The 141749-nt window shown below is 45.1% G+C and overlaps 5 protein-coding genes across 8 annotated transcripts; 2 read left to right on the top strand and 3 right to left on the bottom strand.

The window, feature by feature from the left end:
• Positions 1 to 24802: 24802 nt before the first annotated feature.
• On the bottom strand, positions 24803 to 26615 carry LOC135579690 (inositol 1,4,5-trisphosphate receptor-interacting protein-like 1). Its single transcript, XM_065066519.1, has one exon. The coding sequence runs from the start codon at positions 26286 to 26288 to the stop codon at positions 25032 to 25034; it is 1257 nt and encodes a 418-aa protein (XP_064922591.1). The 5' UTR covers positions 26289 to 26615; the 3' UTR covers positions 24803 to 25031.
• Positions 26616 to 30653: 4038 nt separating this feature from the next.
• On the bottom strand, positions 30654 to 32857 carry LOC135579689 (inositol 1,4,5-trisphosphate receptor-interacting protein-like 1). The gene has a single exon (XM_065066518.1). It carries the CDS (start codon positions 32528 to 32530, stop codon positions 31274 to 31276), a length of 1257 nt encoding a protein of 418 aa, XP_064922590.1. The 5' UTR covers positions 32531 to 32857; the 3' UTR covers positions 30654 to 31273.
• A 4593-nt stretch (positions 32858 to 37450) lies between these two features.
• SIVA1 (SIVA1 apoptosis inducing factor) lies at positions 37451 to 52532 on the top strand. 2 transcript variants are annotated; one of them, XM_065063324.1, is made up of 4 exons: positions 37451 to 37611; positions 37772 to 37978; positions 38882 to 39038; positions 50546 to 52532. In XM_065063324.1, the coding sequence occupies exons 1-4, from the start codon at positions 37494 to 37496 to the stop codon at positions 50775 to 50777; spliced, it is 714 nt and encodes a 237-aa protein (XP_064919396.1). In that variant the 5' UTR covers positions 37451 to 37493; the 3' UTR covers positions 50778 to 52532. The 2 variants fall into 2 exon arrangements, with proteins under 2 accessions (XP_064919396.1, XP_064919397.1); XM_065063325.1 differs by lacking the exon at positions 50546 to 52532 and adding an exon at positions 39533 to 39771.
• Positions 52533 to 56214: 3682 nt separating this feature from the next.
• Positions 56215 to 130538, bottom strand: AKT1 (AKT serine/threonine kinase 1). 3 transcript variants are annotated; one of them, XM_065063323.1, is made up of 14 exons: positions 130210 to 130538; positions 122670 to 122847; positions 91049 to 91177; positions 84466 to 84577; positions 80949 to 81096; positions 79025 to 79156; positions 78793 to 78858; positions 77075 to 77143; positions 76254 to 76379; positions 74814 to 74942; positions 70235 to 70449; positions 63118 to 63205; positions 58520 to 58622; positions 56215 to 57824 (listed from the first exon to the last, which is right to left on the bottom strand). In XM_065063323.1, exons 2-14 carry the CDS (start codon positions 122713 to 122715, stop codon positions 57745 to 57747), a joined length of 1443 nt encoding a protein of 480 aa, XP_064919395.1. In that variant the 5' UTR covers positions 122716 to 122847; positions 130210 to 130538; the 3' UTR covers positions 56215 to 57744. The 3 variants fall into 3 exon arrangements, with proteins under 3 accessions (XP_064919395.1, XP_064919394.1, XP_064919393.1); XM_065063322.1 differs by lacking the exon at positions 130210 to 130538 and adding an exon at positions 129821 to 129941; XM_065063321.1 differs by lacking the exon at positions 130210 to 130538 and adding an exon at positions 129343 to 129817.
• LOC110361384 (basic proline-rich protein-like) lies at positions 125917 to 134165 on the top strand. Its single transcript, XM_065065805.1, has 3 exons — positions 125917 to 125946; positions 129375 to 130195; positions 130795 to 134165. Exons 1-3 carry the CDS (start codon positions 125917 to 125919, stop codon positions 130937 to 130939), a joined length of 996 nt encoding a protein of 331 aa, XP_064921877.1. The 3' UTR covers positions 130940 to 134165.
• The last annotated feature ends 7584 nt before the right edge of the window (positions 134166 to 141749 follow it).

The following is a 141749-nucleotide window of genomic DNA, read 5'->3' as shown; positions in this document are numbered from 1 at the left end:
GGGTCAAGCTCTAAACCACTCCCTATTTATTCCTCATGGAAGTGGCCCAGCTTCTTTTACAGTAACGTTCCATATCCACCAGCTGGTTTAATCAGCTGGCAGCACCCTTTCAACAAGCACCAAGCAAGAAAGAAAATCCAGCTCCAACCATCTGGTCTTCAGAAGAGGATCCTGTTTGTGGTATAGGTCCTGTATCAGGGGAGTAGCCTCTGAATTTGTTGCCTGCCAGTTTAACTGAGTTTGTTAGTGCTGGTTTTGTCTCTCTATTAAATCGGTGTTGCCACTGAAAAAGAGGGTGCCTGAGGTGCAGAGTCTGCTCGAGCATCACAGGGCTACATGGGATCCACGGTGTGTGAGAAGCAGTGGTGTGCAGGCTACTTCATGCAGGTTCTTTCCTTCCCAAATCATAGGTCCATCACAAAGGAGCTTTCGTAAGGGACCCCTTTTCATCATCTTTGCCAAGTCTTGGGAAACGGGGGAGGTGCCCGAGGACTGGAGGAAAGCAAATGTCACTCCAGTCTTCAAAAAGGGCAAGAAGGAGGACCCGGGTAATTATAGACCGGTCAGCCTCACCTCTGTCCCTGGGAAAGTAATGGAACAGCTTATCCTTGGTGCCATCTCAAGTCATATCAAGGATAAGAGGGTTATTAGGGGCAGTCAGCATGGCTTCACCAAGGGCAGGTCATGCTTGACCAACCTCATAGCCTTTTATGAGAATGTAACAAGATGGATGGATGATGGCAGAGCAGTGGATGTGGTCTACCTTGACTTCAGTAAAGCCTTTGACACAGTCTCCCACAGCATCCTCACAGCTAAGTTGAGGAGGTGTGGTCTAGACAATAGAGTAGTGAGGTGGGTTGCAAACTGGCTTAAGGAGAGAAGCCAGAGAGTGGTAGTCAATGGTGCGGAGTCTAGTTGGAGGCCAGTATCTAGTGGAGTGCCTCAGAGGTCAGTACTGGGGCCAATATTATTCAATATATTCATTAACGATTTAGACGAGGGAATAGAGTGTACTATCAGCAAGTTTGCTGGTGACACTAAGCTGGGAGGGGTGGCTGACACGCCAGAAGGCTGTGCTGCCATCCAGCAGGACCTGGACAGGCTGGAGAGTTGGGCGGGGAATAACCTAATGGAATTTAACAAGGGCAAGTGTAGAGTTCTGCATCTGGGCAGGAACAACCCCAGGTTCCAGTATAGGTTGGGAAATTACATATTAGAGAGCAGTGTAGGGGAAAGGGACCTGGGGGTCCTGGTGGACAACAGGATGACCATGAGCCAGCACTGTGCCCTTGTGGCCAGGAAGACAAATGGCATCCTGGGGTGTATTAGAAGGGTGGTCGTTAGTAGACCAAGAGAGGTCCTCCTTCCCCTCTACTCCGCCCTGGTGAGACCACATCTGGAATATTGTGTCCAGTTCTGGGCCCCTCAGTTCCAGAAGGACAGGGAACTGCTGGAGAGGGTCCAGCGTAGGGCAACGAAGATGATTAAGGGAGTGGAGCACCTCCCTTATGAAGAAAGGCTGAGGGAGCTGGGTCTCTTTAGTTTGGAGAAGAGGAGACTAAGGGGGTACCTTATCAATGTTTATAAATATATAAAGGGTGAGTGCCATGAGGATGGAGCCAGGCTCTTCTCGGTGGCAAACAATGATAGGACAAGGGGTAATGGGATCAAGCTGGAACACAAGAGGTTCCGCTTAAATTTGAGAAGAAACTTCTTCTCAGTGAGGGTGACAGAGCACTGGAACAGGCTGCCCAGGGAGGTTGTGGAGTCTCCTTCTCTGGAGACATTCAAAACCCACCTGGACACCTTCCTGTGCGACCTCACCTAGGCGTTCCTGCTCAAGCAGGGGGATTGGACTAGATGATCTTTTGAGGTCCCTTCCAATCCCAAACATACTGTGATACTGTGATACCCTCAGATGGGGCTGGCTGAGCCATTACATATTGTTCAAATTTAAAGTAAAAAAATTATCCAGGTAGATGTCAGTCATAGTCTGAGGCTCTAGAGAAGTCAAGTCTAGTTAAGGATTTCGAGATTTTGCCTTTTAATTTTTTATATACTTACAGGAAATTAGTTGTTCTAACATACTTTCATGTATTATTAATATCTGTACATTTCTGGAGTAGAGACTGTGTATTAAATATTTGCCCATCAGTGCTATGAGACTAAGGAAAAAAAGAAAAAAGGAAATAAGATCTTCTGTAAGCACATACACTTTATAGTTACCTTTAATGTAGAAAATTTGGGCCAGCAGCTGCATTTTCAGTGGCTGGAAACAGTACAAATTTTAACACTTACAAAAATGTCTTTGGCAAGGAAATATCTTTGGCAGGAGAAAAGTGACACTCGTATTTGAGCATTTTCACAGTCTTGAGATAATGTACCCTTCCTTTGACAGGCGTTACCTTTTAGAAGTTGAGTTTGTGCACCAGAGTTTGCATTACAGGCCTGTAAATAGTGCCTCAGACACCAGTGTTGGGTTTCAGGAGATGCCTTTGCAGTGCTTGATAAGTGGCGGAACACTTCAGATAGTTTGGGTTATTGCTGAAATCCTTAAAATACCCTGGGCAGAAGCACTGCAGACGTGTTTCTTACGGACCACAGAACATGGTCAACCATAGGTGCCCATACAGCAGAGGTGGCAACGTCCATCTTCATCTTCCCCTCTGTCAGAGGAAACTTTTAATGCTAATGGAGCCTAATTCTTCAGATGTGTGGAAACAGCCTTTCACAGAATCACAGAATGGTTGGGGTTGGAAGGGATCTCTGGAGATAATCTAGTCCAATCCACCTGCTAAACAGGTTCACCAGAGCAGATCACCCAGGAATGTGTCTATGTGGGTTATGAATGTCTCCAGAGAAGGAGACTCCACAGCCTCTCTGTTCCAGGGCTCTGCCACCCTCAAAGAAGTTTCTCCTCATAGTCAGATGGAACCTCCTGTGCTTCAGTCTGTGCCCATTGCCCCTCATCCTATCATTGCGCACCACTGAAAGGAGTCTGGTCCATCCTCTTGACATCCACCTTTGAGATATTTATAAGCGTTGATGAGATCCCCTCTCAGCTGCTCTTCTCCAGAGGCTGAACAGACCCAGCTGTCTCAGTCTCTCCTCATAAGAAAGATGCCTCTGAGGTTTCTGAAAGCCCAGCTGTCCTGTAAATGGAGACAGTCCCATGCAAGAGGTGCTGGAGTCAACCTTTGGTGAGCCTGACAAAATGACAAACTTGGTAAATACAGTATATTACCAGTCACTATCATAAAAAGGTGTCTGATGGTGTTCCTCGCTTCTGAAGAGGAAACTCCCAGTTACAAACCTGTTGTATTTAGAGTTATGTTTCCATCGGGATTCTTAAAATAGCGCAATGCTCTGCCATGGGTGGAAACCTGTTCTTTGATGAGTTCTAGATTCAGGAGTGGCTGACAACAAATGGCAAAGACCTTTAAGAGGGCTGGTCAATGAAAAGCTCAGGAAGCTCAGGAAGAAGTGCAGGGTTCCCCATGTGTCAGTGCATACTGGGAAGCACCTGGCTGAGAACAGCTCTAGTAAAAGGGGACCTAGGGTTTACAGCAGGTGCCAGGGTGAATATGAGCCAACAATTCACTTGCATCTGGAATAAAGCATCTGGCCTGTTGGACTATACCAGATAATGGCCAGGAGGTGGAGGCAAGGTGTTTCTCATTGCTCATGCTGATGTACAGTACTACAAATGTCCACGGGTGTCTGCTGTAATGGCATGGTTTTTGTTCTTCGTAAATCAGTGAAGGAGAAAAGCAGAATTGGTGAGATGATGGGAGGTTCTTGTTTCAAGAATCTGCTTTGCTGTGGATAGGACTAGCTGTGGTTCCAGTGCACAGGTACAAGTATTAATACGTAAGTACTATGGTTGCAACTTTACTGCTTAGTTATCACCTTGTAGCATCAAAAATAAGCAATGCAGTTCAAATTTTGAACTTTGCATTTCACGCTCCAATTTTCTGCTTCCGTTGTTCCAGCCATCGAGGCTACACCCTTGTGGTGGCTTCATCCTCCTCTGCAGTGGCTGTTACCACTGTCCCACACTTTGGTTTGCACTATGGCGTAGTGTCATTGTAGAAACTGCATTCCTTTCAAATGAAACTCAATAAGACATGCTTTCCAGCAGTGCTCCAGATGCTAATCAGAGTTCGGTCCATGAGACCAGACAAGAACTGGTCAGAAGAAACCCTCCACCTACACAGTGGATATTTGGTCCTGAGCACCAGCTGCTTCGCATATTTGCTCCCGTGGGGCTGCACTTGTTGCTACCAGAGACACAGCATTTGAACATCAGCCATTCCATTTCCCCTTATCCAGTTCTTTGCTCACTTTATACTAATCCCTAACTAAAAACTAATTATCACAGAATCACAGAATGTCAGGGATTGGAAGGGACCTCAAAAGATCATCCAGTCCAATCCCCCTGCCGGAGCAGGAACCCCTGCATGAGGCGACACAGAAATGTGTCCAGGCGTGTTTTGAATGTCTCCAGAGAAGGAGACTCCACAACCCCCCTAGGCAGCCTGTTCCAGTGTTCTGTCACCCTCATTGTGAAGAAGTTTCTTCTCCTATTTAAGTGGAACCTCTTGTGTTCCAGTTTGAACCTATTGCTCCTTGTCCTATCATTGGTTGTCACCAAGAAGAGCCTGGCTCCATCCTCATGACACTCACCCTTTATATGTATTTGTAAATGTTAATAAGGTCACCCCTCAGCCTCCTCCAAACTAAAGAGACCCAGCTCCCTCAGCCTTTCCTCACAGGGGAGATGCTCCACTGCCTTCATCATCTTTGTTGCCCTGTGCTGAACTCTCTCCAGCAGTTCCCTGTCCTTCTGGAACTGAGGGGCCCAGAACTGGACACAATATTCCAGGTGTGGTCTCACCAGGGCAGAGTAGAGGGGAAGGAGAACCTCTCTCGACCTGCTAACCACCCCCCTTCTAATACACCCCAGGATGCCATGGGCCTTCCTGGCCACAAGGGCACAGTGCTGGCTCATGGTCATCCTGTTGTCCAACAGGAGCCCCAGGTCCCTTTCCCCTATGCTCTCTCTAATAGGTCATTCCCCAACTTATACTGGAACCTGGGGTTGTTCCTACTCAGATGTAAGACTCTACACTTTCCCTTGTTATATTTCATTAAATTTTTGCCTGCCCATCTCTCCAGCCTGTCCAGGTCCTGCTGGATGGCAGCACAGCCTTCTGGCATGTCAGCTACTCCTCCCAGCTTGGTGTCATCAGCAAACTTGCTGTTAGTACACTCTATTCCCTCATCCAAATCATTGATGAATATATTGAATAATACAGGCCCCAGTACTGACCCTTGAGGCACTCCACTAGATACAGGCCTCCAACTGGACTCCGCCCCATTGACCATGACTCTCTGGCTTCTTCCCTTCAGCCAGTTCACTATGAGGTTGGTCAAGCACAACTTCCCCTTGGTGAAGCCATGTTGACTGCCCCTAATGACCCTCTTATCCTTCATATGACTTGAGATGGCACCAAGGATAAGTCATTCCATCAGTTTCCCAGGGATGGAGGTGAGGCTGACTGGTCTATAGTTACCCGGGTCCTCCTTCTTGCCCTTTTTGAAGACTGGAGTGACATTTGCTTTCCTCCAGTCTTCAGGCACCTCTCCCATTTCCCATGACTTAGCAAAGATGATGGAGAGTGGTCCAGCAATGACCTCAGCCAGCTCCCTCAGCACCCGCGGATGCATCCCATCCGGACCCATGTATTTATGGATGTCCAGATTGCCTAACTGCTCCCTAACCCAGTCTTCGTCAACTGAGGCAAACTCCTCCATTGTCCTGACTTCCTCTGTGGCCTCAGCAGTACAGGGCTCCTCAGGACAGCCTCTGGTAGAGTAGACAGGGACAAAGAAGGCATTCAGTAACCTCATTCATCAGTAGGCCTACATTGACTCTGGTGTTAGTTTCATCTGCCACGTATTTGCAAAAGCTCTTTCTGTTGTCTTTGACCCCTCTTGCCAGGTTTAATTCTAAGGAGGCCTTAGCTTTCCTAGTTGCCTTCCTACACCCTCTGACAAGAGCCTTATATTGTTCCCAAGTGGCCAGCCCCTCCTTCCATGATCTATAAACTCTTCCACTTGAGCATACCCAGCAGCTCCCTGTTTAACCACACAGGTCTCCTGGCTCCCTTCCTTGACTTCCTATGTGTCGGGATGCTCTGATCTTGTGCCTGGCAGAAACAGTCCCTGAACACTAACTGACTGTCTTGGGCCCCTTTACCTTCAAGCAGCCTTTCCCACAGGATTTCCCCTAGCAATTGTTTGAAAAGGCCAAAGTTTGCCCTGCTGAAATCCAGGGTTGCAATTCTGCTTGCTGTTCTGTTCCTGCCACATGAGATCCTGAACTCCACCATTTAATGGTCGCTGCAGCCAAGGCAGCCCTCAACCTTTACCGCTTCCACTAGACCCTTCTTGTTAGTGAGGATGAGGTCCAGCAGTGCACCTCTCCTATTCGGCTCCTCCACCATTTGCATCAGAAGGTTATCATATGTGGCTGGCTGGCTGAGTAGCCCTTCCAGCAAACATCAGGGAAGTTAAAATCCCCCACCACAACCAGGGCCTGTGACTGGGAGGCTGCTCTCAGCTGTCTGCAGAAGGCCTCGTCAACTTCCTCACCCTGATCTGGTGGCCTGTAATAGACGCCCACAACAGTGTCACCCCTGCCAGCCCACCCCTTAATCCTCAGCCACAGGCTCTCAACTCATTCCTCATCTGTGCCTGGACAATACTCAATACATTGTAGTTGCTCTCTCACATAAAGAGCAACTTCACACCATGATTGGCTGGCCTGCCTTTCCTGAAAAGGACATAGCCATCCATGACCACATTCCAGTCATGTGAGCTGTCCCGCCATGTCTCTGTAATTGCCACCAGGTCATAATCTCCTGCTCAAACACAGGTTTCTATCTCTTCCTGCTTCTTCCTTGTGCTGCACGCATTGGTGTACAGGCATTTCAGAGAGTGAGCTGAGCACACTGATTTCACCACAGGGGAATCGGAGGCCTCCCAGTCTTCATCAATTATAGAGTGCTGCCCCACTGATGCAAGCCCAGCTACAACCCCATCCCCCTTTGAGTCTAGTTTAAAGCTCGCCAAATGAGCCCTGCTAATTCCTGCCCCAGCATCCTTTTGCCTCTGTGAGATAAACCTTTCCCACGTATCACTGTTCGGACTGGTGTCTTGTAAAACCATCCGTTATCAAAGAATCCAAAGCCCTGCCTGTATGTTTCTATATCAAATGCTTAATGAGGTCTAAATAGATTATAGCCACTGCATTTCGTTTGTAAAGATCAGCTCTTATTCAAGAAGGATAAGTCACTCAGGGTCATCTATATTTTTAAGTCCATTTTCCGTTTTACCCCATTTTGAATGTACTTCCATGTTTTTAGTGAACCTTACCTTTAAAACATGGCTGAAGTCTTGCAGACTACTGGGTCTAGACTATTAACTCTCTGGTTGTAAGCATAATTTTTGCACTACTTCCTTTAAAAGTATTACATTTTCAGTTCTCAGATAATACAGTACCACTCTCAACTTGAAATATTATTAGAAGCATTTCTTCCTGCCTTGCAACTGCATAGACCATTCTTTCAGAATTTGGGGATGCAGTTTCTATCTGTACCAATGGGGCTGTACTCGTGTCTATGTGAGATAAAATGTAGTTTGAAGAAATTTACTGAATAAGTTCAAAAAAGGTTTGTCTTGCCATTCTGAAACAGCATTAAGTTTCTCTCTATAGCTTCTGAAGAAGATTACTGGAAAAGGTAACTAAAACATCAAACCCATTTCCTGAGGATTCAGTCCATTGGGTTTAAGTTTATACATTCTGAAAAAAAAAACCCAAGAATATACATTCAGTGATCTTTACTTGCCTATATTGGGTACTGAAATAAATAGGGGTCTGGACAATCAAGCATCTCCAAGTTTGCCAGAAGAATTGAAGTTGGAATAAATCAGGAACAAGCTCATGTGCTGGATGCTGAACGTGGCCAAAAGAACAACCAGTGTCTGGGATGAACACTGGATGACTGAGAATTGTGAAGAGCTGGGGGGAATGTCAGGCCACTCTCCTCCATTCTTCAGTCAGTCAGGAGTGTACCAAGCATAAATATATACAGTATAAGTGATAATGCATTTTAGTATACACAAAAAAGAGGTCAAGTGGAAAAAATAAACCATGTTGGCTAGTTAAGGCATTATAAATGGGATAAGACATTTTGTCTATTAGTGATTGATTTGCACCAGACTACATAATTAAAATGCCAAAGCTGGTGCTGATGGAAGCCTGAGCCCTACACAAAATGTATTGATTTCCATACAGGAGAAACACACCAGCAGCACAAAAAGAGTCTCATTCTGTTAACCGGCACCCTGGATAGCAGGGCTAGGGCTGAAAATTACTTTTATAGCTTATATCAACACCACTCATGGGAACTGCTCAGCAGAGTGCAAAGTGCCTTCAGCACTCCCAGTGTAAACAGATTTCAACAAAAAAAAAGGCTGTACTAAGAAAATGTCCACGTTAGCCCTAGTTCTGGTCCCTGTAGCTGTGGCATGTTATCCTGGCAATGTTCAGGGACTTGCTTTGACTCTACACAGCTTCTGTTTTCTGGACAGAGGTCTTCTCTATCTGGGGTTGACAATACAGCCACACATGTATAAAATAAACAGGCTTTGTGGGCTGCTGCTGGGGAATCACTGGTTAGACACAGTGAAGGCCAAGAGCCAGGTTCTGAGCCAGCATGTGTTGACACAGTCCCTTCGAGCTGAAGGGATGGACCGTGGGTTATTCCAGATAAACAGCTGCTTTAGGGAGCTGATAAAGGCAAGCATGTGAGGCACAGCATATGAAGCAAGGATTTATTTCCCCAGCAAAACAACAAAACCAGGGCTGATGCGGCTGCAGTGAGGAGGGAGGAAGGTTTTGCCCAGCCCTTCCCATGCTATGTGAGGAAGAGGATGTTTTGTACTGGGGCACAGGTACCTGCAGGCTTGCCCAAGTGAATCCACACTGAATGATGGAATAACCACCTTTTGGGCAGAGATCTAGAGAATTCTTAGGACAACCACTTAGTATTAAATGAAAAGCATCGTTACCTGCAGAGGAAGTAATTAAAACATCGTGGCACCTTGCTAGGCCAGGAGCAGCAGTTATCACTGCCAGAGCTTAATTTCCTTTTTTTCTTGATATATTAAAATAATATGGAAAGAAGCAAAATGAAAGGAAACCGTGTGCAGCAGAAATGAAGGCACACAACTGGACGGGTAGGGAACAACCACCACAAAAAAAATATCTGGAGAAAGCACCCCCTTGGTGAACACTTGCGCATTCCTCTTAGCAGAACAGTAACAACTTTGCCACAGCAATTAGAATTTTAATCTTGAGAGTGCCCTCTAGTGTAAGTGGGACCTTGGAGTGTTGATGTACTGAGCAGAACTGGTGTATCTCATAGCTGGCAGAACAGTAACCTGCTATGGCATTCAACCACGCCACGCTAATTAAAGAGCAAGCACCGGCTGCTGTTCCAAGGTGGCTGAACCTCAGCATAACAGCAGCGTACTTCAGGAGCCAGCCCTTAATCCTGCACATCACCGGCTCATCAACAGTTTTTGATGTGCGAACCAACTCATCCAGATGAGGGCATGAACTCTGTTGCTAATTGGTGATAGTGAAATGACATGCACTTGGGGACAGATAACGTCTGAACTGTGTGTAGCCCTTCTATGCGAGTTGTAAACCTGTTACCTGTTAAGGCTGAAGTGTTATGATACGATATGGAAAGAAAACGGTATAGAAGAAATGAAATACCTCTGGGCCATTCCAGTAAAAGCAGGTTTATTGAAGTAGCATTTTTTTATCTTCAAAACCACATTGCAGGGCACAGAAAGAAGAGTATGGTGGGACTTTTTACTGCAGTCCTAACAGAGGGGGTATGTGTCCTGATGTTCCAGCTGACTTAACACAGGCTGCACACTGGTACACAGCAAGCTACATCAGCTGCTGTAATATATACTCCACTAAAAAGCATTTGCAGAATATTCCTTTCAAGGTTTCATCACAAAACATTAGAAAAGAACCAGTGAGCTGGCCAAAATCCATTCTTTTTATGTAACTACAAATCAAGATAAATCATTAAGGAAACTCTTGATTAGAATGTGCTTGATTTGAAGAGTCCCACCTCTAGGTATTGTGCTTGGGTTTCTTTCTAAATGGCCAAATAATGAAAGAATGAAATAAGTGGGGAATTTTTACTACAACCATGTATAGGGGAGGGCTTTGGTATAAATGAAGCTGGAGAGAAGGGTAAAATATTCTTAAGGTCCTCCAATGCTTAGGGGAACCTATGATTAGGCACTTGGAACCGTTTAAAAGCTCGTACAATCTTCTATATTGCTACTTATCTGCCACCTGTTCCTAAAAGTGAACTCTAGTTACAGTAAAAGGGTAAAGTTGCAGGAAAACAAGATGTAAACAAGAAGAAGTAAGACTGATGAATATTCAGATTCATAAAGCCAAATCAACCATCATGAATATTTTACCCAACCCTGCCTAAAACAGAAGGCAGAATTTTTCTCAGTTTGCTCTTTACCAACTCGGTAAGTTCTTTCTCTTTTAAGAAAGCATTCAGTTTCCATTTGCAATGTCTATGATTTACACGGTCAGTGATTTTTATTTCTGTCTACCTGTTTTTTTTTAATTATATTTTGGAGTAGTTGAAAGCATTGGCTGGCAGGCAAACATTTATCATGATTGTCTTGCACATGGATTGGATGGATCAGAAACAAAAAAAAATCTTTAAATCTGTCATTGCGTACTGAAGTATTTAGAATCTATATCTACACATTTTGTAGGCAAAGTCTATTGCAGTTCAGGTCTGAATGTGATATATTTAATTATATTGTTCTCAGTGCAAAAGGAACTTGGTGCCAATTCTTAAAAAGGGATTAGTGTCATCCTGAAGACTGTCTATCAGTGAGGAAGCTTCTGGCAATTCAGTGTATTTATAAGTACTCTGGGGAAGGGAGATGAACAGTGAGGTATCAGTGTTTCCTGCATTCTTGTTAAAACTCAAATCTAAAAGCCAACCGGAAAGAGCTACAGATGGATATTTTGGAGGCTCTCTCTATAACAAACAGGCAATAAATGGATGATGTCAGTAAGTTCACAGTAACATGCACGGGGGAAAGATAACCTTGGTTCTACTGATAGGGCAATGGATTCTGAATGAAGTGATCAGCACTCAGGGGAGTGATGCTGGGAGCAATTTATTAATAGTTCACTTAAAGCATCAGTTTGGGACTTCAGTAATAATCACAATGATGAATCAGATAATAGGAATTATTGGGGAAGGGAGCAAGAAGAAAACCTCTTCAGATTTATGCTGACAAGATCGGCAGCATGGGCACAGCTACAACAGAGGCCACCAGCTTCAAGACGGACGCTACAGACTATCAGAGATATGGAAAAGGGCATGTAACAGAATATTTCAGCTTGAATAAAAGACGAAAGAGGATCACAGAATCACAGAATGCTAGGGACTGGAAGGGACCTCCTTCCAATGGTTGAGAACCCTCTCAATGGAGGAAGTTTTTCTAATATCCAATCTAATCCTGCCCTGATGCAAATTAAGGTCATTTCCTCTTGTCCTTTCATTTGTTACCTGATAAAAGAGACCAACACGCATCTCTTCACAACATCCTTTCAGGTACATGTAGATAATGATACAGTCTCACCTCAGCCTCTCATTCAGCAGGAGCAATAACCACAGTTCACAGAATCACAGAATCAAAGAATGCCAGGGATTGGAAGGGACCTTGGTCATCCTGCTGTCCACCAGGAGCCCCAGTTCTCTCGAAAGCCTTGTGCTCCACGCTCTACCCCAGCTTCTCTGCTCTTCTTGGACGCCCTCTGGCACCTCAAGGTCTTTCTTGTAGTGAGGGGCCCAAAACTGAGCACAATGTTCAAGGTGCAGCCTCACCGGTGCCAACCCAAGCTCCACAGAGGCAGAACACTTCCCAAAAAGACAGATCTGAGCAGCACACCAGGGGAGCAGAGAATTAATTCTTTCGGTTGCTTTGCTTGGGCGTGTGGCTCTGGCTTTACCTACTAAACTGTCTTAGACCAACCCTCAATTTTTCCCACTTTAGCTTTCTGATTCTCTCCGCCCTGCCACTGGGGAAAGTGACTGAGCAGCTGTATGGCAGCTGAGCTGCCAGCAACCCATGCCCACCTTCCCAAAAATCCTGATGCAGGCAGACACAGTGTTTGTCCAAACACAGTGTTTATTGGCAGCTTTGAACAGAGGAAAGGTCCCAGAAGGAAGGGAATGGACTGTGTCAAAGAGTGCGGGTGGTCACTGTCCAGCTGGTAACAGAGTCTCTGTCACGAGCCTGCTTGCAACGGTCTCTTCAGCGTCTTCAAGCCTGGCCCTGTTCCTGAAGAACTGCACCTCTGCCGTAGCACTGTTCTCTGGCCGCTCCTGCTGCTGCCAACACTGGCCTGTGCCTACTCGATGCTCAGGACGGTGTCCGAGCCATCTTGCTGCACCCCAAACATCACCTCAATCAGGAGGGTGTTGGAGGAACGGTCGGTCAGCCGGAGCTTGCAGGAGCGCCTGGAGGGCAGCACTGTTAGACGCCGGTGTGCGGACTGAGGCAAAACCACCCAGGCTGCTTTCACCAGTATCTGGAACCAGCGGGTGGTTTTCTCCATGTCCAGGCGGTGGCCAGTGCACAGGGTGTCTAGGAGGCTGGCACTCTGATTTTGCCTCAGCTCCTCCTTGCAGCAGTGCAGGAAGCACAGCATGTCCTCCCTCCTGCAGGTGCACTCCAGCTCCACGCGGAGCCTGGACTTCCTCGCCGGCATCGCCTCCACGGTGTCCATCTCCAGGTGGAAGGAGTGCCCACGGGGGGGCTTCAGGGGCACGAGCAGGTGGTAGGCAGCTTGATCCTCACGCTGACTCATACCATCAATGTCGTTGCCCACTGAGATGGCGGGCCTTGGTCGTGGCACGAAAGCATTCCTGGAAAGCTTTCGGCATGTACGGAGAAGTTCATCCACCAGCTCTGCCACCATTGTGAATGATTCCGGCACGTCCAGGAGGCGCTGGGCCGAAATTCTGCCCACATTCAGCGCAATACTGAGATCTTCTTCTTCCTCCTTCTTGTCCACGTCCAGTCTGGAATTGTCCTCGCTGCTGCTGGCCGTCTGTTTGCTGGCTGTCTGATGGCTCCTTTTCCTGAGCCACCAGCAGAGCCCAAAGAGCAGCACCAGGCCTCCAGCAACAGCCCAGAACTGCCAGTGCTGCAAGGCAGCGAGGAACAGGGATGCCCAGGCAGAGACGCTTTTCTCCTGCTTCCTCAGCTCCTGGTCCCTCAGCTCCTGGTCCCTCTGCTCTATCTCCTGCCACAGCCGAGCCATCTCCCGGTTCAGCATCTCCTCGCGCTGCTTCATGCGCTCGCGCGTCTCCTCATCCAGTTCATAGCCAACCAACTGCACATTCTGGATTAGAATTCGCAAAAGGTTGACGATAACGTCCTTGAAAGCCATGGCCTGCAGGAGAAGAGAGAGAAGGGGCTCAGCGGGGCTGGATGGGAGGCAGGGAGCTGGCAGCAGGGGGAACGGAGCCGGGGGCCGCAGGGAGCTGGGGGCAGGCGGGAGTGGGGCCGAGGCGGCTGGGAGGCAGCAAGGGCTGCGCCAGCCCCGGCGGTGGCAGCTCCATGCCCTGCCCGAGGTGCTCCCGCGAGCGGCCGGGCCCTCCATGCAGGGCGAGAACCCACCCCCGGGGGCCGCATTTCTGCCCCGGCCCCGTCCAGCCCGGCCTCCCCCCGCCTGCGCACTCACCGCTGGCCCAGGCCGGACTGGGGCAGCGCTGCTGCTGGCGCCCCTGATAACCGCCCCGTGGGGACTCGTCCCCTGTGATGTCACAGGCGCCAGAGCGCGTCACAGGCATGTCAGCCCAACACCCGGCCCTTCAGCCCACGGCACAGCTGCCCTGGTGTCCTGGCGAAGGCTGGGCCAGGGTTAAAAGTGGCTCACTGCACCTTGTGAGGTGCTTTATGTTGGGTTCTTCTCCTTTGCCTGCCAATGGCAATCTCATAATAATAGGATATCTCCGGTTTGAAGGGGCCCACGAGGACTATCTAGGCCAAGCCCTGACGCTGCACCAGGCCGGCTTCAAGGGAAATCACAGATTCACAGAATCATTTCAGTTGGAAAACACCCTTAGGATTATGGTCTCCAACCACAGATCTCACACTGCCAACTCCACCAATAAACTGTGCCTCTAACAGCAACATGTACACATTTTTTTACTTAGCTCCAGTCATGGTGCCTCAAGCACTTCCCCGGGGAGCTTCTTCCAGTGGTTGAGAACCCTTTTAGTGGAGAAAGTTTTCCTAATATCCAGTCTAATCCTGCCCTGACACAACATAAGGCTATTTTCTCTTGTCCTGTCTTTTGTTACCTGAGAAAAGAGACCAACAACCATCTCTCCGCAATCTCTTTTCAGGTAGGTGTAGATAACCATACGCTCTCACCTCAGCCTCCCGTTCTCCAGATTTATACTACCCCAATTCCCTCGGAAGACTTCTGCTCCAGACCCTTCACCAGCTTCTCTGCTCTTCTTTGGACACCCTCTGGCACCTCAGTGTCTTTCCTGTACTGAGGGGCCCAAAGCCGAACACGACGTTCGAGTTGCAGCCTCACTGGTTCCATCCCAAGGCCCCGAGAGGCAGAACGCTTACCAAAAAGATGTGTCTGATCAGCAGACCGCAGGAGTGGTGAATGAACTGTTTAGTTTGTTTTCCTTGGATGTGTAGCTCTTGCTTTACCTACTAAAGTGTCTTAGATCTACCCACAATTTTTCCCATTTTGGCTTTCAGATTCTCCCCACCCTGCCACAGGGGGGCAAAGTGACTGAGCAGCTCTGTGATGTCTAGCTGCCCACAGGGATTAAGCCGTGAAAGCTGAGAATCATCGAAGCCCAGAGAATCACTGAAACCAGAGCCCTCTGCCTAAGCTCCTCTGCAGAAAGCTCAACGACTTGGGGGCAGCTGAGCTGTCAGGACCTTATAACTGTGTTCTCCGTCAAACTGATACACAGACACTCACAGATGCAGCGTTTGTGTGTTAAACGAGTGCTTGGTTGAAATCTTTGCACAGGGTAAAGCTCCCAGAGGGCTTGGAGTCTCTCGAAGAGAGTTGGCTTTTGCTGACCAGGTGGTAAAGCGGTCTCCTCCGCACCCCTCCTTGCAACGGCCTCTTCAGCTGCATCATATTCCATTCTCTGACATCTTATGTTGCTGTGGAGATCACGTGCAGGCTGATACTGCGCCAGGGGACACAGCTCTGCACTCTGGAAAGCTGTGGACCCCTGTGGTCCGAGGCAGTTGGACTCCAGCTGCCACTACACGGCAAGGGATTGTGTACCCAGCTCCAGGCACAAAGAAGGGAGTGCTGTTCAGGGGAAGCTGCTTTCCCACCTGAGCCTGTCACACCACAGAGCAACAAGCAATGTGCAGAGTTGTGGAGGGGATGAGTTATTCTCCTTGCCCCAACGGAGGAGTGCGGACAGGTGAGGGAGCCTTGGTTACGGAGTCAATGAAAGCCGAGTCCACCACATCAGGCCTTCCGCACAATGCTCCCCAACTCTGGGGCTGCTGAGCTGCCAGCACCCTGTGCCCACGTTCCTCTACAAACCGTTGCGCGCACACTCACTGGCAATGAAACATTTATTGGAACTCTCACACAGGGTCATGTCCAGGAGGGAAGGGCATCTCCTGAAGAGGGCTGGCGGTCACTGTCCAGGTGGCAATGCCATCTCTGTCACAAGCCTCCTTGCAATGGCCTCGTCAGCTGCATCGGATCCCACTCCCCGGCGTGTGCTTTTGCTCTGGAGAACATGTGAAGGAGCAATTCCCACTGGCAACAGAGCCGCGTCTTGTCCACATTCAGCGTGCTCTGTTCTTCATCACCAGCTCCCCGGGGAGTGTCTGGGGCGGTCACATCCCATACCACAGCCACAGTGAACACACGGAGGCACGTCACTGGTGCTTCTCATTTGGGAACGTCTAGGCCCTGGTGAAATCACCACCTGAAACGCAATAGAGTGACAGAAAAGCCTGGTAGAAGTCCTCTTTGCAACCACTGCAGTCACCACCGGCTGCTTTGCTGAGGAGGCTGTCTGGGGAATGATGCTGCTGCTCTTGCTTTCCCTTCCCTTTCCTTTCTGTCTCCCGCAGCAGCCCCTTCAGCCACCTCACGGGTGCCGACACTGACCTCTGCCTACTCCATGGTCACAAATCCGTCTGAGTTGCCCTGCTGCACCGCCAAGACCAGCTCAATGGAGGGGGATGTCTCAAAGGCAGTGGTCATCCTGAGCTTGCAGAAGCGTGGCGATGGCAGCACCGTGAGCTTGCACGTGGCTGACTGAAGCACGGCCACGCAGGCTGCTGTCATCAGCTCCTGGAGCCAGAAGGCGGTTTTCTGCATGTCGAGGTATGGGCCGGTGCAGAGGGTCTGCAGGAGGCTGGCTTCCTGATGGCCCATCAGCTCGTCCTCAGGGTGGTGGATGAAGCAGAGCATGTCTCCCAGCTTCCGCTCCCTTATGCACATGCACTCCAGTTCCACACGCAGGGAGGAGTTCCTCAGCGGCATCTCCCCTTCGGTGACCAGCTCAAGATGGAAGGAGTGTCCAGGGGGCAGCTCCAGGGGCACAAGCAGGCGATAGACAAAAAGTCTTCTCCAAGAGCACTCTGGCTTTCTAGGAAGCCACCCAGCCCGACAGCGGGCTGCAGGCGCGGCATGAACTCATTGCCAGAGTGGACTCGGCAGACACAGAGAAGGTCATTCATCAGGTCTTCCACCACGCTGCGTGTTTCTTCCCTTTTTGGCCCTGGCCACAAGGGGTACTCCCACTGAAACCTCTCCATACAGAAGGGGTCTTCCTTCTCTTCCACTTCCTCTTCCAGGCTCCCACCGCTGCCACGCTTGCTGCTGCTGGATGTCTCATGACTTCTTTACCTGAGTCACCAGCAGAGCCCAAAGAGCAGCACCAGGCTCCAGCAACAGCCCAGAACTGCCAGTGCTGTAAGGCAGCGAGGAACCGGGATGCCCAGGCAGAGACGCTCTGCTCCTGGTTCCTCAGCTCCTGGTCCCTCAGCTCCTGGTCCCTCTGCTCTATCTCCTGCCACAGCCGAGCCATCTCCCGGTTCAGCATCTCCTCACACTGCTGCACGCGCTCGCGCGTCTCCTCATCCAGCTCCTCATTCACCACTTGTATTTTCTCTTATCCTGTCTTTTGTTACCTGAGAAAAGCGACCAACACCCATCTCTCCACAACGTCCTTTCAGGTAGATGTAGATAACGATACCGTCTCACCTCAGCCTCCCATTCGGCAGGGTCAACAACCACAGTTCACAGAACCACAGAATCAAAGAATGCCAGGGATTGGAAGGGACCTTGAAAGATCATCTAGTCCAATCCCCCTACCGGAGCAGGAACACCTAGATCAGGTTACACAGGAAGGTGTCCAGGCAGGTTTTGAATGTCTCCAGAGAAGAAGACTCCGCAACCTCCCCGGGCAGCCTGTTCCAGTGTTCTGTCACCCTCATTGTGAAGAAGTTTCTTCTCCTATTTAAGCGGAACCTCTCATGTTCCAGTGTGCACCCATTGCCCCTTGTCTTATCATTGGTTGTCACCGAGAAGAGCCTGGCTCCATCCTCCTGACACTCACCCTTTACATATTTATAAACATGAATGAGGCCACCCCTCAGTCTCCTCCAAGCTAAAGAGACCCAGCTCCCTCAGCCTTTCCTCACAGGGGAGATGCTCCACTCCCTTCATCATCTTTGTGGCTCTGCGCTGGACTCTCTCCAGCAGTTCCCTGTCCTTCTGGAACTGAGGGGCCCAGAACTGGACACAACATTCCAGATGTGGTCTCACCAGGGCAGAGTAGAGGGGAAGGAGAACCTCTCTCGACCTACTAACCACCCCCCTTCTAATACACCCCAGGATGCCATGGGCCTTCCTGGCCACAAGGGCACAGTGCTGGCTCATGGTCATCCTGCTGTCCAACAGGAGCCCCAGTTCTCTCGGAAGCCTTGTGCTCCACGCTCTACCCCAGCTTCTCTGCTCTTCTTGGACGCCCTCTGGCACCTCAAGGTCTTTCTTGTAGTGAGGGGCCCAAAACTGAGCACAATGTTCAAGGTGCAGCCTCACCGGTGCCAACCCAAGCTCCACAGAGGCAGAACACTTCCCAAAAAGACAGATCTGAGCAGCACACCAGGGGAGCAGAGAATTAATTCTTTCGGTTGCTTTGCTTGGGCGTGTGGCTCTGGCTTTACCTACTAAACTGTCTTAGACCAACCCTCAATTTTTCCCACTTTAGCTTTCTGATTCTCTCCGCCCTGCCACTGGGGAAAGTGACTGAGCAGCTGTATGGCAGCTGAGCTGCCAGCAACCCATGCCCACCTTCCCAAAAATCCTGATGCAGGCAGACACAGTGTTTGTCCAAACACAGTGTTTATTGGCAGCTTTGAACAGAGGAAAGGTCCCAGAAGGAAGGGAATGGACTGTGTCAAAGAGTGCGGGTGGTCACTGTCCAGCTGGTAACAGAGTCTCTGTCACGAGCCTGCTTGCAACGGTCTCTTCAGCGTCTTCAAGCCTGGCCCTGTTCCTGAAGAACTGCACCTCTGCCGTAGCACTGTTCTCTGGCCGCTCCTGCTGCTGCCAACACTGGCCTGTGCCTACTCGATGCTCAGGACGGTGTCCGAGCCATCTTGCTGCACCCCAAACATCACCTCAATCAGGAGGGTGTTGGAGGAACGGTCGGTCAGCCGGAGCTTGCAGGAGCGCCTGGAGGGCAGCACTGTTAGACGCCGGTGTGCGGACTGAGGCAAAACCACCCAGGCTGCTTTCACCAGTATCTGGAACCAGCGGGTGGTTTTCTCCATGTCCAGGCGGTGGCCAGTGCACAGGGTGTCTAGGAGGCTGGCACTCTGATTTTGCCTCAGCTCCTCCTTGCAGCAGTGCAGGAAGCACAGCATGTCCTCCCTCCTGCAGGTGCACTCCAGCTCCACGCGGAGCCTGGACTTCCTCGCCGGCATCGCCTCCACGGTGTCCATCTCCAGGTGGAAGGAGTGCCCACGGGGGGGCTTCAGGGGCACGAGCAGGTGGTAGGCAGCTTGATCCTCACGCTGACTCATACCATCAATGTCGTTGCCCACTGAGATGGCGGGCCTTGGTCGTGGCACGAAAGCATTCCTGGAAAGCTTTCGGCATGTACGGAGAAGTTCATCCACCAGCTCTGCCACCATTGTGAATGATTCCGGCACGTCCAGGAGGCGCTGGGCCGAAATTCTGCCCACATTCAGCGCAATACTGAGATCTTCTTCTTCCTCCTTCTTGTCCACGTCCAGTCTGGAATTGTCCTCGCTGCTGCTGGCCGTCTGTTTGCTGGCTGTCTGATGGCTCCTTTTCCTGAGCCACCAGCAGAGCCCAAAGAGCAGCACCAGGCCTCCAGCAACAGCCCAGAACTGCCAGTGCTGCAAGGCAGCGAGGAACAGGGATGCCCAGGCAGAGACGCTTTTCTCCTGCTTCCTCAGCTCCTGGTCCCTCAGCTCCTGGTCCCTCTGCTCTATCTCCTGCCACAGCCGAGCCATCTCCCGGTTCAGCATCTCCTCGCGCTGCTTCATGCGCTCGCGCGTCTCCTCATCCAGTTCATAGCCAACCAACTGCACATTCTGGATTAGAATTCGCAAAAGGTTGACGATAACGTCCTTGAAAGCCATGGCCTGCAGGAGAAGAGAGAGAAGGGGCTCAGCGGGGCTGGATGGGAGGCAGGGAGCTGGCAGCAGGGGGAACGGAGCCGGGGGCCGCAGGGAGCTGGGGGCAGGCGGGAGTGGGGCCGAGGCGGCTGGGAGGCAGCAAGGGCTGCGCCAGCCCCGGCGGTGGCAGCTCCATGCCCTGCCCGAGGTGCTCCCGCGAGCGGCCGGGCCCTCCATGCAGGGCGAGAACCCACCCCCGGGGGCCGCATTTCTGCCCCGGCCCCGTCCAGCCCGGCCTCCCCCCGCCTGCGCACTCACCGCTGGCCCAGGCCGGACTGGGGCAGCGCTGCTGCTGGCGCCCCTGATAACCGCCCCGTGGGGACTCGTCCCCTGTGATGTCACAGGCGCCAGAGCACGTCACAGGCATGTCAGCCCAACACCCGGCCCTTCAGCCCACGGCACAGCTGCCCTGGTGTCCTGGCGAAGGCTGGGCCAGGGTTAAAAGTGGCTCACTGCACCTTGTGAGGTGCTTTATGTTGGGTTCTTCTCCTTTGCCTGCCAATGGCAATCTCATAATAATAGGATATCTCCGGTTTGAAGGGGCCCACGAGGACTATCTAGGCCAAGCCCTGACGCTGCACCAGGCCGGCTTCAAGGGAAATCACAGATTCACAGAATCATTTCAGTTGGAAAACACCCTTAGGATTATGGTCTCCAACCACAGATCTCACACTGCCAACTCCACCAATAAACTGTGCCTCTAACAGCAACATGTACACATTTTTTTACTTAGCTCCAGTCATGGTGCCTCAAGCACTTCCCCGGGGAGCTTCTTCCAGTGGTTGAGAACCCTTTTAGTGGAGAAAGTTTTCCTAATATCCAGTCTAATCCTGCCCTGACACAACATAAGGCTATTTTCTCTTGTCCTGTCTTTTGTTACCTGAGAAAAGAGACCAACAACCATCTCTCCGCAATCTCTTTTCAGGTAGGTGTAGATAACCATACGCTCTCACCTCAGCCTCCCGTTCTCCAGATTTATACTACCCCAATTCCCTCGGAAGACTTCTGCTCCAGACCCTTCACCAGCTTCTCTGCTCTTCTTTGGACACCCTCTGGCACCTCAGTGTCTTTCCTGTACTGAGGGGCCCAAAGCCGAACACGACGTTCGAGTTGCAGCCTCACTGGTTCCATCCCAAGGCCCCGAGAGGCAGAACGCTTACCAAAAAGATGTGTCTGATCAGCAGACCGCAGGAGTGGTGAATGAACTGTTTAGTTTGTTTTCCTTGGATGTGTAGCTCTTGCTTTACCTACTAAAGTGTCTTAGATCTACCCACAATTTTTCCCATTTTGGCTTTCAGATTCTCCCCACCCTGCCACAGGGGGGCAAAGTGACTGAGCAGCTCTGTGATGTCTAGCTGCCCACAGGGATTAAGCCGTGAAAGCTGAGAATCATCGAAGCCCAGAGAATCACTGAAACCAGAGCCCTCTGCCTAAGCTCCTCTGCAGAAAGCTCAACGACTTGGGGGCAGCTGAGCTGTCAGGACCTTATAACTGTGTTCTCCGTCAAACTGATACACGGACACTCACAGATGCAGCGTTTGTGTGTTAAACGAGTGCTTGGTTGAAATCTTTGCACAGGGTAAAGCTCCCAGAGGGCTTGGAGTCTCTCGAAGAGAGTTGGCTTTTGCTGACCAGGTGGTAAAGCGGTCTCCTCCGCACCCCTCCTTGCAACGGCCTCTTCAGCTGCATCATATTCCATTCTCTGACATCTTATGTTGCTGTGGAGATCACGTGCAGGCTGATACTGCGCCAGGGGACACAGCTCTGCACTCTGGAAAGCTGTGGACCCCTGTGGTCCGAGGCAGTTGGACTCCAGCTGCCACTACACGGCAAGGGATTGTGTACCCAGCTCCAGGCACAAAGAAGGGAGTGCTGTTCAGGGGAAGCTGCTTTCCCACCTGAGCCTGTCACACCACAGAGCAACAAGCAATGTGCAGAGTTGTGGAGGGGATGAGTTATTCTCCTTGCCCCAACGGAGGAGTGCGGACAGGTGAGGGAGCCTTGGTTACGGAGTCAATGAAAGCCGAGTCCACCACATCAGGCCTTCCGCACAATGCTCCCCAACTCTGGGGCTGCTGAGCTGCCAGCACCCTGTGCCCACGTTCCTCTACAAACCGTTGCGCGCACACTCACTGGCAATGAAACATTTATTGGAACTCTCACACAGGGTCATGTCCAGGAGGGAAGGGCATCTCCTGAAGAGGGCTGGCGGTCACTGTCCAGGTGGCAATGCCATCTCTGTCACAAGCCTCCTTGCAATGGCCTCGTCAGCTGCATCGGATCCCACTCCCCGGCGTGTGCTTTTGCTCTGGAGAACATGTGAAGGAGCAATTCCCACTGGCAACAGAGCCGCGTCTTGTCCACATTCAGCGTGCTCTGTTCTTCATCACCAGCTCCCCAGGGAGTGTCTGGGGCGGTCACATCCCATACCACAGCCACAGTGAACACACGGAGGCACGTCACTGGTGCTTCTTATTTGGGAATGTCTAGGCCCTGGTGAAATCACCACCTGAAACGCAATAGAGTGACAGAAAAGCCTGGTAGAAGTCATCTTTGCAACCACTGCAGTCACCACCGGCTGCTTTGCTGAGGAGGCTGTCTGGGGAATGATGCTGCTGCTCTTGCTTTCCCTTCCCTTTCCTTTCTGTCTCCCGCAGCAGCCCCTTCAGCCACCTCACGGGTGCCGACACTGACCTCTGCCTACTCCATGGTCACAAATCCGTCTGAGTTGCCCTGCTGCACCGCCAAGACCAGCTCAATGGAGGGGGATGTCTCAAAGGCAGTGGTCATCCTGAGCTTGCAGAAGCGTGGCGATGGCAGCACCGTGAGCTTGCACGTGGCTGACTGAAGCACGGCCACGCAGGCTGCTGTCATCAGCTCCTGGAGCCAGAAGGCGGTTTTCTGCATGTCGAGGTATGGGCCGGTGCAGAGGGTCTGCAGGAGGCTGGCTTCCTGATGGCCCATCAGCTCGTCCTCAGGGTGGTGGATGAAGCAGAGCATGTCTCCCAGCTTCCGCTCCCTTATGCACATGCACTCCAGTTCCACACGCAGGGAGGAGTTCCTCAGCGGCATCTCCCCTTCGGTGACCAGCTCAAGATGGAAGGAGTGTCCAGGGGGCAGCTCCAGGGGCACAAGCAGGCGATAGACAAAAAGTCTTCTCCAAGAGCACTCTGGCTTTCTAGGAAGCCACCCAGCCCGACAGCGGGCTGCAGGCGCGGCATGAACTCATTGCCAGAGTGGACTCGGCAGACACAGAGAAGGTCATTCATCAGGTTTCCACCACGCTGCGTGTTTCTTCCCTTTTTGGCCCTGGCCACAAGGGGTACTCCCACTGAAACCTCTCCATACAGAACGGGTCTTCCTTCTCTTCCACTTCCTCTTCCAGGCTCCCACAGCTGCCACGGTTGCTGCTGCTGGCTGTCTCATGACTTCTTTTCCTGAGTCACCAGCAGAGCCCAAACGAGCAGCACCAGGCTCCAGCAACAGCCCAGAACTGCCAGTGCTGCAAGGCAGCGAGGAACCGGGATGCCCAGGCAGAGAAGCTCTGCTCCTGGTTCCTCAGCTCCTGGTCCCTCAGCTCCTGGTCCCTCTGCTCTATCTCCTGCCACAGCCGAGCCATCTCCCGGTTCAGCATCTCCTCACACTGCTGCACGCGCTCGCGCGTCTCCTCATCCAGCTCCTCATTCACCACTTGTATTTTCTTTTATCCTGTCTTTTGTTACCTGAGAAAAGCGACCAACACCCATCTCTCCACAACGTCCTTTCAGGTAGATGTAGATAACGATACCGTCTCACCTCAGCCTCCCATTCGGCAGGGTCAACAACCACAGTTCACAGAACCACAGAATCAAAGAATGCCAGGGATTGGAAGGGACCTTGAAAGATCGTCTAGTCCAATCCCCCTACCGGAGCAGGAACACCTAGATCAGGTTACACAGGAAGGTGTCCAGGCAGGTTTTGAATGTCTCCAGAGAAGAAGACTCCGCAACCTCCCCGGGCAGCCTGTTCCAGTGTTCTGTCACCCTCATTGTGAAGAAGTTTCTTCTCCTATTTAAGCGGAACCTCTCATGTTCCAGTGTGCACCCATTGCCCCTTGTCTTATCATTGGTTGTCACCAAGAAGAGCCTGGCTCCATCCTCCTGACACTCACCCTTTACATATTTATAAACATGAATGAGGCCACCCCTCAGTCTCCTCCAAGCTAAAGAGACCCAGCTCCCTCAGCCTTTCCTCACAGGGGAGATGCTCCACTCCCTTCATCATCTTTGTGGCTCTGCGCTGGACTCTCTCCAGCAGTTCCCTGTCCTTCTGGAACTGAGGGGCCCAGAACTGGACACAACATTCCAGATGTGGTCTCACCAGGGCAGAGTAGAGGGGAAGGAGAACCTCTCTCGACCTACTAACCACCCCCCTTCTAATACACCCCAGGATGCCATGGGCCTTCCTGGCCACAAGGGCACAGTGCTGGCTCATGGTCATCCTGCTGTCCAACAGGAGCCCCAGTTCTCTCGGAAGCCTTGTGCTCCACGCTCTACCCCAGCTTCTCTGCTCTTCTTGGACGCCCTCTGGCACCTCAAGGTCTTTCTTGTAGTGAGGGGCCCAAAACTGAGCACAATGTTCAAGGTGCAGCCTCACCGGTGCCAACCCAAGCTCCACAGAGGCAGAACACTTCCCAAAAAGACAGATCTGAGCAGCACACCAGGTGAGCAGAGAATTAATTCTTTCGGTTGCTTTGCTTGGGCGTGTGGCTCTGGCTTTACCTACTAAACTGTCTTAGACCAACCCTCAATTTTTCCCACTTTAGCTTTCTGATTCTCTCCGCCCTGCCACTGGGGAAAGTGACTGAGCAGCTGTATGGCAGCTGAGCTGCCAGCAACCCATGCCCACCTTCCCAAAAATCCTGATGCAGGCAGACACAGTGTTTGTCCAAACACAGTGTTTATTGGCAGCTTTGAACAGAGGAAAGGTCCCAGAAGGAAGGGAATGGACTGTGTCAAAGAGTGCGGGTGGTCACTGTCCAGCTGGTAACAGAGTCTCTGTCACGAGCCTGCTTGCAACGGTCTCTTCAGCGTCTTCAAGCCTGGCCCTGTTCCTGAAGAACTGCACCTCTGCCGTAGCACTGTTCTCTGGCCGCTCCTGCTGCTGCCAACACTGGCCTGTGCCTACTCGATGCTCAGGACGGTGTCCGAGCCATCTTGCTGCACCCCAAACATCACCTCAATCAGGAGGGTGTTGGAGGAACGGTCGGTCAGCCGGAGCTTGCAGGAGCGCCTGGAGGGCAGCACTGTTAGACGCCGGTGTGCGGACTGAGGCAAAACCACCCAGGCTGCTTTCACCAGTATCTGGAACCAGCGGGTGGTTTTCTCCATGTCCAGGCGGTGGCCAGTGCACAGGGTGTCTAGGAGGCTGGCACTCTGATTTTGCCTCAGCTCCTCCTTGCAGCAGTGCAGGAAGCACAGCATGTCCTCCCTCCTGCAGGTGCACTCCAGCTCCACGCGGAGCCTGGACTTCCTCGCCGGCATCGCCTCCACGGTGTCCATCTCCAGGTGGAAGGAGTGCCCACGGGGGGGCTTCAGGGGCACGAGCAGGTGGTAGGCAGCTTGATCCTCACGCTGACTCATACCATCAATGTCGTTGCCCACTGAGATGGCGGGCCTTGGTCGTGGCACGAAAGCATTCCTGGAAAGCTTTCGGCATGTACGGAGAAGTTCATCCACCAGCTCTGCCACCATTGTGAATGATTCCGGCACGTCCAGGAGGCGCTGGGCCGAAATTCTGCCCACATTCAGCGCAATACTGAGATCTTCTTCTTCCTCCTTCTTGTCCACGTCCAGTCTGGAATTGTCCTCGCTGCTGCTGGCCGTCTGTTTGCTGGCTGTCTGATGGCTCCTTTTCCTGAGCCACCAGCAGAGCCCAAAGAGCAGCACCAGGCCTCCAGCAACAGCCCAGAACTGCCAGTGCTGCAAGGCAGCGAGGAACAGGGATGCCCAGGCAGAGACGCTTTTCTCCTGCTTCCTCAGCTCCTGGTCCCTCAGCTCCTGGTCCCTCTGCTCTATCTCCTGCCACAGCCGAGCCATCTCCCGGTTCAGCATCTCCTCGCGCTGCTTCATGCGCTCGCGCGTCTCCTCATCCAGTTCATAGCCAACCAACTGCACATTCTGGATTAGAATTCGCAAAAGGTTGACGATAACGTCCTTGAAAGCCATGGCCTGCAGGAGAAGAGAGAGAAGGGGCTCAGCGGGGCTGGATGGGAGGCAGGGAGCTGGCAGCAGGGGGAACGGAGCCGGGGGCCGCAGGGAGCTGGGGGCAGGCGGGAGTGGGGCCGAGGCGGCTGGGAGGCAGCAAGGGCTGCGCCAGCCCCGGCGGTGGCAGCTCCGTGCCCTGCCCGAGGTGCTCCCGCGAGCGGCCGGGCCCTCCATGCAGGGCGAGAACCCACCCCCGGGGGCCGCATTTCTGCCCCGGCCCCGTCCAGCCCGGCCTCCCCCCGCCTGCGCACTCACCGCTGGCCCAGGCCGGACTGGGGCAGCGCTGCTGCTGGCGCCCCTGATAACCGCCCCGTGGGGACTCGTCCCCTGTGATGTCACAGGCGCCAGAGCGCGTCACAGGCATGTCAGCCCAACACCCGGCCCTTCAGCCCACGGCACAGCTGCCCTGGTGTCCTGGCGAAGGCTGGGCCAGGGTTAAAAGTGGCTCACTGCACCTTGTGAGGTGCTTTATGTTGGGTTCTTCTCCTTTGCCTGCCAATGGCAATCTCATAATAATAGGATATCTCCGGTTTGAAGGGGCCCACGAGGACTATCTAGGCCAAGCCCTGACGCTGCACCAGGCCGGCTTCAAGGGAAATCACAGATTCACAGAATCATTTCAGTTGGAAAACACCCTTAGGATTATGGTCTCCAACCACAGATCTCACACTGCCAACTCCACCAATAAACTGTGCCTCTAACAGCAACATGTACACATTTTTTTACTTAGCTCCAGTCATGGTGCCTCAAGCACTTCCCCGGGGAGCTTCTTCCAGTGGTTGAGAACCCTTTTAGTGGAGAAAGTTTTCCTAATATCCAGTCTAATCCTGCCCTGACACAACATAAGGCTATTTTCTCTTGTCCTGTCTTTTGTTACCTGAGAAAAGAGACCAACAACCATCTCTCCGCAATCTCTTTTCAGGTAGGTGTAGATAACCATACGCTCTCACCTCAGCCTCCCGTTCTCCAGATTTATACTACCCCAATTCCCTCGGAAGACTTCTGCTCCAGACCCTTCACCAGCTTCTCTGCTCTTCTTTGGACACCCTCTGGCACCTCAGTGTCTTTCCTGTACTGAGGGGCCCAAAGCCGAACACGACGTTCGAGTTGCAGCCTCACTGGCTCCATCCCAAGGCCCCGAGAGGCAGAACGCTTACCAAAAAGATGTGTCTGATCAGCAGACCGCAGGAGTGGTGAATGAACTGTTTAGTTTGTTTTCCTTGGATGTGTAGCTCTTGCTTTACCTACTAAAGTGTCTTAGATCTACCCACAATTTTTCCCATTTTGGCTTTCAGATTCTCCCCACCCTGCCACAGGGGGGCAAAGTGACTGAGCAGCTCTGTGATGTCTAGCTGCCCACAGGGATTAAGCCGTGAAAGCTGAGAATCATCGAAGCCCAGAGAATCACTGAAACCAGAGCCCTCTGCCTAAGCTCCTCTGCAGAAAGCTCAACGACTTGGGGGCAGCTGAGCTGTCAGGACCTTATAACTGTGTTCTCCGTCAAACTGATACACAGACACTCACAGATGCAGCGTTTGTGTGTTAAACGAGTGCTTGGTTGAAATCTTTGCACAGGGTAAAGCTCCCAGAGGGCTTGGAGTCTCTCGAAGAGAGTTGGCTTTTGCTGACCAGGTGGTAAAGCGGTCTCCTCCGCACCCCTCCTTGCAACGGCCTCTTCAGCTGCATCATATTCCATTCTCTGACATCTTATGTTGCTGTGGAGATCACGTGCAGGCTGATACTGCGCCAGGGGACACAGCTCTGCACTCTGGAAAGCTGTGGACCCCTGTGGTCCGAGGCAGTTGGACTCCAGCTGCCACTACACGGCAAGGGATTGTGTACCCAGCTCCAGGCACAAAGAAGGGAGTGCTGTTCAGGGGAAGCTGCTTTCCCACCTGAGCCTGTCACACCACAGAGCAACAAGCAATGTGCAGAGTTGTGGAGGGGATGAGTTATTCTCCTTGCCCCAACGGAGGAGTGCGGACAGGTGAGGGAGCCTTGGTTACGGAGTCAATGAAAGCCGAGTCCACCACATCAGGCCTTCCGCACAATGCTCCCCAACTCTGGGGCTGCTGAGCTGCCAGCACCCTGTGCCCACGTTCCTCTACAAACCGTTGCGCGCACACTCACTGGCAATGAAACATTTATTGGAACTCTCACACAGGGTCATGTCCAGGAGGGAAGGGCATCTCCTGAAGAGGGCTGGCGGTCACTGTCCAGGTGGCAATGCCATCTCTGTCACAAGCCTCCTTGCAATGGCCTCGTCAGCTGCATCGGATCCCACTCCCCGGCGTGTGCTTTTGCTCTGGAGAACATGTGAAGGAGCAATTCCCACTGGCAACAGAGCCGCGTCTTGTCCACATTCAGCGTGCTCTGTTCTTCATCACCAGCTCCCCGGGGAGTGTCTGGGGCGGTCACATCCCATACCACAGCCACAGTGAACACACGGAGGCACGTCACTGGTGCTTCTCATTTGGGAACGTCTAGGCCCTGGTGAAATCACCACCTGAAACGCAATAGAGTGACAGAAAAGCCTGGTAGAAGTCCTCTTTGCAACCACTGCAGTCACCACCGGCTGCTTTGCTGAGGAGGCTGTCTGGGGAATGATGCTGCTGCTCTTGCTTTCCCTTCCCTTTCCTTTCTGTCTCCCGCAGCAGCCCCTTCAGCCACCTCACGGGTGCCGACACTGACCTCTGCCTACTCCATGGTCACAAATCCGTCTGAGTTGCCCTGCTGCACCGCCAAGACCAGCTCAATGGAGGGGGATGTCTCAAAGGCAGTGGTCATCCTGAGCTTGCAGAAGCGTGGCGATGGCAGCACCGTGAGCTTGCACGTGGCTGACTGAAGCACGGCCACGCAGGCTGCTGTCATCAGCTCCTGGAGCCAGAAGGCGGTTTTCTGCATGTCGAGGTATGGGCCGGTGCAGAGGGTCTGCAGGAGGCTGGCTTCCTGATGGCCCATCAGCTCGTCCTCAGGGTGGTGGATGAAGCAGAGCATGTCTCCCAGCTTCCGCTCCCTTATGCACATGCACTCCAGTTCCACACGCAGGGAGGAGTTCCTCAGCGGCATCTCCCCTTCGGTGACCAGCTCAAGATGGAAGGAGTGTCCAGGGGGCAGCTCCAGGGGCACAAGCAGGCGATAGACAAAAAGTCTTCTCCAAGAGCACTCTGGCTTTCTAGGAAGCCACCCAGCCCGACAGCGGGCTGCAGGCGCGGCATGAACTCATTGCCAGAGTGGACTCGGCAGACACAGAGAAGGTCATTCATCAGGTCTTCCACCACGCTGCGTGTTTCTTCCCTTTTTGGCCCTGGCCACAAGGGGTACTCCCACTGAAACCTCTCCATACAGAACGGGTCTTCCTTCTCTTCCACTTCCTCTTCCAGGCTCCCACAGCTGCCACGCTTGCTGCTGCTGGATGTCTCATGACTTCTTTACCTGAGTCACCAGCAGAGCCCAAAGAGCAGCACCAGGCTCCAGCAACAGCCCAGAACTGCCAGTGCTGTAAGGCAGCGAGGAACCGGGATGCCCAGGCAGAGACGCTCTGCTCCTGGTTCCTCAGCTCCTGGTCCCTCAGCTCCTGGTCCCTCTGCTCTATCTCCTGCCACAGCCGAGCCATCTCCCGGTTCAGCATCTCCTCACACTGCTGCACGCGCTCGCGCGTCTCCTCATCCAGCTCCTCATTCACCACTTGTATTTTCTCTTATCCTGTCTTTTGTTACCTGAGAAAAGCGACCAACACCCATCTCTCCACAACGTCCTTTCAGGTAGATGTAGATAACGATACCGTCTCACCTCAGCCTCCCATTCGGCAGGGTCAACAACCACAGTTCACAGAACCACAGAATCAAAGAATGCCAGGGATTGGAAGGGACCTTGAAAGATCATCTAGTCCAATCCCCCTACCGGAGCAGGAACACCTAGATCAGGTTACACAGGAAGGTGTCCAGGCAGGTTTTGAATGTCTCCAGAGAAGAAGACTCCGCAACCTCCCCGGGCAGCCTGTTCCAGTGTTCTGTCACCCTCATTGTGAAGAAGTTTCTTCTCCTATTTAAGCGGAACCTCTCATGTTCCAGTGTGCACCCATTGCCCCTTGTCTTATCATTGGTTGTCACCGAGAAGAGCCTGGCTCCATCCTCCTGACACTCACCCTTTACATATTTATAAACATGAATGAGGCCACCCCTCAGTCTCCTCCAAGCTAAAGAGACCCAGCTCCCTCAGCCTTTCCTCACAGGGGAGATGCTCCACTCCCTTCATCATCCTTGTGGCTCTGCGCTGGACTCTCTCCAGCAGTTCCCTGTCCTTCTGGAACTGAGGGGCCCAGAACTGGACACAACATTCCAGATGTGGTCTCACCAGGGCAGAGTAGAGGGGAAGGAGAACCTCTCTCGACCTACTAACCACCCCCCTTCTAATACACCCCAGGATGCCATGGGCCTTCCTGGCCACAAGGGCACAGTGCTGGCTCATGGTCATCCTGCTGTCCAACAGGAGCCCCAGTTCTCTCGGAAGCCTTGTGCTCCACGCTCTACCCCAGCTTCTCTGCTCTTCTTGGACGCCCTCTGGCACCTCAAGGTCTTTCTTGTAGTGAGGGGCCCAAAACTGAGCACAATGTTCAAGGTGCAGCCTCACCGGTGCCAACCCAAGCTCCACAGAGGCAGAACACTTCCCAAAAAGACAGATCTGAGCAGCACACCAGGGGAGCAGAGAATTAATTCTTTCGGTTGCTTTGCTTGGGCGTGTGGCTCTGGCTTTACCTACTAAACTGTCTTAGACCAACCCTCAATTTTTCCCACTTTAGCTTTCTGATTCTCTCCGCCCTGCCACTGGGGAAAGTGACTGAGCAGCTGTATGGCAGCTGAGCTGCCAGCAACCCATGCCCACCTTCCCAAAAATCCTGATGCAGGCAGACACAGTGTTTGTCCAAACACAACGTTTATTGGCAGCTTTGAACAGAGGAAAGGTCCCAGAAGGAAGGGAATGGACTGTGTCAAAGAGTGCGGGTGGTCACTGTCCAGCTGGTAACAGAGTCTCTGTCACGAGCCTGCTTGCAACGGTCTCTTCAGCGTCTTCAAGCCTGGCCCTGTTCCTGAAGAACTGCACCTCTGCCGTAGCACTGTCCTCTGGCCGCTCCTGCTGCTGCCAACACTGGCCTGCGCCTACTCGATGCTCAGGACGGTGTCCGAGCCATCTTGCTGCACCCCAAACATCACCTCAATCAGGAGGGTGTTAGAGGAACGGTCGGTCAGCCGGAGCTTGCAGGAGCGCCTGGAGGGCAGCACTGTTAGACGCCGGTGTGCGGACTGAGGCAAAACCACCCAGGCTGCTTTCACCAGTATCTGGAACCAGCGGGTGGTTTTCTCCATGTCCAGGCGGTGGCCAGTGCACAGGGTGTCTAGGAGGCTGGCACTCTGATTTTGCCTCAGCTCCTCCTTGCAGCAGTGCAGGAAGCACAGCATGTCCTCCCTCCTGCAGGTGCACTCCAGCTCCACGCGGAGCCTGGACTTCCTCGCCGGCATCGCCTCCACGGTGTCCATCTCCAGGTGGAAGGAGTGCCCACGGGGGGGCTTCAGGGGCACGAGCAGGTGGTAGGCAGCTTGATCCTCACGCTGACTCATACCATCAATGTCGTTGCCCACTGAGATGGCGGGCCTTGGTCGTGGCACGAAAGCATTCCTGGAAAGCTTTCGGCATGTACGGAGAAGTTCATCCACCAGCTCTGCCACCATTGTGAATGATTCCGGCACATCCAGGAGGCGCTGGGCCGAAATTCTGCCCACATTCAGTGCAATACTGAGATCTTCTTCTTCCTCCTTCTTGTCCACGTCCAGTTTGGAATTGTCCTCGCTGCTGCTGGCCGTCTGTTTGCTGGCTGTCTGATGGCTCCTTTTCCTGAGCCACCAGCAGAGCCCAAAGAGCAGCACCAGGCCTCCAGCAACAGCCCAGAACTGCCAGTGCTGCAAGGCAGCGAGGAACAGGGATGCCCAGGCAGAGACGCTCTTCTCCTGCTTCCTCAGCTCCTGGTCCCTCAGCTCCTGGTCCCTCTGCTCTATCTCCTGCCACAGCCGAGCCATTTCCCGGTTCAGCATCTCCTCGCGCTGCTTCATGCGCTCGCGCGTCTCCTCATCCAGTTCATAGCCAACCAACTGCACATTCTGGATTAGAATTCGCAAAAGGTTGACGATAACGTCCTTGAAAGCCATGGCCTGCAGGAGAAGAGAGAGAAGGGGGTCAGCGGGGCTGGATGGGAGGCAGGGAGCTGGCAGCAGGGGGAACGGAGCCGGGGGCCGCAGGGAGCTGGGGGCAGGCGGGAGTGGGGCCGAGGCGGCTGGGAGGCAGCAAGGGCTGCGCCAGCCCCGGCGGTGGCAGCTCCGTGCCCTGCCTGAGGTGCTCCCGCGAGCGGCCGGGCCCTCCATGCAGGGCGAGAACCCACCCCCGGGGGCCGCATTTCTGCCCCGGCCCCGTCCAGCCCGGCCTCCCCCCGCCTGCGCACTCACCGCTGGCCCAGGCCGGACTGGGGCAGCGCTGCTGCTGGCGCCCCTGATAACCGCCCCGTGGGGACTCGTCCCCTGTGATGTCACAGGCGCCAGAGCGCGTCACAGGCATGTCAGCCCAACACCCGGCCCTTCAGCCCACGGCACAGCTGCCCTGGTGTCCTGGCGAAGGCTGGGCCAGGGTTAAAAGTGGCTCACTGCACCTTGTGAGGTGCTTTATGTTGGGTTCTTCTCCTTTGCCTGCCAATGGCAATCTCATAATAATAGGATATCTCCGGTTTGAAGGGGCCCACGAGGACTATCTAGGCCAAGCCCTGACGCTGCACCAGGCCGGCTTCAAGGGAAATCACAGATTCACAGAATCATTTCAGTTGGAAAACACCCTTAGGATTATGGTCTCCAACCACAGATCTCACACTGCCAACTCCACCAATAAACTGTGCCTCTAACAGCAACATGTACACATTTTTTTACTTAGCTCCAGTCATGGTGCCTCAAGCACTTCCCCGGGGAGCTTCTTCCAATGGTTGAGAACCCTTTTAGTGGAGAAAGTTTTCCTAATATCCAGTCTAATCCTGCCCTGACACAACATAAGGCTATTTTCTCTTGTCCTGTCTTTTGTTACCTGAGAAAAGAGACCAACAACCATCTCTCCGCAATCTCTTTTCAGGTAGGTGTAGATAACCATACGCTCTCACCCTCAGCCTCCCGTTCTCCAGATTTATACAACCCCAATTCCCTCGGAAGACTTTTGCTCCAGACCCTTCAACCAGGTTCTCTGCTCTTCTTTGGACACCCTCTGGCACCTCAGTGTCTTTCCTGTACTGAGGGGCCCAAAACCGAACACGATGTTCGAGTTGCAGCCTCACTGGTTCCATCCCAAGGCCCCGAGAGGCAGAACGCTTACCAAAAAGATGTGTCTGATCAGCAGACCGCAGCAGTGGTGAATGAACTATTTAGTTTGTTTTCCTTGGATGTGTAGCTCTTGCTTTACCTACTAAAGTGTCTTAGATCTACCCACAATTTTTCCCATTTTGGCTTTCAGATTCTCCCCACCCTGCCACAGGGGGGCAAAGTGACTGAGCAGCTCTGTGATGTCTAGCTGCCCACAGGGATTAAGCCGTGAAAGCTGAGAATCATCGAAGCCCAGAGAATCACTGAAACCAGAGCCCTCTGCCTTTTGCTGAAGACCCTTCGCCAGCTTCTCTGCTCCTCTGCTGTCCACCAGGACCCCCAGGTCCCTTTCCCCTACACTGCTCTCCAACATGTCATTCTCCAATTTATACTGGAAGCTGGGGTTGTTCTTGCCTATACACAAGAGTCTACACTTACCCTTATTATATTTCATTATATTTTTCCCCACCCAACTCTCCAGCCTATCCAGGTCTCACTGGATGTCAGCACAGCCCTCTGGAGTGTCAGCCACTCCTTCCAGTTCTGTGTCATCAACAGGATGATAGGTCAGACATGTTTGTAGTCATGGATGTTTTGCAGAAAGTCTATATGGAATGGCTATTTGTTATATTTTAGAAAACCAGACGTAGGAGATACCCATGAAAATTAACAGCTGGCAAACTGAAAATAAGCCAGCATAAGAACTTTTAAAAATAATACATTGCTAAGTCATAGACCTTCCTAGACAAAATAAGAAATTAAACATTACCAGTTTTGAGAAGGGGACCCGGCAAATTTTTGATGAGTGTGGAAACTGACAATGATTCAATATTAAGATCCAGAAGCAAAATTTGGCACAGAAAATTTCTGAACTTCAGACTGCTCTAAATAATGAAGGTGAAGTATGGCCAGAGTCCTTCTTTGTCTGCCCTGAGAGTCCTGAAGCACCAGTAGAAGTAGAATATTAGGAGAGATGGATTTTGCAAGCACTGTCCTGTCTATTTTGCTCTTTGAAATTGCTTACTGGAAATGAAAACTATTGGAAAAAATGATACACAATTTTTCTTTGTTTTGTAGGTGACAAAGCTATCAGCCAGGTGATTTGCCTGTAATATTCACACGGGCACAGGCAAAGGAGTAGCAAGAAAATCTCTGTGATTTTTATTCTCTGCTTTTTTCACAAACACATTTTCAAGGATAATCCCAAAAACATTGTCTTTCATAATTACCATGAGTGGTCAGGGATTTGTTTGGGTTGTTGTTTTTTGTTTTTTGTTTTTTTTTTTTTTCATATTCAGAAGCTGTGTAATGTAACAAATAGTCTCATTACCAGCATGGGAAGCTGTCAGCATTCGTTTTCATGAATGCTCAACACCAGCAAGATTTGCCAGTCAGATCTCAGCCTTTCTTCTACTTCCAAATCAACAGCATATCTTCCTCAATACTTACCGCTACGAAACGAAGAAAACACTCAGAATCATCCTACTGGGCAACCAATATGTCAGCAGAGTGACTGGCAGATGAACCAATTTCCTCCCTGTAGGATGCTGAAGTACATCAGCACAGACCAAGAACTATTATTTTGCCTTTATTGCTTAAAAAAATTATTGATCAGTAATGGATGTTGTTAAGGTTGAGGCTTGCAAAGCAATTAAGAGATGTCAGCACCTGAGGCTGACTCAGCTGCACCAGAAGATTTCACCATCTGCCGTGTAGTGGGGGGTGGTGGCACCTCTCAAATATGTTTAGCCCTCAGGGAAAGTGCCCTTAAATTTGCCCTTTGGTGACAGCACCAGCAGCACACGCTGCTCACTCTCAAATCTGCTTCATATTCTAAGGTCAGCATTTCAGAGCACTCCTCCTCTGCAAGCAGATCAGCGCTTTTAGCTTTTTTCTTTGTATTTCATCCAGTCCTTAGGCAGTCGAGTTGCATCCACTTATCCTATGCCATTTTAATGAAACGTGTAATCCTGCTGCGCTCTATCCTGACAGGGCTCCATCTGACTGCGACTACATTCTGATCCACCCATATTCCCCAGAGAGCTTCAGGGACACTATAGGGCATATCTAATGAATATTTATGAGGGAATTTCCTCAGAGAGAAAGAAAAGACCACGACTTTTCAAAGTGCAGTGGAAAAATTGCCTGCTGAACATCTTTAAGCATGCATTTGCAAGTACATGCAGAAAAAGCCAAAGAAGAAATCTTCACAGCTAAAGAAAGTGTGGCAGGAGTCAGACTTTCCAGCTCCGAAGGGATTTTTGTGAATTACTGCGCATTACAACCATAGCTTCCACTCCACAGAGCACGATACCAGACTGACCAGCTCTACCAAAAACAAATAATCACATTAACTTGTACTAAATCAGTGTGGCTGTGCCTGCAACCTGATAGTTCAGCAGGCAGTGGTAGCATGCTCTTGGTGTTCATGGATGGAAAAATCACTCCTATACCTGGCTGTGACTTTGTCCAGAATGGTAGTATGTGTACAGGTGAAGGTTTGAATTCAGAAACCCCTCTGGATGATACACAACTGTCGTGATGGATCAGGTTCTTCAAATGACACAAAACATTGTGTTGGGAACACCAACGTGAGTTTTAAAGGTCGTTTGCCCTGAGGAAAACAATGTATTTTGAAAATATATGTAGTAACCAGACTGACTGGTACTTGGGATTGAACATGATGCTTTTAAACCATGGACTGGTGCCTAGACTGCTGTAGAGAGCTCACCTATAAGTAGAAAATTAATTGTAGCAATTCCCTATCACACAATGACAGCAGAAAGCTTCAGAGATCTGTGATTTAACTGAAACCTGGGATCTGTCCCTGAAAACCCCCTGAGCGCCACGAAGGGTGAACCTGCTCTTGCAGAGGAGCAGCCCCGGCCAGCTAGAGAATCTCCAGCCTCCTCTCTGGTTTAAGAAGAAAGGGAATTCCTGCGCTTGTGCACATTCTCATTTGTTCTAGAGCATTTAGACGCCTAAATCTTTGGCAGGCGGTGTAAGTCACAGCAGGTGAGCCTCAACACAAATGTAACCCATGGGATTTGCAGAAAGGAAGACGAGTCTGAAAATGCTCACGGGGAAATGGTTTTTTGGCAAAACTGAGTTTCAGAGCCTTGTTTTGCTTTATCCAGCAGGGTTCTTTACACCAAGGACAAGGTGCACGGAGGAGGTGACTCCCAGCTCTGGACACGCATGAGGAGCGGCAGGGCTGGCCGGGCACTGCCGACAAGCACGGCAGGCGGCGCTGGGCCCTCAGGAGGCAGAGAACAGCGAGATTTTCCCACAGGCGAAGCGATCGGTTCCCCGGAATCAGCCCGGAGTGTTCACAGAATCACAGAATGTCAGGGGTTGGAAGGGACCTCAGAAGATCATCCAGTCCAATCCCCCTGCTGGAGCAGGAACACTTAGATAAGGCTACACAGGAATGTGTCCAGACGGGTTTTGAATGTCTCCAGAGAAGGAGACTCCACAACCTCCGGGGGCAGCCTGTTCCAGTGTTCTGTCACCCTCACTGAGAAGAAGTTTCTTATCTAAGTGGAATCTCTGTGTTCCAGTTTGCACCCATTGCCCCTTGTCCTATCACTGGTTGTCACCGAGAAGAGCCTGGCTCCATCCTCCTGACGCTCACCCTTTATATATTTATAAACATGAATGAGGTCACCCCTCAGTCTCCTCTTCTCCAAGCTAAAGAGCCCCAGCTCCCTCAGCCTTTCCTCACACGGGAGATGCTCCACTCCCTTCATCATCTTTGTGGCTCTGCGCTGGACTCCCTCCAGCAGTTCCCTGTCCTTCTGGAACTGAGGGGCCCAGAACTGGACACAATATTCCACACGCGGTCCAGATGGTGCCCGGCTCCGAAATCCCGTAGAACGAGAGGGCGGAGCCTGAGGTGACACCGCCCACCCCGCGCGCTGCCCTTCCGCCCCGCCATTGGCCAGGCGCTGAGGTGACGCCGGAAAGGGGGCGTGCCCTGGCAGGGCCCGCCATGCCGAAGCGCTCCTGCCCCTTCGCAGAGGCGGCTCCCCTCCAGCGGAAAACACGCGTGGGGTTGCGGGAGCTGAGCCGTGGCGTGCGGGGCGAGGAGTACCGCCGGGAGGTCTTCGGTGAGGCGGGGGACGAAGGGAAGGGGAGGGGAGGGGGAAGCGGAGGGGCCGGAGCCACTGGCCTGTACCCGCTGGCCTCCCCAGCCGCCTCCACCGTGCATGGCGGCGGGGCTGAGGGGGAAAAGCCGCCGCTAACTCCGGTCTCCTCTCCCGCCGGCAGAGAGGACCCGGCGGCTGCTCTTCAAGGGCGCCCAGGCGTACATGGAGGGCGCCTGGCCCGCCAGCCCCGCCGCCACCTGCCCGCTCAGCCGCTCGCCGGAGCCGGGCGGAGAGGCCCAGGGCGGCGGCGCGGGGCGCGGCTGGAGCGGGCAGCTGCTCATCGGCCCGGACGGGAAGCTGCTGAGGCGGCCCGGCCACACCGACACGGGTGAGTGACACCGACACGGGTGAGTGGTCCCGCCGCGGGCAGGCGGCCGGAGCTGCTCTGCCACCTGCCCGGCACACGGCACGGGGGGTGTGTGTGTGGCCCTCCGTTGTTCTTTATTTTTTTAAAGGAAATGTTTGATTTGAGCTTTCTCGAGGGGTTTTAGAAGCTGTTTAGAAACTGATACATTATTGAGAATCTCTTAGTGGTCTTGCCATGCAGCAGAAAAAGAATGAACAAAACTATACACAATGGGCTATGTGCTGTACTGTGTTCAGTTTTGGGCCCCTCACTATAGGAAAGACATTGAGGTGCTGGAGAGAGTGCAGGGGAGGGTGATGAGTGTGGTGAGGGGTCTGCAGAAAAAGACTGATGAGGAGCGGCTGAGGGAACTGGGGCTGTTTATCCTGGAGAAAAGGAGGCTGAGGAGAGACCTTATCGCTGTCTGCAGCTACCTGAAAGGAGGTTGTAACATGGAGGGGGTTGGTCTCTTCTCCCAAGTAGCAAGTGATAGGGCAAGAGGAAATGGCCTCAAGTTGTGCCAGGGGAGGTTTAGATTGGATATTAGGAAAAAAATTATTCCTGGAAAGGGCTGTCAGGCATTGAACCAGGCTGCCCAGGGAAGTGGTGGAGTCACCATCCCTGGAGGTGTTTACAAGATGTGTAGATGAGGTTCTTAGAGACATGGTTTAGTGCCAGAGTTAGGTTATGGTTGGGCTTGATGATCTTGAGGGTCTCTTCCAACACAAATGATTCTGTGATCCTAAGTGTGTTCTGCCAAGTGCTGCCACCTGTAGCTGTAATGCTGAGTGGAGATACCACACTCTGCAGTTTTTGGAACTTCCAGGTGCTTTCTATGTTTTGCTGTAAAGTACACCTCTGCTTAATTGCATCTTTTCCAATCAGTTCCACCCGTGGGAGTTTCCAAAGCCTGTTCATCGTGTGTAAGAACTGCTGATGTCAAGGAAGCATGTACACAGTGCGACCAGTTCATCTGCCAGAACTGCAGCAGGCTCTGCAGCTGCTGTAACACAGTTACCTGTTCTTTGTGCTCCACTATTGAGTAAGTGCCTTTTGGATTTTTAAGCTTATTTCAATTATATATGCCCTGAAAATTTGTTGTAGCATATGAAGACCTAGCAAGATATCTAGCTCAGCTGTGTAAAGAACTTGAATTCTCATGTTGGTTTAGCAGCAGTAAAACTGTCTGAACCATGGAAAATAGAATGCCTGTGTGGAGTAGTCTAATCAGTCTTAGTGCAAGTCTAGTTTAACTTCTTATTTAAATGTTCTAAGAGGCAAAAATTCCTTATGTTTTCCCACCAGCAATATAGCATGTTGGCCAATGATGAATGAATGCACTCTCAAGGGTTAAAATTAAGCTTTTGCTGTTGTTTTTAGCAGTTCTATGATATAAAAAATACTGAGAGTGTTGTGTGGGAGTCCAGAGGGTGCAGTTCATGATGGTCTAGGGTGGCATTCTTTGTTGTGTTCCAGAAACAGCAGACACACTGACTTTGTTTCTTTTGGTTTTCTTGTTTTCTTTCTTCCCTTTAGTTATGGTGATGTTGGAGAGCAAGTTCTCTGCAATGGTTGCTCAATATTTCAAGTCTGAAACTCGATGAAATAGTTTTTATGGCTAAGACCTCTGTAAATTTCATGAAGTATCCTCCTTATGGCTGGTTGATTAATCCTTTTAGCATGTGAATTAATTATGGAATTTCTATGTTTTATATCTTTATATTGTGCTTTTTAATATTGTAGCGAAATAAACTTTTATATTTTGAGGATTTCTATATCATTTTGAGTCAATTTTCTGCTTTGTCTCTAATTGCGATGCCTATCTGTGGTGGCCACCTTGTGCTCTTACATGGTGTTCCTTAAGTGATATAAAATTCAGAATATCCATTCAGCATCTCTCCACTTGTTCATGTCAGGGCATCCTTTGTGGGATCAGAATAGATCCTTGCATGCTTTCAGGTGAGCATAAATCTGTTCTAGACACACCCTTTCATTTGCGAACTAACTAGGATAATCAGCCAAGCCCGAACAGTTTTTCTAATAGAGAATTTGCCAATTTCTGATTAATTCTTTAAAGCTGTTGCGAACATCTTATGATTATGGAATGACTTTCTTATTTCCATCATAGCTGTGACAGAACACTGGTGCACCAGGCTTTGAGCAAAAAAGCTCTTCTCAGTAGTTTAGTGTCAAAGACTAGTTTTCCTGTACCCTCCTTGGAAGGTCTTTCTCTTGGAAAGCAGCTTATTTGAATAAGTTGATTATCTACACTGTAAACTTCATATTATCCTCAATATCAACTCAAAAATAGCTTAGGAAGTGGTCTGAAAAATGGTCAGCACCCAAGTGTACATCTCCACGAACCACCTCATTCCTCTTTTCCTTTCATATCACTGCAGAGACCGGTCTGCTTGGTACTGTTTGTGCTGTAGGAGTGAGACTGTCACTAAGTACCACTGGAGCACCCCTCAAAGTAATTTTCTTTCACTATTTTTGCGATGTTTTTAAAAATTAAAAAGACGACCAGACTTTTCATCTTGTAAACCAACTGTATGTAAAACAAAACTACAGTCACATGATTACTGGAGTGGTAGATTTCAGGCTGTAGAGAAAATGAACAGATTTAAGAGAGAAAACAGTTCTCATGGCACTCAGAGCTAATGCTCTGTTTCCCAAATTACTTGCTCTGAATTCCCAAAGCAAAATCTACGGCTCATGCTTCCCAGTCTTCTCAACTCTGATTACTATGTTTTGTGTGGAGTGACTTTATTTACCTCTTCTTCTCCCCTCTAGCCATTTCTATTTGAAGAAATTAAAAGGCCCTTGCACTGCTACCTCAGTTGAGACTTCTCTCTTATGGGGGCACCTTTATTTGTCATGCTGTTGAGAGCATACTGGGTATTTTTTACCTTTCAGAATGCTACAACTAACCAAACCGTAAATGCTTTAGAAAAGGTGGGGTGACAGCCATTGCTGTGTGGCTTTGGATACATGAACACAGTGAGGTTCAGGATGATGTTCTCTCTAACCCTGGTATAATAACACCTTGTGTAACTATGCAGAGACTCTTCAAAAAGTATTTGTGCCCTTTAGGGTATCCTAGTGGGGTCACTTTATGGTGAGGCCAAGGATCTGTGTGCTGGCATAAATGAGAGTCATGAGGCAGACTGTTTCCCTGTTCTGTGTGCTTTGTAGCTGTTTAAAATGAAAATGGGAGAGTTTACACCCCAAACCAGAGTCTGTCAGTCAGGTGAGCTAGCAGTACAAGTATTCCTCAGAGTGTGCAGTAATTGCACAGCGCTGTCCGTCTTTTCAAAACTGTGAAAGATTAAGTGGGGATGGTGGCTCATCTCTGGTGCCAGCTGCCAGCTATCGTAGGGCAGCAGACAGCAACCCAGCTGTGAGGTGTCACAGGGCAGATAAAATGTAGCTCCTGTAGTAATGGTCATAAAACACAAAGCAGAGTTTTATGAATGAGAGGAATCTGTGAGTTACTGCATCTAAATGTTAGTTTTAGGAAACAGTTTTAAAACTTGGCTTTGTTTCATTTGACGCTCTAAGCAGTGAACAAGAATGTTTTTCAGTCAAGCATATTTTTCAAACAAACCTTGAAATGCGTATCTGCTTGTTCTCTCCCAAGGGTGAGAGACTGAAAATATACTGTTTTGCTTCTAGGCTCCCAGACATGAGACATGTTTACAAATGATTTGTGTTTCAAAGTAGTTGATAGATATGGGTTTTTTTGGCTCATTTAGTCACTGCTGTTTTTCATAGGAAGCTGTCCTCAGTAAATAATGACATGGATTTCATGGCTTAAAGTTCTTATTTGGTATCCTTTAGCCTGCAAGATGGTCATTGGGACAGATACCTGATGACAGAGTGAAGAGTTGGGAGAAGGAAAAAGCAGGAGGGCTGGAAGAGAATGGTTAGAGGCTGAGACGAGCACAGAACAGTCTGGTCAGCACTTGGATCACGGTGGTGCAGCATACATTTAAGAAACGGGGTTTTTTAGTAGTTACCAGCTCATTGGCTTACCTGGCTTCAGCAGGTATGAAAAACTGCTTCTGGTGTGTCCCAAAAGACTCAACTCTCATTATTGAGGAAAGTTCCTGCTTTAGTCCTGAAGTTTTAAATGAGCAGTGAGAGGTAGGACTTGGGATTGGTTTTAAGTCTTTATATTACCTACAGAGAAAACCTATGGAAAGGGAAGAATCTTTGGGCGAGAGGTCCAAAGATTTTTCTGTCTAATTAACTCCTGCTCACAAGGCCTTGTCTATTGCCACTTGTCATAGAGAGGTACCTTGGGTACTCCTGGGACTGCATAGGAGAGCCAGGTAAGTTGTCTGGCTTATTAATTGAGCAGGAAATTGCTTTTTGTAGTGTACTTTGTTGTTATCACATGTTCTTCCCCTCCTATTCAAATGTCAACAATCAGTTTGCCTAGCATTCAGAGGGAAGGAGATCTGCTGTGGAGCCAGCATATTGATGGGTGAAAATATCCTACAGCAATTATTTTAGAGATGGATGAGAAACTTCTTCTGAGGCCTGTGTAGTGGTACTGGTGAAATACATCTCAAAGGACACAGTTTTATGTCCAAAAGGAGGTCAACCAAACTGATCAGGATAAAACAATTTGCTTTAAGCCTAATATGTGAGTAAATACTAGAAACGTATGCTTTTAGAGATACCAAATATTCCTTTAGGGGCACTCTAAGGTGGTAAATTACTTCAGTAGTCTCCAGTATCTACAATCTGCATTAGAACAAAACCACCCGATATTATGAACTTCAGTAAAAAGATCAAACACCCTTGAGTTACGTTGTTCAATAGCATTTATCCATTATGTGCATCCCTCATATTACTGTTCTGTTCTTGGTGGGTAGATCAGACTTTGGTGTTTGCACAAACAACCGTAGTCCTGTGCATGCAGTCTGTAATTCCTGTATGTTTTGCATACCAGGTCAGAAGTGAGATGCAGCTGTATTTTATCTCGGGACAGAGCACAAACCCCAAGTTATTTAGGTGCAAGTGAAAGATGTCCTTTTTTTCTTTATAAATATCAGTAAGACATTTGCGCTTTGACTGTGCGATATATTAGCTACTATCAGGCGTGAGATACTAAGAAGTGACAGCAATCTACAAATGGTTTAAATCTTCTGGATCCTTTCTGAAGAGTTGCAACCAAGATGTAGAAATGGAAACAGTATCTTTGTCCCTTGGTTTGTTAGGTCTGATTGTTTTTAAAATGCACAACTAGCCCCGGATGAATTTGTTAGACAACAGCGAAGGCCAGCACTGTGCGAGCCACACGTGTTAATACTTCTCCCTTTCACCATGCTGGACCGTACGAGTATTACATTTGCATGATGGTTTTGTGTTTTATCAAGATCAGATTGGATTAAAAAATTGAATCCTAGCAAAACTCAGCTGATATTAAACTCCCACTTATGCTGTATGTATACAAACTTAGACATACTGCTCCTTTGTAGTTTTTGGTTAGTTGTAATACTATTTCATCATATCAGATGGTGCAACTATTTGCTATTTGTGCTGCCGATAACTTCCATCTAGGTTCCAGTAGAATGGCTGCCTAGGTGTGAAATCCTCAGTGGCTGGGGAAACTCCAGCTTGTATGGAGTGTGGCAGTATATCTACACGGTTTATTGTATATGTGTCGAGCTTGTCCTCCATTCGATGCAGTGATTTACCATCGGTTGTCAGACTAAGCTTAGATCCCAAACTATTGCGGAAATGTGTGGGGTTGTCCAAGCAGAGGAAAGAAAACCTCAAACCAACCAACAGAAGCACTTTTCCACAGGCAGAACAAAATTGCTACAGCAGAACAAAGATTGTGTCACTTAACGTTGGGTATTACAGCTTTACATGTGTGGAATGAGCAGTGTTGAGTTTCCTTGTGCTGTTTCTTGCAGTCTCTTTAGGGTTTTTCATTACTAGATCTCACAGGGAAAGGAGGCAAAGCTTTGAACGTTGTGTTTTGTTTGTATTGAAGCAAATTGGGTAAGTTATTAAAAGCAGCCAAAACGCTTCAAAAGCTGTTAATGCCTCTTTAAAAAATAAACAGCAGCTATTCAGTTCAAAGAGCAGCAGTGCTTGTGCATAGAAAATTGGAAGAAAATTGTTCTAAATCTTACTTCCTATTTTACATTAATAAAAATGCAATAGAGTGAAAGTGATCATATACTGTATATTTTATAATATGTAATGACAAGCACAGTTATGTGCATAACTTTTCTACAGTAGTTTTCTGCATAACTTCTTACAGTTGTTTGCCTTTTGAACTGCTACCATTGTAATACAAGTTTTAATGATGTTTGGTGTTGTGTATTCTGGGCTTTCGTTATTTTGTTTATTCCTTTAGGAAAAGACTCAGCTGGAATCAAACGATTATAGCCTACACTTTTATTACAAGTTTTTAGTTCTCATGGTTGTGATTTCCATTAAAACCCAGTGATAGCTGTTATATTAGTTCTGTCCTGCAGAGGTTATTGCTTAAACGTTTTGTGGTTGTACGATTTATTTTAGGATTTATTTAATTGTATTTTCTTGCATTGTTTTCCTCAAATGTAACAGCTGAAATCAAAATCACCTTCTTGTTTGTTCTGTTGTCACTTACTCTGTAAGATGTGGATGTTTTTCCTGTTTGTTGACAAATATTGTTGTAGGTAGCGATGCTGATGTCCACCTGATAACCTGCACAGTGGTGGCAAAATCCACATAGATTCACCAGGTACTGTCTTGATCTGTTCTACACACACGTGCTCTTAAACTCACGCTGAAGTTCTGGAAGTGGCTCCTTGTGCAGATCACTTTAATCTGATGAGAGACTTAAAGCACAACCATTCATCCTGCCTCGTCAGCAGCAGCTTCACGTTAGAGCCACAGGGTGGCATCACTATGTTAGTTTTGTGTCGATTGCTACCCAAGTCCTTGGGTTTTCCTCAAGTCCTCAAGAGCCTGATTTGATACTGTTAGAATTGAACTGCTAGTGTGTGTGTGGGGTGGTTTAAAATATCCCCATCATAAATCTGGAGGTCCAAATCAAATGTTTCCAAAACAGAAATTTTTTTGAATCCAAAATACTTTGCACCATTCATAAAATATAGCCTGAAATTCAAAACAGACTATTTTGCTGTCTGCAAAGACAAAAGCAAAATATAAATAGTATGTGTAAGCATAAATTGATCACATTATTTTTTTCCTTTGAATTTTAAGGTATCACTATCAAACAGTTATTTATATGCCAGGAAATATGCAAGTTATATAATCCTTTTTTTTAAAAAAACCACCCACAACTGAACGCTTTATGTCACATTCCACATTTTGTTGTATTAAATTAATGTATCACTCAGTAGTTGCTTCTCGTAGAGATGTGGGAGAGTACAGTGATTTTTGTGCCAATAGCAGGACTGTAGAGATGGATTTTGGCCTGTACCCGAGGCTATGGTGTGAGCAGGCTGCCATCACCAGGAGGCTGCTGCCCATCGCCTGTGAGTGGTGGTGGCAACTGCGGGATGGTCCTGGTGACTGAGAAGAGGTGAGGGTTGTGCCATTCTTTGAGGAGAACAGTTGGAGGAATTACGGGCTGATCAGTCCGACCTCAGTCCACAGGAAGATTCTAGTGCGAATCCTCACAAAAGCTGTGCCCAGTCCTACGTCCCGGCACCTGAAGGGCAAAAACATAACTGGGAACAGTCAACATGGATTTATCAAGGGAAAATTATATCTGAGCAAGCCAACTGCCTTTTCTGATGAGATGAGCAGAACCAGATGAGAGGAAAGAAACAAATGTTCACCTTGATATTAGCAAGGCTTTCAGCACAGTCCCCCAAAGTGCTGCTGTGGGAGCATTGCAGAGGTCTGGTTTGGGCAGGTGAGCCAATAGGTGGGCAGAAGCTTCGCTGGACTGTCAGATACAAAGGGCTGTGACAAGCAGGGCAAAACCCAACCAGCAGCTGTTTACCAGTAGCATTCCTCGGGGCTCTTACTGGAACTGATGCTGTTGGATGTCTTTGCTAATGTCCTGGATGATGGGACAGAGTGGACCCTTAGCCAGTCCCTGAATGATGCTGGGTATGGGCAGTGGTCAGTACCTGATAAGGCCTCCTGTGTTTGGTGAGGCTGAGTGTATAGTCCTGCCATGGGGACAGTCACACTGTCTGTGGCCCAAACTGGTGCTGACTAGAAAAAACTAAAGGAGGGGAGATTCAGGCTGGACATGAGGAAGAAATTTTTGACACTGAGGGTGCTGAAACAGTGTCCCAGGTTGCCCAGAGAGGAGGTGGATGCCCCATCCCTGGAGACATCCCAGGCCAGGTTGGATGCAGCTCTGAGCAACCTGATGTGGGTGAAGATGTCCCTGCTCATGGCAGGGGTTGGACTCAACCTTTGAAGGTCTCTTCCAACCCAAACCATTCTGTGATTCTAAAACAGCTTTGCAGGGAAGAACCTGGGTGCTGTGGAGGGTGAGTTGCACTCACGTCACGGTGTGTGCTTGCTGTGGTAAAGCTGAACTGCTGGGCTGTGTGAGCAAGGGCAGAGGCAGCACAGGTCCCTTTGGGTGTGAGTGAGGTCCAGCAGTGTCCCTGTCATGCGCAGAGGCTCTAGTTGTCCTGAAGACCCCACAGTGCAGAGAGACACCACGGGCAGACAGGAGTTCTGGCTCCTTCAGTTCACAGGCTGGGCACATCTGTGCCCTTCTGAGTCTATCAAAAGCACAAGTATTTTTTAATTGGGATTGCAAAGCTGTATATTCATTTATGGTGGCTTGAATACATGTAGGAATTCATAATACTGTTGAAACTCTTCAGCACTCTCAGACCTGCCACATTCTTCCTCTTTTCTAAGCACTGACCACTGCCAGCTGTCAGAAATCATGACCTGGTACAAGGATATGTGGCCTGAGTATGTCCACTCTTATACCCTGTTTACTCTGCTAGAACTACTGATATGATGAAACTTACTCATACCCTTAAGTGTTTTTAGGGGCTGTGCTGTAGAGTGCAGCACTGCAGAATATAGATTCCTGAGCCTAAATAAGTAATTCAGCTTTCAACTAAGTAACTTGCATACAGAAATTAATGTGCTTTTATGTATTTCGATCCCAGCGAGTTTTGTTTTAGGAGCTTACTTCTCCCACGCTTTCTCGCACTGAGTAATACCTTGCTAAATGAGCAATCTTCTTGTTCTGATTTCTCTTTCCATGATAGCAAGATTGTTTACTGTCCCAAACTGAATTTAAAATATTTTTAAACCCAGTAAAAACAGGTTTAGAAACCTGGGACTGTAGTAATGTTGGATGAACAGTATAAGGAGTTAAGGTATAGTAAAATGTGAGGCTGAAAATGTAGTCAATGAGCAAATTTTCATGTTCACTTCCCAAAAGTATTAAGAAATACTTCCTTTGTACCTTGTTTCATATTCTGCTGAGTGGTTTAACTCCAGGTTGTGCTGAAAGTCCCTCAATTCTCTGAAAATTTGGGAACTTGGTCTCAGTTACGTGCAGTCCCATGTGTTGCTACTTCCAGAGCTGGTTTAAGATCCCTGTGTATTTAGGTCAGATTTTCACATGAACGCAAGAGCCTTCTTGTTCAGCCATAGCATGGAGTAAAGAGGTTCTATAGAAACTTCTTTGTTCATGTGAGTTCATATCAGCACCGTTCAACACAAGCATTTATAAGTCCTGAAAATATGTTGTTCCTCACCTATCCAATATTGGAGTGAGCTGCCTTAGTGAGACCAACAACTAGAAGTTACTGTAGAACAAGTTGGAGGGACTTTCCCTCTTCACTGCTACAAGTCTCCTACTCTTTGTTTGCTCCGTGCACTTTCGTATGCCTGCGTATTTGTGTTTAGGATCATTGCTATAACCTTTTTTCTTACACCTTGTTCTGATTCTGTCCCTTCTGCACTAATGTTACTGATACCACAAGAGCTTGTGTGCTGCACCTTAACTTTTCTGTCTGTAGAACCGTGGTGCTGTCCTTGCTCTGCAGAGGAGGTTGTTGAAGCTCACAATGTTGTGCCTTCATTGCTGCTGGTGCTTGCGATCTACTGCAAAATGACATGATTTTGGGTTCTTTCATCATCCTTTGTGCCAGGTATTGTCTTTAGTTTTGTTTTACAGTGCAAGTATAGCTTAGTACGCAACAGTTGTGGCTTTGAGCTGCGTCTGAAATGTCTGTACCTTTAATTTCACAGGTAGTGTCTTCTGCCCAAGTGAAATGAAAACTTTCATAATAATGAGTGCTTCAGAAACACCGTCAGAAGGGAGACTGCCCTTTACTGCTCAGCGTACATCACTTGGACATGAACACTAGTTCAAACCTCAACACTCGTTCTCTGTATTTTCTCGAGAATTTTGGTTCTTGGGAGGCTTTTAACTTTATTCCCCCACTCAGAATGTTTTCTTAGTTTGCTTAACTCGTGCTACCATCTGTTGTTCAGTAACTGCTCAGAGCCAGGACGGCTGATGGAGATCTGAGTTCTCTGAGATCAGCACTTGGCACCGTGAGCTTTTTCACAACCCAACAAGCGGTTCCAACAGCTGCATGCATGAATCACTGAAGATACAGTACCCTGCAGCACCCTGTAAGAATGGGTCGTGACAGTCTGGTCATATGCCACACAAGCAAAAGTGCTATGAACTGAGATCCTTGGGAGGTGTGACATAAATTTAAGATCATTATTTTGATATTTATTTTAATGCGATGTGCTCTAAAGCTTCATTGCTGTTCAGAAAGCTTTGGGAACACCTAGATTGCACTTAAGAATTAACCATTCATTACCAAAAAAGTTCAGTAGGCTGGGGAGGGTGTGCGCACATGTGTTTATTTGTTGTAGCAAATGATTCTGACGCATTCCCGATGGCATTTTGTATTCCTGAGAGACAGTTTGCCCCAGCAGTAGAACTGCTCTTCACATGCTTTTGAGTCAGTCTATATTTAAACCTGTCTCCAGCAGTGTTTTATTTCAGTTGTTTTAGCCTGGTTTGCCCATGCTGGCTGTTTATGGAAAGATTTGCTATCATGTCCTGTTCTTCTGCAAACACTGCAAAACCTCGTTTCATTCAGAGCTTGGCAAGCTGCAGGAGCACTTCTTGAAGGTTTGCAAGAAGATCGTGTGGATTCCTTGCTGGTTTGGTAGCTGTTTGCTGGTTGCACTCCCACCAAGGACTGGTGTAAATCAGCCCAGTACACAGCTGAGGCTCTCATCCCGCATGTAATTCGTGTTACGCTCTAGTGTTGTCATTATTTGTTTAATGATAACCATCGCTTTGGCTGGGTATTTAACACAAGGCCATTCCCAAAACAATTTATGGAGTCCATATGTTTGTATTTCATTTAGCTGCCTAAATAAGGGGGGAGGAGGGAGCAATATGGAGGTTATATTGTCTTGATTTTATTCTGAAGCTGCATCTGCAGACTAGCTGGAGCCAAGCAGGGTAACTATAGGATGGGACAGTATCATCCAGGGATAGGGTGTTGAAACTTCTTAGGCAACGTCCACAGAGCTGCCTGGCTGGACTTGCCCCCCGTTCCTCTTAGAAAATTGAATCAGTGGGTTCCTGGGGGATGATGAGGGGTGGGTGCCAGGGACAGAAAGCCTCGGTGGTTCTGCAGAACTAGGATGGGGAAAGACATGATTAAGTCTTGTGTCTAAGACTTTAACCAATTTTCTTAAGTCGGACCACAAGCCTTTCACACCACTAGAAAAATGGATCTAAACAGGTCTCAGGATGTACAGGCTATAGACTGAGGCAGTTAACTTGAGGATGCTGAAAAAGGTTGGTGTTAGTTTCCCTGATTTTTAAGAGTTTTAAAGACTTAAAGAAAATATGTAAATCTCTTCTATCAGCAATTTTCAGTCAATGTTTTATCAGCGATTTAACTATTTTTATAGAGACCTCTGGATAGGATAAACTTCATACTACAATGAAAAGATAAGCTGGTGAAAGGGCAGAGAAATGATCTGGTTTGCTTTCTCCAGGTTTCTTACATTTTAAACGTTGACAACCAGCTGGAAGATGGTAGGGATACCCTGAACAGGAATGGGTATCAGACAGTGAGGGATGACCAGACAGACCTTTTTTTAATTTTATTTTATATTTTTAAAGCAGCTGACTCCTAACTCTAGTAAAGAAACAGGAGGGCATGACACAAGGCACTGGGCAGTTATCTTCTCTTTTTACCCCACTGATTTCTAGTTGTGCTTCCACAGCAGAATTAACAGCAGAACTGATATTGAAAATATCACTAGGAATAGGAAGTAGCTTTAAAACTCAATGGTTTCTTTGATTAGGCCAGTATTTAATGTCAAAATACATCAGTAAAGATTCTTCAGGAAACCTAAGGATGTAGGTATACATAGACGAAGGTCTTACAGGTTTGGATCAGATGACAAAATGCAATTTGGCTTTGCTACATTAAGGAACTGTAGTATCCAAAATGAGATTAAATTGATAGAGCACAACTTATATGTCTATCCCTAAATTCAAATTCTTGGTTGTCTTCAGTATTTTCTCTCTCCTAGGAAAGTCACTGCACCCAGCCCAGCAGCAGGCGCAGCCCTGACCCAGGCAGGAGGCCACGGCCGGGACTTTGTCCCAATCTCTGTGCCACAGCAGATGGAGGTGATGGGAGGAGGAAGGACTATGCTACGGACTACCTACCGCACCTCCTTTGGCTCATTAAATCTGCACTTGTCCACGAGACCAAGGAAAGAGGGTCTTGCAGCTGCCTTTTACCATTTACAGGGGGGCTGAGCTGTATGTTGGGTCTCTGGTCCCCACAGTGACCCCGGGAGCATCCACATCAGGACACTGCCCATGAGAAAATAATTATTTAAAATAAAAGATGTTAGTTCATAGCACACCCTCTAGAAGGGACTGCAGAAAAAGATCTGAAATAGGTTATGGCATAAAAAAGAATGAAAGAATGCTAGGGAGGAGGAAGAAATCTATTATTCCTTGTCTGCTGGGAAGAGAGGGGAAGGAGGAAGGTGTCCTAAGGAAAAAGTCAACAGGTAAAACAGAACTGGAACTGAGACAAAACTGACTAAAACAAGCAAGAGGGGACAGCGGAGAGCAGCCTGGTCTCTACAGGTGCCACGCAGCAATCTGCATCCAGCCTCTGTGCAGCCGGGAAGCGAAAGCCCAGCTCCGTGTGCCAGCTTTTCCTGCTCCCGGGAGAGGAGAGCGCTCGGCAGCAGCAGGACAGATGGCATTGCAGTCACCGCTGCTCCTTGGGGGGGCTGCAGATGGGAGCTGGAAGCCTCTTTGTGCTGCTCCAGCCTCCCTCTCCAGCAGCCCTGGGGCTGCCACCAGCCTGCCCAGCCCATCACCTGCCACTTACACAGGTGCACACGTGCACCCCGGCACTGTGAAAATTCCAGCTGGACCTGTTAAAAAAATAGGTGCGTTTATATCTAGGGTTTCCTCCATGTTTGAAAAGTACTTTTCCTTCCTTGTAATATATGCTGGTGTTTTTTCATTATGAAGAGGTTGCTAAAAAAACTGGGCCACCAGCAGTGACCTGAGATGAAAGCTGACACGGCTGTTTTGCACAGCAGAACCCGGTCACCGCTGCCTCACTCACACCCCCACTGCGTCCATCTCGGCGCTTTCCTGCAGTGTCCTGCGGTCCTCTCCCACCTCTGGCAAAGCGCAGATGGGACAACTTTCTCAAAGTTACCTGGAAAACTACTGGGCAGCCCAGGAAGCATCACCCTCAGCAAAACTGAGCTGCTCACTAGAATAAATCCATTGTAAGTAACACGCAGTCACCTTTGGTCTCCACTTCCTTAACAGCTGAGCAAAGGAGCACAGGAAGTAAAACTTTGGATAGGTAAAGTAATTTCAAGCTTTACAATCAAGTAAAGTGAGATACTAAGTTTAATCCCTTTATCTTAGTTACACATGAGTTACAACCTCACCTGTGTAAATAAGTACATTTTGTTCTGCTTGCTTATACCTCCCTTCCTGTGCAACTTTCCAGTCCGCAGTTGCACCAGGTGACCTTGCTCTTTCCACTTCGTTTTTATGCAGTTTCATGTTGTACTCATTACTGGACTATCTGCAGGTATTCCTGTTTCCCTGTCTAGTTTAATTTCCCCCAATAATATCAGAAAAAGGAAGAATTGCAGCAGCTCCACCTATCATATGGAAAGCTTACTATATGCTACAACCATCTTCAGAATAGTATCATGCTATTTTTCATTATTAAAGTTCACTGAAGAGCTTATGGAGGAGCCAAAGGATCCTGCTGGAGTGGGAATTCTAATGCAAAGCAGACATCATCCTCCACTTCAAAGAGTTAATATGACTTGGGGCTTTCTCTCCTGGTCATGCCAGGAGGAACCCGAGAGCATCCAGCGTCCCTGCGCCCATCTCAAGCAACACAAGTGCTGGTGTTCCGGCTTTACAGGACATTGACAATATACTAACATAAACGTGCTCTTCACATCCCTGAGAAAATCACTGACAAAACTGTAATGCAATAAAATGTACACATTCAACAAAGATAGTTTGCTTAAAGCAGTAATTGTACTTGGGATGACCGGGGGCCAATGCTATAAAACAAGAAAAAGGTGGGAGTTGTACTACTGGAAGCATCTCAAAGCTGAGCCACATAGATTATAAGAAAGTCGTATACAGGTCTTGTCAGTCTTTAAGCATAAATACATCCCAAAGACAGAAAAAGCACATGAAGAACCTCCTTCCCTGAAGCCCATGTTCTCACCTTCAGGACCTTAAACCATTCCATGGAATCACAGACCAGCTGAGGTTGGAGGGAGCTTCTGGAGATTGCGTAGCCCAGCGCTCCAAGCATGGGCAGCAAGACTCCCCCGAAGAACGCCGGTTTGTTCCAGCCTCTGTCCTTCCATCAGCTGAAGGAATATCAGTTTTGCCTCTTTTTTTTTTTTCCCAAAACAGTATAATGTTTAAGCACATATTTTCTAATCATTTTTATCCAGTTTCAGTGAATTCCCAGGCACTGTGCTGCACATCACAGTCACTATGTTTTTCTGTTTGTTCCAATACAGGTTTTCTCTGTCCTATACAACAGTTTTCTGGGCAACACCATCAGTACTGTAAGAACATAACAGTGCAAGGAAATAGATGATCTGGTAGAGTTTGCAAATATCTAAAGATAACAACATTTGGGGTAGGCATTGCATCTGTTTCTGTCAATAATTTTCACTCGTACTCAAAATAATTCTAGTATCTCAGTGAGGTGAAAGCTATGTAATATTTTAAATATACGCAGCATTTTAGAAACTCTCAGCATTCAGAAAATACAGCAACTGCTGTGTTGTCATTATCTTCTTGAAACAAACTCAAAAGACCTGATGAAGGTGCAAAACACAAGAAGTTACGGCAGTACGGCAGAAGACATGGAGAACCTGTGTGGAAAAACATCATAAAAATGGAATCTTAGCATAGACCAAGGTTACATGTGACACAGAAAGTTCACGAAAGTCCATCTGTGGGGGAGCAGGTAGTGAGTAGGAACAGGCGGACAACCACATGAAACTTTGGCGAAGGAGAAACTGAGAACTGAGCTACAAACGCATTGAAAACTAGAGAGGAAAGTAGTGTTGTCACATACCAAGTCCTTGGCCTGGTTCTTGAGACGACCCAGCATGTTCACAGAACCAGATAGTGACCAGCAGTTAAAAATAAAATGCAAAAAAAGAAAGTGATAAGCAGGGATGACCATAAACCCAACTTTTTTGTTTAAAATTATTTCAGACACAGAGCAACCAGTCATCACCCGATTAGAATGCAACATATGTTCCATTAGACAGAGCTACCAAACGTCTGTACACTCAGCTGCACTGGGGATAATAAGCTCCCATTTGCTATAGGCACTGCGTGTTCTTTTCGTTTTACTTCTAGTGGCAATTAACCTCCCTGTTATTAAGAAAATTGAGCTAAAAGTGGAAGACAAACACACTCATTTGCAACGCTGAAGAAACAAGATGCTTTTACATATGCCCATTTCTTCAAATGTGTTTTTACCGCTGGATCTCTTTCACATACAGTGAAACAAATCAAACCTTCCTCCCAGCTTCCAATTTCCCAAACTTTTCAGGCAGAAACCCCACACAACCCACAGGCACTTGAAGTGATGATGAGGCTGCTCCTGTCTCCTCGGAGTAGAAACTGTCATCCAAAATTAGAGTCTCACCTCTAATTTGGAATCCCCATACTAAATCCTGCTATTGGAAATAAAATCTGACTTGACATGCTCTCTAAAAAGCAAAGAGTAATTTCTCCGCAAAAGCTAAAAAAACCCCAAGCACTTAAGAAGATGAAGAATACAATATTCTCGTACTCATCGGTTAAATGCATGTAAGCAACCCAAAAGTAACAGACAAGGAAATTCACCCCCATTTAAGGCAAAGATCACTTAATTCAAACAATCAAGGCATTTTTTACCTCAAGCCTCTGAAAATTATCGTAATTTGTTTCTCAGGTGGAAAACAGGCAAATTCAAAGAGCAGAAGAGATATCTGAGACTTGCAGCTGGAAAGCAGGTGCAGGTTCCCTTCTGGAGGGGTGACGGTGTAGAAAGGAAAGTGAAGAGCAGTTTATTTTATTGTGGGCACAGAGAACTGCACGTTACTGACTTGCAAAGAGGGTTTTTTTGTTCCCATTTTTCTCCCAACCTGATTTTACAACTGAGTTCCTGGGCTGTAATATATATATATATATATATATATGTATATACTAGCAGTGTTCTGCAGGTAGGGGTTTTAGCATTTGTTCTGTTGTAGCACTTGGGATGCATCGTCTTTGCTGCAACGTGACACCAGAGCAAGGCGACACTTGAAAATGACACCATGAAGAATGAAGAGGCTGTAAAAATAGAGGAGTTTGGGGTTTTCAAATAAAAGAACTAAAGGAATGCACAAGATTTCAGCAGTCTTTGCATATATAATACAAAAGCAATCTGAGGTGAATAACGCTCAGGTCACAGACTTTTGTGATAGGTAGGGAAAGACAACAGGATGCTAACAGTGATGGATATGCTAAATCAAAATGTAAAGAACATGGTAAAGAACACGTGCAGGTTGACAGCTGTAACGCTGGTAATCATTCCATTACAAACAACAGGCAAGGCATTTTGAATAATCACAGGCAAAATGAGGGAAAATATGCAGAAGACCCTGCGTTCAGGTGTGGTCCTCACATCTCCCTGTTGCTAACAACACTAAGATCTCCGGACTTTTTTGGCTGGTTTTTGAGTTCCATTTTATAGATGGGAATTCAAACAAACAACCTTTAGCAACAACTGGCAGAAAAAATACTGTTCTGACATATAATCAGCCTCAAGAGAACAACCATGTCCCTGCATTTGAAAGACCAGATTTTGCTGGGGCAGATTCTGGTAACCTCTGCTTGTTCACGTTGCCTTTATTTGGATGCACAAAGCGAGAACTTGTCGGGGCTTGCAGACGAGTTCTTTGGACTTGGTCCCCAGGCTGGCTGCAAACGCAGCTGAAGCTTTGGATGCAAAGCAACGAGAGCAGGAGGTCAGACCTGCAGAACGGGACAGTCCGTGCAGCATCGGTGCAAGGTACCCGCTGCAGACACAGAGCCCTTCTCTCACCTTCCCTCCTTGCACGCTACGTCAAGTAAATTCCACTGGGAATTACAGCTGATTCCTTGAACTAAAATAAGTTTTGTACACTGAATGACTTACTGTAGTTGCAACTTGTGTGCTCGGTTGAAGCGTACTGCAGTGTTCTTGGACGTTCCTGTATTTTTCTCTGTATTCTTTCTTGAAAAAGGACATTCCAGCCATGCGTAACTACCTCCTAGAAGTGAATAATGTTAGTCCCAAGAAAGGAAAATGCAGAATTATATATTGGACACTGGCCCAAGTGACTGGAATAGAAACACCTTTGAAGATTAGGGCCTCAGTAACACAATCTCACCGGCACAAGGACGACGGCAAACGAGACCCGTCCTCATTCACCTCAAGACAAACTATTTCTGGCACAGGATGTATTTCTTTTAACAGACATTTTCCAAAATTATCTTTGCATAATGACGGGCACAGAGATGAAACAACTGAGTGGAGGGAGAAAAGCCTAAATCCTTCAGCGATGTTCACATCAGACTCGAGAAACTGGAGCACTTCTGCATCTCTACAAATTCAGAAGGCTCCTACCGCAAGAAAGAAGAACCTAACTTGTTAAAGCAATTTTTATTTAAGTATTTGGAGGGAAACTTTCATATCATGAGTAAAAATACTAGAGTTGAATGTTGTTAAAAAAGTCAAGATAACGGGCTGTCTGTGAAACAGCAGCTTCTGACGGAAAGGGGAAGCGAGGCTTTTCATTACATACTCCCTTTCAAATAAAAAAATTAAATGCTAGTTAACTGCAGTACATGTCATCGCTTTTTATACAGTCAAGAGAACGAAAAACAAAAAAAAAGCAATTTAAGAGAACGCAACCTACAATGGAATAAATTCATCCGCAGCAGAGACAGAATAAGACTGCTTTTATGAAAATTACAAAGAAACATGATACAACAAAAATAGGGTGTGGGGAATTTTCCACTAAGATTAAAAATGAAAAACAAACAAAAAAAAGAATTCACTTTTTGAACACCATTATTATTCAAAAACATATGAAGTTTCAACCTAGTTCTTTTCTTATACATGGGAAACACTGTTAAGGTGAATTTTCAAGAGTGAGAAGGCACCATGAACTCTTGGCTGATACCTTTAATGCACACTCAAGAAGAAATGATCTGGCATGACGCAAAAAATCATTAAGTGTTTCTATATATTCATATACCTTTTCATAAAAAAAAGCGGCAACAAGTCATTACTTCAGTGCCAAACTGTACTTTGTCTGGTTGACTCGCTCATTAAGATGATTTCTCACTTAGATGTGCACGATATTTTTATATGGTGGTGAAAGTGGGTGATTTTGCATCGTTGCATTTCATATTAGATCGGTAAATCAAGCGTTTTCTAGGTTCTGAGAAGCCAATCCTATCAAGTATTCCTAAACTCTATGCAAATGGAATCATTAAACGCACTGTCTAGAATGGAATACTCGTCTGTCCGATGTGGCAATTCCACTGGGTTCTGTTGGATATGTAATGTCTTGTAGCAGATGTTATAACAAAAATAACTTTTGTTTTTTGATTTACCTCACTGAGGCCATTAATGCTGTTCCTATAGTTGGTTTTCTGGAGTTGGATGACACTTCGCTGCTGTCCAAAATGCGTTTGAACCGTAACCCTCCAGAGTTTGTTCACTTTGTTGCTTATATTATTGCACTAGCTACTAAAGTCTTACATCTTCCTATAGAAATCTAATTGTTCAGAGTGCAGATTCTATATTTAGATAATGAACTGTATGAAATAAATAAAATAAGGGGATTTTCTGGTCAGAGTTGCTGATATGTTGAATACCTTAATTATTTCTAAAGTAAACAGTTTTGGTGTATATTCTTAAAAACCTATGGTCATTCAGCATAAAAGCCTTGACGTAACACTTTAAGAATGGATTTGTTTTCCTTCTCAAAAATGCATCAAAGAATTGTTTTAAATACAGAATCTGTGAGGCTTCCTACAAATTCATCTAAATCGTAATACAAACACAGTTTGTAATTCAGATAATATAGAAAGTTCTCTAGTGTCCATTGAAGTAAGGTCCCCAAAATGCAGTCTGTTTTGTTTCTGAATGGGAAAACATTGCAAAACATTAAGCGGTTCCACTGGCTGAATAGGAGAACTGAGGAAAATGAGGTCTTCTCTCGTTATCTACACAATCCATGCTGTCATCTGAAAAACGAAGAAATGAGTAGACAACATTTGGTACCTTTTTACGTGAACAAACAATAAGAGAACGCACGGTAAAGTTATTTCAGAAAATTTCACTGTTGCCTTTTACTTCCACAACTTGAACAGACGAAGAAACACGAACTCTTAAATCTCACCCCATTAAATGGGCATCACAGAAGATCCTGATTATTGCATGTAAATAGTTGTTTGGACGTCCATTTAAAATTGCCAGGAGCTGCGTTGCTTAAATCCATCTTCACTTTTTGGAATTTCTGGAAATTGCTATTTCAGAGCATCAAACATGCTCCGTTTCCACAAAAATAAAACACTTTTTCATTGAATATGGATGTTAGTCCATACCCAACTGACTGTTTGCACACACGGTTTGTGTGCAGATGTACACACGCAAAACTCAGGAAAAGATTTATTTTCCAGTGGCAATAAACAAACTTGGAAAAGACAACAGTGCAAATCATTTCACCATCTCCTACAACAGGGTTTTCATTTCCCAAACTGGAAAGACATGTGGAAAGTTTCACATCTGTTTACCAACTTCTTGGTCAAACACATATATGGAAAACCAGCAAGTTTAAACTGATGCTTTTTCACATGATCTAAAGAGACCAGGTAACGTTACAGTGAATTACTTCTGGTCATCAGGAGAACACAGTGGGCAACACGTGAGAAAACTTTACCTTGGTCAGGAGGAGTGATTGTTATCATTTGTGCCGTAAATTCTTCATCAAAATATCTTGTATCTGTTTCAGATGTAACTTGTGGCTTAAACGGTGGTACAAGCTATGAAAAGAAAAAGAAAAATAATTACTGTCCGTGTACAGGTTCTTGCAGTTTCTTGTTTAAAACAGGAAGCATTTGAAATGGAGATATAAGCTACAGTGCCTTTTCCTAAATTCCTAAAATAAGTTTAAGTAATGCCAGTTCATAAAGAAGGAACCATATACAGTAAAAAGTATTTGTTTATGTATGCACGTGCTATTTATGGGCATTTAAGTAATTTTGTTCCTAGGATTTAACTGCACAAAGAAAAACCTAACATCCTAACTTTTCTTCAACCATAGATACCAATTCCCTGCCTCATTATATACAAATTGTCAACTTCATATGGTCAGATTTATGCTTGAGGAGGATGAAAATGAATAAGAAAGACACTCAGTGATACCAAACTGATCAGCTAGACTTGTGTAACACCACAAGGCTGTAACGGTCACAAAAACGTTTTGGCTATGGAGTTACTGTGCTCGTGCAGCTTTGACCGCAACTGCGCTGCAGGTCGGACCAACCCGGGAGAATTTAGGACAAGGCAGCAGCAACGTGAGGCGTTTCTACTCCTGGTCCCCAACAGCGGTTTGATATCAACTCTGAATTAAGAAAATCTGGAGTGCTTACCAAAAAATTGAGTGTGCTTAGTGGTGAATTAATATCCTTCTGGGGACGCGGGGCCGGGCGCCTACACATGCACCAAGTTGGAACCCGGACAATTTTGGAGGGCAACGGAGCTGGGATTCAGACCTTGCTCACCTCCCCGCTGCACAGACAGAATGTAAACACCGTTCCCAGCCCTCCACAGAGGACATGTAATAGGGCTGAGCGCTGGGCTGCACTTTGCCCACCCCTGGGGTTAAGCGTGGCCGTCTTTTAATAGCGCTGAGCCACACCGGGCAACAATTTCGGAGCGTGATTGAGGAAGTAAACGGCTTCCAAGCTGAAACTGCAGGGAAGGGTTTATCAAGGCAAATGGTAAATTAAGCAGTGACCCCGAGACTCGCACTTCTGCTCTTCCAGAAATAAGAACTGCACCGACAGGAATCACTACCTGGAAAAAAATCAACACGTCTCGAGTGTGCAAAACACCTCTTCCCCACCCCCAGCTCTTCCTGCAGCTTAGATCTGAAGAATCGTTTGCTTGGTAAGTCAGTTAATAAGAAAAGCACTAAGCTTCAAGCTCCCGATCGCCAGGATCATGTTTCTGATCTGTTTTGAGATCACCTAACAGAGTGTTGTCCCATCTGACAAACTACAGTCCCATAAAGCTCTTCCATTTTCAATGTAGAGACTTTAAGAAGTGTAATCTACACATATGGTCATATTTCCAAATACAAAGAAAGATTCTACAGTTTAAAACTGTGTTTTGAAAATTAAGGAACACAAAAATTCTGTTTCTTATAAGAGAGCATAGTTATAGTATGCACTCATAATTTCTTCTAATTACTAATCATCTTCTGTGCCCCAGGATAGCATAAAGGAGCCTGGCAAATGTTCCTGTCAAAAACCCAAAAAAAATTGGGTGCTTAGAAGTGTTTTTTATGTCCTGAGTTTAAAAAGGAAAAGGAAACAGGATATGCCCAAGTCGCGAGTCACTCTGAGCCTTACAGTCCTGCTGAAGCTACTGAAGAGGGAATGCTTCACATTATAATGTTAATAACACTGTATATAATATGTTGGTGTGACTTGATTGAGAATAAAAATCCTGTTGAGGACGAACATTCTTCCTTTCACATTTTAACTCTATTCTCTTTCTCCTTACAGCCATTTTCTGCCTGCTCCTTATAGGGAAGCTCGGCGTGTTTCTGACCAGCCGTGCGTACGGGTGAAGTTCTGTGTGTCCTCTGAAGCCGGGGGGCTCGTGGCACCCGCGGTGACCCCCAGCCGATCGGGGACCTGAGCCACCCACGTCAGAACATCCAGCTCAGAACACATGTGTAACGGGCTAGCGCTGCCTCTAGCATCTTCCCTTTTATCTTAGTATCTGCTAAAAGCAATTTGAGACAGATTATGGCGCACCCACAAGAGCATTTTTCCCCCCCCAAGCTGTCAAATTCAGCACATTGAGCTGGAAACAGAGGGGAAGCTGCAGAAAGCTCGAACGCCGGCTTTACCAAGCAAATATGTTGCTTTCCTGGGAAGCTGTCACTGCAATAGCTCTGCAGTTCAGCTGGCAGGGAGGTGCCACCTGTAGCCTCCCACTGCTGCAGACCAGCATGATACCCACAGGCTTATCTTGGTTTAAAGAGACCAAAAAAAGCCAAAGAAAACTCCATGTGATTAAAATCTCATTGCGTATGCTTTGCTTGTGGGTAGGCAAAATACTGCAAATTAAATCACACCTTTCTTTGCACTGGAGACAAAAAACAACAATCTTCCAGGAGAGTCTAATGAATATTTTAAATTCTTGGGACAACCCCAGTTATTCTAAACTCCTTATAATTCAAAGCAAAGCTATGTTTCCAAAAAGCTTAATTACAAAGTAAGTGTTCTCGATTATCCCAAGCCTATATTCATAAACATATTCACCACTATATCGAGATAGTGGGTAACCAAGCTTAGCACATAAACACCTCTAGGCAGCCGACAAAATTCAGCTTTTATCCATGAGACTGCATTTCAGGTAAATGCTGCAAGATCCTCTTTGGGCCACCCAGAACGTAGGCAGCAATTACTGACGGGCTCTTTGGAATCTCTTCATTTGCACAGCATGGACATTTCTACAGTAGGTAATGGTTTACATCTAATTTCAGATGCACATGCTAATGGGACAGGATCAAAACCACAATCCAGCCCCCTTGGATACACCAAGGTCAGAAATAGTCTCAATTAGTGCACTCTTCTCCAAAATACGTAACATTTGGAATTTCCTGGTAGCTTCCACAACAGTCTGAGTCAGTACTTCTAAAGGACAATCTATGAAGGCTCTCTCAGGCCTACAAATAAATAAATTGCCTCCAGCTTGTGCGATTCCTCCTCCATTCAGGGAAGGAAGACTACCATCAAATAACAACTTCACTGAAGACATTTGAGCCCGGTTACCAACTTTCTACTTAAACTGCAAAAAACCCAGCAAAACCCCAAGTATTGAGCTTGCCAGCTGGGTGAAAATGAGAATAACCTCCTGTTGAGAACAATAATTCAGATATACTTTTTTACATTATACTGATAAACTCCATGCAAGTCCCTCCTGCCCTCATGGCTACATGCAGCTCTCTATCGAGGGATGCTTTGAAAGGCCAGAGGTCTAAACTCTATCTAAACTTTCAAGGCACAAAAATTTACTTAACCACTTTTCAGTTCCCTTTAGCCAGGCAAACGTGAGGAAGTGAAAGAAGAGAAGCAAACAGAGCACTCTTCCTAATTGTATACAGGCACTGGACAATTCTCCCACCATGGTATGGAAACCAGCAGTGCTATGCTCGATTTCTTTAAGAATAGAAACGTTGCTAATACATCAGTGTGTTAGTTCTACTGAAAGAATCCAAAGAATTAAAGCTCAGTTTCTGCTAAGTTTCTTACCTACTCCCACAAACTCGAGGGAGAACTAAACTGTATTTAGAGATCAAACGAGAGCTGATATCATGAAGGGCTGCAGGGGGAAGGGAGGAAATTGGGGAAAGGCCGGGACTGAGTGAGACCATGGGGCACCAGTAGAGCCTGGAATCACCAGACCCAGGTTTAATCAGCTGCATTTCATGGGAGCATTAGGGAAAATGTGGCTGGTGAGAATCATAGGGGAGAGGATGACAGCAGATGTGAAAGCATGAAGCAGGGCATCTTGGAGGAGTGTAACAAATCATCTGCGAACGAAGGGACGGTGAGGAACAGACAACTGATGAAACACGCTCATACGGAAAAGGGCTGGGGTCCAACTTGAGTGGGTCCCACTGGGAAGCCTAGGAACTCAGTGGGTCTTGAGGAAAACCAGTGAGGAGTTCCATGAAGTGCAGACGCTTCACATCAGCCCTCTTTCACCAAAAAAAATAAATTAGGTTTGGATTGATGTAAAAGCCACTTGCCTAATTCAGTCTGATTTCATCACTCAAGAGAGAAAGATGCAAAGGGAACAATCAGCCCATCTTCCACTACTACTTCTGGGAAGTTTTGCTTCCAGATGTTCAGGAGCCAACAATAACTCCTGGGCTTGCAAGCAACATGTCACTTGACAGCAAGGAATGGCAACAAGAACTCATGGGAAAAGCCATTTTAAAGGCTTGTACACTTTTCTAAATTTGGAAGCAATTTTGGTTACATCCTATTTATTCAGTCACAGAAACAACTATCTTATTGAGAGATACACCTCTCATTGCAAAAAAAATAAAAGCTTTGGTTCAAAAGTAATTCGATTACAGTATTTTAAGAAACAAGAAGCAATTTAGCCTTCTTAAAAACAATTGCAAACCTCTTTCGTGGAGGGCTTCTATGTACCTCACAGAGGACAACAAAATTTGAAACATTCAGTGTACCCACAGTTACAATTCACCTTGGAGAACAGTTGTATAAGTACCTTTTTCTCGTATACATCTTGCCAAACAATGCCAGCAAAGAATTTGTGCTGCATAATCTCCTTGGCATCATCAGGACCACCACCTAACCTGTTGGGGACAAAATAAGTAATTAGATGTTAGAGTACAGTTATTTTTCCTCATACAATTTTTATTAAGTGGTAGTGAAGAAATTCTGAGTTTATATAATACATTTGGGAGCAGTTCTAGCATTTGCTTCACATTTGTTTTTTGTGCAAGGGCTGCAAGACAGTCTATTTTAGGTTGCAACACAGTTCCACCGAAAGGTTTGAAAACAAGCTAGCAAACAGAATTAGAATAACGGTCTCTATTAAACAAACAAATGAAGACAAAAAATAATAATCACCATTCAAAAGACCATAAAGAAAGATGCTGTGTTAGGGACCGCAGCAGATCCTGCATGTACAAGGTCTGAGCCACCCACCCTTCTCTCTTTCTAAATTAACAAGTGACTACCCCTCACAATTTTCCAGAGCAGAATGATGCCAGCAGTAAAACGGAATTTGATTTTGAAGCATAAGAGAGGAAAAGATTTTTAAGACAAACCATTTTATGATACCTGATTTAAATCTCCATTAAAGAAAACAGTTGACAACTGCAGTGATACTATCGTGTTGTATGCAAATCCTTCCTCCTCTTCGGCTTCACGAAAGCACAGAGGGTGTTCTATTGACTTAAGGTATATCAAGATAAAGCACTCTCATTCCAAAATAAAACTGTCCACACAGTTAAGAGATGCAATCGGTTTAGTTGCAGTCTTGAGCTAGCAGATGCTTAGGTTTTGCTGCGGAGGCTAAAATGCTCTCTAAAAGACTGAACCACATCTGCAAGCAAAGGCATGTAATGAGAAAACAAAACACTTACTGAGCAATCAGCAGGAGACTTACTTTCAGGTAACAAGGTTAAGGAGATGCTCAGGATTTTAAGTACAAGAGGTGCCACCACGTTCATCCAGGCTGACCTCTAGTATCTGCCTGTTCTCAGATGCTTGGTGCCACTGACAAACTGAAATTTTATCCCTATTTTAAGAGCCCGGAGCAATGGCTCTACGTGACCAAGGCTACACCGGTACAGAAAAAGGGCTAAGGATTGTTCTTTGAACCTGAACTCAAACTGCCCGGTCAGGCCTCATCCGTGCTGCACAGCAGCTGGCCACGAATCTCCACTGGGCCACATATGGTAACCCTGCGGGACTAATGCATGATTATTTGGGGATACAAGGGAGGGTTTTGGTTCAAAATATCAGAGGTAATGTGAAGGCTGTGCTACAAGCCATCCAAGTGGTATTTTTTTACAGCTTGAGACTGCACTGCATGCTCTGGGACGTAGCTTGAAGGCACAACGCTACAGGCACAGCATGTGGTGTGGAAGAGTCAAATAGGCTGACACTTTATCCATACTGCTGGCTGGGAACGGATCCTGGTGCGTGCAGCCCTCTCTGCCGTGCCCAACACCATCCTCAGAGAGCACAGGCTGGCAGAGGCCACCGCGGTACCAGAGACACCAGAGTCCAGGTTTGTTTCCCGGCCCTCTTCCATTTAGCAGCACAGCAACTGAAAGGGTTTGTTCCTTCACGTTCCTTCAGGAAATGAGCAGGGGAACGGGGAACAGGTCCCCGGCCTTCGAGCAGCAAAGTGTTGAGTGACTCTCTCCTTCCCCAGGTAAGCTCTAAGACCAGGATTAAGCTCACCCTGGAGCCCAAGAGGCCAAACCACGCTGGGTGGTGGCTCTCCCATCCGCATGCCAGCACACTATGGAGCTGCAGAGCAGCCTGGAACAGAGACAAACTCTGTGAGTAACCAGACCTTGGCTGGTGCCCCACAGGTCTGGAGGCTTTGCCAAGTCTCTACCAGGCTCCTCACTGCTTCCCCAGCGCAGATGATGACGGTTGCAAAGAACAGAGTGGAGTCAATCCTTTTTACCTACAAACATCCACAGACTGCGGTTCTGCGCAGACGTTCCGGAGCGGCTACAGACTAAGAAGAACCTGAATCGCATTTTGCAGAAGCCTGCAGGAAGGCTGGTTGGCTGCAGCCACGTACGAGGGCTTTGGATAACACCATATCTAATACAACTCTTTGCTCCATGAAATACATTCTCAGGGAAATGTCAACAAAAAGCCCCAGATGTTTTACTTACCTTTTAAAAATCTATACTGTTAAGCAAATCCATTCAAAGCAAACGGGGCAAATATAGAAACCTCATATACTGGATATGGACCTGCTCCAAAATACTCTTAATACCCAATACATCTTAATACCCATTCAAAATACTCTTGTTTTTCACAATTATTATGAAAGGACCCTCTCAAGGAGAACAAAATTAAATCAGTACCTAACGCAAAAATAGCAGTTAAAATAACTGAAAAAGCAGCAGGCTTGTCTTTTGTAAGGACATACAACAACTGAAGAAAAATATAGGAGGAATAAAAGTCTTGAAAAGATTCTTGTACAATAAAAAATTCCATGCATTTAAGTCTTCAGACAGAAGCAAAACCAGTTTAAATAGGACTTAAAAAGAAAAAGCTACTGAGATTTACAGTATACAAGGAAATACAACAGAAAGCATACAGGCAAAAAAGCAATTAAAACAAACAAACAACCCAGACTTCTGTCTAAATTGGTCACCTTAAAAAATACCTGTCAAACAATTCTGGTTATTCATTTAAATTCCATCTATATTTGAGAGCCTTTGTTTCTATGTTTCAGCTACATCCCAAGGAGAAAATTATTAATAAGTGCAACATAAGTATTACACTGAAACCATCTCCACATTTTTAATTTCTATAAAATTGTGTAATGCTTGGAAGTTCCTTTAATCATTTAATGACAAATGTCTGTGCTCCACAGTCAAGGGTTATCAGTTATCATTCCAGAGAGAAAACATGTGCAAATATTTTTTAAAATGTGGGCACTGTAATTTTTTAGTATACATATAAAAACATAGTGCATACGCACACCGTCAACAGTGAAAGTGTTATCATCACAGGCCAGAAGTTTGCACTTAGTGGATCACAGGAAAAATACTTTTTCTATACTTGCCCCTGTACAAGTAAACGGTGCTCAGCAGCCAGGTCCATGCCCAGCCCTTTCAGAAACCCACAACCTCCTAGTTTTGTAGTTAAAATGATTCCATCGTAAGAGCAGCCAGACTCCAATGCAGGAAAGCGGGAAACGGCTGTCTTCACTCTGCCCTGCCAAATAATCCCATTCATAAGCTTGTGCTTTGATGACTCCCGATTTGGACAGAAAAGGCTGTATTCTTCCCAAAGTCCTGTATAAACAGTCTTTGGGGGCTTTCCTGCTCAGAGATTAAGACTTTTGGAAAGCGTAACGCAACTCCCAGCTCTGTGCTGAGCTTTACTTCCCTACTTCTCCACTAACCACGTGTGTGCAACACAAACATGGTGGATCCAGTGACAGTGGAAGAGCTCCCACCTCCCAACATTAGTAACCACAAAGGGGACATGTTTGAGGATTCTGAGGCTTGGGGGGGAAAAAAAAAATCATCTCTTTAAATTTGCCTTTTACGTTTTCCTCAGCTTCAGCTTAGACTTCTTATGGGTGAACTGTTTTGAGTCTGCCCAAACTTGTTCTGAACAGCTTTGGACTGAACCAATTTAGACTAAAATTATCATACAAAACAGCTCAGCCTCAGTCTACTTCAGAGCACCTGGGGAAACACTTATGAAGACTTGATGAGCACTCTGCAGTTCAAGTGATATCCAGGACACAGGAGTTGTCTGGACTTGATGATCTTAAGGGTCTCTTCCAACCAAAACGATTCTATGATCTCTCTGTGGCTGCAAAGACTGATCACCAGTTCCCAGCAACCACCTTCAGTGCTCCAAAGCCAAAACTACAACTCTGTGAAGACACCGAATCTTTTAAAAGGCATTCGTGAAATGCTGCATCTTCTTCCTGCCTGCCAAGATCCAACAGCACCACAGAAGCAGATGAAGCAGCTTGTGACAAATCCCATCAGAAAGAGGGTGAACAGCCCTGAGCGGTAACAGAGAGCACTAAGGCATGTAGTGAAAACACATGATCGCAATTCAGAGGAAACCATCCTGAAGTTCTCTCAAGCTTAACACCTGCCAAGATTCAGAGCTTGCTGATTACAGCAAGCTGTACACTCTGCTCATTACAAACCCACCCACCCAACCGTCTAAACTCAGCCCGTTTATACAAAGCGCTCTGGTCCATGCCCACTTTCACAGGCTGCAGCCTCCCCAGCCAGAGAAACAATCATAAAAGTTAAAAACTCCGCTGTTTTATGTGTGAAAAAAATGCTCTGATTACTTCCTTCCATTTGATACATGTCACAAAGCAGAGAAGGAGAATTTCAGGTCACATTAAAAGGAAGTATTTACAGAGCAGATTTTTTCCTTCTTGGGAAAATTAGGGCTCACATTACAAGATTAATAAACTTATATCAATCCCAAAAGAAACTTCAAAATTCCTTTTCTCTTACAAAACGGATACGATATGACCAAATTTAGAAAACAGCCATGATTAAAAGCAGAATGCAATTTATTGCACTTCACATTTTCACCATATGCCATTGAGTTTGAGACTGAACTGGTATTACTGAATGCAGAGTGCTAAGACTGCTTATATATAAATAAATAAATAAATATATATATATATATGTACCAGCTCAGGCACAACAGGTAAATTTTAAGATTTAATTCACTGATGCAGGTCACAATTCCCTAGCTCCTTGACATTTATCTTAAAATATCCTCATCACTGAGCTTCATTATATCAACTATTTTTGTTGTTTAGGGTTTTTTAAGGATTTTACGGGAAGGGACATCTCCCAGTTTCACTTCTCTCATGGTTTTGGCTGTCTGCTCCATCCCACTCCAAAGTTCATCAGCAGTTCCTAAATGCTGCCAATTCTGATGTTTTTGCCACAGACAGCATTATGAGCCCAGCTTCTGTCCACCACTGGGCTTTGTGGAAGAGGAGATTTCTGTTGAATTACACAGTGGTTCCCGAAAGCATCACCAACCGGCCAATGTCAACCAGACTATCGCACATTATTTAACTTCGCACTGAATGTATTTTCATAGCTATCTGGCTGTTTTTCTTCAATATGGCTCCCTGAATTCACTATGAGTCAACTACCAAGTATCCCAGGCACCCACTCCAGCACACCGACCACACGGTACAAAGAACATAAAACTACAAGTCCAGAAGTCAGGACTCGTACCCCTAGGGCTTGCAGCTCAGCTCTCCGTACTGCCTGAAGCGCAGTGGATTTGCAGAATCACAACTTCAGTTAAAAAGCTGGGTGAACGGTGATTGGTGAGAAACCAGTATTTAAGAATGGTCCATGATCCAAAAAGCCTGGGAAGCACCAGTGTAATTACCAAGCTGTGGGCATGTGTGCAGGCTTGTCTAGTCTATAGTTATTTCTATCAGCAGCATGAAAATCATCTGTCCAACAAGACCAGAGCATCGTTGGTTCCAAGCCTGCAGAAGATACATATGAAGAAGTGGCTATTTGTATAAAATGAGCATACTGTTGAGTAATTATTGGCACTGGGAAAACCTTGTAATTAGAAACAAGTGGGCGTTCTTTGTTTGTAAACAAATTGCATTTTGGTTCATCAGAGATGCTCCTTTAAGAACAAATTACAGCAGATGCTGCTTGTGTTTCCAGTGATTGAAAGGCCCCACCTGAATAACCTACGAAAGGGTCACAGTTGTATTTAACCCAGCGTCTTGCTGGACAGGAATCCTGTTGGCAGGGGCTGCAGCCATGCTGGCAGAGGAGGCTGCTCCTGGGGGTCCCCTCGCAGGCACCGGGCTCTTACCACCTACAACAAAGCTGGACACGTTCCCAACTACAAGTGTTCCTGGTTCCCCATGTCACCACTAAGTTGAATCCTCCAGTAGTACAAACTGGATTTGCATTACAAGACCCCTCAACGGGATTTTCCATCAAAAACAGTTATGGAAATAGCTGACAGTGACGACAAAAGTCCTTGCTGCAAGTATCTCTGTACCGGCAAACCCCATTTTCCTGCAATGTGCACGCACACACACACAGACTAAACCTCAGAAAGCAAACTGGAATACTCTGCTTGCACCTCACATGAAAGATTTCCTATTTGGGGCCCATTTACGGTGGAAAGTTCAGGACAGAAGATCAGTGGCAGAGTCACAATATTATTTGTTTTAAAAACGTCAGGGTTGGCAAGATGGCAGCTTTTTAAACTGACATTTATCTCCATGTGAGGGTCAACATCCTTACTGGATCTTGTTTATTTTCTGTTTGTTAGCCATTAAGGGCTTGGGGCTTGTTTTGTTTTTCTGTTTTTAAATCTAGGGTTACTTTTTACATAATACAGCATAGAGAACAAACAAAAAAAAAGAAAAAATAGGACAAGTAGATTAAGCGTGGTATGAACTCCACTACCAGCATGGTACAAACACCACCACCTACCGTCCAAAGCAGGATGCAAAAACACTGGCACAGATTTAAAGAAAAATTCAAGTGAATGAATGGACAGGAGCCTGAACTGGGACAGGTGAGGGCATTCTGAGTAGAGCACCTTGTAAGTGACCGAGGGCAGGGTTAATGTGTTTCGTCCCAGGCTACAGTTTTGTGTTGATGGCAGCCATCGTATTCTGAAGTTCAGCCTTCTGATTGCAAACAGTGGCATGAAGCAGCTTTGGTAGTGTCAGCTCATGCCAACAGCTCCACCAAAAATGAGTAGGTCCACTTGCTGCATCTCAGTGGATGACCAGAACAGATGACCAGAATCAGGATGATCAGAAACAAAACTACAGTTTTGTCTGAAATACCTTACTCAACTTTAAATAAAGAAAAACAACTGGCACACATGCATTCAATAGCCCTTTATGCCATTTTCAGTTGTTTTACAATGATGGCAATATGGGCCTTTCACACAGCAGCATAGAAACTCACTTTTCAGTCAGTTGCCTTGAAGCTAGTTAGTTCCGTTTCATAGATGTGTCTCTGTATAGCACAACCATCAACTTCTTTGTGAAGCCTTTAACATTTTTTTTGCATTTCTGAGGGCCACAAGTGCTTAAGAGTGCAACTATTAAGTAACAGTCTCACCTTTGCTTAGGGTCTTTCTTCAGCAAACCTGACAAGAGAGATTTTGCTTCAGGTGACAAAGTGCGCGGAAATCTAATCTCCTCCATGAGGATGAGTTCAAAGAGCTTTTCGTGGTCCTGATTGTAGAAAGGGAGCCGGCCACACATCATTTCATACATCACAACTCCTAAACCCCACCAGTCCACTGCACGACCATAGTCATTATCTTCCAGCACCTGCAGAAACATAAGGAAAAAGGCTTTAGAAGACATTCCCAAACCAGGCATGGACACAGAACTTGTGGCAAAATTTACCCCAGCAAGTTAATGTTTTCATGTGTCACAGCCAAATCTACCAGAAGAGCATTTGCAGAAGATCCATTTGAAAAGAACTGGTATCCACGTTCACCATGTTAGGTGAGCAGGAGGGGGAAGAAGAGGCAGTTGGTACATGACAGCAGCTTCCTTCTCTTCTTCCTCCCACCCTCCCTTACATTATGGTCACTATAAGCACAACCTTTGAAAGCCCAAAGGCTGAGAAAAGTTCTCAGGTTACAAAGCCAGCTGTTAAGTTCTTGCTTATTCATCACAAACTGTTAGCAAATGGGATCAAATTTAAAAACCAAAACCAAAAACCAGACCCCCAAGGAGACATTATGGAAAGAAAAGACCATCAACCTGTTACTTCACAAGCAACAAGCTGAACACCCCCATCATCTTCGTATCAACCTGCACCCTGCAAAGGGTGGCTCTGCACATCCAAAAAGACCACCCACAAATACTGAATGACTAATATACATTAAACACTAAGAGACAGAACACAACTCCTAACTTTTGACCGGCTACAGAACAGCAGGCAAATCGCCTGGAAATGTTTCATCTCCTCCCCTCTGCATCCCTCCAAAAGCAATCGCTCACTAGCTCTAGCACTCCTGCCTCTGCTTAGAGGGCTGCAGACCCAGGAGCTGTCAGTGGGGTGGACTTCTGCCAGGTCTCACAGTGGAAGAAGTCCAGCACAGTTCATTTTTCCCTTCCCATGGGCACTTCTACCTGACAAAGCCCTGTCTGGTGCAGGGATTCGAGACCCCAGTGCTCTCCACCTCTCCCGCTTGCTCCACAGAAGCCCCATTATAGAGCATTTCTGATCGTCTGTGCTGAAGGTTGCTGAAGGGAGTGGGGAGTGTTTTGTGGCTTATGGAGTGGACGTTCCAAGGACTTCTCTAGACTTTGTGTCTCCAACGCAGTTGTCTGTAGCTGACACCAACAGTCTCATGTTCCAGCCCCTGTCCTCAGGTTTTAGTTGTCGTCTTTACACTTCCATGGATCTGCGCTGAGCTGTTACTCTTGCCAAGAGCACAAACCATGACCATGCCACCAGCATGTTTTATTGTCGCATGGTGTCTGTGTGAGCTTTATGTTCCAACAGAACAGTTTACACTCAAAATTTAAAGGGTGAAAGAGACAAATGAAGTTGATGCCAAGTTTAATGAATGGAGGATCTGAACCTCTCATAAACCTTTATAAAGGTTTTGCACACAAAATGAAGCATCAAGACACTCCATGTAACAACAGTTTGTGCTCTGCCTCTCTTTATTCACTAATTATTCCCCTTAATTATCTGAACGAGGGAAAGGGCCTGCAGTAAAAATCAAAAGGCTGCCAGGTATTAGATTACCCCACGTTGGTCTATTTACAGCATCCCCTGCCGTATGATTCACACCAAACGACAGCTGGCTCTGCAGCTGCCCTGTATATGTATACGGCCGACACAGCTGCCGGTCGGACAGGATTCCAGGAGCCGGCCCCGTCCTTCCCGAGGCATCGTGGCCCTTCAGCTTGCAGGAGATATTGTGTGACAACGCAATTACTGCTCTCCGAGTCACCCCCTTCAATAAACGCTTCCTGTTCGCACTCCCCTGTGCTTGGGTTACCTAAAATAAAACAGTCGCAGGGCCTCTTATTTTTATTTTTTAATCTGCTGTAAGAGATGCAATAGGAGAGGACTGAAAGAAAAGCAAAACCACAGAGGCCTTTGTCGTGTATGTAATAAACGCTACAGGTGCTTTTGAAATGCTCTTTAGCCTGAAGAAAAGGAGGCTGAGGGGAGACCTTATCGCTGTCTTCAACTACCTGAAAGGAGGTTGTAGCATGGAGGGTGTTGGTCTCTTCTCCCAAGTAGCAAGTGACAAGATGAAAGGAATTGGCCTCAAGTTGTGCCAGGGAAGGTTCAGATCGGTTATTAGGAAAAAATTATTCCCAGAAAGGGTTGTCAGGCATTGGAACAGGCTGCCCAGGGAAGTGGTGCAGTCACCATCCCTGGAGTTGTGTTAAAGGTGTTCAGATGAGGTTCTTAGGGACATGGGCTAGTGCTAGAGTTAGGTTATGGTTGGACTTGATGATCCTGAGGGTCTCTTCCAACCAAAATCATTCTATGATTCTATTACATACTTCAAAGTTACTCTAGGAAGCGTATTAATAATTCTGCATTATAATCTATATTACTAACTACAACTCTTCCCTTCACCTGCAATAATTCTAAATGGAATTCTAAATAAGCATTCTAAAATGCTTATTTCTTCAAAGTTCCTTATCACAACGAGCATACGCTCATATTATTGATTGCACAAAACAGAGCAATGATGTTAGTATCTAAAATATACCCTAACAAAAAAGGTATTGCACTCATCCAGGATTTATTGCAACATACAGGATAGCTGGGGAGCAATAAAGTAACAAGGTCATTTCACTTTAAAGGATCATCTTTTCCTAATGAGCAGCTCTAGACTGCGTTGAGATGGAATTTGAAAGAGAAGGCACAACAGCTGTAAACATCACAGCGTCAATGCATCTGACACATCAAAGGTGACACGGTTCAGTCACTGTCAGCCATGCACGAGATTCCAGCGTGAACCTAAAAACAACGATCCAGCAACTGTACAAACACGCCGCTATGGCGGATTCAAGTTACAAACGCAGACGAGAAGACTGAGACCCCTGCTTTTAAGGATGTATGACCTTAAATGCACAGAATATCACTTGTGTACAACTTCCAGATTTTTTGCATGCTATCGACCAGATGACAAAAGACTCCAGAATTTAACACTCCAACTCACAGATGGGATTTGGAAGTTAGGGAGAGAACTGGGTTAAACGGAAGGATTTATCCTTCAGGGTTTTGGATGAGCTAACTCATCATAAATATTAAAAAGAAAAATAATAGCAAATAATATAACAGAAAGAAAAACATAACGCCCGCACAGGGAATCCCCACATTCCAAGCGAGGAAAAAACAAAACCAAAACAATAAATATTTTTAGTCTCCTCATAAAATCCTTGATGAGAAACTGAAGTTCAGCAATTGACTTTAAGAGGGAAGCTAAATAAAAGCCATGTTTATGAATAATAAACACTCTGTTGTGCTGCTAATTACTCCCGGCACCAGTAAATCTCAAATTGCGGTGTATGGACCCCAATTTAGCTTCACTGAAGACTTCTGGTGGTCCATGGAGAGCCAGCAGCTATCATGAGACTGGCTTTTGCTGTAAGCTACTTCGAAGGTGCCCACATTCTTCACTATTAGGGAGACACCGGAGGCCCTTGAAAGCAGCTGGGAGTCTAAAGAAGCAAAAACAAAAACCAAACAGAGCACACTGCCACAGCTACACAAGCAGAGCAAGCAAAGGCGCCGGTCAGCAAAGACATCAGCTCGCAGCAGAAATATTCCTCCTCTGCTTTGGCTTTCCACACTTTGTACTTCTGCATACTTCAGCTCCAGAGGGCTTTGCAGTGCCCACATCTCCCACCATGGGGAAATACCACGGCCTGGCTGCACCAACAATATTAAACCTGCCGGCAGCCCAAGATTCGCTTCTGCCCGTGCTTTGAGCGGGATGGATGTGTTGCACAGCTCTCAGGAGTCTTTCCAGGATGAAAGTTCCAAGCACACATTTACGCTTAACACTTAAAAAAAATTAGGAGCAAAAAAAAATAATCTCCAAAACATGCAGTTTGAGGACTGAGATCCTCTGCTTGGACTTATTTCCTCTGAAACTGAAAAGTTCACATAAACTGAGAAACATCTACACTCACAGAGTAGTTGGCACTTTTAATGCATATCCTGCCAAATACTGCAGAAAAAGCTTGGTCTGTCCTGCTCCTGAAACATGTCACCTTATACTGTCTTCAAAAAGAACTGGGCAATACTTCTACTTCTTAAGCAAAATCCTGTTGATAGCTTTCAAATAGGCCAACGCACAGCAAACAAATTGCTAAATAGTCACCAATCCATCAAGGAGATTTTGAAGTGATTTAAAAGGTGTTTTTTAAATCAGATTTCTGACACAAGAAAGCACTGCTACAGTAAAATGTAAATATTCTCTAAAGTGGAAGGTAGATACCAACCCTGCCCGAAAGTTATCACCTACCATTATGCTAAAGCAATGCCGCAGAACACGATGAATAAAAGATACTCAGCGTGTGATGTTATATAACAGTAGTTACTGTATGAACACATTATGGCACGGGAATTATTCTGTATCACTACTGCTCTCACAGATGGCATTTCAGAAGATCATTCAATACAGTAGCAAACATAACCATACCTCTGGTGCCAGATACTCTGGAGTGCCACAGAAAGTCTTCATTGTTGCTCCATCCTTGATGCCTTCTTTACATAGTCCAAAGTCTGTTATTTTTATGTGTCCATCTTTATCCAGCATAAGATTTTCCAACTGAGATGAAAATCCAAATGAAAGACATTGTTACGTATAACATACGCTGCTCTGAGCAAGCCAACAAAATACATGAATTTCTGCAGATCAGTTTTCAACCTTGTTCTCAGGGAGGTCAGAACCACAGTCGTTGCCAAAGCATGCATGATGTAAATAGACATTTATATCACCTTCCTTAGTTCTTCAGGGAATGTTAGGTGATTAGTTTGCAGTCTTTGTGTAACTGATCATATATACAGAAAGAATGCAAATGTAGACATTGTATTTATGCTTCTAAAATATTATCACCAACAGAACGCCAGTTCTTTTAAAAGTACATTAAGTATTCTTCCTCACACAACTTCATCCTTGGTTTTGCTCTACATGATTTTATGAGATATTCTGTACCAGCAGAGGATAGGAAATGAAACAAAAATCAAATGCGAGGCTAAGGAACCACTTCCAAAGAGACCCTGTACATGAGAATCACTTTCTACATTTACTCGGCTCGTGGTATTTGTCCTAGCCAGCACCACTAATTTTTGAGAAAGCCATCCAGATTTCAGGACAGAGTTTCCACTGTGTACGAAATAAAGTGCACTTTCAAAGGGAAGTGATATGGGAAACAAAATCCCAGCAGGAATCCCAAAATTACATTGGCATAGCCTGAAAACACTGCACAGCATGCTTCATTTCAGATTGCTCCCAAATGAACACCAGTATGTCATCATCCTCTCATGAAAACACTTCTCAGGAAAAAGAAAGAGTTATTGTTGCATTTTCCTCAAGAATTTCCTTTTTTTTTTTTTCCCTTGAGATTTCTTGTTTGGTTGTTTGGTTTTCTTTTTGCCCCTTCTCTGCTCACTGAAGAAATAAGCGACTTGAAGCTTACCCGATTTGCTAACTGCAACCAGGTACTATGAAACAGTGCTGTGCAACACATTGCAAGGAAGAAGAACATCCACACAGTATGAATTTGTATCTATCTGATAAGACCTGGGATGAAGAGCCCAGGATTATGTTCCACCACGGAGAAGAGCAAGCAAAGTTTCTCTTAGGACAAAAGCAAGCAACTGAAAATGCAACCCAGGTAGCTGAGTGCCCCTTTATATTCTCTGAAACGCTGCCAGGGTCCTGACAAATGCATTTTACAAGCTCTTAGACTATAAAAGCATTTAGACATCCTGTAAAGTCAAGTCCAACAGCTGCAATAACTGTTATGTTAAAGTTCGATCAGGAAAGGCTTTCGTATAGTTCAGACCCACTTGCTTTTGCAACTAACAAACAAAAAGCTTGAAACTAAAAAGCCTATGAAACTGTTTTTCTACATACCTTCAAATCTCTATAAACCACGTTCTTCTCTGAATGTAGGTAATCCAGTGCTGAAACAATCTCAGCTCCATAAAACCGAGCCCGGTCTTCAGAGAAGACACGCTCTCTTGACAGATGGAAAAACAACTACAAAAACAATAATTTCTTACATTTAGATTGCACAGGTTTCTGAGTTAAGTCTCGCACTTCACTGGCCAGCCTGCTCGGAATAAGATACTACCTAAGAGAAAACCTCTTCCCATCCTCACCCAGTTGTGTTCACAAATGTGTTACAAAGCATCACAAATTAAATGACCAGACAATTATATCTCATATTCACAGATGCAGACTGATAACCAGTTTGTGCGCTGCACATTCTTGTACATACGAAAAATTATAAAAACTCATTTTGACTGAACTACAGTTCTATATTAGAGCTACAGTCGATGTTCTCACTTTTCATTCTTAACTAACAGCAGTTTGCTAAGTCTCCAGTTATTCCCCCAAAGTAACATGTGCTCACAATATTCATTAAAAAGTGTGAAAAGCTGCCTGAAGAGCAACCAGAAAGCAATCTTGCCCTCTTGAATTACTAAAGCTCAGATTACAACACGTTGCTATCATGTAAAACATGAACTTACACCCAAACCCTCTATTCTCTAAAGATTTAATTAAGAAAATTAAGTCTCAATTCTTAACATTTGTTAAACCTGCAACAGCTGTGCATAACTAGGACAACCTGGATTAATCAGAACTGCAGACATGGGCCTTAGCTAAATAATGTCAAGCATAAGTAGCACAGGAAAATCCTGAAGTATTAAACATTATTACATTTCCCTTACCTCCCCTCCGTTAGCATACTCCATAACAAAACACAAGCGATCATGTGTCTGAAAGGAATACTTTAAAGCCTGAAACAGATTTAAACCAAAACTTAGAAGACAGATCACACTGACAGTTACAGAAGCATTTTCAACGGATTTTCAGAAACTGAAACAGACATGAAATTTTCTATTTCAGTGGACTTTTTGTCCTTGGCTCTTTTATAATATTTACACTTTCCTGTTGCATCTGAGGACTGACCCACCACCAACTTATTTCATTAAATACATTTAATAAAACACTAAAACGATCCCTTGCAGAAGCTATCAGTAATGCCTATAATGCTGTGAAACTAAGTCCTGACCTGCTAACAGTGATATAAAATGTACAAATAGTGGCTCTGAAGTCCCCTCCTCAGGCCACAAGCTTCCACAGTTTAATTGTATGGACAAGAGGCCACAACCAAAGCCTAGAGCACAAAGTTTTACCACACTGGCCACAAGTCCTCTTATATGAAACATGTATATATTAACACACAGCAGCCCCCTGGTCTCTGCCCGGCTCCCTGCTGCCGGCCTGCCAGGAACTGAGCAATGCTCTCAGTATCGATTTGTGAGCAACTGACAAAACCAGACCGGATGGAGGGTGTGATGGAGCATCACAAAGTGCCTTTGTACAGCCCTGTCATGTGTATTCCTGTGACAAGAGAAACATCAACTTGTGTGCCACAGTCTTAAGTTTCTTGGCCATAACCCAGTTTTGTAGCTGACTTCTTAAGATAGCTCTTGTTTTGCATACTTGGGCTTATGAAAACATTAAAAAGAAAATACTGCATATCATCACCTTCATTACTAGGAGTGGTGTTTTTAAACCTGTCGTATTTTTTCAGAGAAAGGGAGGATCAGGTTTTAGGCACATCAACAAACATTTACTGATTACACCCAATATAGCCAATATTTACTTCCAGAGACCACACTTAAAAGGTCTCAATTCCAGCTAAGCCCGTGTGTACTTGGACAAAGGAAACAACCGGGATCCTACACAGGATGAGAGCTTAAGCAGTTGGCAACAGTTCAGAGCCACCTGGTAATAAATACTAGAAACAAAACGTTGAGGTGTAACTTAGGTATCTGAACTCAACCAGAGAGACTGATGGTGCTGGAGGCCTAAACTGAGAGTATGGTTTGATTTTACAGCTACGCCAATCCAAAAGTGAAGTGGCAGATAAAGCACAGTCCTGCTCTTCCCTGTCTCATCCCACGTGCTCCCACCACTGTCCTTTGGATGGCATTACTAGTGCTCTGATCCCACAGTGAGCTGCTTCTGGGAGCTTAAAAAAAACAACAAAGAAAGGCAAAATTAAAGGGTTTTTCCCTCCACTATGTCCTCCTGAACTTGTTTGTCACAAGATCAGGGTCACCCTGATCTCTGCTACATTTGGAGGACAAGGAAAGCAGACATTTCTCTCAGAGATGGCAAGCCATTAAATGGCTGAGCTGTAAAGCCAAACCAGACTCTGAAACACTGTCCTCAAGAGGTACTGAGGACTGGCCCTGCAAGACTCAGAAGACTTTAAAAAAGCATTTTAATTTGTGCTTCCCAAAAATGGAAGGGTACGAAAATATACAGCCACTCTGAAAACACAGATCTCAAATGTATTATACGAACAACAAAAAATAAGGAAAAGTCTTGGTTGTCATGATGTCAAGTTATGCTCAGCAGACACAGAAACACTTACTGTTAAGAATGGATGCCGTGAGTTCTGTAAAACTCGGTTTTCTGTCAGCGTGTGCGCCACCTCATCCTGAAACACAAGCAGAAGGAAATCAGCAAATTGATTCCCCAGCTCAGGGGTCTGTTTCAAACACTAACAGAGCAATTATTCACAAGTACTCAGAGAGCCCTTGGTATGACCTTTCCAAAGGCTGTGTCAAGGGTGAACCACATTCCCAAGTTTCCCATCTACTCACCTTTGCTACAATAACTTCCTTCTTCAGAATTTTCATAGCATAATATCGTCCGGTTGCTTTTTCTTTAACTAAAATAACCTTTCCAAAAGTGCCTTTTCCCAGTAGTTTAAGGTATTCAAACTCATTCATGGTCTGTTAATGATACAGATAAGCAAGAACTGAAGTACATGGACAAACAACAAGTACGTCATTCTTAGACTAGAATCTGTCATTCACATAACAATACATGGCATATGTTGCCTATGTCTTTTTTATATCCTTTTGCTTAGTAGAATTCAGGAGCATAAATGATTCTTCCATGAAAATGAATATCAGTGCACTCCCAAAGTCCAAACTATTTAGGGAAAACGGTAAACTTTCAATTAACAGAACACTTTTGCACATGACTCAACATTCAACTGCGCAAACACCACTCAACATAGTACTATTAAATTCATAGACATTTTGAACACATCACTAAAAGGCACGCGTTGCTCTGCTTCCAGGGATTAAACCCACACCTTTACTCTGATGTTTCCCTCCTCTCTGGGGACCAGCTTTCTTGTGCTTCATTGAACAGCACCAAAGCCCACAGACAAAACGACTGCCTCACAGATCGGCCATTCACTCTTATTTGTTTTGCCATTAGGAAAAATGCTGGAGAAAATCAGAATCTGATGCAAGCTGAGGATTGCCGCTCCACTGTCACATTAACAACTGTTGCCAATACGGCAATCGTAAGACTTACGCAGCCAAAGGCTACTGCAGCCTCAGGTTGGGAAAAATTTTAAGAAGCTCCCAACAGCAAACTGCCTCCATATTCTTGTCTAGAGCTGGCCGAGGAGAGTTCCTGCTAATTGTGCAATACAGTTGATGCCAGAACCCCAATAATCATTTCAGTTATCCTCGCTAACATGCCCAGGGATAGACAGTCACCGTCTTCTGCTGTTATTTCAACAGCAAGGTGGTTCTTGCATTTCTGTGAAGAGCTGCTCAGGGAGAGCGGTACCTGTTCAGGCAAGGACACAGAAGGCTCATGGCAGCTATAATTCAGTGACATGTAAATAGCCACCCACATCAGTCTGAAACACTGACATGACACAAGGCTGGCACACATACTTAGTGATGACACTGGTGGATGAGCTTCTTTAAAAACTTTATCAGTTTTCCCCAAACTGAAACAAACTTAGGAAAGTAAGTGGGGATAACAATGGTGAGGTAAGGACACAAGGTGCCTTGGTACAGTCTGCAGACAGAGCACTCACATGGGAGAAGTTCAATTCTTTCTTACAGGAGCAGGTGGGAATGCTTTGGAAAATGGAAACCCAAATATGGGGTAGAAAGAAGTGAAGGGAGGCTGAAGATAGATACCTAAAACGGGTGCTCTAAAAGGGTTCCAGAGAGCAAAGATCTCCTCTGGCACATACTCTTTTCATGGAAGGCCACTGCTGAGCTGGCCCTGTGCATTCAGACAGTGCTGTGCCTGATGCAAAACCCCGAGCTCTAGGAACACTATGGGCAGACACTGCAACAGCTGCCCGGGAGTTCACCTAAACCCTTAATCCAGAGCAATTAAATCCACTGGACTGAACTCAAGTCCTGCAAATCCACTGGAACACCTTTGCACCAGTTTGCAAAGAGTTTACGTAGCCACAGGGCTCAGCAGGCTCTACGACTTCAGGCTGTGTACCACAGGAAAACAGGCAAACCAAATCCAGACCTGAGCTGGCCTTGAAAGCCATCCAGTAAGGACAACTGAACTCAGAACTCTGCTGGACCCAGACAGGCTGTGCCTGGTATCTGCTCAGCTCAGGCAATTGTTTCCTCCAGATGTTGCATCTACAACCATGTCATTGTTATGGGAACAGACGTGTCTTGACGGCTATTTCTTGTCTACATTCAAGAAGGCCTAAAAAAGATTGTTACTTCTGCTATGCTCACTTACCACTTTGTGTTTTGGCTTTGTCATAGAAACTTCCATTTCTTCTGCACCTGAATTATCACTGGGAGAGCCAGATCTAAAATCCATCATCTCTTCCTCTTGTTTCTTGAGGCTGTCTGCTACTGTTTGGATGGCTTTTGTCCATTCTTCCCTGTCAAAATATAAGCAAAGATGTTCGTTACTTGTGACTTTAGATTACCACCTGCCATGGCAGAAGTCACCAAGGAATACAGAGCAACTAATGCTCTCTGATGAAACAATGCAATGTACAATGAATTATGCGCACTTTCAAGCACTGTAAGAACACATTTTTAAGAGCACTTTTAACATAGATCTTTATTAATCATACTAGAAACAAGACACAACTGAAGTCCTCCCAGTTCGAATACAACACAAGGTTTTCAGAAAACAGAAATTCTAATAGGCATTCAGTCAGCAGCTCAAGATATGACCCGGTGATACAGAGATTTACATTAAAAAAAAGGTCTTGCCAAAACCAAAATCCAAATGGCTCCCATGCAGCACAAAACAATTAAACTCTGCTTCTCTGTTCCTATGGTGCACTGAAACATATATATCCAACTGCTGGGGGCATGATGCCACCTCTTCGCACACATATCCCAAATTTTAATGGCATGGGGTGTTCCAGGAGAAGGTTATTAAAGCCCAGGATATTTAGATTATTCCCCAGCTGTAAAGACGATGACAGAAGTACAGCAATTCCCACGTAAATTTTAGCAGAATGTCAGCAAAAGCAGTGACATTTTATCTTAGGCACAGGTCTTGGTTATGATGAAGTTTCCAGAGCTGTTTCAGCAACGGGTGCTCTAAATTCTGACCCCTTCAACTCTGATGGAGACCTCTTCCACTCCAGTGTCCTTTGGGAAATTTCACACCTTTGGAAACTACTGAAGTGAAAGTTCTTGGCCTTCATTTCATTTCACTGCACATTTATTGAACATAAAGCATACAACTCCTAAGGGCTTATAGGGTTTTGGGATAGGCTTTAAGGCATATAGGGGCTGAAGACACGTTCAGTGGACTATGTGAATTTAGCATGTTTTACTGTGTTTTGTATCTGTATGTAATGGGACATAGTGATTTAGTTGGTATTTGTTGGACACTGGCTAAACTCTTCTCCCAAGGACATCTCAGGTAAAATACTTTGCTACCACAGCAGGAACAGGAGCCAATGCTGAACAACTCCATACATAATCTGCAGTGAAGCCATCCTATCCTAATCAATGTCAATGCTATGAAATTATACAGTGAAACACTAGGCTAAAAAAAAAAATCATATCTGAACACGGAAATTTCAGATTGTGATGGGTGGAAGACATGAATCATTCCACAGATGCAGCAAAGTCCAGTGGAAAAAGTAGCCAGTACAAGATTCTAATAACAACTGCATCAATTACACATAAGTTCTTTCCTGCCCTGTCAATTTTTTATTTTGGATTTTGTCTGAATGTGCACTACTGCTGGAGAGGGTCCAGCGTAGGGCAACGAAGATGATTAAGGGAGTGGAGCACCTCCCTTATGAAGAAAGGCTGAGGGAGCTGGGGCTCTTTAGTTTGGAGAAGAGGAGACTAAGGGGGGACCTTATCAATGTTTATAAATATATAAAGGGTGAGTGCCATGAGGATGGAGCCAGGCTCTTCTCGGTGGCAAACAATGATAGGACAAGGGGTAATGGGATCAGGCTGGAACACAAGAGGTTCCGCTTAAATTTAAGAAGAAACTTCTTCTCAGTGAGGGTGACAGAGCACTGGAACAGGCTGCCCAGGGGGGTTGTGGAGTCTCCTTCTCTGGAGACATTCAAAACCCACCTGGACATGTTCCTGTGCGATCTCACCCAGGCGTTCCTGCTCCAACAGGGGGATTGGACTAGATGATCTTTTGAGGTCCCTTCCAATCCCAAACATACTGTGATACTGTGATACCCAGCTGTGTCTGGAGCAGCAAGGTAATGCTGAACATTCTGAACATTCTCCCTATGCTCCCAGCAGAAAGCTCTTCATTCACCATCACAAACACATTCCTTTAATTACTAGTTATTTTTCATATTCAGAACTCTTACCAAAATAGTTTTTTTCTTCTGCATTTTTCTCTCTCCATCTCTCTGAAAACAACAAATGCTGCTACTAAAGGCATATCTACCTTCACATCTCTTTCAAGGTTTGTTACTGACTTGGTTTAGATCTCAGCCCTCCTGAAGTTAATGTCCTTGATTTCTGGGAGACCAGAACTTCACCCTCAGCTTTTATGTCTCAAGCGTACACAACAGAGGTGACTAACACCCTGACTCCTGAAGTGTCACAAAGCTGATTTAGGCGACAAGGAAGGAACAAAACAAGACTGAACACAACCTTCCCCCAAGTGGAAACTGTTATTCAGCCCCTTTGAGGTCACTGACCACAAAGCTACTACAAGAAACAAGGACCAGTTTATTGTTGTTTGCTTTTAATTTGATTTCACCTTCTTCTGATTATTGTAATAGAATCAAAAGCAATAAACAGATATCTTTAAATCAATGCATGCAAAGGCTACAAAAGAAAAAAAAATCCCAAAGAATATTAGGTAGAATTTCACAGAATCACAGAATCACAGAATCGACTGGGTTGGAAAAGACCTCAGAGATCATCGAGTCCAACCCTTGGTCCAACTCCAGTCCGTTTACTAGATCATGGCACTAAGTGCCATGTCCAATGCTGATCTATAAAGGAAATATGTGCCAGTATCATATCTAGGGAGGACACGGGTTTTAAAATACCCCCTCCCCTAGGGCAACGGTATTGGAAAAATTTAAGTTCAGTTCCTGAAGAGCAAGTAAATATTTAAATACCCTGCAGTTGTAGAATGGCTGTGCTGGAAAACTGTTCTCCCAGGAGGTAAGAGATCAATCCTCCAATGCTGAGCACACAGGATGCACGCTCTTAGCTTTGTTTCCTAACAGCTGAAACAGAAACCTGCACCTGCAGCAGATAACTATCACCTTTATTATCTAATTTGCATAAACCATTAGCAATCAGAAATGATGCAACTAACTTTTTTCCTTTAAAAACAAGGGGTTTTAAAAGACTTTAAAAGGTCAGTATTTTGATACACCCCACCTTTGCCTGAATCTCTGTTTCACTTGTGCTCATCCTTCCAGAAACTCCCGGGTCAGAAACCCTTCATTTCACACACCACAAGATTTCCAGTGAGAAATTAACCCTGAATTTCCCCAAATAACTACCTGTGTGCTAGTACACACCTGCACCTGTCCCTTTCAGATACTCAACCTAGCAACATTTCATTTACAAATACTACAAATACAAAATCCACTCTCTGAAACACCCTTTATGGTACTTTTTATACTGGAACACGCACTGAGGCGCTCAAAAATTATTTGTCGCTTTTCAGTCTAGATGTACATCATCTGATAAATAAGAGCTTCAGCAAAAGACTCGCTATTAATGCTGAACACTTGCATCTGCTTTTGCAAGTAGTTTATGTATTAAATATGAATGAAACATACCGCTCCTCTGGAGTCTCCACATGAAATGTTCTTTCAATTACTGTGGTCCACTGGAGGCATCTAATGATAAATGTGTTTGGTTTAGGTCGTTCTGTCTTCATCAGCTGGCACTCTACCACAATGAAGGAAGAGAAAGTCATGGTACATAAGCAGGTTTAAATAATCATTTGTCTTTATTCTTATCTAGCAAACTGCTGCGATTAATCAGTCATAGAAATCTCTGTAAGTACTTCTTTAGGAGACTTGAGACAATTTACTGTATCGATGAAACCAATAAATAGCTTGGGAGATAGCCATCTAAGCAGCACCGAAATCAAATTCTGCATTTGGTCTGCCCAGAGCAGCAAGTAGAAATGCGGTGTGATGACACTGAAGCTGTTCAGACACAGGTCCGACACTCCAAAGGTCACCCAGAGCAGAGGACACGGACAGAGTCAGCTGATAATGCAGCAATTCCACTCGCTGAAACTAAAGCCAAGCCCCCACATTCCCTCCCTTCGACTCTCCGGACATAAAACCCTGTCCTGGGCTTTCAAGGTGCTGCTAGAGGGAGTGTTTGGCCATTTTGCAGCGACGTGACAAAGATTACACTCAGCATTTCCAGTCCTCAAACACTAGAGGGAACATCAAACTGGAGAGGCACCCCCAGAACAGACCCTGTTTAAACGCCCTCGGGACAGCTGCCGCACAGACAGACAGCTGGACAGACAGCCAACCACTTCCATCACTGCCCGTGTACTTGAGCACAACCTAAAAAGGCTACAGAGCAGCTACATGCAAAAACACCACCTCATAAAAACGCTCTCTCTTGACCTGAGCATTATTTTATTTTATTTACTTTTTTTTTAAACCACATTTTATGCTTCATGGGATGTCGCGAATGTTTAACCTTCAAATTTGGGCCTGAAACATGCACCTGATTAAGGGTACACCAGCTATACTAAAAAAGAGAATCTGAAAAACAAAATCAATGAAATAACAGCAGAAACCAAACCACCACATTTTTCAGATTTATTTTAGTAGAAACTCTAATGCTAATTAAACAGCTCCTGTTAAAAGAAAGTCAAATTAAGAAAACAAGTGAGCAGGGGAGGTGAATAAAAGAGAGAGATCAGTTTGTTTTTTTCTTACATTCAACTCTTTTTCTTGCAGTTAATGAAACCACAAGCTCACTATTATTTAGTCTTCTGATTCTAAATCAACTTCCAAGTAAATAAAAAGGTCCTATGAAGACAGGGACAAATTTCAGGTTACCACTAGGGCTATGAACATCCTCCACCATCAGCAACACGCAAGCAAAGGACAGAATCCAGCCAGAGAAACAGTGCATGTTACTAAGGATACACTGGTATCGGCAGGGTAATTTTATTACTGTGAGAATTTAGAACACTCAGTTTTAAATTCAAGCTCTTAATTAGTACCAAGACAAAATATTTACCGTCAGTGGTTTTGGGTGTTGTATTTTTGGCAATATATTTCATGCCTCATTTGCTACTGGAATTATAAGCTTTTCAATGAGTAACTTTGCATTTTTCATGACAAGAAAATCTAATTTTTCTTTAATAGCACACTGAGGTTATACTGCATCCTACTAAAGTACCGCAATTAGATAAAAGAAAGTTTATTAATGAGTCATGAAAAGGTTTTAGTGTGATAAACGGCACTTCTTCATTCACCAAGATTAAAGAACTTCCACACAACGAGGCAGACGTGCCCGCAAAGCGCCGTATTGAGCCCTCTCCGCCCTCTTTTGCAAATGGCAGGTAAGGCTGAACACAAATGCACAAGCTGGCACAGCCCAGTAAGCCCAGTTCTGATAAACTGAGCTCACGAGATCCCATTCCTGCTCCCAGATCATCCACCTTAGCTTACTGTTCGATTTTTGTTGGTTTGGTTGGCTGGTTTGTTTTGTCTCCCATTTTTGTCTGCCTGCCCTGGACAGATGAAGGCTGGGGTTGTCCTCTATGCACAATGCAGCCCTAAGACACTGAGTTTGGCTCAAGACTCAAAGAAGAATCCCAGGCTATTTGTACCCTCATGCAAATCCAGAACCGTTCTCCATTACTTGTGCAACAAGATGAAGAAACACACTGAGAGTTTTTGCTTATTTTTTTAAAACAGCCTCTAAATTCCCATTTAGTGCCTCAGATTACGTATTCTGAAGTAGCAGCACAGATACTAAACTAGCCATGAACTCTAAACTTTAACCATTTAATTTCAGCATAATAAACCACACAAGGCATCTTCTGTCATAGAAGGGGACCAATTAAACATCACCAGTTTTCCTCTAAATCAGCACTGTCCATTGATATTTGTTGAGCTTGCTGATCCAGCAATCTTTAAGGCATACAGCAAGATGAATAATAGAGATTTGTCAGTTAATAACCACTATAATTCAAGTATGTCACATAGAAGTGTTTTGTTTAGTGAACAATATGCTGTCTAATTACCCTGCTCAATCATAACAGCACATATCGAGAAATACAGAAGGCTTTATTTTTAAATTGCTTTACCACAGTGCTGTACCACATAGGTTTCAGAAAGTTTGACGCTACCTCTTTGTTCTCCCTATATACAACAATGACATGGATTTTATCAACGAAATGATGAAGCAGTAGTTGTTTTTTTTCTTACTTTTAAAATTAACTCTCTGGTCTTTACTGTGGTTGGCAAGCTAGAAAAGCACCAAACTTGCCTTCTGTGATCATGTACTGGAACATGCACCACTACAGCAGAGCACGGATACAGATGCTGTATAATATGTCTGATTCATGGCATGTTTGGGGGTTCTGCTATAAAAACATCCATGTTTCAAATACAGACTGAGGGTCACTTACCCACTTTGAAGACAGTTTTTCCTGTCAAACAGGCCAATGTAAGTATTCCCCATTTGCAACAAAGTAAGTGCTATGAACAGCAGCTTGTTAAAAATGATTTAAATTGCTCTAAAGAACCTCTTGATTCTTTCCTGGCTTTGGTCTTTTAAAGTAAGTAGGACAGAGAAATTGTTCCTAACAGGAATAGACACCAAGGCATTGAAATGTAAATTACCATTTTGTATTTGAAAGACACTTAGTATTATCCCAGTGACTTTCTAAAATGTCACAATATTTGCTTCCCCAGCACTTAAACTAAAAGGCAGATTACTTGCAATGAAAAGTGTCGAACTCTGCTCCCTATATAATGACATCACACTTAAAATGATAATGTCAAGGAAGAATCCTTCCCATTCCTGCTTTGGTTTCTTTAAGGAAGGGGGTGGGGGAAAAAAAAAAATAAAAGAAAGAAAAAGGTAAATCAGGCAAGAATGATGAATAAATAAAACTTTGGAAAGGCAAACAAGAATATTACGTTGAAGTGTTAGTTTTCTGCTAGCACCACCAGGTAGATTCACCCCCAAACAGCTCAGCCTGGCAAAAGCAAGAGCTGGGAGCCCTGAGGAACAGACCTGGACCAAGGTGGCCCCAAGTAACAGCAGACAAAAAGTCTGTCCACTTATCTGTCCATGCAGTGCCCACTGATAAATGCTTGACTGCAGACAGGCAGTCCTGTCCCAAAAGAGCACTCGTACTGTGCAGCAATTATGTTTTCAGATGTACAACAAAACCACCTTTTTGACAGTCAGAGAAATAATCCCTTCTTTCTAACAGGAACGGCCTCTCCCTCCATGTGGTTTTTCACAACATACTGCTCTTCTCAGCTATATGGTTTTAAAGGCTTATAAACTAATAGGCAGACATACACGATAATCCGAGATTACAATCAGTACGAAGGCTACTTATCTCGCAGATTTACAACATAGGCTCTATTGGGTATTTATCTGCAGGATCCCTGAAGCAGAGCTATTTAGGTACAGGCTTTTTTATTCCACCTTACTAGTGGTGAACTACAGAACATGAATGCAAATTTGACTCAAAAATCACAGTTAAATGCTCAGGCACTAGCTTTCAGAAATTTTGCTTTGTTTTTTAAATAAATCACCAGCAGGTAACTTCCAAGGAAACAAACTCCTTACACATATAATTAAGTTACAAACATAGATATATGGCTATTTTAACTGGAAAATTAGGTGGAAAAAAAGGTACAAGTGAGCCTCTCTTTACCCATGGAGGGGACTATAAACAAGTTTCCAAAGATACATGATCAAAACCCTCACAGACCCAAAGGAAAAAGCTAGTGCAGGAGAAAGAAGAAACAGCCAAGCGCATGGAAAGCACACTATGCATTCATTGCTAATACTTCCTTCATACTTGTTAAGGGAAAAGGCAAATAATCATTAGATATTTTCTTCTTTTACTGTTTTCTCCTGAATTCAAAATTTCCTACCTCTCATGAGCTTGCAAAATCACTTAATATGGATTTTACAATACAAGGAAGAAGAATGCCCTAGTCATTAAAAAAACCCTTTTACTTATGAAGATAAAAAAGCCTACATTATTTTACAGGAGAAGAGGGTAAAGACTTTAATCAGAAACATGGGACCACTTCCAAAGAACGGACCAATAAGTGACAGCCTGCCATCTCATTAAAAAGAAAAAATCTAGTTCACTAATTAGCAAAAAAGTCAGCGCTACCATGGGCTCTTAAAAAAAAAAAAAAAAAGGATGAATTTTTACAAAACATTTATCTAAATTCCCCCCTTGCAGTGGCAGGAGGCTTCTGCAGGCTCCACAGCTCCAGTTGACTCACACCAACTGGAGAAGTGAACCCAAACTAAAGTACCAAGCAAGCAGGTTCACAGGGAAAACTTGTGGTGCAAAACACATCCAAACGACACAAGTGTGGAGGGTACCCAGGAAGGAACCGCACATCAGGGGCTGGCAGCACTGTGTGCCAGTGCCTACACGAGAAATTAAATCCTGGTGGGGCAACCGCAGCTTCAGTGAGCCCAAAACCACAATAGTGACTTCTAGCAAGGAACCCTCCCCATCATCATTGAGGCGGCCTCGACCTGCCACAGCTTTAGCAGGCGAGAACCACCGCTAGGAGCATCCTTCCACCCACCAACCTCCCTGCAATCCCTCTTATGGTAGCTACACCTTGCTCTATAGGCACGGGTCAGCTCTTTCTCGACAATGCTCCAACACCATGGTAACAAACTTGTTTAGCTGTAAATGCCAAGACTGATGGGCTCAATCTGCCAAAAAATGCACCATATTCCTCTTATGAAAACTGATTTAAATTAACCCTTTTTGAAGGCAACTTGGACAAAGAGAAGGCAATGGACACATCTTTTTTTACTCTTTAGCACTGAGCTGCAGTAAATAACCATTGTAAGTAATGCAGTTAGCAGCAACAGGATGGAAGTGTCCTGCAAAAAGTGCATTTGTTAAAAGCTTCTGGCTACCGACCAAGTACTGAATTAATTTATCAATTAATGGCTTTCTGCTGCTTTTCTTTACTTTCTTGATCCACACGGAGATACCAGTCTAAAGAGGAAAGTACCAAGTCATTATTGTAATGAAAACACTACAACAATTCTCTCTCTAAAAAGACACAAAAAACCCCAAAGCACTCTTGGCATCTTGCACAGAGGCAGCAGGCAACACAACGTCCATTATTTATTCACATCATTAGCCAGAAACAGGTAGATATTGCTACCAGCAGGAAAAAAAATGAACATTTGCATTAATTCTTAGTGCTGCCCAGGCCTCTTCTGGGCCCAGAGTGTCTCAAATCCATCTGCTTAAAGGTCAACTACAAAGATGAACCCTATATATTTCAAGTGACCCTATAACTAAGAGAGAAAGCCCCTACCCTTCTCTCTGTAGAACTTCCACTAGTCACCAGGAACACGAACAGATCGTTGTTAATAACAGGTGCTACAATAATCTATTTTTCAGTGGTGGAATGAGAAACAGGCAGATCATGAGACAGGAAAATATTAAGAACAGGAGAAAATAAAAATTAGAAGTATACAGAAAAACGTTAAAAACATGAGCAAGAAATTATCTTCAGATTCTTCTATTGCATCCTGTGCTGCAGCACCTGAGCAAAGTTGGAAATGTTTGCATAGGACAGAGTGCAGAGGTTAGGAGATGTTATTATTTCCAAACCTTTCTGTTGGCTCCAAAAGAATATGAGTTTGTGTTCAAAATTAAGAAAAACTGAGTACGTTTCACTAAAACTGGTGCTTACTCTGCATTCCCCTATGCTAACAATCAAATAACTTTGACCTGTGTCAATGCCACTTGAATTCAGATCTGGTGACAGAACAGATGCTGAAATGCTTCGGCTGTGCCTACCTGCCAAGTCCCGAGACACGCACCTGGGTTAAGTTTCACTTTAAACAACTTGCTGAGTAACAGATATACAAAATATTAACTAATAAACTCACTTCATTCTATAAGCAGAAATGGTAAAATAGTTGAAAACCACAAAAAAAAAGCAGAGCATCAAACCTCCACATCACAGCCATTCCTGGAAAACACAGGGGGGTTTTATCACCTCAAACAAACACATTTATTGTTTAGACACATCACTCTGGGCAGACTGGGATGTTACTGATGAAGTTTACTGGTGTTATGACTCCAATAAGACACCAATCCCCAAACCGGATGAGGGGGCATGTGAAAGCACTTACGAGCTACTGAGAAGTTATTTAACGGTGATTCCCGCTGGTCGACATCCTGCGGTCGTTCCTTGTAGCCAATGAATGTGCCATCGTTCTTTAAAAGAAAATACCGCGGCCTCCATGTTTTTATGTATTCTCCTGGAAAAAGATGGACAAAGGGAAAGATCATCAGAAAACACCCAAAAATACTGACTCACTGTCTTTTTTTTTTCATATTGAAACTATATGTCATCCTGGCACAGCAGTAGTTTTAAGAACATTCAGTTCATTCTGTTACAAACAGTGGAAAAATACAGGCACTAAGTCAGATATCACTAGTGATGTTAACCATAAAAATGGGACTTCATAAAAGGTAAACAGCTCTGTTTTGTTCTTTCATCGACTCCGATTTCCATTCAAATTCTGAAACATCTGCCTTAAATGCATTTTAAATTTTAAAAAAATCAGAGCAGATGTCCTATGTATTATTTTTGCTATTGTCATTTTTCATACTGACAAGTGGAGAAATTTTTTTCATTTACATTTTGCAGCGCAAGTATTTTAAACAACAATGGGTAATTTACTAATTAGTCAACTGCTTTATCAAACCAACAGTCACTTTTAGAACGTAAGAAGATCATTCTCTGCTTAAGTTACATAACATCACTCACTCCTCTCACAACATCTCAAGCGTGAAACACAAGATGATATATCACAATACGAAGGGGAAAACACTGGATGATGCAGAACCACCACAAAGAAGAAAACAAACATCTATTCTGAAAGATATTTCAGCTTTATCAGAGAAAACATCTCTTGCTCACACTGTGCTACTGCTCATCCGAGTAACTTGCACAGATAGTAGTCAACTGACCATGCTATAGCCACATTCAAAATTTCCAGTAGCATAATAATAAGAGTAGATCAAAACCTCTGTTATTTACTGGATTTACTCAGGTTTCAGGGAAGGAAGACAGGGGATCCACCTGCGGTTCCTCTGGGTGTCTTTGTTCATGTGCCTCAGTTTCCCCCTTTGCCCACTGTCCATGTTGTCATCTTCTCAGGCAGACTATCCAGAACCTCAGAGCTTTACATGGTCTCAAGCTGGCTCTCTAGGTCCTACAAGGTCCTGCAGTAATGTTTCTATTGGGCTAAATCACAAAAGCCTCACTCCAAGTGCCATTCAGATCAAGGTAACAGCAACACTTTTTGAACTCTGCTCACCCCAACAACAACTGATTTAAAAGAAAAAGAATTAAAAAGAAGTGGTCACTACAAAGCGCCCACGGCTGGGCAACAGCTACACCCTCCTCCCTCCAGCATCGTTTCTCATTTGTCTGTTCAGCATCAGAGAGAGGAGGAGGGAGCAGACTAGGAACCAAATTGCTTTCGCTCTGTCACAGCAGGATCGGGCCCGCCCACCCCACGATGCTGCCCCGGCAGCGGCTGGTACCCAGTGCCCACGGTGTCATCTGCTGGCGAGCTCTTCGAACCAGAAGCAGTGGGAAGAAAAGGCTCCCAGACTCACTGGCTCTGGCAACCTTCTGCTGCTCTCCTGTTCTCCCAGGCTCCGCTCACACCCTCTTTTGCTGCTGCTGTTTGGCTTTCCTCTGCCTGCAATTTCTCTCGCAGCGATGTGCACCCTGCCCCAGGAACTCCCCTGCAGCTGCTTTGCCTCCTTGTTCTCCCCGCAGACCTCCTCTCCGCCTGCAGTGCAGTTTCAACCCGCTTCAGGCACCAGCTGTGTCATTTCTTCCCCATTCAGGCTCACACTTTTCTCCCCTGCACACAAAAACACAAGCAACCCATCGCCCACACCATGCAGCCATGGGTATGCGCACCCCTGGCTGCTGCTTTCACCTGTTAAGCCCTCATCAGGCTTTTAATTTTCTTATCTAAACCAAAAAACTAAGAGTTAATGAGTCGGAGGGGGGAGTCATACAGAACTACCTTCCCAATAGCAGCCATGTCTGCAGAAAACACCCATTTGCACTGATGAAACAGGGCAAGAAAGACGAAAGGAAAAGGAATGAGCACAAACCCTCTCTCAGTCTTTCTTTTAGCGTAGATTGTTACAGCTGCATTATACTAACCCATAAAGGGTTTACAAAAATGTCATCGTTGCTTTAGGAATTTCAGAACTCCCCCATAGCTGTCATGACTTAACATTTATAAGCAAGGCGGTAAATGTAGATGATCTTCTTGTCATTGCCTTTTTAATTCTGACCTTAATTAAAAGCTGAAAACTTTCTGGGATCAGTAGGTGATTATTAAGCCTTTCACATTTAAATTACCAGCCCAACTCAGCCCAGATTGGTGAGATCAGTCGAATTTCACTTCTGTTACACCACAGATGTGACTACAAGGAAAAGAAGATCCACGGCGGCTCAGCCCAGCTCTTGCCTACAGGTTTGCCAGATGAGCGTGTCAGGAAAGAGCTGCCCGGACTATCACGATTTTGGAACACATTATTACATACCTGATCATTGGCATTTTCTTCTTTTGCATAAAGCAGACCTAGGAACCATCTCATCTCCAGCTTGGATGGGATGAAGAGGGGCAAAACAGAGCTTCCATTTCCCTTACTCCCTAATCTTTGCTATGCATCTTCCCCATTGGTATTTACAGAGGAGACATTATTTTTTGCAGATTCTGAAATTATTAGCTGGTTATTTTCAGCGAAGTATGCTTAATTTCACAAAAAATGACACTGTACTGTCACAAGAGACCCTTTCTCTTGGATTAGATGCTTATGTTTGGCTCTTATACTTTCTTACAGCTTGATTCCACCGATCCTTTTCTCTGTTAGAAACACATCATGTAAAAGGATTAATCACGCAGTCTTTAAAATGGTGTATTCCATATACATATATAGCATCCTCCTCCACACTCATTCTTTCTTCACTCTTTCTGTGTGAAAAAAATCAAGGATTTCATTACTGCCAGGCATTCTGCAAGGGCCATCTTACTTGGACCTTCTCTTATCCATGGCTTTAGCTGGTTCTGGTTTCTAATCCACCTTTTTAACTTGTAAATAAGGAACATGATTTAAAACTTCTTTTTTCACATGTCTGGAGTTTAACGAATCCTCTAATATGGCAAGCATACATATTATTGATTATTGCTCTTGCCAAGGACAGTATGAGGCACACTGAAGCATCTGTGGTATAATTTTATTATATAACACACTGAGGTTACTTCTGCATCTTGTGGCAAAGTGGCAACACATCGCCTGGTGTACGACTTCCCAATCAGATAATCTGTAAGCATCATTCTACATTCAAGCCTGAGCAAACTATTGTTCCTCTAGAGTGGTTCTGAAACACAGACTCACCAACAGTCATCAAGACAATGTAAAAAGTACATATTCTTCGGAAACAGGTTGATATTTTTATGATTAGCTAGAACACTACAAACTTCCTACAGCCTGTGAGCACCACACTGATCACGACAGCAAATCCAAGTATTTTAGGCAGGGCAGGAGTTTGTCAATACAGACAAAAAATGATTATGTGGAACCACTTGGACAAAGCTGACTGAAAAACATTAACACCTTTTCCTTCCTCTGATCCACTCAGTAAGCTGTCATGCCTGAAGAGTGAACTGAGCTGTTTCAATTTTTGCCCTGTGTTTTTTGTTCCTGTTGCGGTTTTGTTTTTAAGAATCGTAAGCACGAAGTTACTTGAAGTCACTAATATTAGTAGTTATGTGGTCACACAAGAAGAATTCTACCGAGTACAGTAAATACAAGCATGTGTGGCAAATTCTATCAGACAACACTGAAAAAAAAAAAAAAAAGAAAATAATAATGATCTACCATGGAAAAGTGAACAATTTACAAAGCAAAACATTTTTTCCTCTGTGATTCATTGCTTGTGTAATGCCCTGGCAGAGCCTTCTTTGTTTTCAGTAACAGAATGCTAACACTGCAGAGACAGGAAAGCAAAAGCATGGGTTATAAATCCTACATATAAAATCCTGGAACCAAACAAACTCCTCTGTAGCTTGCTAGCTTTATTATTTAAAATCTTTATGTACCATTCGGTTTACTCCAAGCAATTTCCAAATTGCAAAGATTCCCAAACTGTATATATCTGGAAATACACACAAAGATTGTTATAGACCAATTTCCCTTTATTGCCTCGTGCCTGCCCCCACACACTGCACATTAAAACACTTAACACACACTTAGAATGTAAATCCATCTCTTGCCAGAAAAGCTTTTTCACAGTAACACGTACTGCAAAGCACGCTCACGCCTGAATATTTCAGAAAAAGTTAAACACAAAACTCTTTTGGTTCATGAAAAGTTAATTCTACTGAAGATTTACAATAATGCAGGGTTAGGTTATTTTCCTCTCCTCCCCACAACAGTATCTCACCGAATCTGGAGCTGTCTACCACTGATAGAGTGTCTAACATCAGAAACAGCTGCCACTCCCTGGGAAGCTCACGGGGTAAGTGGAGAATAATGAGCAGCAAGCACTAGCAGAACAAAAGAAAATCCATCTTTATTTACCAACTGCTGCATGCTTGTTGCTGCATCAAGCTCATTCAAAGCCAACACCACACCCTTTAATTCAGAACAGACTATATTTAAGAAGCCTCTGCGTTTCTGCGTTTTTTTTTTTTAAATCAACTCATACATACCAATGGTTTGAAAAAAAAAATCATTAGGTTAACCAAGTCAGCATCCAATGATACCCTTGATGTTTACAAAAGCACTGGACCAACTATTAGCTTCCTTATGCCCCAAAGTAACCAGAACAAGCCCAGAAGCACCAACTGAAAACAAAGTCTCAGTTATATTAAATGCACTCAAGTGGCTACCACAAACCTATGGATAACTAACATATTAAACTTTCTGCTCCAAGCATCAGCAGTAGCACCATTAATTACAAGCAAGGTTAACACTCAAAATATTAGAGCTTTTGGGTTATGCAAGCCCTCGCTATGTTGCCACCCGCTCTGAAGATGTACGACATTCCTCGCTTGTACCACCCTGAACTGTCCGGGGGAAACACGAAAGTTATGCCAGTCACAGCCCTAACGCGCCTCCGGTCAATGGCAGAATGCCTCATTTCTGAGGCTCCAATGGCTGCAAGAAGTGGTCTGCAACCCGGCGGGCTAAGAAGGTTTCGGCAAAACAGATGCCAGAAAGACGTGAAGCTTTTGGGAGCTGCCATCTCGTGTGGACTGAAGAGCGGGACGGGGCTTTACAGTTAGTTTCTGCCGCTTGAGTAAATAGGATATGTGTCCACTCACTTCAAACCCAGCTGAAATCAAAACAGATTTGGAAAAAGAAAGCAGGGCTTGAAAACACGCCTTTGCATTTCTAAAGCACCCGGAAGCAAGCCCTTTCCAAAAGCAGGGAGCTAATTCTGGATCTTAACGACTTGACACCAAACAATTAAACAAGCCTAGGGTGACCCAAATGAAAACTCTCAGTTCAAATATGTACTTTCTTTTTTTAAAAAAATAGCTGCACAGACACCCACCAGGCTGGTGCAGTACTCTTCGCTTCCCTCAACAAACTGTCAAAACAAGATATTTAAACACAGTGCCAGGTTTTCAGTAGCTTGGGGAAAGCAAAAAGAAAGGAGAGGGAAAAAAAAGAGGCTATGCTAATGTCTTTCCCAACACTCTCCCGGAGAGCACAGGACCTCTGGTTTGTCTGTCTATTGAGAGGCGCAGCAAAGGGGCCGGTTCTTTGATGATTTTTTCTTTTTGGCCCCTCTCTGGATGCCTCCTCGGCCGCCCCGTACAGCTGCAGAGCCGCCGCCTGTGCCCTGAATCTCAATGAGGCGGCCGGGGCTGCCGTCAGGGCCGTTCCCCGGCAGGGAGGGCAGCTGGCGGCCCGCACCAGGCCAACACCGCTCCGCTCGCAGCCCCGCTCCTCCGTACCCGTCACGGCCCTAATGCGGGGTCCCCACGGTCGCAACGGGCTAAATCGGGGCACGGTAAATCCGCTCCCCGCTTTATTCTCGCCGGGGCAGCTGGACGGGCACGCGGTGCGCCGGCAGCCCGCACGGCCGTGACTGACATGACTGCCAACAGGTTAAGAAGAAATGCCTCCTCCTCCTCCAGCCTGGCTCCAGCTTTTCTAAACCTACTGCCGTTTCTCACGCTCACACAAAGCTGCAATACAGGGCACCTGCTTCATTATCATATCTTGGGGGAATTTGGGGAGGGAGGAGAAGAAGAGGAGTGCTGGGGCAAAGGGGGATGGCGGAGCGGTCTGGCCTTCGAGTGACAAAGGGAGCCCCGTGAGGCCGACTCCTGGTCACCTGGCATCTCACATCTGCAAATCAACCTCAGAAAGCAACAAACAGCCCAGGCTTAGCACTTCCCACAGAGCTCTATGGGCGCCCTGTGTAGAAAAATACGTGTATTGGAAGTTACCTCTCTCTTTAGTTACACAACAGCGGGGATGGGCAACACCTAAGGCAGGCGAGGAACGGATGCTCTGATTCACAAACCTGGGCCAGGGGAGAGATCAGATGACGGAGAAAAACAGATTCTCACCCAAATACTGTCATGCAGGGGATGGACAACCACATCTTCCGATTCCATCTCTGTCAAAGGTTTGAGATCACCAGTCAACACCACCACTACAGAAGATGACACCTCTGTATTTTTCAGCACTGCATCTCAACTGTATGGTTATGTAAAACTGAAACATGGAGGCTTTTCTTTTTCTTTTTTTTTTTTTTTTTTTTTGCTGAATTTCACTTTAGAAGGTCAAAAATGTCGCCATATTGCTTACAGCAATCAATTTAAGCAATACCAGATACTCCCAAAGGAGCAAAATAGAATTAATCAGCATGTAAAAAACTCCTTACTCCTACCTTTGGCACAGCTTAGTCAGGCTAGTCCTAACCTACAGCTGTCTCCAGTGGGAGAAGATGTAAATGAAGTTTCATTAAAAACAGCAGTTTTAAGTATAGCTACGTAAATCGCAGGAAAGTATAAAGCAATTTCTTAAGCTACACTGAAAACAATCTCAGAGTGAATTGCATCTCCACTACCTCATGGTGGGAGCAAAAGGACTGAAAACTACCACAAGGTGTCCAACACAATTAGAGAAATCTTTTCTGTAACATGCTGGCAAGCAGCTACAGCATTTTAAAAAAATAAAACATTCCTGTTATGGAAAGTGCCATCACGTATTCCTCTGCTTTTGACAGGTGCCCAACTCTCTCTCGTTTTTATAAATAAATAAAAATGACAGAGAAGGTGTCAGGTTCACTGAACTGAATTATGCAGGTTCGGAACAATTCTTTCTCCCCAAGTAATTTTTATCTTGACACTATGATGGAAAATAGCACAAGCAGCTAACAAGGCACTTAAGCTAATAAGCCTCTGTAACTTTTCAAGTATGTTCCCTTAAAGGAAGGAGGTACCTACAACTGTTCCTCAAGCTCGATCTGAAGTTAATACAATCAGTATTTCTGCAAATCAGGCTCTTAAATACACTGCATGTATTTATGCAAAGGGTGTGACTCCAAAGATTTTATGATCTCTACTAAAAATACAAAGACAAAAAAACAAAAACAAAAAACAAACACGCCACACCCTTGTGTATTTGAACAAGGAAGCACTTTTCTAGACATCATCTAAAAGCTGATTTAATTATTTTACCTCTTAGCATAAGCATCCTTAGCCACGACTCTTGCACTTATCTGAACACATGCCTTATTTGAATATGACATACCTGGTTTTGTTCTTCTGGAAATCCTGTCTAGAGACTGACAGTGTAAGAGGGGACAAAGCAAAGAAAAGCACACAAACCCAAGCTCCTCCACAGATTAAACGAAGTAAGTCCAAAAGCACAGCTTTAGCTTGTATTCCTAGAGCTGCTTATACATAGGGGATGTACACAAAAAGCACCATTAATTGAATAAAAATTGATTCTATGTCCCTTCCCCCACTCTGCCCCATTAAAAAAAAGGCTCAGGCAAAAGTGATTTTGATGCATTTATTTGCTTCGTGAACATTAAACCTGAAAAGTAGTCAGCAGAGGCTCCCCGCTGAAATCTTGAAGTCGGTGAAGCTGAGCGGGGAGCTGGTAACTTGGGGGGTGTATGTGGGGACAAGCGAGAGCAGGGAGGGGAAAAAGCAGGAGGCAGTGGCTCAGAAAACATCCACGGCAAGGACTCGCGAGTCCCTGGCTCGCTCTTCCAGGCTCCCAGTGCTGGATCATTGTGTCATTCACAAAGCGAATCAAAACCGTGGGGAATTGTAAAGAAACGGTGAAAAAAAGGCTAAGGGACATTAGGGGAGATTTATGGAAACAGCAGCTTTTCTAAAACAGATGATATGGACCAACTTCAGAGGCGGTGTGAAACGGAGAAAAAGCTCTATTTGTAAAAACTAAGCTGCAGAACATGGACTTTTATAAACAAACAATTTATGGAGGGTAAGAACTTAACACATTGTATTGTTATCCTTTAGCTTCTGTGTTTTAGTCCTAATTTTCAACATAAATACACAGAGTTGTTTTAGGCCACTTACAATAAAAGCTCTACCAGTAATTGTGTGACCATGCTGTGCATCAGGAAATTTCTTAGAAGCGGCAAGAAAAAAAATTTCAATGCAGAATTTTAAACATGTTTATACAAACAGCTACTGGGTAAATACTTCATAGAAAGATGCATACAAGACAAGTTAAGCAAATAGTTCAATGGCAAAAATAAGAAGAAACATAAAAAAAAGTCGTGAGCTGCTTATTTGGCTGGGCTTAATTTGGATTTCCCTTCTTCATTTCGTCACTAGTAAGTCTGCAATACCGTAGACAAGCACACCGAGACCATGTTAATTCTAATAAAGCATTTCATTTATCTTGAGCCATTTAATGGCCATCAATGGAAAAATTACAAGCACTTCCCAGAAAGCAAGTTCTAATATTTGTTATCATGGCAACCTCCTGGTTACGCCTCCAAATTTAGTATTCCACAGATAACTTTCACTGAGTCACCACCCCAAACTCAGCAACGAAAAGTCTCCTCCAGATAACAGGAGGGCCGGCCTCAGTTCACAGGAATTTTGCGAAGTAACTTAATTGCATACTGAGAGTTTATTACAGCAACTTCACCACTGGGTAAACGCGAGAGCAAACAGCCACCGGAGCGCTGGTGCTAAGCTTAGCAGAGTAACACAGGCGCAGGAAACTTTGCCAAGGATTTCTGTGCCTTGGACTGAGGTGTGTCAACACCGTAAAGCAGACAGAGCACAATCCACGCTGCTGCCTCGACGTGGTCGCGAGCTCAGCCAGACACACGTCCATCACCTTAAACACTATCAAAATTAATTCACTTCTTACAATAAGCACTAAAAATATTGAGTCTCAATAAAATCAAACAAGAAAATTCCTGCTGGATTTCAGTGGTACAACCATTTAGACCTGTAATACTGAAACAGGTTTATGTACTACTAAGAACACATACATATAATCACAACTATTATTTTTTTAACCCCAAAGTCATCTATTACAGTAAGCTTACCGTATGTATCCCTAACAGCTCCAAGCTCCAGGAGAGATGCATTCCAGTGAGTCACGTGAAAATGTTTCTTATACAAGGAGGAACAAAATAAAAACCCACCTGAAAGACCCATCTACCTTGACATTGTTAGTGTGAATTAATTTTCATGTTGCAACAGCATCTTGGTACCTTAAAGCCACTTTTTAAAAAGCATCAAAAATTAAAGGGATACACCACACAGAAACGAAAAGCAGATGCGCATGGGAAGGTGGGAGCTTAAATTGGACTTTCCAGCCTGCAGTGCCCTATATTATTGTTTTGGGAAGACACGGCAAAAATTCCAATCTCCTGTTTTAAAACTGCTCCTGTTCCCAGGAAAAAACCAAACATCATGCCCCTACCCTCAGCCAGCCCTAAACTCACACCAGCTTTCATGGGCATCAAACCTGGCACTTGTCCCACTGCATTTTCAGAGGTCAGGGACTGCTGCATCAGCCCCACCTCTCCTCTGCACCTGATTTTCTACACACCACACAACTGCTCCTCACCATGCACATCCCCTTTTAACACCTGAACCCCATCCCATAACTGAGCACAGTCCACACTCTGTAGCTCATCTTCCCACTCTTACTAGTGTGCCCACAAAGAACAGAAGCAAAATGAACACCAAAACACACCCCCCCTTATATAGCCAGGTTATCGCTACCCTTCAGGTATCGCTACCCTTCACTTGCAACAACTACAGCAACCATCCACAAGAGTTAGATTCACATACTTTTAAGCATGAGAACACCAGAAAGCCATAAATAAAGCTTTAAACTGAGCGTGTTTTGGTTTGCTTATATATATCAAAAAAATAAAAAGAGGAAAAAAATCTACAATTCACCGGGGGTTATGTTACTGAAGAAGGTCATCTGGGGCCACATTCGTGCCTCAGTGACTCTGCAAAGGAAGGTACATGCACACATACAGAAAACCCTGCATGCAAACCCTGCTTTATTGTTCCATGCTTAGCACATAGTCTGGTTACCGTATTTTCTCCCACTGGTCCCTGAGCTGATGCTGTCGGCTCAGGTGGCAGCTGCTGGGGGCTCCTCTGCCACCGCAGGGTCAAGTCAAGCAAAGCCACTCTGAAAACTGGGAGGAGAGCAGGAAATGGGGCAGGGACACACACACACAGAAGCATCATGTCCAGGGGCAGAGTGTGGTAGAGATAAGACAAGTAATGGCTGCCACAATTCTGGCTGGAGTCTGCTGCATCAGAGAGGAGGATGCTGACAAGGGGACAAGCCAGGGTGTCCCCAGCACTGGGTCTCTGCTGGGCAGGTGCTGGGAAAGGCAGCACCTGACCCCCACCCCAGGCCACACCAACTGTGCCTGCGCCCATCACCAGTACCAGTCCTGGTCCTGTCCCAGCTGCAGTGGGGACAGCTGGAAGGGCAAGTTGTGTGCAGCCCATGGGCAGAGAGTGTTGCTCCTCATTCAGGACCTTGTTCTTGAAACATGGCCAAATCCGACCAAGATAACACAGCAAAGCTACATCCTTTAAATACACACACACACGTACATAAGTTAAACAGAGCCAACACAGAGCCAGGGCACGAGCACACAACATCGCCGCCCTGATCCTCTCCTTCCCAGGCAGAGCCAACGCTCGCAGCGAATTCTTCCAAAGGTCAGGCTGGCCACCAAGCCTCAGCCCAACCTCTGCTCTGGGGAAGCTATGAAGTTTAGAGTATTCCAAAATTAATGCTGTCTTGCATTTATCTCCCCCTACCCATCCATATCGTGAGAAAATCATTCTAACATCAGGACTACAGTTTCAGTATCAAGCTAAGAGACAGGAAACAAGTTTCCTAAAAGCAGCCACTGCTCACTCGCAGTGGCTCATCTGTAATTTTAATTTATCCACAGCACACTGAATGAATCTCTGCAGCGGGAAGACCTTCTTGCAAATTATGGTATTCTAAACAAAGCCACACTTGGACACAGAAATTGAAACGTACAGGTAATATCCCCTCCTCTAAAAACAAAACAAAAACACCACAAACAAAGAATAAAGGACTAGCGTGAAAATTACTGTCCTGATATTTTATTTCATGATAAAACTGCAGTCCAACTACAAAATTAACTAAGCACAAGCCCACCATTGAGTCACCATCATGACTTTGAAAATATGCTTTTCTTGCTTTTCCACATACCTTTCCTTCCTTCACCAGAGAATCCAAATTTCCTAGTTTAATCATCTTCTCTTTTACAAAAGAAATGGGAGCCTTTTTAAGCAATGAAGACATTTAATTATTTAATCACAGGGGCAATACAAGATTAAAATGGATTAGAAAAATTAATCCAAACTAAATGTCACCACTATGATAAAGCTTCCCAATGAACCTTAAATCAACAGGCTCCCAATTTCAGGCATAAAATCTGATTGAAACTGTTCTTGCTTTGCTAAACTATTGCTTTGCCCTAACCCCCTTATTAAAAATGCAGTCCAAAATGCTATTTCCATAAAGAAATATGTCCGATATTGACAGCAGTTCCGTGAAAAATTTGTTATGGCCTGCAGAGATTCTTGTACTTAACCCAAAGGTAAAATCTACAGTAATTTATCATACAAATATCAGCTGCTCTGCAGATCAGGTCTCCCGTTCCACGCTTAGTTAGAATTTCTACAAAAGGGGGGCAAAGTGGGTTCTAATTAAATACCTTCATTTGCAGTCCTCAGTTCTTTGCACCTAATTCATGACAACACACAGGATGGAGAGAAAGGTAGTTACAACATTCTATATACTTTGTATTCATCAAGTATGCTTCCCTGTTTTAATCTTTAAAAAGGAAATTATAAACAGTAAGCTGCAAAAAGGTAGATGACAAAAGAGCAAAGATAGACGGTGTAGGGGAAATAAGAATAGTAATAAAAAAGGTTTTCAGCATTACAAACATCGAAGCCTTTTTAAAAATGTGAGATCCAGCCGTATATCCCCCCCTTTCTTTGTACACAAGTTTAATAAACGTTTTCTCCAAGTTACCAATTTTGAGAAAATCGCTGGATAAACACTTGTGTTAAGCCAGTTACATGGCTCGGTGCCAAATGTAATGCCAAACTTCCCAGTTGCAAAACGAGCTGTTTTTACACACCAAAGTAACCACGCAGCAGGCCTGCCGAGCCTGAAGACAGCTGACAGAGATGACTGTTGCTGTCCCCCCATTGCACCGACATCCATCCAAATACCAACATCTGCTGTGCTACAATTTACTTTTTACACAACATTTAGCAAAACAGTGCCTCTGACTGCAACATCATTAAGGAAGTAACAACAAATAAATCGCCAAGTCCCATCAGACAATTGTAAAATTAAAGCGTAGTTTGTCTTGCATACGTTGAGCTTTAGACTTCAGAAATAATAAGCATTAGAATCTGTTTCGTTTTATTAAAAGCACAAGACAAAATTCTGTAAACCATGACAAGCGTAATCCATCATTACAGTGAAAATTACAGTTTTGGGGGTGTTAATGAGTCGATAGGCAGCACAGCAGATGCCTGTGAGGCGGCCTGGCCTGCCCGGTGCGATCGCAGCAACCCAGACCACTCACAGGATCACACTGCGCCCACAAGCATAAGAAATGCACTCACAATCCGGGGCTTGCTTTTTTCAAACACTTCTTACTCGTGAAGTCAGGAATTAATGCTCCTGAAAACTACAAGTGCCCTTCGCTTTAAAAGCAGGACAGAGGATGGGGGCCAAGGCAATGGGATGCCACCACAGAGATGTGAGGCAGCAGGGTAGTGAGTCCTGTTACAAATTCATAGCCTGGGGGTTCAAACAGGGATTTAGGCTCCTAAGACAGGTTTGGTTAGCAGTGCCACTATGCTGCCCAACACACGTCACGTCTCAGAAGTCCCTATGTGATCTGGTGTCCTCCAGTCAGTTGTCCTCAATGCCTGTGTCACCCAGGTGCTGCAGGTCAAAATAGGGTAGCACCGTCACCCTGCCACGGGGCCCGGGCACTCACGGGGACACTGGCAAAAGAGGAGGGAGAAAGGACAATTTTTATCTTTAAAACTGTGACCAGTTTTCAAAACCAATTTTTTCTTCCTCCGGTCTTGCAGTAATTCTATGAATGCAAAGTAAAAGGAAAACTCTCATTTTCTTTTGAAAAGCAGATAGTGAATGAAAAATTTCATCAAGGAACAATTTGAATTCTGTTAGGCATCAATTACAGATTATTCCCTCAATCTTTCTGCTCCTCATCACCACCTTTAACACAACCTAAAAATGGCTGAAGTTACAAAAAATATCTTTTTTTTGGTGAGAACAAACACTCCCCTACATGTCCAGACAATGTGCCTGTCAGGAACAACAACATACCCAACACTCAGCTCAAGATACAAGAGCTCGGCAGGTTCAAAGCAGTTTCACCAAAACAATAGTTTCCCTCAAATCCCGATCAGCGTAATAGTGAAAAACAATAATATTTCCGATAACATAGGCAGCAAATATTTTGGTAAATTCAGTGGACACTCTTTATCTAATTTGCAGCTATGAACACTCAACATCCACAGCTAGATTAACAAAAGTGCTTAACTAATTTGGTGCTTAATTCATGCTAAAGCCAAGGGGTCAGGTGTTTGAACACTTCTGGGGGGTTTTGGCTAGTGTTGATGACTGTGTATCTGTGCCCATCGTGGGATGCAGGAGGAGCCGTGCAAAGCACAGCCTCTCCCAAGCATGGATTGAGAGGACAGTCTCCTCTGTGCTACCTACTACACATTTGCACAACCGGAGTCAAGGTCCACCGGAAACTTATCTGAAGAGCTGCTCCTGCGCAAACATCAGGTTCAACCTCTGAGTTCAGAACTGAAACACTACTTGTTTGTCCATTTATCCCCTGGCACGGTTGGCTTTTTGTCAGACAGATGTATGCCACATGCAAGTCATTTCCCAACCCCTCTGCTCCACCTCCCTCCATGCACTCTGCACACACTCTGACCCCTCAGCAAATGTTCCAAGAGGAAGTGTTTCTGACAGTTTGCATACTCCTCACAACAATTTTATTGCAGGGTATAAATATCTTCTCCTGCCCCTCAATGCTACTTGTATGGAAACAAAGCAAAACAAACAAAAAATCCACCACTTTCCAAACAACTGAACACCCTAAACCCAGTGTCAGGAAAGGGAAGGGGAGGGAAGCGGTGGAAAGGAAAGGACAGAGAGGATGGATTACACTGAAGTTATTTTTGTCCTGTTCAAGTGGATGGGCAGTGACAACTAAATATAGAATTTATCAAAGCAGGTGAACAAGGAAGATGACACGAGCCACATGTTTCAAAGAGCAAGCAATAAATGAAGTACACTCCTATCTCCTGGCCAAAAAGCCCTCCAAAAACACAATTCAATTTGCATGAGCAAGATTTGATTGAACAAATATTCAACTCACCACAGCCTTCCCTTTGGACATGAGACAATGTAAATGTTAAGCAGATAGATTTCCTGTCTCTTACCTGCTTGTTCTATATATAAACAAACACTACAAAGTCCACATCGAAACGGAAAGAGGTTTGCACCCTTCTGTGGTGTCTTTGGACAGAAACTCTTCCGAAGAAAACATCTTTGCATGTACAGCTGGGTAATAAAGCACCACTTGAAATCAAACGTTAAGGAATGTTATGTTGTCAGTGGCAACACAAAGGATGTGGTTTCTATGAAAATTAACCAGTTGTGTCAACGACAATTGCTTTCTTCTGGTCAGGCTGCAGTCCATTGCTTGTTCAAAGTAACTGCTACAGTAGTCTGAATTTCAGAAGTGAAGATTCATTCATACGTATTTCTAACTACTTTCAAGGCCTGAGTGAGTCTGTGAAATGCACTGGGTGGCTGTTGCCAGAAGCACGTTCTCCACTCAGGCACTGTGAGCAGCCCATGCCAGCAAACACGGGAGAAGCAAGTCTCACCCAGGCTCCTGGGCTCTCGGAGCCTCTAGCCAAGGATGCAAATAACTGCACTTTGCAAGGACCTTAAGTGCTTTGCTGGTGTGCACACAGTAGTGAGGAAGGAAACATTTGGGGAAAAGACATGGCACCAGTCAAGCCATGACTTCAGTGGAAACCACACTCACATCAGTGCTGTAAGCTACCACTGGGCTCAAAGAACAGAAAGCTTTTACGCGGAACATTTCCCTTCTTCCATCTGTGGCCCCAGTTACCGCAGTATCCAAGAGCCCCACAGCCTAGCCCCATTTGTCCTCACAACATCCCTGTGAAGTAGGGAAGTGCTGTTATCACCATTGTACAGATAGGGAACTGGGGCACAGAGAGATAAAAATAACCTTATCCGAGACAATCATATAGGAGGAAGTTTGTGGCAGAGCTGGGGAGGACCGGCCTTGATTCTCAGTTCCAGGACAGTACCTCTAATACACCAGCCACCTCTTTCAGCTTCTAGATGCTCTGCCTTTGGTTTGACCTACCTGCCTTCCCTGGGAAACAAAGAACAGGGAATATCTACACTTTTTGTTAACAGGTGGCCCAGCAAAAATGGAAGAGGGTATCAGATGCAGGTGTTGTTTGCATTTAGAAGCACAAATCTGAACAAAGAAAACAATTTCCGCAATAGTTAGCACTATCCTGGTGTAATGGGAGAAAGAAGGAAGACATATCAGGTTTTCAAAGCAGAAAAATTAAAAGAAAAAAACAATCCATTGCAGGTCATAAGTACAATTTTAAAATAATACGTGAAAGTTTTAATATGAAGGTAGTATTAGACATGTACCCTTCAAGAAGCTCCGTGTTCTGGAGATTTTAGGTTATAAAGTAGTAAGAAATTTTTAAAAATCCCTTTGGACTACAATTATCTCATTTCAGACACTGATCTAAACGCAGATCTGATGTAGTTTCATATGGAGACCTTGGCTCCAGACTTCACACAACTATCTTGTCTCAGATAAAACAAATTCCAGAGGCTGGAGATTGCTCAAGGTTTCCTATTTCTGGCTGACCCAGACTTCAACACTGCTCTCAAAGACTTTCTTTTCGAAGTTAATGTCACATCAGGTCCAAAATTTACTCTGTCCTTTGGGACTCCAGTTGCAGCCACCCAGAGCACCAGTTGTGAAACAAGCTTCTACAACTTAAGGGCATTCATAAAGCAGTATTTAGTATAAACTCTTTGAGGTGATTATTACCCTGGAAGAAACCATGGAGATCCACCACCCTATGGATCACCTGGTTTATCAAGTCTGACTCCAAAAGGTGGCTGCTCACGGTAATGGCCAAAGGATGACAGACCGCTACCAAACCAACATGAACGGGCTTTGATGAAAGACACAGTCACTATGCTGATTCGGACAAAGGAAGAAGTTTGTGAGTTGGTGTGAGCTGAGGGCACCAGATCAGCCAGGCTCAGCTTCCAGGTCGCCTCTACTGTCAATAGACTATCCTGTCAAATGCTGCCGATAAGATGGACCTCATGGCCCGGGCCTCTACTTTTACAAGGGGCTATTGCTGAACTTCAGCCACCAGCAACACAATGTGAAGCTAAAGCACATTTCTGCCATGTTCAGTCTCAAGGAGCTGCAGCCAACCAGCTGTTACTGAAGGTGACCATCAAGGCATCAAATTAAACTGTCATCAGTGATATAAAATAACTGAAGCCTTGCTTGAAGAGGACCAGAAAGAAAAGATCTAGCCCCACCACACATGCTGCTACCCCTATTTCTCACCCTTCTTTTACACCAGGGCTACAAAAGGGTGAAAGAGAAAGGCTGGGACGAGGTTTTCTACTTTCTGACAGCGAGCCTCACAGCAACAAGGGCCAAACAAATGAAAGCAAAACTCCCTGCAGCCTCACAGCTACACAGCGATCTGAGTAAACCAGACATTCTCGTGATTAAAGCAAAAAGCAACTTTTGGCTCCAAAGCAGAGACTCAGAGCACTAACAACAAGTAGTAAATTAGCAAGGTTTGTTTATTATTGCATGTTTTGAACCTTGTCCTTGAAAAATTCCAACTTCTGTATTTGAACAGATCAGTCAACACTGAAAAATGAAAAGGCCTGTCGACAACAGAGGAACTGCTATTTATTTTCTGTTTGACAGCTATCACAAGGAATATCAAAACTAAAACCAAACACTTCTACAAATGGGGTGGTTATTCTCCTTCAAAAATCAGGCTGGGCTTTTCATGAGATTCCCAGTATCAAACCATCAAGAATCATAAAATCACTGAATACTTTATGTTGAAAGGAGTCGTTAGAGGTGATCTGGTCTAATCATCCACTCAAAGCAGGGCCATCCAAAACCCTACAAAAGAAATCCTAATACTAATAGCATTTGTAGGTAATTCAGGAGAATTATAAAAATACAAAGGCAAAAACCAGAATGAATGCAACTTTATTAAAGTGCAACTTTCAAATCAAATTTGAGGAACAAAACCTCAAGTCTGCTTGGCCATGTGTCTTCATTTTAATCTCCTTGTCTCCAGTAACTGGGCTGAGTATTGTAAGAGTCAGCAAGGAGATGAATATCAGTAAATATTCTCTGTGTGTACTGGCCATAAAAAAGAAGAAATTAATTCTGTGTTCCTCCACATTTTATTTCCCCACATGAATGATGAGAGAAATAGCACAGGACTGTACCTGGCCAAAAAGGTATGCATGGCCTCTGAAGCATGAACATGTATCTACAACCACACACATCCTGCTCTGTATCATTCCACGTCTAAAAATGGTGCCTGAAAAGAGAAAGTGTCCAGAAACATGAGGTTTGGCCATAATTACACCCAGTCTAGTCGAGGCAGTAAACAAACCTCTCCAAGACACCAACACGAGCTGCTGTGAAGTAGCCTGTTCCTAACAGACTGGAGTTGGTGCTGAGAAGAAAGCTTTCCTCTGCCCACAGGGAGGAGGATTCCCTAGAGTGGGAAGAAAACTTCATAAATACTGATTTTTGCACATTTCTGCCACTAACCTGTCCGAGAATAAACACAAAGAAACCCCCTCAAAAAAAAACAAAAATGACCACAAAAACCCCACCAAAAAAACCCTTAGAAATGCATAAACCAGTAAATCTGATCGGTTTCTTTTTACCTATTCTAGATACAGCTTTCTAGGTGATAATAATTTGTACTACTGCAGAACACTGCAACTTCAGATACACACCTAAACCTGGACCACCTGCTGTACAAATAGAGTAATGTGACAGTCCCTGTTCCGCAGATCTTACTGTTGCAGGACGGGGACAACGGAAGGCCAGACAGACACGTGAAAAAAGGGGAGCGATACTGGGCACCGCAGCGAATGGCAGCCTCAGTACACATGCACTGTAAGGCCGTCGAGGCCTTTTATAAGCAACACAAGGAGCGAGACTTTTTACAGAGGATAATAAAGCAGTTCTGCAGCTGTTTACAGGGACCATTTCCCGAGTGTGAAAGGGCAGCACAAGAGAAAGCACAGAAGTGGTTGCTTGTCTCCACGCTGTCGTCTTAGCATAGAGACATGCTAAGCTAACTGGAGGCAGAAGTTAACATCTTAACAGCAAATTACAGATGGTAAGAATAGGTATGAAAAGCAAAAGCAGCTGGTTTTGCAGCTCAATGCAACAGAGGAACTAGCAGACAGCAACAAAGCCACAGCCCAAAGAATGAGCTGTGCCCGGTTCAGAGCCGCGCTCTGAATGGGACAAGGTTACATGCCAAGCATACAAAGATGCAAGATGATGCAAACCTTAGAAGTGCATATTCCCTCCCTCCAAGTTTTGCTTTTGTTTTCCATTTTCATGAACAACAGTATACTCCAACAACTACAGCAACTTTGAAAACACTGACTTCTTTGAAGACCAAAAATTACAGTCTCTGCAAACAACAAGAATTGCTGTAGAGTTGAGAGAAATTCCTATTTCAGAAAGAAATTTGGCCACCTGCTGCTCTAAGCAGAGAGGGCGGTATACATGTAAAATCATGCTTTTCTCTGAAATTACAATGCATATTACCCAGGAAGAAGACAGACTAGACTGGGAAAAAAAATGCATGAACTTCAAATGGCACAGTTATGCTGAACTGAATTGTACACAGGTGGCTAGTAGTCTTCACTCAGTTGTCACAGGTTTGCTCATCTTAAAATCATTTTATATTATTCCTCATGAACAATCTAATACAGCCACTTTAGGCCTCCGGCCTCCTTTTAAGTCAGAGGGTAGATATCAGGAAGGTTGGGACATCTCAAAGCCTCATGCATTACAAAAAGTTATAGCGGTTACTATGGAAATATGAAACACCTACAGCACGAAAGGTTCCTATTGTAACAAGGGCAGCATGTTCTAACCCAAAAAAAGCGATCACCAAGTCTAGTCTTAGAGCTTCTTCTGGATCAGATCAGTCTACCTGAACGGCAAGTTAAAAGTTTTAAGCAACTGATCTTAATGCAGCTGAGCGATAATGGCTGAAGAAGCTGCTCCGTAGCATCTGTCTTTAAGAGGACTGTCCACCATGTTCAAAACATGAGGCCAGATTTGGCTGCTCCATTTTTGCAATCCCACTGCGTAAAAGGGGAGAATTGACCCAGCTTGTAAAACCAACTGTGCAGAGGAAAACTGCTTCGTTTTACCTGAACACGCTGAATCTGGCAAGAGCTGACAGTCAGGGAACACAGAGAACCCTTTAAAAAAGGCACAACGTTGTTTATTACACTGGGACGGTACTTTGTGTTGCACAATCCAAGCTTTTGTTTCGAGCAAGAAAATGTTTTCTAAATATTTTGTCACCATGACAGTTTAGCCTTGGACTCGAATTCTGCCTTTGGTTACTCCAGAAAACCCCTGTGAAGTCAATTGTGTTGCACAGCTTGTCACCACGTCCCAGGCCACCAGAAGGCACCTGGCAGCACAGGTACCGGCATCCTCTCGGCCCCCAGTGCTCTGCGGGGCTCGCTCAGCCCCAGCTAGTTTGCCTACCACAAACTAGAACATTCAGCATAAGATCTGCATGAAGAAACAACATATGTAAGAGGAAGATGGTTTTGCAACTAAGAAATACTAAACATCTCACCAAGAGGTTCAGCTTTATCTGAGGAGTACAGTCAAAACAAAAACCATTTGCAAGACAGCAGAATGAAATATTTTAAACACACAGAGAAAAAGAGACGTAGAAAAACATCCTGGCTTTGAGGGCCCGGTTCCAAGTAAAAGCGTTTTTTTCACAGACATTAATTTTGCAAACTACATCTGAGCATATGCAGCCCAAGTCCACAGCACAGCCCCAAAAAGAGCAGCGGAGCATTTCTGTATGACTCAGGAAGCCCAAAGATTTCTGCAGAACAAGATCAACAGGGTGTTTATATACAGCCGGCAGCGTCATGTGAACGGGTGGTTTAGTTTGTGAAATGAATGTTTGCATTGTCATCTAAAAAAAAAAAACAAAACAAAACAAAAAAACACACACAACCAAAAAACACCCTCTATCCACACTTAACAAGTTTCCAACATTAAAAACACAGCAGGGGAAGGAAGTACTCTAGCAGCCAAAATTTACAAATTCTTACCATAACTTTGGCGCAGTAAACTTGTCCAGTGTCACAAAGGCCTATTCTTCAGGGGGCTTGGTTGCTTTTTTTTTTTTCCAGAAGGACTAATCCACACGTGAAGGCTATTAAAGAGCACACAAAATGCCAACAGAGAAATAGACATGCACACTTTTTGTGTGTGTATATGTGTTTTCAAAGTTTTATCTGTCTTTCCTTACACAGACAGATTCCTAGGAGCGGCCTGGGGGCAGGTATTTCTGCTTTCCCTCTTTTTACTGGTGAAGTTCTGAGCGCTTTTTCCTTGCATTGCCATAAAATGGCAATGATGTTCTATTTGAATTTGTTCCAATCAGTGACAGAGCTTCATTCTCCTGAGTTGCATTCAGCAGCCAGATTCCAAGAATTTAGCAGAGAATGGAGATTTTAATATAAAAAGTGGGAGGTTTGAGTTTTTTAGTAGAATAGAAATTCCTATCCACAACCTTTTCATTGTTTCAGAGGCACCTTACTAGAATCTCACAGAAAATGTTAATACTCTTAAGTTACACTTGGCATTTCTGCAGTGCAAAAACAAATCCAAGCTCTGAAAGTCAGCACTTTTCCCTCTTATTATCTGAAGCTCTATAAAAGACCTAACATAGATTTAAAAGAAATACAACAGAAGATTCTGCCTGATCTAAACACACAGGGCTAAATTCAGCTTTCAGTTTTTGAAACACTGCTTAGAGATTGGGCATTAGACTTCCATTCACTGGCTAGAAAAAAGGCAAATTTTAAAAATCTGACTTTGAAATATTGTTATGAGAACAGGGACAAGCTATGTAAACCCTAAAATTCTGTGGGTCTTTGTATTCATGATTATTGTTGCAAACTAAGAGGCTCATATTCCCTACTAAGCAAACATTTACAATTAAATTCATTCTGCACAAGGCATTTGCATTTTGAGATAGAACAGTCAGTTGTTCAGCTGCTGTGATTTAGATGGATTGGTTCATTATTGCTGCAGTTCGTTTTCAGCTACACTGTATAACAAAGGGGTGCCAATGCAGTCTTGAATGGCTTTAAAGCTAACTACGCTGGTATTCTTCCATGATGATGTAATTCAACTATCTCCCCGTCTCTCAGATCAAGACATCTTGAACTTCACAGGCTGAACTCCAGCGAAAACGACAGAAAGAAGCTGTCACAACAGTGTTCAATAGGCACTATCTCTGCAAGTCTGAAGGCTGTTGCTGGCAAGTTTGCCGTCATTTTCCATGTATGAAAAAGTAATTTTTCCCTAATTCTTATTTAGAATAAATACTTTTCCATTCATGCGAGTAACAAGGCAACTTCAACTTCCACACCAGGAGATACATCAGTTATATACCTTCAAACGCTGTAGTAAAAATGTATCTCCACCAGAAAAGAAGACCTAGAACTACAATGATCTCTGATGCAAAGAAAATTTGAAGTTGAAAAAGTCAACTACTATCCTACTCGTTCACAGTCTGGAAAGTATCCCCACAGGCAGTATTAGAGCCAAAAAACCATCTTTATATTAACAACCATGCAAAAAGGCAAGATTTTTTTTTAAAAAATTACTGCAGAAAAATCCATGATGATTAGCGGCATTTAACCTCCCCATCTATAGCACGGTCTTCTCAAGACACTGCCAGAGCAGCACAAAGAACACTTTTCACAGAATGACTTTATTACTAAATTTACAGTGGCAAAGGATCCATATCCTTTCATGTCCAGAAATCAACTTCCACCTATTAAAATACTTCCTTACAACAAGCACTGTCACCACAGATTATCATAACTGCTCCATGAATAAGCTTGCAGTGGAATAATAAACATATAGTATGGCTAAACCTATACAACCACACGTTTAAGTCAAGTCTTGAATTAAGAAATAAATGCCTTCTCTTTGTGTTCCCAAAATTTAATTTATACTTAATGAGAAGGGGAAGGAGATTGCGTGATCGAAAGTTAAAAATTAAAAAACAAAAAACAAACAAACAACAAATAAAACACACACACACAAAAAAACAACAAACAGCAAAACCCCTGAAAATCTGCATTACAGAAAAAACACTTTTATTTAGTTAACTGACTGCTATTTATAGAAGGTTTGCAGACCACAGACAGGCGCAGGGATATGTATGACACATGAAAACACACCAGTCCGGACAGCCATGTCCAGAAGCCCCTGAGAGGCAACCAGCAAACAAATGGTAGTAGTCTCACTTTGCACCTATGAAGAGGCCTGACAACGGATTTTGAACAGCTTAATACGTTTGTTTAAGGCTGTAACTTATTACTGACACTCTGACTGCAAAGCTCCACAAAACGCGAAGTTGTTCTTTCATATCACTTGCTTTCTGAAAGGTAATCAGGATGCATTTCTTGATTCCCACATCCTTTGACACAATTGCGGAAACAGTAGGGCATACTGCTAAGGCTAAGAGCTCAGAAAAAGTAAAAACATACATTATAAATTACTTTAAATCCTCTATTTTTTTTTCAGATTTGTCATTAAAAGTAAATAAACAGCCCTTTTTCTTAGTCTAAATGGTGAAGAAGGTGCTCAGGTTGTGTTTTCCAGTTTTTCTCTACATGATGAGGATCAGCAAGCTCCTCTGACTTGGAAAGAAAAAGGGGCAAAACTTTCAAAATCTTCTGACTTCTACAGGTGGGAACTGATTTATAAAGACACCACAAACACAAGGGCTGCATTTAACATTTGAGAATTAGCAGCAATTGGTGTGAGCAGCCCTGAAGTCCACTCAAGAAACCAGTGTCAGCCTCATGATTTAGACTTCCACACCAGCACAATAACGCTTGCCTTGAAGAGCTCTCCTATGAGGAAAGGCGAGGAGAGTTGGGGCTGTTTAGCTTGGAGAAGAGAAGGCAACATGGAGACTTCATTGCGGCCTTTCAATACATACCAAGGGCTTATAATAAAGACTAAGAGAGGCTTTTTACCAGGGCCTACAGAGACAGGACAACACTTAATGGTTTTAAACTATGGGAGAGTCAATTATAACTACACATATACAAGAAATAAATTCTGTATTATGAGGGTGGTGAGGTCCTGGAATGGGCTGCCCAGAGAAGCTGTGGATACCCCATCCCTGGAAGTGTTCAAGGCCAGGTTAGATGGAGCTTTGAGCAACCTGATCTAGTGAAAGATGTCCCTGGTCAGGGCAAGGGGGTTGGAACCAGATGATCTTTAAAGGTCTCTTCCAACTCTAACCATCTGAAGCCTGGAGCTCCCTCCCAAAACAGGTATCTCCTATGAAGGCCGTGGTTCACAACCAACACAACATCTACTTTTCTGGCGTGCATGTTCTGTGGTACTCATGAAGAGTAGATTAGTAAAGCACAGGTAGAGGAGATTGATTTGATAGGCCCATAAATAGTTCACAAGCGGTGCTCAGTCTCAATATTAGCACAAAAAAAACTGCAAGTCATGCACAGAACCACTGACTCCAGAGTGGATTTCTACATGCAGTTCACCAAAGGCCTGGGCTTTGGACGGCACTTCAAAACATGCTCTCCCGACTTAGCCAAGACACTCAGGAAAACAGTAACTGACTTGCCCATAGTCTGTGATGATTGTTTAACTCGGCTGTCCTCAAATATGACCATGCACTTTTGAATAAATTGACAAATTTCACAACATTGTTTGACGAGCTATCTTTTTCACATTTTTGGCTCGACTTTAAGAGGTAGGATAATAATCCCAGAGTCCCGTAACATGTTTTCAACTGCACTCAAAGCCGGTCTTCATTATTTCCCCCTTTCAGTTGCAGTAAATATTTCTCACAGAAGCACACTACTTCACACCTAATATGGTGCTATTCTTTCTCCATTCTTTTTCTTCCTCTTTCCTCACATAGTTTCCTGGTTTTTGTTCCCCCTTTAAGAGGCACATTGTACCTGCAACATAATACATCTGAAAATAATAATCCTTCCTCTGTCTTCCCCCCATGAGACACGACTTTTAAAATAAGATTGAAGCCTTTTTTTCTAGTAGTATATCAGTTACTTTGATATGTAAAAGGGGAAAAAAAAACCACAAGGCTGACAGTAATTTTTTACAATGCATTCAAATCAAATGTTCAAAAGTTAAGCAAATCCCTTATTCCACCACATATTGAGGTTTGTTTCCTGAATGAGTCTGAGACCACCAACTACCCTAATTTTTAAGAGAATTATTAGTCTCACGTAAAAAGTGGATAGAAGGAGATACACTACATGTCACCATGTACTGCTCTAAGAGCAAAGCCCTCCCCAGCTTTTTCAGATGGTGAAGCTGAGGGCTAAGAGGGCCAAACACGGAGCAAGTTTGGGCAGGGGAAGCCGCGGGCGCAGGCCAGGGGTGCAATGGGGGATGCTGGAGCAGGGGGAGCATCAGCAGGGAACGCGGGCCGGGAAGGAACCTTCTGGAATCTACACAGGGGCCGCAGGGAAGAACATTTTCAAGCAAGGACAATGTACCGAATTCAAAACGCACGGCACAGAACCTTGCCTAAAAGCATTCCCGCAAGAACGAGCAAGCTTTACTCTCTTGATCTCTCTTTACCTCAAAATAGCATATTCCCTTAGTACTTCTTTCTTCCTAAATTCAAACCTGATGACTTCTCAATATGTCTACTGAGAGAGGGAAAAAAAAGAACAGAAAACCACACGTGGACAACTTTCTTTTTTTTTTTTGCACAGGCCTACCTTTTCCTTTTTGAAGGAACCGTGGAACAGAGGATGAAAGCCAATGGAGGCAGTTTCTGCATGATCCACTGTATCAAGCATTCACAGGCTCACTTTAACAGGGCTCGCAACGTCCTAGATCCCTCATTCTCAAATCTCTTTTAACAACAAGTAACAGTAATTTATGATGCTACCCCACTTTCAGAGATAAAATTGAGACCTAGTTTGTTTTGCTTCTGATGTACAATAAACAGAATATGAAAGTAAACTTCCAAGACTGACACAAATAATGTGGGCATCAACATCTGAGCTCTTCCTCTTTGCCATTCAAAGCGCGAGTTTGTTGGGTGTCACTTGCATATAAGTTCCAGACAGTTTATAGAGAAAAACAGCTGACCTAGCACGACTTCTCTAAAGAACTGAAAGCGTTTTGCAAGAAAGGTGGTGGAAAATGTTGGAATAAAGATTTTGGGGGAGTAATTTTTACTGAATAAAAGAAACATTTGGACTTCACACTTCAAAACTTTGAAGTTGTGGCTTAAAGAATGGGTTTTCCTACACGAAAAAATATTGTGGAAGAAAGGCTTTTCTAGAAGGACACTGGCAAAGTAACAAAGGTGGTCAAAGACTTCAGTAGTCTGCTGAGTGGAAGATGAGCAATCTCTAGACTATGCTAGCTCTTTCGAAGATGTAGTCCAGTATAGTTACACTGTACTAGGTAATTCTCAGCATCTGACTACCCCATCATCCAAAGTAGACTTTTTACAGTACACTGGATCCAGCCTGTTTCCTATGATCTCTCCACAAATAATTCCATCAGATGAGATTTACCCTCCAAAAGTCTAGCTGACTAGCCATTATCAGCTCATATTTCTCCAGATGTTTTGTGATCTCATCCTTTCTTAATGTCTCTAGCATCTTGCCTACCACCAAGGTCAGATTTATTGGCCGACGATTTCCTGGTTCCTCCCCAGTCCCCTTTTCCCAGAACAGAGCGAGCAAAATGAAAGCAACCGAGAGCTAGCGTTGCAAAACTATTGCCCCTTGTGTTGAAAAAGAGACACACAAACCACAAACTGACACAGCTTATCTTTTGTTTCCAATAAGAAGAGCAACAGATTTCCATATAAACCCAACCCTTCAGCTCTGGAAGTAGCATGAGCTTATTTCCCTCTGTTACTAATTTCCCCTCTCTGTTCTCTGTTCATCCCCTATTTTGTTTCTTACCTTTCCTCTTCCTCTCAGCTTTTCCTCTGAAGCAGCTGTGACCTCTATAGCTGGCATCTTCGGAGTTCAGATGTGTCTTAGGATCCTTTGTATCAAGAGCCACAGCCACTCCTTTGAAATACCATGAAAGCCAGACAAGCCTTGAACTAAGCTGAACCTCAAAGGTTCTGGTTACACAGGTCATCAAGAAAGTGCACCGCTACATCTCAGGGACAGACAGAAGCCAAGGTAGAAAAAATCCAAACCACTCCAAAATAAAACACACACACAGAGATAGGTAACATGATGAGAATAGAAAACAGAGAAGAAAAAAAGTGAAGAAGAACAGTAACACAGGAGACCCGCTGGCTAAAAAAAAAAAGTTAACTTCTGGTCATACCTTGCAAGATCCTGTTTTGATTCATAATAGCAGAATACTGGAAGTATGAACCTACGCTCAGAATAACAAAGCTAAAGTTCACAGGCTGTGCTATTCTGCTAGAGAAAGTTAAAAGAGAAACAATCGGCATTTAATTCCTGGCTTGTATTTTACATATGGAACCTGCATTCATTTTATGCAATGAAGTTACAGGAAGACAAATCGCCATGGACTACTCCATTTCATCACAGAAATAATTTTTAACCAAAAAAAAGAGTAGTATTTCCAGAATTGGAATAAGTATCTTTTGTATAATTTTTCGTATAATTTGTATAATTTCTCCTTTAAGGACCTCTAGTAATTTTGATCAGCTGGGCAGCCAGCCTCCAAACCAGTCAAGTAGTTTTACCTGCCTAAAGTCCACACAAATTGACATGTGGAGGACATGCTCTGGTTTGGTTTTCATGCTTAAAATTACTGTGCAGTGTTTATGTACTATTTAAAAAAAAAAGGCAAAAAGTAGCTCAACATTTGCTGCTAAATATTAATGGATGAACACAGAAGTCCCTCCTACTGCTTATAATTGCTTCAGAGTTTTCAGAGTGAGAAACTGAGATTTCTATTTCCTTTTTGAAATGTCAGTGTACATTTTTCCATCCCCCTCTTTCCCTGCCTCCAAAAGGCTCCTTTTCTATACAAGTTTATGCGCTAATAAGAAAACCGGACATACTAGGGAAGACAGAGATGACAGAGTATCAAAACGCACAATCCCCCTCTTTGTTAGCCTCGCAGAAGACTTAAATAAAAAAAAACAGGATGAAGACTGAAGACAATAGAAGGACCTTTATAAACAGGAGCCAGGCAGAAAGATGCAAGAAATCCAATGAGATCTTTAGAATGGATTAGTAAATAAATAAAATATACTTGAGCGTACTTCTTTTATCCAAAAAGTTTCACAACATACGACGGAAAGGATACTCATGAAATACATTCAGAAAACCTGTAATGTCGGAACTCAACAAGCAGTGATTTAGGCAGATAATATTCTCTTTCCCTCACGTACTCAGTCGCAAGTACAGCACCTTTGCATCACCCCTTTTCCCTCATCCATTCCCACTAAACAAACCTTCAGTGTAACACAAGCAGGGACTACATATTCTGGCCATACACATACAATCGCCAACGTCCAGTCAGAGTTTCTTCATGTTTTCTACATGAACATTTCAGCCACGCAGTTATCCTAAGAGCGGTTAGTATTTTAACTACTGTTTTTGTCTTCACACAAGAGTCTATCTCCCCACTGTGATTAAAGTAACAGCACCAAGCGTTGCCAATGGGGAAGAGGGAGGAGGAAAACAAAAAATGTTCATTCATGAATTCTTCTATTTCTGCCTGGTTGAGGTTAGACATGTCATAGAGATGACTCTGGCCCCTGCACAAACAAACATCTGCGCTACTGGAAGTAGCACTTCCTTTAAGCAACTGACTTACAGAACTGCCAAGAGCTCTCGGCCAGGCAGCGATGTTTAATTTCATTTCTCCATTTGTGTTCTTAATCTTGGAAACAAAAACAGAAACGTAAAGCACACTGACGGAAGAAAACAACCCCACAATTCTAGAAAGCCCTGCTATTTCCCTGCCAGGCCAAAACACCTGCTACTGCTAATGACGGCTTTACGCTTATATACACCTGCCATCCAGAAGGGCTCCAGAGCACTTTGCAGCCTGATTTATACCTACACAAATCATTAAAACTTCCAAAATTAAGCCACTGCTGGGTGAGATGTAGCAACTGTTTAACTGCACACAGCCATGCTGTTCAACCGCTCAGGACGTGAACTAAGAGACACCAGATCCAGCCAAAGCTACAGAGGGAACGTTAGGTAGAGAGAACATCATTGCCCAATCTGGATTCCAGCCAGTTGCTACTTAAAATATTTGCATGTGGAAAGCCCTAGGATCTTTAAAGAACACATGCAGTGCAACGTTCAGTTTTATAAATGATCCAAAAGACAAACAATATACATTTCCTATATCTAAAATCCTCCTCTAGCAGTCCCTCCCTGCAGTAATTACTGTTTATGCCTTAACTTCAGAAGCTCAGTATCAGACATCAGTTTTGGAAACATCCTGTGGTTGAAGCACTTGATCTTGCAGAGCCAGCAAACTGATAGGGTCTGGCAATAAATGTAGACGATTAAAAAAAAGAAATCCTTTACAAAACACACGAGCACACGAGTGGATCAGCTCCCCCCATGAGCACCCCCAGTCAAAATAACGTTGTCAACTGATCCCAAAACAGCTACAAAACCCAAGAGAGTAACGGAGCAGACACGCTGGCAAACCAAGGAGATGGCACCGCTTTATAAAACCCTCCTCGCATGGACAATGCCAAGCTAACAGTTGCAAAGTCAATGTAGTGGAATGAAATAGGTGTCACCGCACATACCGAGAAGGCAAAAAGGCATTGGGGAACAGGTTAAAAAGATTAGGAAACCTGGCATCCAAAAAACACCAAGATAGGTTTAACAGTTTGGGCACAAATTTTCAGTCTCAAATATGCAGAACATGCAGAGTAACATTTTGGAAATGGAAATGTGTTCAGCAGATAATCACATCATAATACTATCAGCAAACCGTCAGAGATAATAATCTGTTTCTCTAAAGTAATTAAAAAAAAAAGATGAGGAGATCAGGGCATCTTTTACTAAGAGCTCCTCCAGAGGTTTCCTTACTTCAGAGTAGCTTTATTGCAACCCTAGAAACAACGAACACTCAGTTCCCAAGCATAAATACAAACTTGAAAGAAGATATGATTGGTTTAAAGTTTCAGATACATCTGCCTCTGAATCATCGTGACAATACAAATCCATTTTTGTATTTTGTAAAATATATGTGTCTCCCCAAAATAATAAAACAGGTTGTTGATTTTGTTTTTCTTTTTTGAATTACAGGTAAACACAGAGAGAATTGTAACAATAGACAGTTAAAAAAAAAAAAAAACAACACAAAACAACTCAGCCTAAAACCATCATTTAAAACCTCACACCAAAAAGGTGTTTTTAGAGTTTCTAGATTCATAAATGGGAATAGGAAGCATAATCCTCCTATTTTATCCAAATACAGCATAATTTTCAAATACTTTATCAGAACAAGGTAGCCTTGGTACACCAGAATTATTGAATAAGTTATTTGAGACAATGAGTGGAAAGGCATGTCTAACTCAAACTAGAAAAAAAAAATATGAAAAAAACTTTGTCAAAACATTTTTACATCAAGCTAAACTAAGCTGTATATCCAGCTGTTAGAAATCTATGTTTCCACCTTTTCAAAACATAGATTATCAATGTTTATTAAATTCTTAGGAATTTCTTATTGTTGTGGAACCATCAGCCTTTATCAAGGTTATGATAACTTATTTCCACTTTCTTCCACAAATAATTTTGCTACACTTTTGCACCTTCAGGCAAGTTGTTGCAAACCCTCTAGAAAAATCCTGAATGTGCAGAACCATGTGAGCTTCCCTAGTGCTGGAGCACAAAGACTCTGGTTTTGGTCCAAAAAAATGACGATATTATGGAAAGTACCTAATGCTGCTCTCTCCTTTCCAAGAAACAATAGTAGAATACAAAGAAACAGGCAAGTCAAGTACCTTATAGGAGCAAAGCCGTAGTACTTGAAAACAAACACCCTCCTAACCCCCCAAAAAGAACAAACCCACTGTTTTGGGAATAAAACACTTAAGAATGAAAAAAGCATAACAGTAGACAGAACTATGCTATTTCAGTTTTGCCACCCAGTCAAGACTTTTTATAAAAATCAAGTGTCATTAGTGGTAAGACAGAAATGCACAGAGTGCACGAACTCCAGGCAATTCTTCCTGTCTAGGACACTGGTACCAAGAGCAGCTCAGACACAAACAAACCAGCACATTCTCCAGCAAGTCTCTGCAAGAGTACAGCCTTGTGCACAAAATACAGGCGTATTTTTCACCGTTCAAATGAAGATTCACTTCCAGACAATTCTACCTTGTAACATGAAAAGAAAAGCTACAGACCTACCGATAAAATTATTTGCTGCAGTTTAACCTTTAACACTCCAAGTAGCATCTCCTTCAGTTGCTATCTTTATCATCGTTTTCAAAGCAGTTGACACAGTTTTCGGTGAACACACACACACACACACACATCCAAAGAAAACCCTTTTATGTGTGTTTTCTCAAACTTAGAGAAAGTCTCGCACGCTCCTTGTATGCCGTTTCCCATTAGCATGAATGGAAAAATAACAGACTATTTGAAGATAGGTTATTAAAGGACAGATCACCCGGAGGGAGAGAAAGCCAATCTGCTGTCCTGGAGGGAAGAGACACTTACCTCGTTTGTGAAGCCACCCTTCCTTCACTATTGCTACTTCATTCATAATGGCAGGAATGTCTCTTGAAAAAGCAGTTTATACCAAAAGATCACTCTGCTGAAATTCCGGAACTCCCGCAGAAGGCTCCACAAAAGGAACGGGGTTTTTTTTTTCCGTTTTTCTCCTTCTCAGCTGTTTCTAAAAGGATCAAAAGAAGAGTGCACCATCATTTTGAAGCATGTCACACATGTACAGTAAGGGATACAACAGGGAGTAGCTTTCATTGCTGGGTTGTTGGTTTGGGGTTTTTTTACATTATTATTACAAATCCTAAATGAGGGCTTTGCTTTTCACAAGGATTTTTATATCTTGGCGGGTGGATGTGCCAAAACACATGCTTGCTAAAGTCCTGCTTCTTCACTGAGCAGCTTGATTGTGGAAGACTCACGTCACCAGACACTGTCTGGATTAGAAGTGAATGCAAGACCTTGCCCAGAAGACCACCATCTCTCCAACACCACCTCACTCTTCACCACAATGAAAATGCAGAGATTCACAAAGTCTAGGTTTAAAATCTTCCTGGTAAGAAGATTTCCAAAACGTGTTCTGGAAGGTTTCTTTACAGGTCGATCTATAGCCACCTATCAACACAATGCATCTTAAAAATAAACCTCTAACAGTAAAAATTCCTAATTCTCTCCTTCAAATTTTCATAGCTTAAGCATCATCCTGTTAATCCCACTTGGATCTTGACTCACCCAAAAATTGTATCCCCTACCTTGGGTATTTATAACTCCTGCCTCTCCTAGAGGCATACAAAGAGTCTCAGATAAGCTCACATTCCTTTCTATTATAGTAAATCAGTCCTTATAGCACCCTGATCAATTTTATTGCACTTCCCTGAACACACGGCAGTTTGCTGCTGTCTTTCTTGCAATGAATTACACCTAAGCACAAATAAGGATTTTTTTGCTTTATGACATGCAGTCCCTACCTAAATAGCTCAAAATTGCCGTATCTTATTGAAAATGTGTCTAGCTCATGGCTGACTACCACAGAAATGTTATTCGCATTTCTCTCCCTCAGTGAAAGTAATCTCTTCCCTAATGCATCAGCTTTTATTATTTTTCTAAATTGAATCTGATTGTTTTTCTGCTTGTGGTACAAATGTTCTCTGTTTGTTTTTCTTTAATGACTTCTGTGCTCTCCAAAGTGTCCATGCCGCCATGCAATTTAGTATTACTTGGGTGATCAAAACATGGAATTGGTGACAAATTCCCAGCAATAACCAGGAATTTTAACAAAACAGAACCCAGTAGCATTTGTAACTCATCACCAAAGATGTGGCTTTTACTGGACCCTATTTCCAGCCACAGAGATGTCACATTCCTTCCTAACAAATATATGCCATCTCTGCATGCATTTGGCACACGTGCATCAGTTACCTCTGAACACGCAGGTGATAGCCATCCATCAGAAACCAGATTAAAAAGCAACTAGTTCCCCATAACTCACTAAGACACAATCCTGGCTGGAAGAACAGGTGGTCACAATTAATCCAACCTAGAATTGCAACCCCAGCAGGGACAGAGAACTCTGTACCGTACATCACCAGCGCTCTGAAACAGGCCGCCTTCAAAGCAAGGAGGCCAAATCTGAACAAGTTCCATCACTGCAAGCAGAAATGGATGAGGAGAAGAGAGGCCGCTCCCCCAATACTTTGCCTATGAACTTTCACTCTTTATCACTACTCCTCAGCTTTTCCAGTAACACTTTTCTAGTTTTTTTCCCCAGAAACAAGCTGTTGTTGTTGTTGTTTCAACAAATTACAAATCTGCCATATCTCAGTGGTTATAATTATGAACTCCAAGAAACAGATAAGACATTTGCCTGAGGAAGGGAAAACACACGAAAAATGACACTGGAACAAGAGACATGTAAAAATTCCTTAATTTCATAAATAAATATGAGAACACCATATGCTGCAGAATAGAGACCAGTAACGCACAGCTGTCAGAGTTATCCTGAAACAAACTCCTTTAGATCCAGACCAGTTAGGACAGATCCTGACGAACATGGCAGGTTTTCGTTCACCTTTCAAAACTGCATGCACAATAGTCATGCGAGCTAGACTAACTTGTCTATATTGAGAGGAGATTAGACCTTATTTAGAGGCTGCGTTTAAGCATCGAGCAATTTGCAAAGTGTTGAACAAAACCCCTGAGTTACCACAGCTTACGTCTGGAAATGCAACACCCGGTGTGAAAGTTAACGCTTCTAACACTGTGCCATAACAGATCGTGCAACCTACCTCTGCGGCTTGAATTCAACAATTCAGCTGCACTGAACGATCAATATCCTTTTCAATAGCCACATGTAAAAAAGGAAGCTATGAGCTCAAGTAGTCTGTAGAAAGGACAATCCTGTTATTAAAAACAGAAAATAGTGCGAAGGCCCAAAATTCTGCGATCTGCAGCTAACTTACTCCAGGTTTTTCTGGGTTAACGCTTGCCAAGATTGCCACTTGGCAACCTCCTGCTTTTCATGGCTGAACTGTCATCCCATAATCTGAATTTGAATGACAATACAGCCCAACAAAGCAGATCAACAAAGAAATCCAAAGTTCAGAGGAAGAACTTTTTCTACTCTTCGGCGTTCAAAAAGTTTGGATTGCCTTTTCCCTACAATTTCAACCAAAGAAACATTCCCCACCTGCTACTACAGCCCTGATATCAGGGATGTCTTTACCAACTCTCTCCTTCAAAGAGAGGTATTATAAAGGGGGTACTATAAAGGAGCCACGCACAGAAGACTGGGCAGTACGGGACAACAAAGCAGGAAAACACTGAACATTCCCTGATACCAGCCTGCAACATGGGCTCCACTTCAGCCCTTCAGTCAGCTATGCCAGAAAGTTTATTTCATAAGGGGGATCTTAAGCTATTTTTAGTTCACTCTGCGAAGAGCTGGGGATCCCTTCTCACTGTCCAACAAAATGTTCACAGACACGGCTCCAACAGCAGCAAACCCACTCCACCTGGTTTATTTTAAAACACACGCTCAAGCTGTGCCTAATATATCTTATTTAGTAAAAGACGCTGTTGAAGACAGTGGCAGCAAGTAAGAGTAATTTCTCAGAACAGAAGAGCAAGCTAACTACAGGTCAATGTACTACTGAAGATGTGTAAACCAGAGAAAGCTCCTTTTCCATAAAATCCTTAGAGGGGGGGAAAAAAAAATACAGTCCTCATTTATGGCCATCTAGGAATGGTTCCCAGTGAACAGAGGGCATCTGAGGTAAGCATGACCTGGCTGCTCCAGCCTGTGTCTGCACATGACTGAGTACTGTCAAATGCTAAACAACCCCATCTTTCTCTTAGCCTTCTGTTTGCTTTTTTTTAATATGCATTTCTGTAATACCTTTTTCAATACCAAAGTATTCCTCATGTGGCTCAAGTGCAGTAATTCATGAATGGCATGACATCAGCATAGTATCACGGTGACGCTGGTTTTACGCGCATATTAATTCCTTAAAGGTTAACAACTTCTTCAAAATAATGAGATAATTCACTTCCCTAGGCAGTGCAGCAGTGAAACGTACTTTAAGGAGTCAGTCAAACCAACCATCCAACAGAAGGTGGAGCAGAAGCATCTTCTATATATTTTGGAGAGTTGCGTTAGAGCTCCTTTTCTCCTTCTCTTACATTTATTATGCTCACCTTTTTTCACAAAATCAAGAGCTGAATCTGTCCTCCTCACCCTCTTTCAAAGATGAAATTTTACATTTGTTTCTACTCACATCCTAAAGCAGAGCCGGAGGAAAAGGAATTCTTCTGTAAGGCTGAAGCTGAAATGTAAGCTTACAGGATGCAGAAGCATCTATGGTAATCACCTCATCTTTATGAAGGAGACTAAGCAAGAGACTGAAGGAACATCAGACACGCCAACTGCAGTCCTGCTGCTGCCTTACCTGGCACATTAGACTGTGTCCAGGCTGTACTAGTCAGCCCAGCTCAGAAAGCAGGTTACAGCAAAGCATGCTCCTGGACTAACACTGTGACCCTTGCACCGCCAGTTACCGATGCCCACTGCCCTGGTGTGGCACAGCCCCGATGCTCCCAGGACACCCCAAGCTGCAATTGTGCTGCGCATCCTTACACGTTCTCATAACGCACAACAGCAGGACCGAGCAAAAAAGGATCCAGCTACCCCTGGACACATGATACTGTCAGAAGAGCAGATGAGACACAGAGGGACTGGAGGGGGGCAGGGGGTGTCTGTTTAGGCCCATTACATGGGATATCATGAGCGACCTAAGCTCTCTTTTCGCAGCAGATCCCAGATCTGCTCAGAGCTGACAGCCAATTGCACCTGAACAGCACAGACACAACAAAGTTGGGCTCCAGCCAGCATTTCAAGTGGAGCGTACAGATAGGTGTCCCACCAGGCTCTGACCAGTGAAGTGCATCTCCTGCATTATGCAAATCCTGCCCTGGGTGTTTTGCGGGAGCAGCAGCGGTTCCAACGCGTTCAAGGCTCTCTAAGCCCACAGTAGCTTCGCACCGTGACCCAGTTACCAAATCGGGGCAGACAGCTTTCAAGAAAGCTTAGAAGGACCACGTTGTTACAGCATCTTGGCTTAGTTTACAAAAATGCAGTGTGGGCCACGAGTTAGGTGTGGTCACTAGTGTTTGCTACCGCATGTACTGCATAGAATGACACCGCATCTAAACTGCTATTTCATGGAAGCAAGCGCAGTTTATCACACGGTTCAGAAACGTTTCCCTGATACTAAGAGCTATGAGTAAAACGCGTAGTGGAGAATAAAAATCTCTAAAGCCACATCCACTTTTCTTTCAATCTGTTAGCCTAACCTAGGTTCACAAAACTGCCATTTGAAACGCTCTTGTCTTTGCTGATCAATGGACAGGAGGTTAATACTGTTCCAGTGAGGGGCCAGAGTTACGACATCCAGCTGCCCAAGCTGCAACCACAACTATAGTTTGATAGGACAAACTACGCTGCTTATTTCAAAACTCGGTGATGGCAGAAAAGAGACTTCTTCATACCCTCTCTGTCAGACACAGGCCAGACAAAATCCTCTTTATGTCCCCGTATAAGAACAAGTCCTTTTACAGTCTCTCCTCATATAATTTAAGAACTGTGCTGCTCAGAACTTCTGTACCAACTTGGGATGCATTTAATCAAATTCCATTTTACAGTATTTATAACAGAAGTTTTGTTCTGTCCCCAAACAAATCAAGTCAGTCGTGAACCTATTTCATTCTTAATGTAGTCACTTACAGGACATTTTATAAGCCGGCAAGTGAATGCCAGAGCTGCAAGTTACTTGCGGACACTGGATTAATTCTCAAATTTGATTTACCACTGCTGCACACCAAAGACAGTTCTGTAAACATCACACACAATAAAAACCCTCCTATTTAAAAAAATCAAAGGTAGTTCCACAGTGTCTTTAAATCTATTAACTCAGACAAATGTTGTGGCTGTCATCAGGAAATTAACTACTACATAAAAGTAATTACTAGTCATGCAGTATGTCAAATTTATTTACCTGTAAACAAATATTCTTCTGAATTAAGTGTTAGTAACTTCCCTTTATAACTGTATTTTGAAATGTACATCCCTCTGTGGTATAAATCAAACAAACAAGAGCAAATCAGGGATTTGCTTCTTATATGTTAGAGGTGGTAGGAAAACAAAGCAAAACAGTTAAATGCTTTTCCCAGGGGGGTGGGAGGAGCGGTGGGATACCAATAAGGTGCAAACTGCATTAGCATCAGTCGCATACTGGCAGTAAAATAAACTCCCACCCTGTTCACATACTCGATTACAATTAGGTGTTTTACAAAGAAACAGAAGCAAAAGTCCTAGAAGTCTCCAGGAAGCCATGGGGGGGGTAGGGGGCATCGGCAGAGCTTCCTACAGCTCTGCAAAACACGACTAGGAAAAAATAAGAAAAAAATCAAGTCCACCAACGCTGCACAGCCACCTACACACGTCAAATGCCCACGGAGACAATCACACCCCCATAGGCAAACACTTCGTGGTCCGTAAAGCGGAGCTGGGCTGAACAACGCGGCTACAGAAGACAAGGGGAGAAAATGGGGGTGGGTGAGGTGGGAGAAGCAGCAGAGGCACTTGGCTACTTTATTTACCACAGTTTTAGAAACATCTCCCCCTCCCCCGCTCCCTCCCCGCCACCCCTGTTTCCCCGGGGGGATGCTCGGGCACGTCCCGGGCCCCGCCGGCGCTGGACGAGCCGCGGCCCCGAGGACGGCGAGGCGGGGTCAGGCCCGAGAGCCGCCGGAGGAGCCCCCCGCCCCGCCGCCCTCTCATCCACCGCATCCCGGGGGAGCCAACTGCTTCCTGTCCGCCCCGGGCCCGCCGGCAGGACGCCGGCCGAGGCCGCCCGCAGCCCGGCCCCCCTCACCCCCCCCACCCCGCCCGGCTGCCCCGGGGCTCCGCAGCCCGGCCGTGCCCAGGGAAAGCGGCGGGGCAGCCCCGCGCCCGGCGCCGCGGCCTAGGCGGGTCAGCGGCCGCCGCCCGCCCCGCTCCTTCCCCTCCCGGCCCCGCACAATGCGGCGGGAACGGCGCGGCCGAGCGGAGCAGGCCCCGGCCCCGGCGCTTCCTTCCCCTAGCCCTTCCCAGCCGGGGGAGCGGGTCACTTACATGGCTGGAGGCCGGGGAGGAGGTGATGGGAGGGTGGCGGCGGCAGGAGAAGGGAGCCGGGGCTGGAGGCAGGGGAAGGGGAGGGAAGGGGGGAGCGACCCAGCGAGCGAGCAGGGGGAAGGGGGAGGCTGGCGAGGCGGGTTCTCCGGCGGGTGCCGAGCGAAGGCCTCACTGGGCTCCCGGCAGCCGGCGCCTCCTCACCATCCCCGGGCGGCGGGCGGTGGGGCGGCTCCTCCTCCCCCTCTCGCAGGCGCTCGGCCCATGGGGCTCACACGCCCGCTCCGGCTGCCGGCCTGCCTTCCCCGCCGCTCCGCCTCGCTCCTGCCGCCGCCCTGCCTCCGGCCGAGAGGGGGGGCCGTCCCTCGCCTCGCTCAGCAGCCCCTCCGCCGGCGCCGCCGCCTCCCCCCGCGCCACCGGGCCGAGCTCCCGCAGCCGGGGCCGAGCTCGTCCCACACGCGTCTCCGCGGCGCTCGCTCACATCCTCCGGGGAGCGGCCACCGGGTCCTACCGCCGCCGCGCCGCTTCCCGCCCGCCCCGCCGTGCCGAGGGGCCGCCCCGTTCCGCGTCGCTCCCCGGGGGAGGGTTCGCCGCCCGCCGCCGGGGCCTCGCCGCCCGGCCCCGCCTCGCCGCCCTCAGAGCTCCCGTCCCCGCGGCGGGGCAGCGCCCACCGGCCCGGCCCTCCAGCCGCCCCCCTCCGCCCCGCGCCGCGCCGGCCCCAGGCCCCGAGCGCCGCGTTTCCGGGCCCCCGGCGCGGCCTGGCCTGGCCTGGCCCCGGGCAGCCCGGCGGCGGGGTCGCCCTCCCCGCGCTGTTGCGGCCCTTGACCCGGGCGACTGGGACACGGTGCCCCGAGATGTAAGTGGCCTCACCTCACTCAGCCCTGCGGGAAGTCGCCACTGTCAGGATCCTGTTGCCCGAAGTGTGGATGATTTGCCCCAACAAACGGGGGCTCGACCCCGCCGTAGGGCAGACCCAGCCCCTGGTGTTTCAGCCTCTGGGAAGAGCCAAGCCCCCGTAAACCTCTTGAGGTGCCACCAGCGAGCTTCCCTGGAAGCGACGGGTGCCAGTCCCCTCACCCTGTGAAATACCGATTGATAAAATAATTCGGTGTCACGGTACCTTGGAGGATATTGCAATATCCCATTCCACAGCGGGCTGCGAGATGTGGGATGGGGAAGCAATTCCCTGGGCACTCAGGGTGACAAAGGGGCCGAGGTGATGGAGCTGGACGCTGCTTTGTCTTGCTCTGGCAACAAGGAATGTCTCAAAACGCTGCAAATCACTTGAACTGTTCCTTACAGCACGGCAATATTTTGTGAGATTTTTAAACAGCCATTCTGCTTAGACCATGTTGTGGAAAAGCCTTTGACAGATTTATTATTTCTGCATGCGTCCAGTATCAAAATTTGCTCTCTTTGGTCATTAAGGGGGTTTGTTTATTTTCTAATTGACAGGGCCATAAATGCAAACTGGGCTGTAAGAACTGATTGGATTTCTTCAGAAATGTGTTCACCGATTATTGCATTTCTGCAATTAGAAGCAAGCTGGAATTCTGAAAACAGCACATCTTTCCGCCGTTTTGCACCGTTACTAACATAAAGGTGCATAAAATGCATTTACAGTAATAAAGCTGGGGAATACAACTACCTTTACACTAGTAGCAAACCTATTTGATAAGAGGCTTTTCCGTCACATAATTTGAGTGATTGTACATGTTTAGTGAAATTCACTTTCTTCTGCCGTTTTGATCACCTAGGTCTGTCTAATCATATCTGTCACAAGGGTTCCTGAGCATCGCTGGATTTGGGGTACACCAGTGTGCTAGAGGAACCAGTGATGAGGCAGAGGGGGAAAGGCTTCACTCTTCTTCATGCTATAGGGAGAAGGAGCAAGATCCCCTTTCCCACCATGGAGCAGACCAGTTCCTCATGGCAGAGCTGCTACAGCAGCGTGGTGTTTTCTTTGGCTCTCCTTTAGGTTTAATGGAGCACATTTCAGTACAATTTTTGAAATGTACCATTCGGGCAACTTAGTGGAATAAGCAGACCCTGTGGTACGGGTCCAGTTACCCAGCTGAGGGTCAGATCCTCACCTGCTGCAGTCAGTGGAAAGATTTCTGTTAATATCAGGGCAGAATAAAAGAGCTGTGAGAACTCTCTAAGCTGCAAAGGTAATGGAAATGAAAAAATCTGGGTTTGTGATCACATTTCGGCCTACTGTGCATTACATACAGAGTATTTAGTGTAGATTAAAACATTGGTAGGCCTTAAAGATATATTTAAAATTAAATTAATCGTCAGTGTGCAAAGCTTGCAGGCAGCTCAGAAGACATGTATTAAACTTAGCAAAACAAAAAGAAGAAAATTTGTTTATGAACTACTTTTGAGCCTACAGCCTGCAGTAAACCTAGTAGGAATAAAGAGTGCATGTAAGTATAGAAATTATTGGCTGTAAGACACTTCTGTCTATGTAGGGGGATCTCTGGTAATAGATCTGATTGCAGAAGAGCTTTCTTCCCTTCCTGCCAAACCCTGTCCTGATGGATAAGCTCCCAGGCTGCGCGGTGAGCGAGGTCTTTAGGACTTCCCCTTGCAAATGAAGCAACAGTTTAAAAAATAACGTCATACAGTAAACAGTTTTCTGTCCTGAAGAGCAGAAAATAAAGCTCCGTTGTTTGCTAGAAGGGAAGCACAATTTTTAAAAAAAAAGAAAAAAAAAATTCAACACGAACAGATTGTTTAGATTTGCTGACTGTTGATTTACCATGATGAAAGACAGGCCCAAACTAGAAAGTTTGGATCCTGATCCAGATCTGACGTTCCCTAAATCTGAGGGGGAAGTGCGATTCAGAGTCTGGAGTAAGGGCTTACCTCTCAAACACAGCAAAATGCTGTGGATAAAAATACCCAGGTAAAGTAGGAAGTCCCTGGTGTACAAAAACAAGAGTGACTTTGTACCAACAAGGAACAAAAGCAGGCTTTTTTTTTTCTCTTTTCTCTGAGAACAATGGAATCACTCAGGAATTGTTACAAATGCAAACAATGTGGGTTTTATCACTCAGTTATCATCAATGGGATTATAGTCTATAAACTCTAATTTTCAGGGAAGTCCCTAGATTTCCCTGAGCGCTTCCTCAAATTTCACATCTGTTGACTCTAGTTTATTAAGTGCTTCAGGATAAGTTGCATCAACTATCCCTTGGTATTATAATACCAAAAAATACTGAACGGAGGGGTTAGTGGCAAAGGATGGTTGATTGCCAGACAATGTGCCAATACCACACTAGAGGAGCAGGCACTCCTGTTCTCATTCATTTTTAAAAAATATATAGGTAACATATAATTTGATGTAACTTTTTAAAGTTGTTTTAAAACACTAAAATTATGCAGCTTTAGATAAAAATTATTCTTGTCCAGTCAGACATAGGAAGAAAGACTAGCATGGTAAGATGAAGTGGAATTATTGAGGTAACCCCCAGCAGAACAAGTTCTGTTCCATAATTGCAAGTAATGAGAGCACTTTTATGGGCCAACAGTGAATTTCTTCCTCTCTTTTTAAAAGGTGGGCTGTACTCAAATAAAAAGACTATACGACATCCTGGAATTACAGAACTAGCATCTCAGTCTAGCTATTAACAGCTTTTGAACAAACAACTCAGGTTTGATCTCAGACAAAAATCTATCTCAGTAAAAATACAAATTAAAAGTGCATTTCACAGTGCCAAATACAAGAAACATAGTTGTGCTTCTAAAATTGAACTAATCCAACATTTGAAGGTGTATTTCTCATTAGCAAAACAATGGCAGGTTATCTGGAAAGAAAATAACAATCATACTGAAACATTGTAATTTTGCTATTTAGAAATCCATCTTGTGAATAAATAAAGGTATGGATTTATTTGTACTTCTCACATGAATTTCCTACAAGACTAAGTGAAGCGCTGAAGCTTCTCTTCCCGATGGCTGGCTAAAAGCCCTGGGAAAGGTAGGACAGGAGACGGAGGTTTGGTTTCCAGCCCCTGTTCCTGGTCTCCAGGGTGCCCAAGCTGGACAGCCCTGGGTTGACAGCATGGTTTCTCCAGCTGAAGGAAGAAGTCACGCTTCACAGTCCTGCAAAGAGCTTTTCTGGCTGAGCCATGGATGGTGTTGACAAACTCCAAAGTGAGAGCCGTACAGTCGTCTTCACCAGGAATAATGAGAGCTGTGACACGGGGCAGCAAACACCCTGTGGGGAATTTGGTACAGGAACCGAATTGGTTTGTACAGAAAACACACTAGTTAGGTGTAGAACATACAAAAATAGCAAATATAACACTTCTGTCCCATATACCACTGCAGGTGCTTTTGTTGTTACAGTAATACCTGCAAGTCCCAGTCTGGACCAGGCACCATTAGTGCTGTAGAGACACGTCAGAAGACACAGTCGTTGATCTGAAGTGTCTGAAGTCCACTTCAAACCCCTGCTTTTACCCCCTTGCTTATAAAGTAACATGTCATGAGTTCTAACTTCTGGGAAGATACCTGAAAATGCTGAAATTCCAATGATCTGTGTGAGGAAACACCCTGATTTTATGAGGAGCGGCTGAGGGATCTGGGGCTGTTCAGCCTGGAGAAAAGGAGGCTGAGGGGAGGCCTTATCGCTGTCTGCAACTACCTGAAAGGAGGTTGTAGCATGAAGGGGGTTGGTCTCTTCTCCCAAGTAGCAAGTGACAGGACAAGAGGAAATGGCCTCAGGTTGTGCCAGAGAAGGTTTAGATTGGATATTAGGAAAAAATTCTTCACAGAGAGGGTTGTGAAGGACTGGAACAGGCTGCCCACGGAAGTGTCAGAGTCATCATCCCTGGAGGTGTTTAAAAGGTGCATAGGCAAGGTGCTTAGGGACATGATTTAGTGCCAGAGTTAGGTTACGGTTGGGCTTGATGATCTTAAGGGTCTCTTCCAACCAAAATTATTCTGATTCTATGATTCTATGATCTTACAGAATTATAGAATAGTTTGGGTGGGAAGGGACCTGTAAAGGTCATCTAGTCCACCCCTCCTGCAACGAGCGGGGACATCTTCAACTACTGGGACAGAAATACTGAAGTTATATACACATATTAAAACCAAGGTAAAAACTTTCAGGTTCCTGTTGTATTCCCAACTCTCACACCCAGTGCTGATCATGCTGTTCACCTAAAATTACAGAGCTAAGTACAACGTGGGCATAGGAACTGGGGTGCAGTTTCAGTGGTTGGTTACCCCTGCAGATCCCCACATGGCAAGCTGGAAGGAGCAAAGGCTGTGCTCTTCGACACGGGCACAGCGATGGGTTCTCAGGGCGCTGGCCTTGGCTGCAGTGAGCTCCAGATGGAAGCCAGCACAGAGCAGGTCAGTCTTCCTCATGATGTCTGCACGTTCCTTGAGATCGAGAGCTGTAATCAAGAGGTCAGAGTTTTAGGTGTTATGGTGACAGGGGCTTCTTAGATCCTTCAAAATGTATATACATATGGACTGACAGATTTTTTTATTATTTGTATATTGATGCTAGAAGAGCAGGGATTGCTTTTAATTTCTTTAGTCCATTTTTAATGACATCTGCATGCACATGAAAATCTGCTACTCTTTGAATTACCTCTTCAAAATTGTGTCGTTGGGAAACTTTTAAGGGCAGAAGAGACCTCTTCAGCATCATTCTGGTCTGACCCTCTGGCTACTGCAGCCATAAAATTGCACTTAGTGATGTCTTCACCTGTATTCACACCTCATATGTAGACGGGGTGACACTACCATGAATAAAAGCAGGAAAAGAGAGGAAAGATAAATTCCTGTCTTCAGTGCTCTTTTTACTTAAGCACCCTGCTGCATCTGCGTTTCTGCAGTCATGCAGACACCAACCAAAAAGCAATGGCCTCTGGAGCAACAAGAGAGAGAAGTTTCTGCTTTATTTATAATACAAGAAGCAGTCCTATGAACAGACAGCCCTGGTAATAATTTACAAATTATATACACATATATATAAATATATATGTTTTAAAATATATCAAGGGGTTTTTTGGCTGTTAGAGCATCTCTCTCCTGTAGTTCTTTGATGTCTCATCAGGTTTGAGCTCATGCTACTGCTTGCCCTCAGTGAAATCACTGAGGTCTCCTTTTCTGCCTGACTTCTTATTGTCACAAAACTTTCAAGTGCTTTTACTAGCCTTTGTCTACATCTGCACTGGTTTTGTTAGCTGTGCCTACAGGCAGGCTTGTGGCTGTTGCACCCTGTGGCCAGAGTGAGCTGTGCCCACCTTGCTCTGAGGGGCAGGGCTCCCCTCCAAGTCCAAGCCTTCTTGCTCTCCCCAAGGCCTGAAGTTTCCTGTGGGCAACTAGCTGAGACATGCTGGGTCTGCCCGAGCAGTCCTGGCCCTGGAGGAGAGGTTTTCTGGAGTAATTCAGCTGGTGTCAAGGACCTGCACGCAACGGGGTCCCATGGCTGCCCACTGCATGCTCAATGGTGGCCAGAGCTCATGTGAACTGGTCTGGAGGATCTCACTGCTTTAGGTTCACTGGAAGTTCATGCGCCCCCAGAGTGGACCATGATACGAACCAAAGCACAATAATGCAGCATGAGATTTGCTTCGAAAGCACATTCCTGATCCAGTCTAACATGCTAATGTAGACACAGGCATTGACAACACTGCTGCTACATGAGCTGATGGTGTCCTTAAGTTAAGAAGGTATCAGGAAGAAGTTTAAGATGATATTAAGAGTAAAAATCAGGCACATGCATAAACACTGCAAAATTCAGGCTAAAAAGCTCTGCATGTGTGCTGATATAACAAGTACCCATTTGGCTGCCCTCCCCACCCCATCTCTCACCATATTTAGCACATAAAATCAGTTTTCTTGGACCTCAAGTCATCAAATGTTGCCTGTCTGATAAAGTTCCCATCCCAGCCTTGAACAGAATATCTCATGCGTTAAGCTGGGTCCATCAGGAGCCTGTGCAAATCTGGATGCGACCATTCCTTCGGGGCTGGTGGGACAGGACCTGCTCCTCGGCACATCCGTGTCCAGTGCCAAGCACAGTCTCTGCAGGAGCTTCTTGGTGCTTCCCTAACACACACACTCGATATTAAAATAATAAAGGCAACGGTGAAAGAAATCAACCTGTTGGCCTGCCTTGTGGTCTTCACTGCCCTCAGCCTTGCCATCTGCATTCAGCTGGAGAAGCGGCTTCTCCTTGGCCAGACACTCCTTGCCAGCCTGGAGGGAATTAGTCCGGCTGTATTCTCCTGCCGCATCCAGCCTGGCTCTTGCACAGTGTTCCCACTGCAGCCCCTGAGCCTGCCAGGACAGGCTGGAAGTTGTAGAAAATGATGTCACCAAATGGCAGGGCTTTTTCTCCAGTGATAACATCTCAGCAGATGTCCTCCAAATGTGCTCATGGTTTTTCCCATTATAGCATCTTTATTTTCCATTTACTTTTCACCATCCCATCTTTTCAGTCAGCAAAGAGGTTACTTTTCGCTGAAGACTTCTTACGTGAAAAAATGGAAAAGAGCTTTGCTGCAGTTGTTTTAAGCATTTCTGATTTATTCTTGGGCAGGAAAACTTTGCAATTCAGTAAAACACCATTACTCAGATACTTTAAAGCATATAGGTACCAGACTTCCACTGAAAAAGTTTGATTTCCCCTTGTTCATTCACCCTCTTCCAAAATAAAACAAGTGATCAGCAAAGTTGCTACACTGCATACCTTACGCAGACCTCCTTGTGATCCCATTACCTATAATCTGTTCCCTATAAATCCTGCAGGTTTTACTCCCACCTGCTGCATCTCACCCCCATTTAGAAAATCAGATCCACCCCAGGGTATCCTTCTGGACCTGTAGAGCTCTACTGAAATCAGTGGGGATCTGTTTAGGGACAAGCCTGCAGAGAGTATCTGTTATTCTACATTTACACAATACCCAGCATAATAGGACATGAAACCTGATTAAAGCCTCCAAACACTACTGCCATGGAAATCAGTCTTGTTATTGACTGATGACTCAACATGTCTAAATTTAGATGGAAGAGGGCTACTTTCAATTCCCAATTCTTTTATAGACTCTCTGCACAACCCAGCCAAGTCATTTAATCTCCATGCCTCAGACACTCCTGTATTTAATGCAGGGAAAGTCAATCCTTGATTAATTCCCTTCCCCCAGCCCCTTCTCTGGGTTTTGATTACAGGTTCCTTGGGGCAGATGTTGCCTCTTGTGAGGTGCCAGAACACCACACAGCACCAGGGAGCCCTGGTAATCCCGTAAATGATAGAATAACAATCATGTTCCATAGCACAGGAGCAGCTGTGATTGCCCTAATATTTGTCCTCATAGAGTAATTTTTAAATTGAAAGTACACCTGGGACAATTCAGTTCCAGAAGAAGCTCAACCTGATCCTGGGATGGTGACAACCGCAGAGTAACCTGAGCTACAGCATTGCCTTTAACAAAGTAAGAAAAGGTAAAATGAAGAGAGTCAGAGATTTTTTTACAAAATGTAAATCAATATGGATGGCTTCAAACCTTAAATAAAACACCAGCAGCCACGCAGCTTTCCCTCTTCATGAGAACAGATGTGGAAAGCTATTATTATAATTTGCAAATAATGTTACCCCCCTTATGTGTGTCATTGGAGCTTTTTTATGACATGGCTTCAGCTAGACAGTTTCTTATATAACAGTTACTCTATTTTTATTTCAGACGTAGTTGTTAGGTGATGGTTTTCCATGTATAAGTTCTATTCACAAATAGCCATTAGTTACACAGCTAGTTATCTCTCAAAAAATTAGTATTTTGAAATTGTGTAGATATTTCCTAGGTTAGAATATTTGCCAAAATTTAAGCCCAGGAGCAAGCACAGATCCCTTCACGTATGCCACACAACTTGCACAGACAACCATTATGAATACAAATCACTTCAATTAAAATTGACACATAAGCTAATTAATAGTATGTTGATTGATAAACAAGACTTTGCTCATTTTATCCAGGCATTGGTTAATTACCCGCCTGATGTTGCAGCTGACCGGTGAGGACACACTCCTGCTCCAGGAACGCTGTGGGTTTTCTGTGCATTCCAGTTTACAGACGATGGGCTGTACCTTGAAAACAGCAGTATTTTTGAGCCGTGGGATATAAAGTTTTGTGTCTACCTGCATCACAGCTGTGATACAGTGTGTATCAGTTCATGCACAGTAAGGTAAATATCATCTGCTATGTGATGCTGCAGTAAATTCTGACACTATTTGCTGACCATATCTTTTTTTCCTTCTCTCCCCTATTTCCCCCCCTCATCTGACATCTTCCACAGCGCTGCGTAACAGCGAGCACACTGCGACACTGTTGCAGGGGTTCCCTACAGCAGAGCCTTCCCAGTGCCATTGATCAAGCCACAAGCACTAGTTAAGTAATGCAAGGTTGCTCTAATTCCCTGACTCATCTCCTCTTCCCCCTGGAAATCCTAAACGTGGTGCTGGAAACCAAACTGCAGCCTTCTGACTGCAGCAGGGTGAAGTAACTTTGACTGCTGAGTCACCACATTGACCCACACACCTCAGATTGCTGTTTATAGTTAGCAATAGTCGAAAATGCTCATTGTAATCTTATCACGGTTGAGGTACTCACTGCATATTCCCTGGAAATGCATCCAGCCTGGCTTTCGGCTCAGGGCTCAGACTCCCCAAATCACTATTTGCGTAATGTTTTCAAAAGCACATTTCATTTCAAGTAGTCTTGAATTATGATATTCTTGGGGTCCTTTTTTTTATGCATATGTCATCTTAGAGCTAATCAGCATTCTGCTCTTGCATTTGCAACTGCTGAGAAAGTCAGATCTTAAAAAGCCATAACTCCCCGACAATTTCTGCCCGTCAATAGCTCATACAAGCTGTTTGGGTGTAGTAAGTAGTGTGGAGGAAAGCTGAAGAGTAAATTATTCTCAGATATGAATTAAATCTATTGCTTTGTAGCCGTCAACACATCTCCTCGCTCTGCGTGATGAAATTCTCCTCATTATACGCTGCATGCTCTTACAAACACTGCTATCCTTCTGAGCATGATAGATGTTCCTTCAATAGAAATCTGTGTTTGTTACAGTGGCATCACTATGCAACACTTTTGATAACGTTAGCTATGAGTCCCACCGTTTCAGATGCAAACCTTTTGTTCTGGTCCATGATGTGACGTGGGATGTATTTGATGTGTGCCCTGACTGCAGAGCAAATGGAAGAGTTGAAACACCTTCATGCTACACTTTCTTTCTAGACTTGATCTTCACCAGTCAGCATAAAATGCATCGTGTAAATGCGGTTGCTATAGGGCTCCTTTCTCATGAAAAATTCTTCTTCTTGGGCACAAGGCAAACAGGAGGTGAGTGGGGGATGCCTCTGCCGCCCTTTCAAACTGGCTAGTAGATAAAAGTCTTCTTGCAGTTCAAAGCAAAATATGAAAACAGATCAATGTAAATAAAGATGAAGGAAGAGGAGATTCATGTCAGAGAAGACAAATGAAAAGGCATGTGACCAGTTTAAAATACGAATGAGCTTCTGTTAAAAGACCTTATTTCCTGCCATGTGACCAACCTCTTCAATCAGGCTCTGTAAAGTGAAGGAATGCTAAACAAATGCCTTTATTTTCATTTCAGATCTGGCCACATTAGCATATACTTGCTGTAGTAATTTATTGCCCACATAATCTCGCTTTCTGCTGAGGTCAAAGGGAGTTCTTCTTGTAACCCTTCTCCTGGCTCTGCTCTGGGCTGAAGCGGTGGTGCCTGAAACCTTCTACAGCCCCGAGGGCCTGGGGCCAGCCAGCTCCCTGGGCCCATTTGGGAAGGGATCAAGTATTTTAAAGCCAGCAAGTAGCTACAGAAGAGAGGTGGTGGCTGTGAGAGGTGCTCAGCTGAAAGGCAAATCTCTCTGCAAGCAGCCAGCCCTGGGGTGAACAGAGTGAACTCTTTGGAGTTTGTATTTAACCAAGCGAAATGTCCTAAGATAGGCATGGAGGGGTACCGAGGTGGGTACCTGCTTCTATGCAGCTTCTTTAAGTTACCAAAATCCTTGTGGAATCACAGACCCAGATCTGGAAACAACATTCTCCCAGTTGCACCCGGTACCAAATGCAGCAGTTTGGTAACTCCTTCTCCATCCTCCCTCACTTAGACTTCCAAGGCTCCCAGAAGAATTTCTGACGTGCTCCAACATTGAACAAAGCAATCTCTGATCTTAACGGGGAAAAAAAAAAAAAAAAAAAGTTCAATTTAATACAGGCAACTGGCAAAAATTCAAATTACATCTTATTTTAGCCAAAGCAGCTCACCAATTCTGAGGAGAGACATGAATTTTCAGCTCCAGTCAGATGCCTAATTATTCATTTCTCCTTATCTTGCTTTTAAAATCTTGCCAAGGCTGCACCCATCCCTATATCTCTAGGCATTTGAATACCACTCAGAAGCATCTGAACCCTTTGACAGCAGGCTTGTTTTCAAGTCACCACGTAACCTCACAGAAACCCCTGCAGATGACGGTGTGCTGACAAAGCGCACCTCACCTTGGAACGATGCTGCCTCTTACCTGTAGAGGTACCACTCCATCCACCACACCTGAAAGGATCTCTGGGACCGTCAGCTTGGTCTCGCCAGACAGGAGCCTGCCCTTTTCTAGGGGATCTTTAGGAAGAGCTATTTTGTGTGACAAATAATATAATATTTTTTGCTCTAGGCAGAGCCCAAGATTGAACCCTCAGTCTGTTACTGACTACACAGTAGGGGCTTCCTCAAACTGCTGAGTCTACAATGAAAGTGAATGGGAAAGAGGGTAAAACATGCAGGTTGTGCAGCATGAAATTAGACTTTTCAAAAATCCCAGTTTTGTTTTCCTCCCAGATTTGTTCCACACCCAGGTTCCTCATCTTCCATTCCCTCCCCACCCATGTTTTCTGCAAAGATCCCTTTCAGAGACACACCATGCACTTGTTTCCTTTGGAGCTTGATTTTAATCCCACTGAATTCTGTGTCAGTCCTGAGAAGGACATGAGAGGATCATGTCCGAGCCCTGGAGATAGTACACTTTGGTTTCTGACAGGGCATCAGTGATAAAGCCAGAACAGATTTTTTTTCTGTGCCACTTGCAATTAGAGGAGCAGTCTGAGTGAAGGATAATTCTTGTGCAAACTTTCCATGGGAGCTGCTTTCACCCAGGCAAGGGTTAGTCCCTCTAGCAGAGACTGATGTCATCTTGTATGGCCTGGGAGGAGCGTTATACAAGCCACAGAATTAGTTTCTTATCATATCTTATAAGAGGACAGTATGGTTTCCTGTATCATCTCCTACTTTTAGATCTCCTTATACTATATCACTTATAAAAGTGATTATTGTTCATCACCTTTGGCTTCAAAGAC

The sequence above is a fragment of the Columba livia genome, chromosome 5, assembly GCF_036013475.1.
Source record: "Columba livia isolate bColLiv1 breed racing homer chromosome 5, bColLiv1.pat.W.v2, whole genome shotgun sequence".
NCBI classification, from domain to species: Eukaryota; Metazoa; Chordata; class Aves; order Columbiformes; family Columbidae; genus Columba; species Columba livia.
Note: the sequence above shows the minus strand (reverse complement) of the source record. Positions and strands in the feature narration are given on the sequence as shown.

Excerpts from the sequence above, each read along its gene's own strand:
- LOC135579690 (XM_065066519.1), bottom strand. The coding sequence starts at position 26,288 with ATGGAGGGCCCGGCCGCTCGCGGGAGCACCTCGGGCAGGGCACGGAGC.
- SIVA1 (XM_065063324.1), top strand. The coding sequence starts at position 37,494 with ATGCCGAAGCGCTCCTGCCCCTTCGCAGAGGCGGCTCCCCTCCAGCGG. Across the intron at positions 37,612-37,771 it reads GTACCGCCGGGAGGTCTTCG|AGAGGACCCGGCGGCTGCTC; the intron begins GTGAGGCGGGGG and ends TCCCGCCGGCAG. Across the intron at positions 37,979-38,881 it reads GCCCGGCCACACCGACACGG|TTCCACCCGTGGGAGTTTCC; the intron begins GTGAGTGACACC and ends TTTTCCAATCAG.
- LOC110361384 (XM_065065805.1), top strand. The coding sequence starts at position 125,917 with ATGGTTCCCAGTGAACAGAGGGCATCTGAG. Across the intron at positions 125,947-129,374 it reads GTGAACAGAGGGCATCTGAG|GGTGGCGGCGGCAGGAGAAG; the intron begins GTAAGCATGACC and ends AGGTGATGGGAG. Across the intron at positions 130,196-130,794 it reads GGGACACGGTGCCCCGAGAT|GGCCATAAATGCAAACTGGG; the intron begins GTAAGTGGCCTC and ends TCTAATTGACAG.
- AKT1 (XM_065063323.1), bottom strand. The coding sequence starts at position 122,715 with ATGAATGAAGTAGCAATAGTGAAGGAAGGGTGGCTTCACAAACGAG. Across the intron at positions 91,178-122,669 it reads AGGGTGGCTTCACAAACGAG|GAGAATACATAAAAACATGG; the intron begins GTAAGTGTCTCT and ends ATCTTTTTCCAG. Across the intron at positions 74,943-76,253 it reads TGGTTTATAGAGATTTGAAG|TTGGAAAATCTTATGCTGGA; the intron begins GTATGTAGAAAA and ends TTTTCATCTCAG.
- LOC135579689 (XM_065066518.1), bottom strand. The coding sequence starts at position 32,530 with ATGGAGGGCCCGGCCGCTCGCGGGAGCACCTCAGGCAGGGCACGGAGC.